Consider the following 144,179-nt stretch of genomic DNA (forward strand, 5'->3'; position numbering starts at 1 on the left):
ACAGAGTTCCCCTCCTCCTACAAAAATACCTGCTAAGTTCTTACTGAGCTCTAAAGATAGCTATGAAGAGAAAAAAACCAGACAGCACAACCAGAGGCAATGGCAAATGGAAGAGGCTGAGTAGCCAAGTCGTTACTTTGAAAATCTCTAGAATTTAAACTGACCTACAGAACTGCATTCTTATTGCTGCTAGTCAAAGTGAAGGCGGGAGAGAGAATTTAAATGCTGAAAGTATTCATGAACCCTCCCACACGTAGAAGCTTTCTCTTTCAACTGTGTTATGAATAAATGACTTATCTGCTTGCTAACAGCATTTCCCAATCCTTCTTAACTCATCTCATTATTTAAATAAAGAAGAAAAGAGTTTAACCAGATTTGTTTTTAATTTTGACCTCTAAAGCACATTGCCTGCTTGCCTGGTTGAGGAAATTTTAGGAGATAATTTAAACCTTAAAGTTTGCATCATAAGGTACTTTTTCTGTAGGCATACCATAAATCTGCAAAATGAACTGTGATTCATTTCTGTAGGTGTTAGTACATGATTATGTAAGCATTGCCAATATTGAAAAAAATTACTAGAAATTATGGCAAAGAACAAATATAAGCAGCAATATCTATAAAATGTTATATCTCTATATTATCACAAAAGATGGGTTGTGTTCAGAAAAGTAATTTCTAACAGCTAGTGAGCAAATGAACATTTTTCAGATGATGATTAGCTCTATCATCATATACCAAATAGGAAAAGAAAAAAAGATAGTGATAAAAATAGAAACAGAAATAACTAATTAGAGATTCACCTCTTACACTGTTTCCTCCAGTGAGTTGGGTTATTTTTCCACGAAGACATAGGACCCTGGGTAAGGAGGCCCATGACACATACAAAGCATTTCCTATGTCTACCACAGTGTGTCCATATTAGTCAAGTACAAATGGTCAAGACCTAAGTAACTCCTTGTTTAGCATTTAGGACTACAGCACATGAAAATAGGTTTTCATGTTTCTTTGTTGGTTCTTGTTTGGGGGGATGCTGTTTTTGTTTTGCATGTTTTGTTTCAAACTCCATACAACCAACATTTGTTGAGCACCTCCTCTTTGGCAAATACTGTGCTATGCTCTGAAGAAACATTTTAAACATGAATATGGTCCAGTACCTGTATTCGAGGGTCTCATAGGTCACTGGACTTTGGTGGTGCTATTACAGACATTCTGTCTGCTACTAGGCTAGGTCCCCATAGAGCCCTTAGGGGATTTAACAGGGAGCAGGCATTGGGGTTTCTTCTGCAAACTTTCACCTCTCACTTTACCATGAAGCCTCCTTCACTGAATTCATGCTACTCTTCCAACCTTTATTTTATTTTCCCTTAGTGTCAAAGCCATTCATTCATCTGTTTGCAAAATCCTTCTTAGCAGATCATAGGTGTTTTGAGAACAGAAATAGGTCTTGTTTTGGTGTCATGCAGAGCAAGGAGCTCAGTGCCTAGATTAATAAACTATTTTAATTTGTCTTGCATTCTTAATGGCATCATGAGTTCTCTGAAGACATCAACTATAATTTTTTGTGTGATAACCAAACACTTCAGCATAGTATAAAATTCATAGTACACTCTTAAGAGATATTGATTTAATGAACCAATAGGAACATGAAATACACAGAGCTGAAGCACTTCTCTGTTTTCTAGCCTAATCCCTTTCTCTTTTGTATATGGAATTTAGTTCTGCCAGTCTCAATTTATTCCTGTGTAAAACAATAATTTTATCTGTCTCAAAGTATATTATAAAAATGAAATTCTTTGGAATGCTCTGCACAGTTCCTGGCACTCAGAGAGCCCTCCAACAATAGTAGTGTTATAGAATGTAACTATTGACACTATAGGATTAACCTCAGGGTAGAGGAACTCAACTCCTTCCTCTTACCCTCTTACTTTACTTTTCCTTAACTCTTGCTTTAAGAAGTTAAGAGGAATTGAGCCCTCATGCTCTGGCCCCAACTGTGTCTTCTCCATCATGAATGCTTGGTTTGTCAAATTCATGGGTAGAGAATAAGGGTCTACATGAAAGTGATGCCAAAGGAGAGGGTCTGGGGAGGCCGAACGGCCAGCCGTAACCATCCCATCCTCTACCAGGCTCTCTTGATTCTGCCGCAGGAAAGAATTCAAGAGCAGGTTCACAGTAGAAAGTGAAAGCAGGTTTAATGCAAAGAATAAGAAACACAGACTTCACATGGAAAGGGCAGCCTAGCTCTAGAGACCGAGCAGCAGCCACACCAGGTTTAATACGAACGTAAGAAATATACACTTTACAAAGTGCAGGATGGCTCCACAGCAAACAGCAGCCTGCTAAAGACAAGTTTAACACAAAAGTAAGATATACACACCTCAAAGGTGAAGTGTGGGCTGGCTCCAGAGAGAGAGTACATTAGCCCTGCCATCTTCCTGGATTCAACTTTTATAGTTTGGCTATCTATACATACTCACGCTATCTAATGAAAATTCAACTAAGGGGGTGGTTCCCAGTTATGTAACATAGTCTCGCACATGCTCAGTTTGTCTCTTTTAGAGCATACTTATTGGTCAAATTCCACCACATGCACTGAATACACTGAGAATATTCTACATGCTCTCTAGCACCTCCAGTGGGAGGCCGTTCAAGAAGTAAACTCCTTTTTACTAGCATGTTTCGCCAGTGAGATTACACAAATCTGACTCTATGATCTCAATCTCCACTTGCTATTGCCAAAAATAAGTGCTACAGGCCACCTATAGCTTACGACTTGGAGGCAGGGCTTGAGTCCTAGGGGAGTGGTCTGAAACTCAGAGGAGTGGCCTGAAACCCAATCCCAGGAGGACTGAGAACCTTCTATCTCAAAAACATTGCAAAACAGTGATTCTTAGTCTAGAGTTCATAAATGGGCTTTCATCAGCCCATTAACCCATAAATATGCATCTAAAACATGTATGTGTGCATGTAGATGCATTTTTTCAATGCATTGATTACACAGTTTGAATTAGATACTCAGAGAAATCTGTGGCTCAACATAGAATTAAGAACACTGCTATTGCATAATCTTAACATAAGTACTACTTCTCCTTAAAAATCATTGGAGAAAATTTTCTTCGGTGAACTAAAGTATCCAGGAAGAGCTTTGCACCTATGGTGAATATCAAATTTCATAAAACTAAAAACTTAACGGGAAAAAAAAAATAGAGAACTGAGAAAGAAGAATACCTTATACCCAGAAGCACAAAATAGCAATATGCCCTATGAAACAAACAAGTCCTAGTGATTAAAACCTAACACATGCTTGCTTCTACACCTGGGCTTGAAATATATTAGAAAGAAATGTCATAGCAATTAATAATCCTCTACCTCCTGTCCATATTCAGTAGGAGAAAAATAAACAGAAGTTTAGCAATTGCAAAATTCAGCAAGCAGAGTTTTGTTAGTTCTGCAAGAAATTCCAAGAAAAACATTTCTCCTTTAATGAAATATGCCACCCGCAGCCAAAATATAATGGAAATTTTTTTGCAATTCTAGAATATTGTTTCGTGGGGCCAACTCTGTAAGTCTGATTTCAACAATCTGAAGTTTCAGAGGCTCTTAAGAAACCATATATACAGATATACCCAACTATTTCCTTCACTAAAATTTTATCACTGCTTTCCAGCTATTCAAATGATCAGAGAATATCCTAATATGAAAAGGAAAAGACTGCTGATCTGCTACTTTCATATAAACCAGTTTCTTCAAATGTCTTTTCTGTCCATAAAGCAAATTGAGCCAGGCACTGTAGTAGGTGCCAGAGGTAGAAAAACAACTAAGACATCCCTGACATCAGGAATTTTGCAATCTAGAAAATAAAAAGATAAGGGGGGAAAAACGTCAAATAAATAAAATAGTGTAATAGTTGCACATTATGTTTAATGCTGTTATGGAAATAAGCAAAAGGCTTAAGTTTAGAAAGACAAAGAGAATCTTAGGTAGTCAAGGAAGATCTTTGTCAAGAAATGTCACATATACTGGAATGAAAAGATTTAAAAAATAATAGTAAGCTATGTCCATACATAGAATGAAAAAAGGAGATTCTATGGTTGAGAAAGGAGCATGTTCAAAGACTGTGAAGCAGGAAAGAGCATGGCATTTTTGAGAAAGGAAAAGGAAGAATCAATGAATTCCATCCATTGAAGAGGAGAAAGGCAAGACACAGGGTTTGAGAAGATGGCATGAGGTGAAGCAAGTCCTGGAGGCCATGGTTAGGAGATCAGATTCTGTTCTAAGGGCAGCAGCAAGTCACTGAAGGATTTAAGCAGGGGAGCAGTAACCTGATGCAATTTCTGTTTTAAGAGTATCACCTTTAATAATATATGCAGAGTGAATTCGTTTGGGAAGACTAAAAGCTGTTGATCTGCAGTAACTGGTAGCAATGGAGTTGGAGAGAAGAGAGATGAAGGCATATTTCAGAAACAGAATGAACAGAATTTTCAGATAGACGTGACATGGGGAAGAAGAGAAAGGAAGGAATCGAGTATTACTCCTAGGATTCTTGGAATAACCAAGAGGCCATTTACTGAGATTAAGAAGAATCGTGGGAAGTGTTAACAATCCATTTTGAACTTGTAAATCTTTCCATGTCTGTGAGACACTTAGGTGGAAATGTGAAGTAGGCAGCTGGACCTCAAGCCTGGAGTTCCAATGAGAAATCAGGGCTGGAGTCATAGACTTGGTAGTCATTAACATTACAATGGTATCTGAATCCGTAGGCATGGATAAGACCCACCTAGGGAGAAAAGTCCAAAAGGGAAAAGGATCCCTAAGAGCTTCTCATAAAATAATCATTTAGAGGACTGATGGGTTGGAGTGAGCAGGACTGAAGCCACGTGGGACCTAAAACTGCAGGGGCTGTCGGCAAATTTTAAAAGAACACAGTTTTTCTTCTTGGCATGCATTTCTCTGAGTTCCCCCTTTTCCCATGGTTATTCGATCCTTTGAACCTTGGTTATGAGGCAAGATGACATTATTTACATGAATGTAAAGTTGTATTCCAGCCAGCCTGGAGCTGCAGACTTGCATGTATTATGCAGACCCTGGGAATCCAAGGAAGACACCAGTAAAGCTATGCTAGTTCCACTCCTCCAGTAGGACCAGGAGACAGCAACAAGAACGGGAGCAAAAACAGATGGAGTCATGGCGATACTTTGCACCTGACACCTTGCATGAAGTCCTCTCTGCTCACATACACCTCCCTCCTGCTTTTCATTTCCCATGTTCCATTCCCTCATCCCCCTCTTCAAAAACCCCTTAGCAAATCTGAGTCTTTGAGATGGCTTTGGTCTGGTGATTCTCCTTCAGGTTTACTGGCGAGATGGGTAAGCCCAACATCTCTCTTTGGGTCACTGGTATTCCTGAATAAAAGCTGACTTCCATTTTCACCAACATTTGACTTTTGAGTGATTTGTTTTGAAAGGAGCAGGCACCCAGACCTGTGCCCAGTAACAAGTTTTGGTGTGCCAAGTCAGGTGCTGAGTGGCCCTGATATCAGTTAAGGTGAAGAATCGAGCAACAGGGTCTAAGAAGTGGAGGCTAGAGAAGTGGGATGAAGCCAGAGATGTGAGTAGCGTTGAAAGAGCATGAAATGTAGCATTGAAATGCTTCGAGGAGTGAGCACATGTATTAGATGCTACTAAAAAAATTCAAGTTAAACCAGGGTCAAGGTTACAGATCCCCATACCAGCCAGCTGCAAAAAAAAAAGAAAGAAAGAAAGAAAATCAAGGAAGACAGGAACAGAGAAATGTCCATGAGGCTTACCAACATGAGAATCATTTTTTTACCTTGACTTTGACAAGAGTGGCTTCAGTGACCTGGTGGTCATGGTAAAAGACTATAACGGCGTAGGAAGAAGATGAGAAATGATGAAGTGGAGATGACTGCGGGGACAAACGTTGAGGCTGATCAGGAAAAGAAGCAGAGAGACGCCCCCTTGGAGAGTCAACCAGTTTGTTTCTGTACTTGTTTGCTTGGTCAGAAGTACTAGAAAATGTTTGTGCGCAGCTGGGATGATCTGATAGAAGGGAAGAGATTGCTAAAGCAGGAGAAAAACAGCATAACCAATGGAGCAAAGTTCCTAAGGAGGTGAGATGGCCTAGGATCCAGACAGCAAGGAGAAAGATTGACCTTGAATGGGACAGGAGTCAGTCTGGTCATGTGACATCTCATAGCTGACTCCCTCTCAGTGTTCTCAAACCTGTAAAACTCTTCTGTTATCCTGAGCAAATCAATGTTGCTGTATCTCAGCATCCTCACCTATAAAATGAAGGGCTTAAACAAGATTTCTGAGTTATCTTGTAGTTCTAAACATGATGCTCTAAGATGCCTCAGATAGAATGTCCATTTGCTTCAGGCACATCTATTTGTCATTGCCCCCAAGGTTGACTTGACTTAAAATATACCTTAAATCAGTGCTTTCCAACCTTTTTCACACCAAGGCCGTGTAGAAAACGGTAACATGTTTTATGGCATAGCTGGCAAAATGGAAGGGTATCGGAGCCCTGCTGAGACTGCTCCTGTCCTGGGGTGGCCAGCTGTGGAATCCCAAACCACAGCAATATAATGTTTTTGGCTTAGTCTGTGACTAGACAAATGTATTAGTTAGGATTCCTTGGTTAAAGACAATAAAAAACAAGCTGAACTAAAGCAAAAATGTGGAGAATTTGTTCTAACAATGCAAGAGTAACCCAATGGACCCAAGGACAGGAATATAACCAGGTCTGGAGAAGGACTGGACTGAGAAATGGCAAGACGTCAAGCAAAGGGGTTTCTCTCTCTGCACTTGACACTGCTGCTCTTCTCTGCAGCCTCCTTCATTCTTCTTTCTTGGTCGGAGAAGCTCTCTCTGATGCTCTATATACATGGCATGCTGTCATCTCTCCCAAGGTCAGAAGCTCCTTCTCTCGGTCCCAAATTCCAGATTCCTGGGGAAGGGACTCTGGGCCAGCTTTAATCAGGAGTCTATGCCTGTTCTGACCAACGGGGGCCAGAGGAATGGCTGCCAGAAAGGCACTGTGAGCTAAGCACACACTCCAAAATGATATTGCTATATCCAAACGAAACTTTTAGTCACCTCAATTATAATATTATATTCTCTGGATTCTAAGACATCATCCATTGTAAAAACCATCCACTTACTTTTCAGAAAAAGCAAATACCATATTGAATATATATTTTAAGAACCTACAAATTCTGTATCTGTTCATACCATTACATACCACTATTTTCTCCGATATCAATATGATCATCAAAATTTGCCTCTAAGCTTCTTGTACAAAGTATAAAAATAATTCTGAGTCATTTTTGGATCATAATGATACTCTGATTTTCATTACCCATGTCCATTGTCTTGACAGATGTAGCAATTTTGGATTGGTAATATAATTTAAAAGCATATCAAAGAATCTGGAACTTTGTCTCTGTTTCTTCTTTGGTTATACTTACAGAATTTTTTTAAGTGAATTATATATCACTTTAATTTAAACTGCTTTTCTTGAAAGTCAGCTAGAAGCTTTTATCTGATGTCTGAGCTTGAGTGATAGACCTGCACAAAGTTGGTTATACTCACCTCTTTCTCCCAGCTTTGAAAATTCTATGATACATTCTGAAAAACTTGGCATTCTCGGATGTCTTTAATTGCATTGCTTGATGTGTGATAGACAGTCCTCTGCATACATAATAACTCTTTGTTTCAATGCTGCACTATGGTATAAACATGTTTAAAAATATTTTTGCTAATGTTTTACAATTACACTTCTAAATTTAACTTAAATGGTATGCACATGTGGTACTACCGATGATACTACTCAACTGAGGCAAACACCTCCCTTCTGTGCCCAGCAGAGTTGGCACATGCACATGGGCAAGTAATGACAACTTGCCAGGTTCTCTGGCTAGCACCTGGAGAGTCTCTTTTGAAAAATCATAAGACACAGCCTGATTTCAGAAATGTCCAAATGTGGAAAATGTGCATCTTGCAATCAAGCAAATATGTAGTTTTTATTATTAAGACATAATGTGTGATAGACCTTTTTTAAACTAAGTGCCTCATGTGGTTTAATTTATCTAGTCCTCATAGCAATCTAACAAACTTCGGCTCTTACGTACATTTTATAAATGGGGAAACTGAGGTTGTAAGACTAAGTAATTTCCCCAAGACCACCCAGCTACTAAGTAATAGAACCAGGATTTGAGCCCACATCCCATGTGTTTAATCATTACATCCAAATGCTTCCTAATTAATTGTGTTGTAGTCAGCAAGAGTCATTAAGATAAGATTAATTAATAAGATAAATATGATAATATTAATAATATAAATTAATCTGTTTTGCTGTTATTCAATTAACTGGGCCTTTTCTGGTTTTTTTGTTGTTTTTTTTTATTAAATGTGAACATAGCTACTAATGTACCTATTGTATACATGAATATCATTTCTGGTCCAACTTGGATAAAAATCACTGTTCACGTGCACTTAGTTTTTTCATCTTTAATTCACGGAACCCTTTCAAATACTAATAATGATCAATGTAAAAATAACTGCAGTTTGGGTGTTATGAGAAGCTCAGTTTGTTCTCTCAGGTCCAAAATGACTCTAGCCTCTCCTAATCCCGATGACCAAAGCAGAGAAGTGTTGAGCAGCTGTTTGGGTCCCTACAGGACAGCACCACCCTCACCATTACTTTCACAGGAAAAAAGAGCAAACGAATATAAAAAGTGTCCTGTCACAGTTGGCCTATGATCATATAAGTTTAGCATTATGCCTCTGGGAATGGTACCAAGGGGAGGTGTTTGGGACAGCAAGGTGTCACCTCGCAAGTGTTAGAAGACAACCCAAACACTGCAGCTTTTCTGAGTGCCTTCTATGGGCCTATTTCTCTTTATTTATCAGAAAACAGTGATGCTTCCTCATTCTAACATGCCAGGATTTGGTGAGAAAAGCCTTATTATAATGAAGGAGTTAAGGCTGTGTCACCCCAAAATATGCTGCTCTAGCATATGAACTATTTTTAATTAAAGGCACTTAAAAAACAGCAGGTGCAAAACGATCTTTCTTAAAAGCAGGAGACGAAATTCCCATGTGAAAGATGTCCTCCTTCTACCACAAAGAAAACAATACCCTTATCATCAAGGAGGGAAGGTTGAAGCCGAGGGAAATATGTACAAACAAACCTTGTTAAATTAACCCTTATCTTCCTGTCCACTTCTCTACCTAATTAATTACCCTAACACAAGCCCCTTTGTCTTATCACACTCTCACAACTTAGTATTCTTCATTCAATTCAGTACATAAGTCATTGACTCTAACTGCTTCTTTGGGTCTTCATTTCTTTATAAGGGCTCCCATACCACATAAAACTTATATTAAATAAATGAGTATGCTCTTCTCCTGTTAATCTGTTAGGTCAATTTAATTCTCAGACTCAGCCGGGATGCTAAGAGAATGGAGGTAAAACTTTGCCTCCCTACACTAGGCACGGCCCAGGTCAGAGATAAGGTGGCATCCCAGGCCCAGACACCAGCAGCTACTCCCTGCTTTGGGTCTGGAGAAGCCCCTTCCCCAAGTGTGCAGAATAGTCAACTTCTTGCCTATTGAGTAACAACAAATAAGTAAAGCTCACGGTTAATGTTCTAATCACAGCAGGGGGAACATTTGCAATCCGAGTGTGAAAACCCCTCCAGGGCACCAGGAGGCTTATGGTATTTACTTCCCCCATGCTGGGGAGCCCACCCCAAAAGCCTCGCTGACTTTCCAAAGACTCTGGTTGGTTTTTTAAATAGAGTATTTAATGAACTGAAGAAGAAACTCATTATTATTGTTTAGAGAACTAAGTGGAAGAAAAGAAAACCTTTATGTGTGGGTTTTAAATGTATTTGCTTTGTTTCTCATTTCCTTCTATTACTTTCAGACCCAGAGATTGCTCTAATTTGCCATCTTCATGGTTTCCTCCGTGTTGACATTATTTCCATTTCCCTTGCCCTAGTCATGCTCATCTGTGTGAATTGTATGTTAAAATCATCAGCCCTCTAGGTGATTTTCCCTTTTCTTTCATGCATTTTTTAATTCATCTGTGCTACAAACATTTATTGAGTTCCTACCACATCCCAGATCCTGTTAAGTATGTTTATTTGTGTTACCAACTTACTGGGAACATCAGAATCACTACAAACAGATCCTACTTTTATTTAATAACAAACAGAAAATTCAGTTCTACTCTTCCCCAGAATCCCAGCTAGCTTCCGAGTTTCCCTCGGGGCATCTTTAGAATGGACACTAGATCTGCCCCTCCTTGTGTCACCATCCCTGGTGTTCAAGGGGAACCCTGGCAGTTGGAGGATTACGGATTTTGGCATTGTTCAAGTCTGATCTAAATTCTATACCACTTACCAGATATGAAAACACAAACAGGTTGTATATGTTCTCCAAGTCTCCATTTGCTCATTTCCTAAATGCGACAGCCACATCTATCTCACAGGGCTGTTCAAAAGATCAAACAAGTTATTATAAGTAAGTAATACAGGCATTGGAGAAAAGTTCCTTCTCCAACGCACACCCCTTTCTTATTTATGTATTTCTCTTATGTACATTCCATTACATATTCACTCATTGTATGTTTAGTTGAATACCTATTACGTGTTGATGAGGGTGAATGCTGATGGAAACTGTGTTCCCCCAACCCATCAGCCAACTCTTCCAGCAGAGACCACCTAGAGCTGAATGGTCTTAGCTACTGCAGGCCTTCTCCCTTGAACTGCTGTGCTTTAGACTGTCCTGACTGATAAACCAGCTGAAAAGAAGACTCCACTGCTCCCCACATTTCTGTCCAGGGTCCCCAGCTCTTCTTCCAAACTTGTTCCCAGGAAAGCAACTAATTTCCTTGCTAAATAAGCTTCTCTGCCCTGGCTCTGCATGACAAGACCCCTGAGCCAGCTTTTTTCAGCTAGCTTAGCACTGGACTCTTCCTTCCACTCACAGTTCCGTTGCTTATTTAGCCACCCATTTCTTCATTTAGTATTGGTGACAACCTCTCTTTCTTTGTTATTCCCTTTGTGTCAAATTTTCTAATTTGTTAGTAAATTAAATTTATGGGTATATAATACCTGCCTAGTGTTTCTTTAGGTCATCAAATACATTTTACACACATTACCTTACTAAGCTCTTAACGACAATCTTGAGGTGTAGGTATTATTACTCCTATTTTAACGACTGAAAAAAAACAAAATATTAGTATGATTAATATTTAGGAAGGGTCTTCAACTCCAAATGTCCTTCCCATGACCCCAATATTGAAGAATTATCACAAATACTGTGCAAACAGATTCACAAACTTAATAGGACATAAAAACAATACATGCAGTTGCCCGACTGATTCGTGCACTGGATTTGCCTTTATTTTCTTTTGTTAGATTTCTGATCGTAAGCACTTGGGCATATTCTGTTTCTACAATGAGCAGTTTAGTCTCAGTTTTGAAAAGCAATATCTCAACTAATTTATCCCTTTCAAGGGGCTATTTAGCCATATATTTTCTTAAGCATGAGTCGACCAGAGGACGTTGTAAAAATAATAGAGCACAATTATTACCATATACATCAATTCTTTGTGTCTGCATTGTATTCTATTTACTGACAAAGCCTTTTTCTCCTAGTGTCAGCACTATATCTTTAATATAGCCTTAGAAGAGAACTGTATTCTCCTCTGACTCATACATCACTAACAAAATTACTAGCAAAGATCCAATTTGCAATTACAAGCACAAAATGGTCCTACATTTTAGCATATAGCAAGCCTATCTATTTCAACAACTATTCTCCAACACTGATATATTTCATCAGGACAAGCCAAGTCATTAGAAGAACTCGCAAGTTCTCCAATGTCAAATTATTATGTAGTATTTTTCTTTTAGATCCTCAGCTTGTTCCTCACATCGTAAATTCAATAGTGACCAGTTTTAAAGCAGATTTTTTAAAGGATGTGTAGCTTCAAAATTGGCAGTTCACTATCAGGGTGGAGAGAACTTAGAAAAACCCCATAATTTTATTGGTCAGGTTTGCTAGGGCAATAGCCCACTGCTTTATTCTCTCCCACCCTAGTAAACATCCAACAATATAGCATATCCTAAGCATCACAATATAAATGCATGTCTTAGTCTGCTTGGGATGCTGTAACAGAATACCACATAATGGTGGCTTAAACAACATACATTTGTGTCTCAAAGTTTTACAGGCTGAAGTCTGAGATCAGAGTGCCAGCATGCTCAGGTTCTGGCGAGAGCTCTCTTTCTGGCTTAGAGATGGCTGCCTTCTTGCTGAGCCCTCACATGGCAAAGAGAGAGAAAGACAGAAAGCTCTCTGGTCTCCTCTTATAAGGGTACTAATCCCATCACAAAGACCTCACCTTCATGACTTCATCTAAATCTACGTATCTCTCCTCTCAAAGGCCACATCTCAAATACTGTAACTTCAAGATTAGGACTTCAACATATGAATTTGGGGGCAGCAGAAACGTTCAGTCCGTAACAATGCACTCACCACCTATACCGTATATCTAAAAGGATTTAAATTACTGGCAATTTCACTGGCTTGCATACAACCCTTAACATACATGAGGACCACGTTTCTAATCATAATACCAACAGAAAGCCAGGGTAAGATGTAGAGCTAAGGGTCTGGAGCTCACAGACCCCTCGAGCCTGTTCACAAACCCTTCACACACAGGTCTACGAGCTAGGTAACCAGCAAAAAGGTCCTTGGAGCCTTGGTTGAAGAAAGAATAGTCTTTATTCAGCACACACAATACTATGAGCTAAACAGTCTACAGAAAAAACTCAGAAACTCAACTGCTACCAGCAAAGTCCAAAGAAAAACTGAAACTGAGCAGCTGCCAGCAGCGTAAACATGCTCTATTTTTAGACGTGAGCTCTGCAGCCAGCTTCTGCTTCACAAACTGCAGAACACACAAAAGCAATTCACTAGAAAGATACATGCATGCACATGCACACTAACTCCACCCACACAACTTGTTTACAAGAAATGTGCTGCTCCACCTCCCCAGCCAGACCTGAGCCAAGGGAGCCTGACTAAATTATTCTATTTTCCCCACATAAGGTTAGGAAGGGATAGTAAAGAAGGGGAATACATTAGGATAAAATGGATAGTAGACTGAGTGTGAGTCCAGGGACCTGGGATCTTACACAAGCTTTGCCACAAATTCTGTGATCTTAAACCACATCATTTCCTTGGGATACATCTTGCCTGCCAGAAAAATGAGTGAGGCAGGAAGATCTCCAAAGTATCACCAACTTTAGTAGCTAAATAGATACTGTATGATTGTATGAGTAATGTTATCCTGAGATTATTAAGAAAACATATTATGAACATCATTGCAAAAAACTTTACAAAGAACTGAATATCAACAAAGCAGGTAATTAAAATAGTCATCTTGCTAGCTTATCTCTTTATTTTTAAAAAGATTTTAAGTAAGATCAATGCAATAGTCCTGTTTAGGAAAGATTAACTCTTTAACCTATGAAACAGGAGTATATAATCTGTAACAAAATGCTTGCCACTTCTTAGGTGCCTACTCCATGTTAGGCACTTTATATACTTAGCTCATATAATCCTTAAACAACCCTGCACAGCAGACCTCATCACTTCCTCCTTCTCTGTGATCCCATCACAGCTCACTACCACATCTCCTGACTCATCATGTTTGGCTTCCTCTCACCATTTGGATCTCAGCTTAAATGTCACATAGTCTCCAAGAGTTTTTCCCTGTTTGCTCTGGCAAAAGTACCAACTCTGCCTTTACACCCAGTCACTTTCCATCCCATTGCCCTATATTCCTCATAGCACTTATTGTTATGTGGAATTACTCTGTTTACATGTGTCTTTCCTCTCTCCATTCCCCACCCCCTCTACAATATAAGCTCCATAAAGCCAGATACGTAGCTTGCTCACAACTATATCCCCGACGCTTTGAACAATGCCTGCATAGTTAATATCTGTTGAATGAATGAATGTCATCCCCACTTTAAAAATATAGAATCTGAGGCCCAGAGAGGTTCTATGTTGCCCAAGGAAAGGATTCAAGCTAGAATAGAAGCTAGGATTCAAGTCCAAGGTTGCCTAGACCCAACATCCATGGTTTTGTGGGGGGCGTTTTTTAGTGCTTTTCAAATCCACAGGAGTCTGAATACTCTCTAGAGAGTATTTTAGCTTTGTGTTTTTATTTTATGGTAATCTAATATAGAAAAGTAACCATGTTTACAATGATATAGAAGATCATCATATCACCTTCTAAGTGAATACTGCTCCACAGTTTTAGGGCCTACATTTCCATTTGGGTTTGCAAATAGGGTAACTCTGTCTAAGCAAATGCATAAATGAGGCTTTTCCCTAAGTGAAGACTAAGTGATGTCATGACATACTGAAGGAAATAAAAATTAAACAATAGTTCAAACAGGAAAAAAAATGGTGAGATAATTGAGTCATCATATATATGACTCAGAATGATTGAAACATACTAAACTGAAGTGAACCTGTATCATACATAGCATCTAGCACTATGATATAACAAGCAGCAGTGTCTAAAAATGGCCCTAGGAGCTCATTCTAGGTTGCCTGAATTACAAGGTACAAGTCAGCTGGAACTGCAGCAAACCCAGTTTTGTAGCCAGCCTCCCCCAGCAAGAAAATCTGTACCCAAACCCAACAACACGTGAGCCCCCAATGTCCCTGAGTACTGGATTTCCCAGATAACTCTTTTGATACTGGCTCCAAATCCAGAAATCGTTAAGTGTATTTGTCTTGCTTCTGACATGGCCACTTTCTTGACTTTACACTATAAAAACGTAAAGCAATAGGAGCAAAGAACCTTCATTAACATTCAAAACATACATACACAGCAATTCCAGAAAAGCTTGCTATCCCCAACACACCCCCCTCCATGAACACCACGTGCCATTCTTGTTGCTGACTCTTCCCTTGTAAGTTTCCTCAGCAAAGCCTACTTCCTGTTCATTCTGGCTGACATTGTGAAATCATTTCTCAGCACCATTGCAGGATGGATGGCGATCATGAAGAGACCCATCCTGAATGACAGGTGATAGTCATAAAGAGATTTACCCAGACAAGCCCCATAATCATATGATGAAAGGTGATTTAGTTTTCAACAAACCAACATTAATTCAACGGTGTAGATTTAGATTCTATTGGTTTTATAGGTTGTGTATATTTAATTTGTAGATTTGATTTGGTTTTTTTTTTTTTTTTTTTTTTTTTTTTTTTTTTTTGTAGATTTGATTTGGACTGCAGTTATATAAGAGCTATAAGCACAAAGGATTTATATCTGATCTTATATTTATTCATATTTAATCAATATTTTAACAAAATAATTTAAATCAACACCAGGGGTTAGAAGACATTGTTCTGTTTGTGAGTTCCGGGCTCTGCTCAAGCCCAGGTCAGTAATTCCAAGACTTCAGCAGGCATATTTTGTTTATCCATGGTAATAACTACATAAGAGACTACATCTAAGTAAAAATAAGTTTCTGTTGTACTGTAGTGGCTATTGCCTAAGTAGTTCTCTGAAAATTTGGGTATGAGGAAGCCTATATCAGGAGGATGTTACTTACCCCCAAATATTAGAAAATGTAGTTTGGGCTGACTCTTCTGTGGATATGAGTTGTATTGAGTCAATTGTACTCATCTGGGCTCCTAGAGATTGATGAAAGAATCCTTAGGATAAAGTTTTCTTAGATCCAAACTGCTTGGGAAAATTCTGACCTTATCAGCATTACAGCTTCACCTGGAGTATGGGAAAGGAACAGACGTACTACAATCCTACATCATTACTGGAGGACTGAAAATATCCCCTGAATTTCCTTATGGAATCAAACAGTCCCAGTTCTATTCAGTGCCATCACCACTAAATTCACCTAAAAAATTTAGAACAGTGAGAGTTATATCAGACACCAGAACCAATCCAAGAAGTACAGTCATGTGCCGTAAAATGATATTTCGGTCAACAACAGACCAAATGCACAATGGCAGCTATACCATATAGCCTAGGTGTGTAGTAGACTAGACCATCTAGGTGTGTGGAAATACACTCTGTGATGTTCACACAATGACAAAATCATCAAACAATGCATGTCTCAGAATGTTTCCCACTTGTTAGGCAATGTGTGACTGTATGAAGATGAAGGATAGTCTCTGGACACCTTCAGTTTTCTTTTCTTCACTGGAGTTTGTTTATCACATCTACAATCCTTGGTCCCGTTTTACTTCTTCCTTGGCCTTTAGGGAGCTCTTGACAAGCATTGATCACTTGGAAATGAAACCATAATGACTACATCTCTAGTCAAGTTAAATTGGGTTCTTCTCTCATTTGTTTTTCCATGAACTATTTGAACTTTCATGTTTTTCAATAAGCATAATTTATAAATCCATTTTTTATTGAGGTTCTCAATATAATTTTAATTCTGTAGCTTAATGAACTGGCTTATAGCAATGTTTTGAAGATATCAGATCTCACTATTGATTCTCTCTTGGCATGCTGTGCTCACCCTGTCTCCTACCTACATATTCACTCTTCCAGAGAATTAATTCAGAGTTCCTAGAGAGGACAATATTTAATTCCACTGTTGTCTGTAACTTGAAACAAATGCAGTAATTGGTTTGTGTATAGGGAAGTAGCAGTCAACTAAAGTATTAATATACAACATTGTCAAAATGCTATTTTAATATGCTGATTATTACTGTACTAAAATATTAGTACAAATATTTATCAGATGTTTTAATGCTAACATGTATTTTAAATCAAGCATCTGTTTTGCACATTTTTAGGAAAGGGTTTGGATAATTGATTTCCTGTTCTGTATTCAATTAGACTAAACAGACCAGTAGAAAGCTCATAGGAAATGTTCAGATACCTGAGGTAAGAACTAAAAAAATAGAACTATAGTTTTTGATGTTTATTAAAAATATTTCCCATAAGGATTTTGAAGGAAATCATTTGAAGATCTGTAGCAGTTTAGTTGTTCTGGAAATGAGGTTTCATTAAGCAGAGAGAGGGAACAAGATGTTACTAAAGAAATGGAATTTAAAAGCAACTTTGAACTAAAATTAAAATGTAATTTAATGTCATACGTTATGAGAGTAAGACCCCTATTCAAGTTAGTTCATGACTGAAAATATAACAGCATCCTGACGACCATAGTCTTAACTCCTCCTTGACCCATCACAAGCTCTTCTCCCTGTTCATACACTCTATGTTGAGAGTCTCCTGAAAGAGGACAGTTTTCACACCTTCTCTAAGAGTGCAGCCATATGAAGAAACACCCACCTGTGTTTCTGAATACATTTTTTTCTTTGTGCCCCCTGAGCTTTACAAAGAAAATTAAGATGTAACATGCTATGGCTAGGGAAAGGAAACAGACAAAGGCTACCACACAGGAAAAGCAAACAAACTCACCCAGAGATCCCTGCGCATGTCAGCTTGGGCCAGAGATAGATTTAAGTATTGCCAGCGCAGGTGGATCCAACAGATGTACGTAGGGAAGTCTCCGTGCTAAATACAGAAACTCTACATTCTACTGAAGTGTCCTTGGATTTACACAAAAATAGACCTCATATTAGACCACAAAGAAAATCTCAATTAATTTCAAAAGGTAGAAACTATACAAGGAACATTCTCTAACATGGTGTAATAAAACTAGAAAAGAAAAGCAAAAATAGAAAACAAAACCCCATCACCTGGAAGTGTTTATATTCTCTTAAACAACTCTCATGTGCACAAGAAGTCAAAGCAAACATTCCAGCTAGGTAGGTAGAAAATAGTGATAATGAAAATATGAAATGATTAAAGCAACATTCAAAGGAACATTCATAGCCATAAATAATTATTAAACGAAAAAGGGCAAAAATAAATGAATTGGATATTTCAATTCAAGAAACTGAGAAAGCATTACACATTAACATGAAGAAAATAAGGGAAGAAATTAGTAAAGATAACAGCAAAATTAATGAGTTAGAAAAGAGCAATGATAGAACCCATAAATGTATTGAAGAACTAGTTCTTTGAACAAAACAAAAGTTAAAGTACCTAATCAAAAAAAGTGAGGAGAAGAAAAAGCACAAATACATAAAATTGATATTGGGAAAGCAGCCACAAAGAACCACAAATCCAGAGTAAGTTAAAAGAATTTTATAAGAATACTTTATTCAACTTCATGAAAATATTAGGTTGAAATATATGCAACCGTCATTTTTACAGCTCAAATATAGTTCAATATTGGTAATTTCATACGGCTCAACCTACTATCTTTGAAAATTTAAATTAAATCTCCTCTCGAATAGTCCTCCATACTTCTCCCCCAGGAAAATAGGAAGTCATTTGATAGCATTCATTTACACTCATCTGGTATATATTAGTAAAAATGAGCCAAGGCATAACAGTCAAGAAGAGAAAGGCTTTGTATCCTGTTAATCATTTTGAAAAGCTAAGTAGAGAGACTAGGAAAAGCCTCCCTAATCAACTAGTTTATTTCCTTTACAAAAAAGTATATATTCCTTAAGTATACCTGCATATCCAAGTATACACAGTAAACTTACAGTCACTGCTTATGGGGGTGAAGGAGGTAAGTATAAAAAAAAGGGACTGGTAATTGTATTAATTTCTTACTGGTACTATAACAAAGTACCACAAATTTATTGGCTTAAAACAACACAAATTTATTTTCCTGCAGTCCTGTCAGTCAGAGATCCAAAATGGGTCTCACTTGGCTAAAATCAAGGTGTTGGCAAGGCTGCATTTGTTCTGGATGCTCTAAAGGAGAATCTAGTTTGTCTTTTCCTGCTTCAAGCAGCTACCAGCATCGCCTGGCTGGTGTTCACCTTCCATTTTCAAAGCCAGCAATCACCTCACTCCAACTCTGCTTCTGTAATCCCGTCTTCTCAGACTCAGATTGTCCTCCCTTCTTTTATTTATGAGGACCCTGTGATTATACGTGGGCCTCCCCAGATAACCCACGTAATCTCCCGTCTTAAAATTCATAACTTAATCACACCAGCAAAGGCCCTTTTGCCAAGTAAAGTAATATATTCTCTGATTCCAAGGATTAAGGTGTGGACATCTTTGGGGTGCAGGAAGTGCACCCCAAATTATTCTGCCTACTATAGTGATGAAGGGGGAAAGAATAACAGAGCAAGAGAAGGATGAGCTGAAAACCAGAGATAATAGTGGGCCTCATCTGAGCTTTAAAATTTCATGTTTCACCAGTGCTGACCAGCAATTCTCAGCATTGGCTGCACATAGGAGTCACCTGAGAAGCTTTAAAACAGCCCAGTACCCAGCCTACACCCCAGACCAATTCAATCAGAATCTCAAATTGCCATTTGGATGAACTTAGAGAAAATCATATTAAACCAGTAATATAAAATCATAGTAAGCCAGGCACAGAAAGAGAAATACCATATGTTCTCACTCATAACTGGGAGCTAAAATTATAAACATATAAATAAAAGAAAAAAATAAAGATACAACATTTCCAACAATACATCAAACTTTCAGAAGGACAACTGGAGTTACTGGAAGCAGGAAGCAGCGGGGAGGGAGGAATGGGTAAAGGGCCACGAATAGCAGTGATAGTACATATTATTGAATATAATAATAATTCTGATGTGAGCATCACATGTTGCACATGGCTGTTGATGCTCAGCTCTGTACCCCACATACATGTACAATCAACTTTGCTACAATAAAAAGAAGAAAAAATCAGAATCTGTAAAGAGGGAAACATCAGGATTTTGTAATGCTCCTCGGGTGTTTCCAATACACAACCAGGTTGAAAACCCCTACAGTAGCCATGTGGCGACTGCTGAAGGCCTCTTCCCGTGGGTTTTTTTATTGAAAAGGAGGGTTCCTAAGTGGTGAAGGGACCTGTAGCTCTCCTGGTTGGCTGACTCTTAACTTCCAGATACTTTCCAACCTGGTACTGCTTCCTCCATTCCCTGGTAAAAGCCACCCCTCCCATTTGCTCTTTCCGAGTTCTTCTGTCTCCTCACTCAGACCCAAGTCTCCAAGCTCTCAGGATCAGGACATCATCTTAATGAGCTCTCGCCCCAGCATCCAGGACACCCAGAGCAAGGCAGCACTATAGGATACAGATGCTGATTACAGGCCCCGAGGTGGAAGTGCTAAGTAATTTTCCTGAGTTGCTTATCATTTACCTAATTATCATGCAACACAAAGATTATTTTACTGCTGCATGAATATATGTGTGTGGATATATCAATAAATACATCAGATTAACTTACAGTGATGCTTACTGCTGCTTATATTGCGCATATCACATATTCACAGTTTGGTTATCTACTAACAACTTAAATAAGGAATATTAATTTCACATACCCATTGTGACTTATCATACTGACGTCCAAATACAGGGCAAGTTATAGGCTTATATTATCATTCATGATTTTTGGTATATGAGGTTTTGAAGTCCATTGTTTGATCTGCAACATATCCACTGAATGCTGACTGGGTCCTGTTCTATCCAGTGATGCTTCACAGAGATTTTTTACAGTATCCTGTCCAATGAGGTGTGACCTGGTCTAGAAACAACTGATTAATTGAAACATTTTCAGTATACTGCACATAGCCATAATATATGTAATATCCATTCTCCCAGCAGGGGGCTCTCCCACCATTAGAAGTACAGATGGGAAAAGTTTCAAAAAACTATCCCACCAGTTCATGTATTTATTCATTCACCAAAATATCATCAAGTTCCTACCAACTGCCCGACTCTATGTCATTTCCTAGGGACATAGTAGGGAGGTCTTTGTTCTCATGGAATGTAGAATCTAGTATCTGATTTTTGGCTGCCTCCACTAGAAATAATCATTGTTTTCTAAGTAAAAGCTGTTGTTACTGTTAAAGTATTCAATGATGCTTGTTAAAGCATGGTAAGGCAGACTTTTTTCAGGACCATCATGATCGGTAGAGGGACCACTGCAACAGGGTCTTGCAGTGGGAGAGAGAGATTGGGCTCAACTCTGAATACAGCATGGGCAAGTGGGAATTTATAGCCAAGGAGCAGGGTGGGGGTAAGTGGATAGAAAATCACCAAGAAACATCAGGGGTAAGGGGGATTCCAGCTAAACTAATCTAACAGGATTCTTGCCAAAGACAGGCCAGAGTGATCAGACATCACCTGGAGATGGTAGAGGATGAGGAACCTGATCAGTTATCAAAGATGGGGGGCTCTGGCTGAACTGACTTAGCAGGCATCTTTGCTAAAATAGGATTTTATAAGGAGATAGAGATGAGCCTAGAAGAAGATTCAGAAGCCTGACTAAAGTTTGTTCAAGGCTTATTCACTGGGGACATCCATTTGTGGAGGTGATGATTTTGGTTGCTGGGAAAGTAAGTACTTTGGAAAAATCTTTGATTATGTATTACAATTGGCTCTGTTCTCCTCTGTACCCTGAGAAATGTTCTTCCTGCAACTAGAATAGAAATCACCTCTGTTCTTTTGACGGCCTCTCCTGAGATCCAACCGATGCTGGACTCGGGGAAGAAATGACTAATCTAGAGGTAGAAGCTTCCTGTGACAACAATTTCAAATTTCTAGGCTTAGAATCTATTATTCTAATGAGGAAATAGAAACAATATTCAACATGCAGAGACTAAAAACATCATCTAGTGCAATGGTGCTACGAGAAGCAATTTTTAAAAATTAGAATTTTTCCGGTGACATTTTTGTTTTCCTTCCAAATGAAAATGACATTATTGTGTCCTATGGGGGAAATCATTCTTATGACTTGGATTATCCATTCTAGTAAATTTCAAAATGTGAATGGGAAGATTGGTACTGTTCCATGAACCACTAAACATTAACATCTGGACATATTCAAGAGTTAAAACATAGTGGGAGCTTCCAATCTTTCCTCTTAACAGTTCAGGCCATATGAAACTCAAGGGCCATACAAGGTACATTGCTGATCTAGCATCCAACCATCATCTCTCTCTTTTTTTTTTTTTTTTTTTTAGGCCCAGTTCTTAAAGATCATGAAATCATAACATTTTGGAATTAAAATGAATCTTGGGAGGTTAATCAATCAACCCTTCTGCCTAAAGTTAAAACCACGTCAGTAGACCCGTGAAAGGACATCATCCAAGCAGTGACAAAGAACTCACTACTTTTCACCCCTCAAAGGGGACTGCTTCACCCATGAGAAGCTCTCATCATTATAAAAGTCATACATCAGGCCCACAGACAACCTCTCGTTTCTAGTTTTGTTGTCTGGATCTGTATAAAGAGCCGCACTACAATTATTTAAGAACAATCATAAACCCCACTTCTCTTTTCAAAGCTAAATAGCCTCAATTTTTCAGCCATTTTCCAAATGCCATAGTTTCTCTTGACATCCTCGACTAAATTCCATTCAGATCTTAAAATGCGAGGTCAAATGAGGAGTTGTTACAGATGAATCTGACGTGACAAACATTGAGTACAGTGGGATGTACAAAAATACAAAGTACGCCAATTTCTCAGAAAATATATCTTACCAATGGATGAGAAAATAAAGAGTACTCTACCCCTGAGCAACTAAAAAAAAAAGAACCTCTCATGCCATTTCAATCATTTTAGTTTAGCTAGCTTTCTAATCTAAAAAATGAGTATGTTTGAAAAATAACAAACCTAGGAAAATTAAGACATTCCATGCATATGATAGCAATACAAGTTAACCCAGAAACTCCAAACACTACCATCCCCCCCACAAAGTTCCAGATAATGGGCTCAGGGTTATCTGGATTCAAATGGATCAATAAATACTCACAGGATCAGTGCTCTCTTGGGGAATATCATTTTCAGGAAGCACATATGCTTCAGTATCTAGAGACATAACTGTAAGGGATCTTTGAGTTCAAATAATAAGCATACCAAATGTATTAGTTCATTCTCTGTTATACTCATAGCAGAATACTTGAAACTAGGTAATGTATATAAAGAAATACAATCAAGCAATCCCACTTCTGGGTATATACCCAGAGGAATGGAAATCATCATGTCAAAGAGATACCTACACTCCCATGTTCATCGCAGCTCTGTTTGCAATAGCCAAGATAAATGGTCCATCAATGGATGATTGGATAAGGAAACTGTGGTATATACACACCATGGAATACTACGCTGCCATAAAAAAGAATGAAATTCTCCCATTTGCAACAACATGGATGAGCTTGGAGAAACTTACGTTGAGTGAAATAAGCAAAGCATAGAGGGATAAATACTGCATGTACTCACGCATAAGTGGGAGCTAAGAGAGAAAGAAGGAAGGAAAGAAAGACCACAGTGGTGTGTAGGACCTGCAGAGGGAGAGAGCACACCTAGGCATACAAAGTGGAGTGGAGGAAAGGGGGAGGGGGAGGGAAGGTTGGGGATAACTGGATGGGGGACAGGGGGTACAATCGCAATTTCTGGTAATGGGCATGCTGCCAGTATGATCTGGCCTTCACATCTAGGGCATGAGGGGGGACAATCAGCTTTTATCTCATGAATATTCATAACCAATTTTTAAAAACTATGTATTTCTTACCATTTTGGAGGCTGGGAAGTCCATGGTCCAGGGGGGGACATGTGATGAGGGCCTTCTTGGTGGGAACTCTGCAGAATCCCATGGCAATGAAGGTTATCATCACACAGCAAGAGTGTTTTTATGTGTTCACTTGCTCTCCTTATAAAGCCACTCTACTCCCTGATAATTCATTAAACAATTAACCTATTAACCCATGAATGAATTAATCCATTCATGAGGGCATGGTTCTCATGATCCAATTACCCCTTAAAGGACCCACTTTTCAAATACCATATTAGGGATTAAGTTCCAACATGAGCTTGCAGGGACAAACATTCAGACCATAGCATTCTGCTCCTGACCCCCAAAGCTCATGACCTTCTCACATACAAATACATTTATTCCATCCTTATAGCCCCAAAGTCTTAACTCAATTCAGCACAAACTCAAAAGTCCAAAGTCCAAAGTCTGATCTGTGAAATCAAAACAAGTTATCTACTTCCAAGATACAATGGTGGAACAAGCATAGGGTACATTTCACCATTCCAGAAGGAAGAAACAAAAAAGAAAAAAGGAGTAACTTGTCCAAAGCAAGTTCAAAAATCAACACTGCAGGCATTAAATCTAAAGTTGGGGAATAATCTACCTTGACTCTGTGTCTGGCATCTTCTGCACACTGGTGGTTGGGCCCCCAAGTTCTCAAGCAGGCCTGCCCCTATGATTTTCCTGGGTTCAGCCCATGCTTCAGCTCTTCCAGGCTGGCATTGCCTACCAGTATCTGTACAGTTCTGGGGTCTGTGTGGCAATCCTGCTCCCAGAGCTCCAATAGACATAGCCCTGGTGGGAGTTCTCTGCTGCAACTCCAACCCCACATTTCCACTCAGCATTGCTCTAGTGGAAACTCTCTGTAGTGAGTCTACCCCTGTGACGAATCTCTTTCTGGGCCATTAGGCTTTTCCATACATTCTTTGATATCAGGGTGGAGGCTGCCGGGTTTCCACAGCCCCTTCATTCTGCAAGCCTACAGACTTAAAAGCACATGAATTCTACCAAAGCTTCTGGCTTGTATCTTCCAAAGCTGTAGGTCCAACAGCATCCAGGACCAGTTTAGCTGTGACTGGAGCAGCTGGAGAACAGGGAGCAGCATCCAGAGGTGGTCCTAGACGTAGAATCCATGGAGGGTGCCCTGGGTTTGTTCCCCAAAGTCATTTTCTCTTCCTAGGCTTCTGGGCCTATGATTGGAGGAGGCAGCCTAAGAGAGTTCTGAAATGCCTTCAAGGTCTTTCTTCCATTCTCCTGATAATCTCTTCTCTCTGTACTGATCTCCTTAGCAAATGGTCCCCGGGCTGCACTCTTGGTTTCTTCTTCCAAACACGTTTTCACTCTTCGCAGGCTGAGAGCCGGGCAGAGAGTTTTTTATTATAAATTCTGGCTTTATGTCACAACTTTGCTGCTATATTCAGCATAGACCATTAAAAGTAGCCACACAGCTGCCTGAATGCTTTCCTGCTTAGAAATTTCTTCTGCCAAATACCCTTGTTTATCACTCTTAAGTTCTGCATTCCATAAAGCCCTGGGGCATGGACACAATTCAGCTAAATTATTTGCCAGCTTATAGCAAGGGTTACCTTTGCTCCAATTTCCAATAAGCTCCTCCACATTTTCACCTGAGATCTCCTCAGAATGGACTTTACCTTTCATATTTCTATCAGCATTCTGGTCACCACAACTTAACCAATCTCTAAGAAACTCCAAACTGTCTCTGGTCTTCTTGTCTTCTAAGCCCTCACTAGAATCTGGGCTTTTTCTAGCTTGCTCCTCTAAACTCTTCTAACTTCTTCCTATTACCTAGTTCCAAAGCAGATTCCACATTTTCAGGTATTCATTATGACTAACACCCCTCTCTGGTACCAATTTTCTGTATTAGTCCATTTTCTTCTACTTATAACAGAATACCTGAAATTGTGTAATGTATAAAGAAATAAAATGTATTTTTTACAGTTTGGGAGGCTGGGAAGTTCTAACTTCCCAGGGAATATCTGGTGAGAGCCTTCTTGGTGTGAACTCTCTAGAGTCCAGTGTTGACATAGGTTATCACATGGGAAGAATGGAAAGAGTGTTTTTATGTGCTCACTTACTTTCCTTATAAAGCAAGTCTGCTCCCTGATAACTCATTAAATCATTATCCCATTAATCTATAAATGGATTAATTCATTCACAAGGGCATGGTCCTTACAATCCAATCACCTCTTAAAGGCCCCACCTTTCAAATACCATATTGGGGATCAAGTTCCAACATGAGCTTGGGGGTACATCCTTTCAACCAATGGCACCAAAAAACCCACCAAAGAGTCAACAATACAAATTACTTCTATCAATAAATTACTTCTTCAACAATATGTTGATGTGTTCATGCAAATCAATGAATATAAAATACCCACTGCAATAACTTTCAAATATTGTCCAGTTCCATAAACTAGTTTTAGCTAATTAACTATGGTAAAAACTAATCCATTGTCCTCAATCCTGCAGAAACTCTTTGTGACATTTTAAGAAACACAGCAGTCACTCAAAACAGCCTCAGAGTGGAGGCCAGAAAGTCAAGATTGGTAGATGATCAGAATCTAACACTAGTCCCTAATGGCCCACATAGATTGTCCTCTGCATCTTTTCAGCCAGAAACCAGCCACATGCTCACCTAATGTCATTGTATCATGGGAAAGTTTCAGAGGCTTATATGGACTGTATTCACTTGCTCAAAAACAAGTTGACTTATGGTAACAATGAGACAATGCGTTTGAATTAGCATCCTCAGAAAATGTAGGAGTCACATTACTAACAATTATGACAATTTGAATTTAGTCATATTCAGTTTACTAAGATCCTGTCTTAATGAATAAGTCATCAAAATATTGCATGCATATTCAATTTATTTTCTTGGGAGGTATGGAGCATTAAGATAATAGCTAATAATATACCTAGTGAAATTTGTTGGGTACCTTACATAAACTATTTCATCTTGCCTTCATAACAAATCTTTTCATATAGGTATTTTATTTATCCACATTCCGCAGATGAGAAAACTGAGTTTTAGGGAAGTAATTCATTCATCCAAGGCCACTTAGCTAGGAGATGACAGAACTAGGATTTGATCCCTGGTCTGCCTCCAGAGTTTATGCTAAGTACCACACTTTACAGAGTGTGCTTCCCATTAAAGAGGAGATTGTCTGAATTATGCTCTATGTCTTCCACCTGGAAAGAGTAAAAAGTAGCTGGGCTGGGAAGGACTCCTTTTCGCTTTTGACAGTTCCCTTGAATACCAAACCAAATATCTATACCTACTTCCTAAACACTCTTTTTTTGGAAAATTCTAAAACCTCTTTAAGCTCAATGTTGAGATCTAAATCCATTAGCCTTCCTGTACAGAGGCATTTTTGTGTAACAAAATTGTACAGAGTTGGAAATCAGAAAACTGGGTTCTAATCCCAATCTCACTAGCTACTGTTGTGGGTAAATTATTCCCTGGAACTCTATTTCTTAACTCTAGAATAAAAATAATAATGTTATCAACTTCCTAAAGTTGTTCTAAGTAGTAAGTAAGAATAGTATGTGTAAAAAATATTTTGTAAAATCTTATATGAACATTATCATTATTATTATGCTTTCTATTTCTTTATATGATTTGGGACTTTAATCATAAAATGTTGCCACCTGGAATATTTTCATATTTCCACCTTTATTATGGCTAAGCAGCAACAAGATCTCAACAGAGTGAAGGATTTTTCAAATGCTAATTTTCATATAGTTTGCAAACAAACAATAAAAATGCTTAAACTGTATTATTCCTACCATTTTATTTTACTTGTTCTAAGTACAGAGAACAATGAATTTAACTAAGAATGATTTCAGATTAACTTCGCTAACATAAAGCATTCAACTTTTATAGTATACACGGCAAGTAATAAGCATGGAAATATGAAATTGCTTTTTAAGAAATATTTGTTTTCAATTTAGGTTCCAGAATAATGTGGAGGACTAAATTAAATTATTTTAAATGGGCTTAGTCAGGTAAAATGCTCAGTGTCAGTAATAGATTAGGAAATGGAAACATAGTCATAGAAAAGGGAAAATGAATTTTTAAAAGCATTGAACCTTAAACGCTATCATTTTATAAACCGTAATGAAGAAAACAGAAAACGGTCTATTACTGAAGTCAGATTTATCAATCACATTTTACAGTATTTCTATATACAGTTAACGTGCTCTGTTACTATAATATGTTAAAATGTAAATTTCAATCCAAGGTTTTCTTTTTTATAACAAAGAAATAAAATGTGTTCATTTTGATGCTCACTTAAAATTGAATTTCTTTCATCCTGTATCCCTTTATCTTAATGTCTGAAAAAAAAACTCATGTTTAGGAAATGCTACTCGATTTATACCTGTGAAGCCCTTTCCAGCTCGACGTACATGTCTGACCCACATATGAGGGTGCCCACCCCCATTTCCTCTGCCTTTACACTAGTACTGAAGAAGTGTATTCTCAGAATTTCTTTATTCCAAGGTCTGCTGTTTTTGGCTGAGTCTCCCTCCTGCCAGTCCCTATCCTATTCTAGCTGCATCCCAGGTGTTTACCTTGTACATCCAAATCTCTGCAGACCAAACTATTCCCTTCCTGGAACTTATGAAAGACCAGACAGACAGGATACCAGCAATCTGTCCTCAAAAGAAAAATCTGGTTTTGACAATAATCTTAGAATGCTCCCTGTCCAAAAGCACAGATGCCAGGTGGTTCTTAAAACAATCATTTGTGCGTGTGTTCATTGATTTAGAGGTGGTGTAGCAAAGTGGTAAAAGCATGGTCTCTAAAACAACCTTCCATTCTCCATTCTGCCACTCACCAGCCATGTGACCTTTGGTGACTGACTAACCTCTCTGTGCCTCAGTTCCCACATCTGTAACATATGGAAAATAACTATACCTATCTCATAGAATTACTGTAAGAAGTAATTGAGGAGTTGTGTGTAAACTATTTAAACAATGCTGGTGCATAGCATATGTCCAGTGTGTTTCCTATTACTATTATTTGTTTATTATTCATTCGTTAAATACTTACTGATCTCTGCTAGTGCTGTTATGCTGGGCATTATAATACAACATTGAACACAAAAAAATTTTATTGTTTTACATATAGTTCTTATTACAATTTACACTATTTTACTTTTCAGCCACCTCTCTCAATAGAATATAATCCTCACAAATGAAGAAACAATTTATGTCTTTTTTACCCTTTTAGCCCCAGTGTTTGGGAATAAATACTTGTTGGATATATATCCTTAGTGCCTGGGGATAAATATGGGTGTATGAATGAATTTATTTATTGCGTGTTAGACACTGTAAGTTGTTTGAGGTTTTATCTTATTTTAGCTACTCAACACTGTGGTATAGATATTTATATTTCCATTTTATAGATGAGATGACAAAGGCTGAGAAAGGTTGATTAACTTGGTAAAACTCACAGAGCTTGTAAGTAGTAGAGGCAGCATTTGAAGCCATATCTAGGTGTTCTAAGATACGTGTACTAGAAGAGAACAGGAATATGAGGGAAACCGGGTGGGGGGGAACTGCAGTAATATGCCGAATAATAATATTCAACTACCACCCAAGCAACAAAGTCCCAGAAAAGGCAGAGTTTCAAAGGGGCAGTAATTTGGTGATGTTGAAGCCCGAGATGTGGATTGTATTGCTCGATAGCACTACTCAAAAAAGCAAGACGGGAAAGAGTGAGTACCTGGAAATAGAGCACAAAGGAATCAGACAAGCAAGTCTTTACTAGTTAGTTTACTGGAGTAACCAAGCTAACTTATTCCTGTCATCTGGGAAAAGTAGAGGAACTATAGGCATTAAGAAATCTGCTCGATAGGCCCAAGATTTTTCATCCTCTTCCATGCATTTACATCATCTTATCACCGTACATTTGTGAAATCATTTGGTTAATCTTTGTCTCTCTATAGATTCCATGATAAATGACTGGGAGCTTACTTGTAATTTAATTCCTCTCCCTTCTGCCACCACCTCCAGCCCCTGGTTTTGTGTTTTAAATACCAGACAGCTGGAGAGGCCCCAAGAGAGGCCCGAGAGCCACCCGTTCCAGAGCAGGTTCCTGCCACCATGGAACTCCCAGCCCAGTCCAGTCCCCCTGGCCCAGAGAGGCCTGAGCTTCTGCCAGATTGACACCAAGGCAGCTGTGCCAAATTGGCAGTCCTTGCAGTATCCTAGCCAGACACTAGGGTTGAATGAGTGGACCGTGAAATCCCCTGCCACAATGACTAAACACCAAAGGAAAGATACCAGGAATGTGAAAAATCAAGAAAGTACATCATCACCAAAGAGTAATAATAACTCTCAAGTTCTAGATCCAATAGAACAGGAAGTCCTTGAAATGACTGACAAGGAATTTCGAGCAACAATTCTAAGGAAACTAAATGAGATACAAGAAAACTCGGTTAGACAACACAATGAAATGAGAAAAAGTATACAGGACCTAAAAGAAGAAATATACAAAGAAATCAATGCCTTGAAACAGAATGTAGCTGAGCTTGCAGAGCTGAAGAATTCATTCAATGAAATAAAAAACACAATAGAGAATCAAACCAGCAGGCTAGAATAAGCAGAAGAGAGAATTTCAGGCCTTGAAGATGGGCTGTTTGAAATAACACAGGCAAACACACAAAAAAAGAATTAAAAACAGTGAAGAAAATCTAAGAGAGATAACAGACAACCTTAAGCACTCAAATACCTAAATCATGGGTATTCCAGAAGGGGAGGAAAAAAGAAATGGCATTTTAAATATATTCAATGAAATAACGGCAGAAAAGTTCCCAGGTATAGGAAAAGACACAGATCTTCAGATTCAGACGGCTCAAACATCCCCAAACATATTTAATCCAAAAACATTCTCTCCAAGACATGTTATAATCAAATTGGCAAAACTCAAAGACGAAGAGAGAATCTTAAAAACTGGAAGAGAGAGGCATCAAGTCACCTGTAAGGGAGCCCCAATCAGACTAACATCAGACTTTTCATCAGAAACCCTAAAAGCCAGAAAAGAATGGAATAATATATTCAAAATCCTCAAAGACAAAAATTGCCAGCCAGGAATACTTTACTCAGCAAGTCTATCCTTCCAAATTGAAGGACAAATAGTATATTTCTCAAACAACAAAAACTGCGGGAGTTCACTACCACACAACCAGCCTTACAAGATATTGTCCAGGGAGTACTGGGTTTGGTACCTGAAAAACAACCACCACTGCCATAAATATTCAAGAAAAAACAAAACCCACTAGTAAAATATAAATGCTAACAATAAAGAGAAAAAAAAAGTTTAACTACCACCCCAAGAAACCAACAAACATAGAAGACAAACAATAAATCAGAAAGAAAGGAACAAAAAATACTTTAGACATCTAAACAAAAATCAGTAAAATGCTAGGAGTAAATCAACACCTTTCAATAACAACTTTTAATGTAAAAGGATTAAATTTCCCACTCAAAAGACACAGACTGACTGACTGGATTAAAAAGGTGGACCCAACTATATGCTGCCTTCAAGAGACTCACCTCACCTGTAAAGATGCACATAGACTAACAGTGAAAGGATGGAAAAAGATATACCACGCACACAGAAATGAAAAATGAGCTGGAGTAGCTATTCTTATATCAGATAAAATAGACTTTAAACCAAAAACCATAAAAAAAGACAAAGAAGGCCACTAAAAGGACTTATCCATCAAGAAGATATAACAATCATAAATATATACACAACCAACATCAGAGCAGCAAGATTTATAAAGCAAACACTATTAGACCTAAAGAATGAGATAGACACTAATAATATAATAGCAGGGGACCTGAACACCCCACTCTCAATACTGGACAGATCATCTAGGCAAAGAATCAACAGAGAAACATAAGATCTGAACAACATTTTAGACCAATTGGACTTGGCAGATATCTACAGAACATTCCATCCAACAACCTCAGAATATACATTCTTCCCATCAGCACATGGAACATTCTCCAGGATAGAGCACATGTTAAGTCACAAATCAAGTCTCTACAAATTCAAAAAAAATGGAATTATTCCATGTGTTTTTTTCAGATCACAATAGATTAAAATTAGAAATGAATAACAAATGAAACTCTGGAAACTATAGAAATACATGGAAATTAAACAGCGTTCTACTTATGACATATTGGCCCAAGAAGAAATTAAACAGGAAATCAAAAAATTTATTGAAAATAATGATACATCATACAAAAACCTGTGGGATACTGCAAAAGCAGTACTAAGGGAGAAATTTATTGCATTAAATGCTTACTTCAGAAGAATGGAAAGATGGCAAGTAAACAACTGAACACTTCACCTTAAAGAATTAGAAAAGCAATCAATCCAAACCCAAAGTTAGCAGGCAGAAAGAAATAATTAAGATCAGAGCAGAATTTGATGAAATAGATACCCAAAAATGATACAAAAGATCAATGAATCAAAAAGTTGTTTTTATGAAAAGGCAAATAAAATTGGCAAGCCACTAGCAAGGCTAACTAAAAAAAGAAGAGAGAAGACTCAAATAACAAAAATTAGAGATGAAAAAGGTGATATTACAACTGATATCTCATGAATACAAGAAATCATTAGAGACTACTATAAACAACTATATGCTAACAAATTTGAAAATTTGGAGGAAATGTATAAATTTCTGGACACACACAAACTACCAAAAGTGTGCCAAGAAGATATAGAAAATCTGAACAGACCAGTAACAATAAAAGAGATTGAAGCTGTTATCAGAAGGCTCCCAACAAAGAAAAGCCCAGGACCGGGAGGGTTCACTGCAGAATTCTACCAAACCTTCAAAGAGGAATTGATACCAATTCTCTACAAACTATTCCAAAAGACTGAAACAGAGGCCATTCTCCCAAACTCATTCTAAGAAGCAAACATCACCCTGATACAAAAACTGGACAAAGATACAACAAAAAAAGAAAATTACAGGCCAGTATCCTTGACGAATATAGATGCAAAAATCCTCAATGAAATACTAGCTAACAGAATACAGTAACACATACACAAAATTATACACCATGATCAAGTGGGATTCAATCCAGAGATGCAAGGTGGGTTCAACATACACAAATCAATAAATGTGATACACCACTTCAGTAAAATCAAAGACCAAGACCATATGATCATCTCTATAGATGCTGAAAAAGCATTTGACAAAATTCACTATTCATTCATGATAAAGACTCTCTACAAGTTAGATGTAGAAGGAAAGTATCTCAACATAATTACAGCCATATATGATCAGCCCATTGCCAATATCATCCTGAACAGGGAAAAGTTTAACTAGACAAGGATGCCCACTCTCACCACTCCTATTCAACATAGTGTTGGAAGTACTAGCCAGAGCAATCAGAGAAAAGAAGGTAATAAAGGGCATCCAGATTGAAAATATGAAGTCCAACTGTCCCTGTCTGAAGATGACATGATCCTATATATCAAACAACCTAAAGCTTCTACAAAAAAAACTCTTAGAGTTGATAAATGATTTCATCAAAGTTGTAGGATACAAAATCAACACACAAAAATCAGTAGTATTTCTATACTCCAAGAGTGAACTTGCAGAAAAAGAAACCAAGAAAGCAAGCCCATTTGCAATAGCCACCAAAAAAATAAAACACTTAGGAATAAAGTTAACCAAGGTTGCAAAAAATCTCTACAGTAAGAAGTACAAACCATGGTTGAGAGAAATTAAAGAGGACACAAGAAGATGGAAAGATATCTCATGCTCTTGGATTGGAAGAATTTACATTGCAAAAATGTCCATACTACCCAAAGTGATCTACAGATTCCATGCAATCCCCATCAAAATTCCAATGACATTTTTCTCTGACATGGAAAAAACTATCCTAACATTTTTATGGAATAAGAAAAGACCATGAATAGCCAAAGCAACTCTGAGCAAAAAAAATAAACCTGGAGGCATAACACTACCTGACTTTAAACTATACTACAAAGCTACAATAACCAAAACATCATGGTACCAGCATAAAAACAGATACATGGATCAATGAAATAGAATAGAGAATCAAAAAACCAACCCATACACCTACAGCCATCTGATCTTTGACAAAGGCACCAAGTCTACACACTGGGGAAGAGACTGCCTCTTCAGCAAATGTTGCTGGGAAAACTGGATATACATATGCAGGAGAATGAAACTAGACCTGTACCTCTCACCATACACCAAAATGAACTCAAAATGTATTAAAGAATTAAATATACACTCTGAAACAATAAAACTCCTTAAAGAAAACATAGGGGAAACACTCCAGGATGTAGGATTAGGTACAGACTTCATGAATATGACCCCAAAAGCACAGGCTACTAAAGGAAAAATAAACAAATGGGATTATATCAGACTAAAAAGCTTCTGCACAGCAAAAGAAACTATTAACAGAGTTAAAAGACAACCAACAGAGTGGGAGAAAATATTTTCAAAATATGCATCTGACAAAGGATTAGTATCCAGGATATACAAGTAACTCAAACAACTTTACAGCAAAAAAAAAGTAACCCAGTTAAAAAATGGGCAAAGGAGCTGAATAGGCATTTCTCAAAGGAAGATATACAAATGGCCAACAGACACATGAATGCTCAACATCACTCAACATTCAGGAAGTGCAAATCAAAACCACACTGAGATACTATCTCACTCCAGTTAGGATGGCTAATATCCAAAAAACAGAATGATAAATGCTGGTGAGGTTGCAGAGAAAAAGGAACCCTCCTACACTGTTGGTGGGACTGCAAAATGGTACAGCCTTTATGGAAAATGGTTTGGAGTTTCCTCAAACAATTACAGATAGAGCTACCATATAACCCAGTTATTCCACTGCTGGGAATATACCCAGAGGAATGGAAATCATCATATTGAAGGGGTACCTGTACTCCTGTGTTTACTGCAGCACCATTTACAATAGCCAAGAGTTGGAACCAGCCCAAATGTCCATCACCAGATGAGTGGGTAAGGAAAATATGGTATATCTACACAATGGAATGCTACTCTGTTATAAAAAAAGAATGAAATACTACCATTCACAGCAACACGGATGGACTTAGAAAAAATTATATTAAGTCAAACAAGTCAAGCACAGAAAGAGAAATACCACATGTTCTCACTTATTTTTCGGAGCTATAAATAAATATACAAACAAACGGGGGGGGTGAGGAAGAAGACACAACAATCAGAACAATTCCTTGAAGTTGTTAAGACAAGTGAACAGATATGATATTGATGGCTGGGAAGTCGGAGAGGGAGGGGAGAAAGAGGAATCAGTAAAAAAATCAAAAAAATCAACACAAAAAAATCAACTACATTGCGTATTGATAAACTAAAATAAAAAATAAATTTTAAAACATAAATAAATAAATATTAGGCAGCTTCTGTTGCACAAAACTCTTGTCAACCTCCATCTTAGGAATTAATCTGGTTACTTCTAATTCAGTTTTTTATGGAATAAAGGGAGGGCAACAGAGAGATGGACTGTGTGATATACATACTATTCTGTTTTCTTTCTTTTTTTCCAATGTTGGCCATGCTGGGAGTTCAGTCCTGTCTCTGTGCTTTCCCTGAATATGTCCTTCAGTCCGTGGCTTTATGTGGTATTTATATACCAATGACTCTCAGTTTATATCTCCAGCTCTGACCTCACTGAGCTCCAGATGAAAATCTAATGGCCCGCTTTACCTCATTGTCTACGGGTGTTTACGGGTGTCTAACAGGCATCTCAAATTTAACATGACTGGAGGAGAACACGTCATTTTTGCCCTCTAAACCTGTTCTTCCCCCAGGCCTCTCTATGCCTACCACCATGCAACCCTTTGTTCAAATCAAAATTATAAATATAATCCTCGATTTCTCCCTTTGTCATGCCGTCCTGCATCCAATCCGTTAAGTCTTGCCAGGAATACATCTGAAATAGATCCCTTATCTATTTCTCTATCTCAACAGCCATTGCCCAGGTTATAGCTACCTGGGCTATTTAAATAATCTCCTAAATGATCTACCTATTTCCCCCAAAAAGCAGTTGTTTGTTGATTGTTACCACCAACAATCAATTCTCTACACACTGTCAAAAGTGATTTGTTAAGAACATGAACATAAATCACATGTCATCCCCTGCTTAAAACCACCAGTGGCTTCCCACTGTACACAGAATACAGCCCAAGCCCCTTACCCTGGACAATGAGTGCCTATGCCACCTGGCCCCTGAGCTTCCCTCTCCTACCTCACTGCTATTCCTCTCCTGTATTGCTCAGCTCCAGCCACACTGTTTTCAAACACATCACAAGAGTTTTCACCTTACCACTTCATGCATCTTGTCCCCTCTGCTGAGCACACCCTGTCCCCAGATCTTTGCAGGCCTTTTCTCATCCTTTAGGTCTTGCCTCAAACACTTCCCCCTAAGAGAAGCCTTCCATAGCTTCTCATTGAAAAGAAGTCCCTCATTCCCCCAGTCATCCTCTGCTATAGCACTGCCCAGTAGAACTTCCTGTGATGATGGAAATATTCTGTAATCAGTGCTGTTCCATACAATAGCCACAAGCCAAGCCACACATGGCAGTTGAGCTCGTGGCATGTGGCTGCAGAGGCTGAAGAATTGAATGTCTAATTTAGTTTAATTTTAATTAATTTTAATTTAAACAGCCCACGTACAGATAGGGGCTGCCCTGTTGGACAGAGCAGTTCTATGGCATCACCATACTTTATTCTCCTTGGAGCACTAATAACTACCTGAAGTTATCATGTTCATTTCTTTCATAAGTTCATGAGGGCAGGGACCTGGTATAACTAGAAAAAGTGCCAGATGCACAAAAGGTATTATATGGGTCATCTATTTCTGCATAACAAGTTACTACGAATTTAGCAGCTTAAAACAACACACATTTATCTCACAGTTTCTGTGGATCAGGAGTCCTGGGCATGGCTTACCTGGGTGCTCCTCTTCAGTGTCTCTTACAAGTCTGCAATCAAGGTGTTGGCCAAGGCTGGGGTCTCATCTGAAAGTTGGCTGGGGAAGGAACTGCTTCCAAACTCATGTGCTTGTCGGCAGAGTTTTGTTCTTCAAGAACTGTCAGAATGAGGTCCTCAGTTCCTAGCTGGCTTTGGCTGGAATCTGCCTTCTGTTCCTTGCCACTCCAGCACAGCAGCTCATTTCATGGCAGTTTGCTTTATCAAAGCATACAAGTCAAGAAGGAAATAGAGAAAAAGTTCATTAGCAAGAAAGAAGTTACAGCCCTGTGTAAACTAATCATGAAAGTGATATCTCATCACCTTTGCTGCATTCACTTGGTTAGAAACTAGGCACTAGGCCAGCCCTCACTCAAGGGGAGAGGATTACTCAAGGGCATGAATAACAGGAGGCAGAGATCATCAGGGGCCATGTTAGGACTCTGCCTACCACAGGTGGATGCATGAGCGAGTGAAGGAAGAGCCTACTCTATCCTGGCTGCAGTCATGCCAAAGCAGCGCCTTTGCTCCTCACTGTGGAAGGTAAAGCCTCTTGTGCTAGAAATTATCAAGGAAGAAATACAGGCTCTTTCCCAGGTGAAATCTGAAAAATCAAAAGAGCAATGGAAAAGGAAGTTTCTTAGCAAAGTGAAATTTTAATTTGATAAATATTAAGACCATGCTCCCTGGGATCCGAATGCTCAAATTCAAAGCCCTATCTGCATTTTTACCAGTGTGCACTTAACTTTTCTGTGCCTCAGTTTGCTCATAGGATTGTTGTCAGGATTTAATGAGTTAATAAATTTGACAACCTTAGAGCAGTGCTGGGAACAGAGTAACCACTCAAGAAGTGTTAACTATCATTGTTATTATAACTAGTAAGAGGACTGAATTTTGTGTTGAAACAAATGTTCTGCTTCTGTCACTGTTAGTGTAATTCTTACAAGCTTATGATTGTATCACTCTAGATTCTTAGTTGCAGGCAAGAAAAATCAACTTTGGCTGACATGCCAAAAATAGCATTTATTAAAAACTGGTGGGTGGCTTCCAGGGTCTCTGGAAGAACTGGAGAACTGACAGCGGCTGTGCATCTGATAACAAACCCCAAATCATGAGGTAGAACCCCCTGTCCCCTCAGTTCCCACTGCTGCCACCATCACCTCTGAACCTCAGACACCACGGCTTTTTCCACCAACACCCCTAGTCCCAGATGCTGCACATGGCCAGCTACCCAAAGGAACTCAGTCTTCTTCCAGCTGCTGCCACCACAGAATGTGAGTCTCAGAGTCCCCAAATCACTGGCCCTGGGTTCTCAGCTGGCTCCATCTGATTGATGAAGGCTAGGACTCAGAGAGATGCCAGAAAAGCAAGTATTCCATATTTTCTCCTTCTGTAGTTTCAGACAGGCCTACCTCCTTCCAAAATTCGTTAGAAAGGCTATTTCCAAAATATAAGACAAGCATTTCAATGCTGGACAGTCAAAATAATTTTTAAAGGCAAATGTCCACTACAATGGCTATTAATGATTCCTCCTTGATGAGCATGAATTTTTAATCCATGTATTAAAAATTCAGTAAGTTCTTACAGAAAAATTCTTTCAAGGATTTACATGCCTCGTTATATTCCTTTCTAGGTCCAAATGGTATTCTTGGAGCTTGAATGAAATAACAGTCAAAATACTAATTGTTTCACTAATTTATTTGGTATTATTAGTTTTTCAGTGATGAATTTTCCTTCATCATCTAATCATTAATTGCATATTATATTTCTCTACCATTTGTCAATATCTAGAGACATTTTTGATTGTCACAATTGTGGTGAGAGATGTTACTGGCATCTAGTGGGTAGAGGCTAGGTGTGTTGTTAAACACCCTAAAATGCACAACACAGCTTCCCACAAACAAAAAATTATCCCACCCAAAATGTCAATAATGCCGAGGTTGAGAAACCCTGATATGAACACCATGACTTTCATAGGCATTCCCAGTTTTTCTTCCTTGCTCCATTGTGCCTCCCTGTCCTGGCCTAAAGACATCTCTTCTGGCTCTCAGGTCTTTAAAGAAGCAAGATTCTTTCTGAGAGGTCACCCCAGATCTCATCCTTCGAGGCTGGACTGTGGAAGATGAAGCCACATCCTGATCTCCTGTTATGAAAATTCAGAAACATTTTTACTCAGTTATGTGCACTGAAACCTGGACTTTAGCAAGCTCAGCTCCTATTCTCACCACATCATGCATGTCTGCTCCCAGTTTTTCTAAACAGTATAGTCTGAAAGCCACAATGAGCATTCATCTCCCTCCATTTACAACCTATGCAGCTTTGGTGAGACATAAAATCTCTCTCTGATTCATTTCCACATCTTCAAAATGGCATAACAATAAAACCAATCTCATAGGGTAGGTTTGATGTTCTTACAAAATAATGTAAAAAGCATTTGACAATCTGTAAAACAGTAGAATGTTTGTTTTTACTATTATTCTTTTCCTCCCCAATTTTTTTCTATGCCCTACACTTGTCTGGGTCATATGTCTAGGCCTCCATGACAAGGATGTCACATAGCATATCAGTTAAGCATTTACTTTCAACTACAAAATCAGCATATCTATAACATGCATGTTTATTATACTTGCTCCTATTCATATAGACAGTGAATCTGCCTAGTCATGTGTTTTGAAGAGTAGAGGAGGTTATACTGCATTTGGATCCTCCCCAAATTTACCAGGAAAAAAGGATAGTTGATTTAGAATTTTTACTATATGGTGCTTAGGGAAAGAAAATAAAATAAATCACCATAAAATATCATATTTTCTCATAAAAACAATCTTATGATTTATGGTTGAACAAAAATTTGGCATCAAATAGATCAAAGAAAGAACAAACAAAAAAACAACAAACTTCTATGGTCTTTAAAACAAATATTGTGCTTCAAGCTATATAAAATCAAAATAAATGTGTTGTACATATTGATACATATATTTGTTAGTCTTAACATTTATAGGACTTTTTTTTACTGTTAATTGAATATTTTATGTTTTATAAAAACACAGCTCTTGGAAGCTTGAATTGTCTTCTTTTTCCCTTAGTAAATTTTCCTAAAGCTAGCAGAAATATTCAAACTCTTTTCATCTACCTCAGGGGGCCTTGCAACGTGGAGACTACTACTCATACACTCTACTGTGGAAACTAAACATTTGAGGCTTTCTGTTAGGAAAATAGAATAGTTTGGTCAGGGCCCTCCCCTCGGGTCCTGTTGGGTGTGGTTTAGCACATACATTGTAAGCAAATTGTCTGTGTGTGTGTGTGTGTGTGTGTGTGTGTGTGTGTGTGTGTGTGTGTGTGTGTGTGTGTGTGTGTGTGTGGTGTGTGTGGAGTTAGTGCACATGTGCGCCAATGTATCTTTTTAGTTTTGTTGCTATTCTTGTGTTCTTCAGAGAGAGAGAGAGAGAGAGAGAGAGAGGAGTTTTAGTGAAGCAGGCAGGCGGGAGTCCGCCTGGCGCAGCCTTGATTTCCAATCTATGGCTCCAAGGACCTTTTGGCCAGTTACTGAGCTCATAGACCTGCATGAAGGGGTCTGGTGACCCAGCCTGGCATATGAAGGGTTTGTGATCCAGTCTGTGAATGGGCTTGAGGGGTCTGGGAGCTCCAGACCCAGCCCTAGTGCAACAGCCGGCAGTTAAAAGAGCCCGACAACTAGCATGGTCACCTAGCTTTACAATTGGCATCACAAACAGGATTAAGAGCACTACAATTGGTGCTGTGAGCAGGATTCCGACCTTTGCCATAGCTCCATACTTTCCCAAAGAATTTTAGTTTCCCATTGCCTTTCTCTCCAGCACTGGATAAGAAAAATAACCATACACACAAAGCTGTCATGAAATGAGTGGAATTAGGACAATCACATTCCTTTGCTTTGAGCATCGGAAGGCATTAATGAGTTGACTGTTGATTAAGCACAGAGCCTTTTGAGGAGCAGCTCATGGCGACACACTCTCTCCCTACCTTGTATTACTCCTCTGAATCATTGCCCAGAGTAAGCAGCATGAAACACTGCTTCAGAGACCGTGGAATGAGTGGGTCTATTTGGAATGAAATAAATCATACGTGTTAATTAACCAGTCACACATATTAATATCTGTTGGTCTATGTTTCCTAGTAACCTATTTTTTGATTTTATAGAATACAGTTCTTTCATCCCATATGTATCCTTTAGTAAGTAAATATAAAGAAGACATTTCAGAATTAGTCTAGTCACAAATGTTACAAATGCAGGCATTTCAATGTGTATAATTCGAGTATAAAATCCATTTTCCTCTAGCTACAAGCATGTTTTGGGAAGTTATTCCTGATACATCTCATCAGACTTTATATTATATTCATATTGTTACTGTAATCAGCACTGGCAATTTACTGATGCCTGCTCATGAAGGCATGTTGTTTTTTAATAGTTCACCAAGATTTTGTCTCTAACTTTAAAAAGTTTTTAGTTGTGCCACAAAATCAACTCAATGTGGCAGACTTTACCTCTCTGTCTCTTAATTCATCCAATCTTATCCAGAATTAATCAACCCAGGGTCCATTTCAGCAATTGCTGTTCCCAGTGGCAGCTTGACACTTACCTTTTCTAATATACATTTAGGAATACAATTTTAACATGTCAGAGACTACTGATCTCAACCCAGGGATGTGCCCTAAAATTTAGGTACTGCCAAAGGTGAATGAGTAGTGGTGCCTGGCACCAGAATCCACGTAAGTATGGTTAATAAAAGGAAAAACAATTACTTTCCAATTGATTTTACTTTGCCTATAACAATGCATTTGTTTCTCAAGAACAGTCTAATACCAAAACCAGCAGACAGCAACAAATAATTAAGATCAGAGCAGAACTAAATGAAATAGATACCAAAAGAATGATACAAAAAATCAATGAAACAAAAAGTTAGTTCTTTGAGAGGATAAACAAAATAGACAAGCATTGGCTGGGCTAACTAAAAAAAGAGAGAAGACCCAAGTAACAAAAATCAGAAATGAAAAAAGAGACCTTACAGCTGATACCACAGAAATACAAAGAATCATGAGAGACTATTATGAATAACCATATGCTGACGAATTTGAAAACGTGGAGGAAATGGATAAATTTCTGGACACATACACACTACCAAGACTGAACCAAGAAGAAATACAAAACCTGAACAGACCAATAACAAGCAACAAGACTGACACAGTAATCAGCAATCTCCCAATAAAGAAAAACTCAGGACTGGATGGCTTCACTGCTGAATTCTATCAAACTTTTAAAGAAGAATTAACACCAATCCTTCTCAAACTATTCCAAAAAATTGAAACAGAATCCATTCTCCAAAATTCATTTTATGAGGCCAGCATCACCCTGATACCAAAATCAGACAGACACACACACAAAAAAGAAAGCTACAAGCCAATATCCTTGATGAACATAGATGCAAAAATCCTCAACAAAATATTAGCAAGCAGAATACAACAGCACATCAAAAAGATTACACACCATGATCAAGTGGGATTCATCCCAGGGATGCAAAGATAGTTCAACATATGCAAATCAACAAATGTGATATACTACATCAACAAAAGAAAGGAGAAAAACCATATGATTATCTCAATAGACACAGAAAAAGCATTTGACAAAATTCAGCATCTCTTCATGATGAAGACCCTCAACAAATTATGTATAGAAGGAAAATATCTCAACACAATAAAAGCCATGTAAGACAAACCCACTGCCAACATCACCCTGAATAGGGAAAAACTGAAATTGTTTCCTTTAAGAATAGGAAAAGACAAGGATGCCCACTCTCACCTCTCCTATTCAACATAGTATTGGAAGTATTAGCCAGAGAAATCAGTCAAGAGAAAGAAATAAAGGGCATCCAGATTTGAAAATATGAAGTCAAGTTGTCACTGTTCACAAATCACATGATCCTATATATAAAAAAAAAAACCATAACCTCTACCAAAAAAAATCCTGGAGCTCATAAACAAATTCAATAAATTGCAGGATACAAAATCAATACACAAAACTCAGTAGCATTCTTATACACCAGCAATGAACAAACAGAAAAACAAATCATGAAGGAAAGCCCATTTACAATAGTCACCAAAAGAATAAAATGCCTAGGAATAAATTTAACCAAAGAGGTGAAAGATCTCTACAATGAGAACTACAAAACTCTGCTGAAAGAAATTAAAGAGGACTTTAAAAGATGGAAAGACATTCCTTGTTCAAGGATTGGAAGAATTAATGTTGTGAAAATGTCCATACTACCCAAAGCAATCTACAGACTCAATGCAATCTCCATCAAAATACCAATGACATTTTTCACAGAAATAGAAAAAACAATCCTAAAATTCATATAGAACAACAAAAGACCCCCAAAAGCCAAAGCAATCCTGAGCAAAAAATAAAAATAAAACCAGAGACATTACACAACCTGACTTCAAACTATACTACAAAGCAATAGTAACTAGAACAGCATGGTATTGGCATAAAAGGCACATGAACCAATGCAACAAAATAGAGAGCCCCAAAATCAACCCGGGTGCTTACAGCTGTTGATCTTTGACAAAGGAACCAAGATCATATATTGGGGAAAGGACAGCCTTTTCAGTAAATGGTGCTGGAAAAACTGGATATCCATGTGTAGAAGAATGAAACTAGACCCATACCTCTTGCCATATACCAAAATCAACTCAAAATGAATTAAGGACTTAAGTACAACCCTTGAAACTATAAAACTCCTAGAAGAAAACATAGGGCAAATACTTCAGGATGTAGGGCTGGGCAAAGACTTTATGAATAAGACCCCAAAAGCACAAATAACAAAAGAAAAAATGAACAAATGGGATTATACCAAACTAAAAATCTTCTATACAGCAAAGGAAACAATCAACAGAGTGAAACCACAACCCACGGAATGGGAGAAAATATTTGAAAGCGATACATCCAACAGGGGATTAATACCCAGAATATACAAGGAACTCAAACAACTTTACTGTAAAAAAAAAAAAATCCAATTTAAAAATGGGCAAAGGAGCTGAATAGATATTTTTCAAAGGAAGTCACACAAATGGCCAACAGGCACATGAGAATATGCTCAACATCACTGAGCGTCAAGGAAAGGAAAATCAAAACCACATTGAGATATCATCTTACCCAGTTAGATTGGCCATTATCGAAAAGACCAAGAATAACAAATGCTGGCAAGGATGTGGAGAAAAGGGAACTCTTCTACACTGTTGGTGAGACTGTAAATTAATGCAGCCATTATGGAAAATAGTATGGAGTTTTCTCAAACAACTACAGATGCAACTGCCAAATGACCCAGCAATCCCACTGCTGGGTGTATACCCAACGGAATGGAAATCATCATGTGGAAGGTACAAATGCACTCCCATGTTTATCACAGCTCTATTTGCAATAGCTGAGAGTTGGAACCAACCTAAGTGTCCATCAACAGATAACTGGATAAGGAAAATGTGATGTATACACACAATGGAATACTACTCAGCCATAAAAAAGAATGAAATTCTGCCCTTTGCAGCAACATGGATGAGTCTGGAGAAAAGTATGTTAAATGAAATAAGCCAGGCACTGAAAGAGAAATACCATATGTCCTCACTGATAAGTGAGAGCAAAGAAAGAAAGAGAGAGAGTAGAAAGAAAAGAAGGAAGAAAGGAAGGAAGGAAGGAAGGAAAGAAGGAAGGATGGAAGGAAGGAAGGAAGGAAGGAAGGAAGGAAGGAAGGAAGGAAGGAAGGAAGGAAGGAAGGAAGGAAGGAAGGAAGGAAGGAAGGAAGGAAGGAAGGAAGGAAGGAAGGAAAGGAGGAAAGGAAGGGAGGAAGAAAAGAAAGACCAGAATAAAATGTTGAACTTTCAGAAGAAGAGAACTGTCTTATAGTTACTAGAGCAGGGTTGGGGAGAAATTGGGTAAGGGACACAAAAAGTAATTATGATTTGTAATGATGAAAATGCTAATAATATTGATTCAATCATCACATACTGTACACAGATACTGACAGTCAACTCTGTACTCCATAAATATGCATAATCAAAAATGAATAAGTTAATTAACTTAAAAAAGACAAATACATGTGCTTCTATAAACCACTGCGAGGACAATAAATTATTCTGTAATAATTAAATATAAAAACTGAAATGTAATTTAGAACAAAGAAGAAATTTAAAAATCTCAGAAAAGTTCTGCTCATAAATAAGTACAGTAAGTCAGGATCTCTCCTTATCTCTGAACGAAACATCTCTGGTCAACTGATGATCTTCCTAAAATGGTTCATTTTCTCTCAGCTAAGACTGCCAAACTTTAAGTCTGCTGCTGCCACAATTACCCGTCCCTTGGTAGAGAGTTTCTGAAGAATCAGAGCTATAATTTTAGGGCTCTTGATGGTTTTCACCTTCTATAGGTGAGGCTATTTAAGTGCAGGCTACTCCTGTTCTAAAAATGAATCTAGGTCCTTTGAAGCAGTGGTACCCGGGCAGCTCTAGCCCCATACTCATTCATTCCAATTGTGTGTCTAATCCAAATGTTGTGGCCTCCCAGATATATGGCCACATCTTCCCCAGTCCCCTTCAAAAAAATGCATGAACACAGAGCATGGCCTGTACACTGCCCCTCTGACCCATCTTGGGTCTTGGAATATTTTGCTCCCAGCCTCAGCACCTGCTGCCTAGAACTCGTTGCTGACACCATACATTACTTTTAGGGGGCTTCCTCAGGTGCAGTGAAGAATAGGCTTCCTTGAAACCTCATCTTGAAATTGTTTAACTAACCACAAGGATCCTAGCTGTTCATGACACTGAATCTACATGAGGTATATAACCTACACAAGAATTTGACAGAAGCAAAAAAAAGGTGGGGGGAACAATTTCATACTCATGTAGACTTTCTGTATGCTTTTAATGTCATTTTAGCACTGAAATTGTTCTTACCACATCTGAAAAGTTTGTCAGCAATATTTTATAGGTCATGCTTTATCCCCCTGTGAAAATCCCTACAACAGATTCAGCAGGTCCATGTTATTGTCAGGATTTGCTCTGACTTTTCACTCACACATTCGTACAAGCTGAGCCCACCCAATTCCTGACTCTACCAAGTCTTGGCTTTTGCTATTGCTGTTCCTTCTGCCTGAATTGCTCTGACTGCAGAGGGCTGAGTGATGCATTAGTCCATTTCTGTTGCCTATAGCACAATATCCAGAACTGGATGATTTGTAAGAAAACAACATTTATTGCTTACAGTTTCAGAAAGTGGGAAGTCCAAAGTCCAGGGAACACATCTGGTGAAGGCCTTGGCGGTGGCAACAGTGACCCAGTGGTCTCACATGGCAGAAAAGGTGGAGCAGAGAGAGAGACTCCCACACGCTCTCCTTTTAAAGCCCTCAGAACCATGCCCTTGACCACCATTATTAATTCATTCGTTAGGGCATATTCCTCCGAGTCTAATAGCCTATTCAAGGCCCCACTTTTCAATTACCATAATAGGATTCCCCACCCTCTTAACAGTCACAGTGAGGATCAAACTTCTAATACATAAAACCTGGAGGACATTTATTCAATCCATATCATTCCACCCCGGCCCCCAAAGTTTATGTCCTTCTCACAGGTAAGTACATTCATTCCATCCCCAAAATTTTAACTTGTTTTAACTCAAAAGTCCAAAGTCTCATCTGTGAAATCAAAAAAAATTATCTATTGCCAAGATACAATGGTGGGACAAGCATGGGGTACATATTCCCATTCAAAAAGGGAGAAATGGGCTGAAAGAAAGAGATAACGGGTCGAAAGCAAGTCTGATACCCAGCAGCACAGGCATTAAATCTCAAAGCTGGCAAATCATGTACTTTGACTCTATGTTCGATGTCCTCTGCATGCTGGTATGGGGGTTGGCTCCCCAAGTCCTCAGGCAGCTCCACTCCTATGGCTTTCCTGATCTGAGGCCACGCTTCAGCTCCCCTAGGCTGGCACTGCACACTGGTAGCTCCACAAATCTGGGATCTTCATGGCAGTCCCACTCCCACAGCTCCACTAGGCGTGGCACTGATGCGGTTTTTCTGCCGCAACTCCAGCCCCACATTTCCTCTTGGCATTGCTCCAGTGAAGGCTCTATGTGGTGAATCTGCCCCTGTGACAGATCTCTTCCTGGGCCCCCATTTTTTCATATATCCTTTGAAATCAGGGTGGAGGCTCCCGATCCTCCACAGCACTGGCGTTTTGTGAGCCCGCATTGCTAACACCATGTGGACACCTCCAAGGCTTCTGGCTTGTATTTTCCAAAGCTGCGGGTCCAGCCACACCTGGGGCCAGTGCAAGAGCTGTGGAGGCATGGTGGCCTCCACCCAGATTTCAGAGGATATGTTGAAAGTCTTGGGGGCCCAGGCTGAGACCTGCTACAGGGATGGAGCCATAGCAGAGCAATGCAGAGCAGAAATGTGTGGTTGGAGCTCCCACAGAGAACTCCCACCAGGGCAATGCCTAATAGAACCATCAGAGTGGGGCCACTGCCAGGATGCCAGAACTATAGGGCCACTGGTAATGCGCAACACCCACCACAGGCACCAGTGCAGCCTTGTGGCTGCACCCAGCAGAGCCATGGGGGTGCCCAAACCCCCCACTTTGCCCAGGATACAAGACATGGAGTCAAAGGAGATTATGTTGGAGCTTTAAGGTTTAATGTCTGCCCTGCTGAGTTTCAGACTTGTTTGGGACCTGTTTCTCTTTTCTTCTGGCCTATTCCTCCCTTTTGTGATGGAAATGTGTAGTCCATGTCTGTTCCACCATTGTATCTTGGAAGTAGATAATATGTTTTTGATTTTTCCGGGTTATCACCTGGAAGGAGTTTTGCCTTGAGTCTCAAATGAGACTTTTGGACTTTTAAGTTTGTGCTGGAACAAGCTAAGACTTTTGGGACTATTGGGATGGAATAAATGTATTTGCATGTGAGATGGACATGAGTTTGGTGGGTGGGGGGACAGGGCCAGAATGATATACTTTGGATATGTTTGTCCCCTCAAAATTTATGTTGAAGTCTCATCCCCAATGTGGCAGTGGTGGGAGTTTGTATTAGTCTGTTTCTGTTGCTTATGACAGAATACCTGAAACTGGGTAATTTATAAAGAAACAAAATTTATTTCTTGCAATTTCAGAGGCTGTGAAGCCCAATGTCCAGGGAACACATCCAGTGAGGACTTTCTTGTTCTTGGTGGTGATGCTCTACAGCTATGCAGAGTATCATGTGATGAAACGGCTGAGCAAGAGAGACCACTGACTTCTCACTTGCTCCCCTTATAAAGCCACCAGAACCACACCCATTACTCCATGAATGGATCCATCCATTCATGAGGGTACATTCTTCACAATGTAATCACCTCTTAAAGGTCCCACCTTTTAAATACCATAATTGGACTTCCCACCTTCTTGACACAGTAACAGTGGGGATTAGTATATGAAACCTTGAGAGTCACAATTCAACTCATTGCAGAGATGTTTGAGTCATAGGAGTGGATACTGCATGAATTAATTAATGCTCTCCCTTGGAGGGAGGGGGGGTTGAGTGAGCTCTCCCAGGAATGGATTAATTCCAGTGAAAGCTGGTTGTTAAAAGAAGCCTGGCACCTCCCTCCCTCTCTCTCTTCTCACTAGCCATTTGGTCTCTTTGCATCCACCGGCTGCCCTGTCACTTTCCATCATGACTAGAAGCAGCCTGAGGCCTGCGTCAGATGCAGCTGTCTCAGAACTGTGAGCCAGATAAACCTCTTTCTTTACAAATTACCCAGGCTCAGGTGTTCTGTTATAGCAATACAAAAACAAATATATTATTATACTTATAAAACCATTTTTATATGTTTTTCCCATCTCAGATTAATAGTATATACCATTGTACCCCAGTTCTGTTGAACACTGTTAGTGGTTACCTACGGAGAGGTAAGTGGGGTTGTGAAAGAAAGAGATCAATAACTGATAAAGGATATTTTCTAAGTTTGTCAGAGATATTGGCCTGTATTTCTCTCTTTTTCTTGTGTCTTTGTCCAGTTTTGGTATCAGGATGATGCTGGCCTCATAGAATGAGTTTAAGAGAATGGCCTCTGTTTCAAATTTTTGGAATAGTTTGAAGAGAATTGATATTAATTCCTCTTTAAAGGTTTGGAAGAATTCAGCAGTAAAGCTATCCAGTCCTGTGTTTTTCTTTTTGGGGAGATTTCTGATTACTGCTTCAAACTCTCTGTTTGTTATTTGTCTGTTCAGGTTTTCTATTTCTTCTTGGTTCAGTCTTGGTGTTTGTCTATGTCCAGAAGTATATCCATTTCCCACAGGTTTTCAAATTTGTTGGTGTGTAGTCATTCATAATAGTCTCTAATGATTCTTTGAATTTCTGTGGTGGTACCAGTTGTAATGTCTTTTTTTTTTTCATTTCTGATTTTTGTTATATGGGTCTTCTCTCTTCTTTTTTAGTTAGCCTAGCTAATGGTTTGTCTATTTTGTTTCTGTTCTCAAAAAACCAACTTTTTGTTCTGTTGATCTTTTGTATCGATTTTTGGGTCTCTGTTTCATTTAGTTCTGCTCTGATTTTAATTATTTCTTTCCATCTACTAATTTCGGGATCGGATTGTTCTTGTTTTCTAGTTCTTTGAGATGGAGCATTAGGTTGTTTATTTGAAATATGTCTGTTCTTTTGATGTAAGTGTTTATTGCTATAAATTTCCTTCATAGTACTGCTTTTGCAGTATTGCACAGATTTTGGTATGATATGTCTTTCTTTTCATTAGAATCAAGAAATTTTTTTGATTTCCTGCTTAATGGACCCATAGGTCATTCAGGAATATGTTGTTTAACTTCCATATATTCGTATAGTTTCCAGAGTTTCACTTGTTATTGGTTTCTAGTTTTAATCCATTGTAGTCTGAAAAGATACTTGAAATGATTTCAATTTGTTAAAATTTGTTGAGACTTGCTTTGTAAACTAACATGTGGCATATCCTGGAGAATGTTCTGTGTGCTGATGAGAAGAATGTATTTTTATAGTTGTTGGATGACATGTTCTGTAGATATCTGCCAAGTCCAATTGGCCTAAGGTGTAGTTTAAATCCTGCATTTCTCTGTTGATATGTTGCCTAGATGATCTGTCCAATGCTGAGAGAGAGGTGTTCAGATCCCCAACTATTGTTGTATTCATGTCTATCTCTTTCTTTAAGTCCAATAGTGTTTGCTTTATATATCTGCGTGCTCTGGTGTTGGGTACATATATGTTTATGATTGTTATGTCTTATTGCTGGATAGATCCTTTTATCATTATATAATGGTCTTCTTTGTGTCTTTTTACAGTTTTTTGTTGAAAGTCTATTTTATCTAATACAAAAATAGCTCTTCCTGCTCATTTTTGGCTTCCATTTGCATGGTATGTCTTTTTCCATCTCTTCACATTAGTCTGTGTGTGTCTTTACAGTTGAGCTGTGTCTCCTGAAGATGGCATAGAGTTGGGTCTAGTTTTTTAATTAAATCAGTCTATGTCTTTTGAGTGGGGAGTTTAATACAGCAACACATCAAAAGATTATACACCATGATCAAGTTGGATTTATCCTAGGGATTCAAGGATGGTTCAACATACTCAGGTCAATGAATGTGATACAGTACGTCCAAAAAACCAAGGACAAAAACCATTTGATAATCTCAATAAATGCAGAAAAGGCATATGACAAAATTCAACATCCTTCATGATAAAGATGGTCAGCAAATTAGGTATTGAAGAAAAGTATCTCAACACAATAAAAGTTATATATGACAAACCCACTGCCAATATCATCCTGAATGGGAAAAAGATGAAATCTTTCTCCTTAAGAACAGGAACAAGACAAGGATGTCCACTCTCCCCACTCCTTTTAACACAGTATTGGAAGTATTAGCCAGAGTAATCAGGCAGGAGAAAGAAATAAAGGGCATCCAGACTGGAAATATGAAGTCAAACTATTCCTATTTGCAGATGACATGATCCTATATACAGAAAAATCTAAAGACTCTACCAAAAATCTCTTAGAGCTAATAAACAATTTCAGTAAAGTTGTAGGATACAAAATCAATACTCAAAATCAGTAGCATTTTTATACTCCAATAACTAACTAGGAGAAAAAAATCAAGAAAGCAAGCCCTTTTACAATAGCCACCAAAAAAATAAAATACCTAGGAGGTGAAAAATACAATAACCAAGGAGGTGAAAGTTCTCTACGACAAGAACTACGAACCACTGCTGAAAGAAATTAAAGAGGATACAAAAAGATGGAAAAACATTCCATGTTCATGAATTGAAAGAATTAACCCTGTGAAAATGTCCACACTACCCAAAGTAATCTACAGATTCAACACAATCCCCATCAAAATACCAATGACATTCTTCATAGAAACAGAAAAAAGCAATCCTCACATTCATATCAAACAACAAAAAACCCTGTATAGCCAAAGAAATCTTGAGCAAAAAATAAATAAAGCCAGAGAAATAACACTACCTGACTTCAAATTATACAACAAAGCTACAGTAACCAAAACAGCATGATGTTGGCATAAGAACAGATACACGGACCAATGGAACAAAATGGAGAACCCAGAAATCAACTCATATACCTATACCCAAATGATCTTTGACAAGGGCAACAGAAGCATACATTGGGGAAAGGACCACCTGTTCAGTAAGGGGTGCTGGATATCTGTATGTAGAAGAATGAAATTAGACATGTACCTCTTGCCATATACCAAAATCAACCTAAAATGAATTAAATATTTACATATATAAGACCTGAAATTATGCAACTCTTAAAAGAAAACATAGGGGAAACACTTCAGGATGTAGGACTGGGCAAAGACTTTATAAATAAAACCCCAAAAGCAAGGCAACAAAAGAAAAAACAGGCAAGTAGCATTATGTCAAACTAAAAATCTTCCGCACAGCAAAGCAAATAGTTAACAGAGCAAAAAGACAACCTACAGAATCGGAGAAAATATTTGCAAACTGTGCAACTGACAAAGGATTAATATCCGGAATATACAAGGAACTCAAACAAAAGTAAAAAAAAAATGAGTAACCTGATTAAAAAATGGGCAAAAGAGCTAAAAAGGCATATCTCAAAAGAAAATATACAAATGGCCAACAGATCCATGGAAAAATGCTCAACATCATTCAGCATCAGGGAAATGCAAATGAAAACCACACTGAGATGCCAAGTCACGCCAGTTAGACTGGCCATCATCAAAAAGAAGGAAGATAACAAATGCCAGCGAGGATTAGAGAAAGGGGAACCGTCCAACACTGTTGGTGGGACTGCAAATTAGTGCAGCCATTATGGAAAATAGTATGTAGGTTCCTCAAACAACTATAGATAGAACTACCATATGACCCAGCAATCCCATTGTGGATATATATCCAAAGGAATGGAAACCATCATGTCGAAGGGACACCTGCACTCCCATGTTTATTGCAGCTCTATTTACAATAGCCAGGAGTTGGAACCAACCTAAATGTCCATCGTTGGACAACTGAATAAGGAAAATGTGGTATATATACATGATGGAATACTGCTCTGCCATAGAAAAAGAATTAAATTCTTCCATTAGTAGCAATTTGGATGAACTTAGAGAAAATTATGTTATATGAAATAAGCTAAGCATGGAAAGAGAAATACTGCATGTCCTCACTTATAAGTAGGAGCTAAAAAAGTAGACAAAGAAAGAAAGAAAGAAAAAACAACTATCACAATAATTTGTTGAACTTTTAAAAGGAGAGAACAGAACTGAGGCCAGCAGAGGTTAGAAAGGGGGAGCGGGAGGGCAGGTTATCGAGAAATTGGTAAAGGGCCACAAAATATGTTAACATTGTGTAATGTTGAATATACTAATTACCCTGATTTGAGCATCATATACTGCACATAGGTATTAATATTCAATGCTGTATCCTACAGATATGTACAATCAATTATGTTTCAATTAAAAAAGGATATTTTCACTTTTTACTCTATATACAATGATATTTTCCTTTTTTTCTTTTTTTTTTCTTTTTGTGGCTTGTCAGTACGAGGGTTCGAACCCATGACATTGCTTTTCTAAAACTGCACTCTAATCTTACATTTTTAAAAAACAAGCATGTATTCGTGTATTACTTTTGTATTACAAAGGAAAAAAAAAACATGATTCCAGTTAAAACTGTCATGGCCATCTTTAAGATCTTTCTTTTTGCTGATGTTTTGAAATAGACCTAGAAATTCTTCCCTTTGAAAATATGTAGACACTATTTTCAGGCATTGTCTTGGCCTACCACTATTCAAAGATGAGGTGACTATCTATTCAGGAATAATTCTTGGTTAATTAAGATCCTCAATTATGCTAACAGAATTCACCTATTCAATAATTGAAAAAATATTTATGGAGCACCTACTAAGAGCAAGGTGTAATGATAAATTCACCATCTACTATATAACATAGCAAAAATAGACAAAATTCTTATGCTCATTAAGCCTATGTTATAGACTGTATGTTTGTATCCCCCCAAAAATCATATATTAAAACCCTGATCTCCAACTTGATAGTATTTGCAGATGGTGTCCTTGGGTGTTAATTAGGTAATGAGGGTGGAACTCTCATGATGGAATTGGTGCCCTTATAAAAAGAGCCACAGACATCTCTCTCTCTCTCTCTCTCTCTCTCTCCCCTCTCTCTCTCTCTCCCCTCCCCCATGTCTATCTATCTATCTCTCCACATTATGTGAGGAAATGAGGAAATGGGCCCTCACCAGAACCCGACCATGCTGGCACCCTGATCTCAGATTTCCCAGCCTCCAAAGCTATGGGAAATAAACCTCTGTTGCTTAAGCCACCCAGCCTGTGGTGTTTGTTATAGCAGTAAAACAGGCCAAGATAACCTACTTGCTAATGCAAGAGGCAGACAATAAATATGGTAGGTATGTTTTTCAGGATAGGCTAGGTTATTCTGCAATAACATACAAACCCCAAAATCTTAATAGCTTGAAACATAAAATGTTTATTTCTCATTGATGCTGCATGTGTATCACAGCTTGGCAAAGGAATCTGCTTATCATAGTTACTCAAAATCCCAGGCTGATGGTTGCCATCCTCCTGGAAAAAGTGCATTGTAAGAACTCAAATGGCAGTTAAATGTTTAAAGGCTGTGTTCTAGAAGTGATTTGTCATCACGTATGCTCACTATTCTTTTGTCAGCACTAGTCACATGTCCCCACCCAACCACTAGGGGGCCAGAAAGTGTCCCAAAGGAAGAAGCTGAGCAGACACTGGTGACTACCACAGTCTGCCCTTCTGATCTTTAGATATCAGCTTTACGTTTCTTCCCATGTACAAAATACATGCCTACTCTCTTCCAGGTAAATAAGCTCAAAAGTTCTATCCTCTCATAGTATCAAGCTCAAAGTCAAGGATCTCACAGTAGTTGGGCTGAGATATGTCTTCTCTTGATCTGAAGACATATGAACTAAGTAAACAAAATATCCACCACCCATGTACCTAGTATATAATTGTAGTGAGAACAGGATTACCTATTCAGTAAATCAAGAAATATTTATTGAGCACCTGCTATAAGCAAGGTGTAATGATAAATACAGTATCTAGTATACAACAAAGTACATACCGAAGTATAGACACTCCCATTTGAAAAGGGGAAGAATGGGATGTAGACAGCAACTATTAGTCTGTGGCAATTCTGGAATCCTATCCAGGCAGGCATTGCAAGGGTCCTGTCCATTAGGGTGATCAATGTTCCTTGATTAGGCTCCAATTCTCATCCATGGTAGCCCCTCTTCCCCCAGTGCATTGTTTTCTGTAGTCCTTAGCTCCACCTTCTAGATGGTTCTTTCTCATGACCCCCCTTTTCCTTACCTTAAGTGAGCACTGGATAACATGTTCTCCTTGAAGCTTGAGCAGCTTTGTCAGACTATATACTCCTCACACAAGATTGAGGTCCCAGTGTCATTTCAAGTCTATTTATAGTTTCCTTTAGCCCTGCCTAATAGATATTTTGGCACCGCTCTCAGAAACTTAGGCAGCTTCTTCCATATCTGATTCAAGACAGCTCCATGTGCCATAGTCACAGCCACTATACTCATACTTCCTGAAACACACTTTCTCTTTTATTTCTGTCTTTTAGTTACCTTGAGCCTTTCCGGCTCCATCACAGGAAGACCTGTACCATTTTAACCAACTGAAAGGATTCACAGAGTGGGTACCACTTTAATTTATTCAGAGGTTTTAGTCATGGGTGTAACTGTCATGTCCTTAATTTGACCTTACCACAATGGCTGAGTTTCGATCGGCCTTTGTTACCCATATCAGTTTTGTTTTTTAATGATAAAGTATGAGAATCACCTGCATCTTCCAATTGTTCAGGTCTCCACATTTCTGGACTCCTTATAATCACTTTTATTCCCAATTACAAACTGGATAATGATTTTCTGAACTCATCTTTTCCTGTCTTATGTAATCAATAGTTACCAACACGTGCCACTAGCTTTCCATTCTCCAGCCTCTTCCACTGGAGCTACAAGTTTATAGGGCACATTACCTGTTTTCCATGCTTTACCATCTATCACAGGAGTTGCCAAATGTTTCACTCCCGTGAACATGAATCACCATCCTTATGGTTTCTCATATCACTTCCCATGTTGTGTACATCTAGATCCTAAGCCAAAGCCATTTTTTTGAAATTTTTGTTCTAGTAACATCCCCATTGTGGCAATTTCTGTATTAGTCAAGATTGGCTCAATGTCACTCCAGCAAAAAACACCAAAATCTCAGTGGCTTAAAATGGTAAAAGTTTAATTCTTATTCATAGTACTTATTCATCATGGGACGGCAGGGAATGCACTGCTCCTTGCAGTCACTCAGGAACCCAGGCTGACTGGTACTACTATTTTGAAGGTTGCTTGTTGCTATAGCAGAAAGAAAACAAGAGCTCTGAAGGGTCTTGCATGGGCAAGCCTAGAAGTTACTCGTATTACTTCTGCTCATAACTAATAGGCCAAAATTAGGTACATGACATTATTCACCTACAAGGGAGCCAGGAAGAGCAATTCTGTCTTGTGCTCGGAAAGGCAGACAAAAGGAAATATTTGTTGAACTCCATGAAAACCTACCAAAATAGGTAAACAAGAAAAATAATGAAAATATTTGTGATAATTGCCTTAAAGGAGGAAAAAAACTGGACTATATGATAGAAGTAATCGTGGGACCTATTCATAATGGGTGTTCTGGGAGGTCTTTTTGAAAAGGTAACATTTGCATTGAGACCTCAAAGGTCAGAAAGAATGAGCAAGAATTACAAGAACATGTCAGACAGGAAACAACAAGCATAAAGGCCCTAGGGTGAAATGAGCTTGGTTCTTCCTGAAAACGATGACAGATGAGATATATAGGAACCAAAGGAGCAATGGAGGTGAGAGGGAGAGTCATGAGACAAGAGACACCGTCAAGGGTCAGATCACAGAGAGCCCTGAAGGCCATAGCAAATAGTTAGGATTTTATCCTTCGGGCAATAGGAAGCCATTGAAAGGTCTTAGGACAAGAAGTACATGTTTGATTTATGTTTTAAACAGGTAACGCTTTCTGTGGGGGAATTACCCAGGAAAGGATAAGAGTGAAAATGGGAGACCATCTGTACAGACAGAGATGATAGTGGCTTGGGGTTGTGGCAGGGGGATGGTCAGTAGTGAAGGTGGCAAGGAGTAAACAAATTTAAGGTATATTTTGAAGGACTTTATGATGAATTTAATAAGAGAGAAAAGTTGGGAATGGAAGAAGCTATTATGACTTCCATGTTTCTGGTTTTAGCAACAGGGTGGATGGTCGTGCCGTTTCCAGAGATGGGGAAATACAGAGGACAACTATGTGTAGAATCGATAGGAAACCAGATCCTATTCTGGACTTGTTAAGTTTGAGACACTCAAATGAGTAATGGACCACACAGAAGTCTGGGTCAGAGATGTAAATCAAGAGCTGTCAGCACAACGTAATGCAGAGATCACAGATGTGGGGAGTATGAGTTAGAGAGGAAATAGGGACTCCAAGATTTGCCTAACAAATTCCTTCTTGGGATTTGTTTCCAGAAATGTATCACTATTGTATCAAATGTAGATTTATATTTCCAATTGTCAGGAAGTATAATGAACAGAATAACAAGATAGCTGTTAATATTTGGAGGTTTTTAGGGGCAGGGGAAGAGCTGGCTGGCAAGGGGATACAAACCCCTGACCTTAGTGTTGTGTAACACTGCACTCGAACCAATTGAGCTAACCCTCGAGCTTGGAGGTTTTTCTTTTGATTTGAAGCCTCTCTATTTGCTATTTCTAAATGACAGCAAAAAAACGAACAAACAAACAAAAACACATTCAGTGAACACTTACTATCCCTATTTTACACATGTGGAAAACTGAGACAAGAGACGTTAAGTAATTAGCCAGAGATGACACAAAATTAGTAAGGGGTGGGGCCTATATTCAAAACTAAGCAACCTGGCTCTAGAGTCTGTGTTCTTAAACCCTACACTATATGGCAACAGTAATAAAGTTTATTTGTTTAGAGGGTCATAAATAATAGACTTTATACATAATAGTTAAAATAATAGTTTTTATTGGATCTGTCTATATTCGTGTGTGTCTGGATATTAGGGTTGTGAGGCACAATTCACCTGGTGGCTGTGAAACTCTGGGAGCCAAACTCTGGGAGGAATAGAACTGGCTTCACTACAATGGTCCTGAAGCTTCAAACCATTAAAAACAGACACAAAATTTTTAAAACACAAATTATACCAGACAGGTTTGCTCTGCCTTGTGACATCAAACTTAATTGCTAGTCCTTGGCATCATTTGCCAGTCAAAGAGATGGGTTAAGTTTTTTCCCCACCACACACTAAAGTTTTTCACTACACAGAACATTATTCAGTACATAGTATTAACACACTAAATTCACATTGTTATCTTAGGTATTGAAAATTTCCTTGGGGGCAGGAATTGCATTACTCCGTCCTTTTTACTATATTCTGGGTGCCTAGCAGAGTCTGGCAGGTAGTAGAAGCCCAAGCAATACTGCATAGCAGAGTGGGAAGGAAGGGAGGGAGGGAAGGGTGGGAAAGGGGAAAAAGGAAGGGAGGAAGGGAGGAAGAGAGGAAGGGAATCCAAATCAAACACTCCTACTTGACATTTATAGAAGGTGAGTAAGATGCGCTCCAAGATTATGCTTAAAAAAAAAAATTGCCATTTACAGTGGTGCAGAAACGTCTCAATCCCATCTGAAACACTAACTCTCCCCCAACTCGCTCCCCACCTCTCCTGACCTCCCCTGGACGCCCTTTACTCAGCCTCCCAGTCCCGCCCACTCGCCCCTAGCTCCTCCCCTCCAGCCCGACTCCCAGCGGTCTCGCCACTGCGCCTGCGCACCAGTGCGCCTCGCACCACGGGCCGTAGGGGCGGGGTCTAGAGCGGGGCGTTCCCCGGAAGGAAAGAGGAAGAGGAAGTTGGAGGAGGATCCTAGTGGGGAGTGAACCGGAAGTGCAAGCGCTCCTGCTTCCCCTCGACCAGGCGGAACCTGCTCGGCGGGGCCTGGTGGCCGAAAAAGAACTTTTCTTTCTCCCGCCCCAACGGTCACCGCGGCCAACTGCCTCGCCCGCCTGGCAGCCTAGCCCGCCTTCTTTTCTCCTCTCCGGCTTGGCTCGGCCCTGTCTCCCTCTCGCCCAGCAGTATCCGCTTGCTGCTGCCGTCGCCTCCTCGTCTTCTGCCCGGCCAGCCCGCCTGCTCCGCTGCAGTGATGTGCGACAAGGAGTTCATGTGGGCCCTGAAAAACGGAGACTTGGACGAGGTGAAAGACTACGTGGCCAAGGTAAGCGGGGATGAGGGGAGTAGGGGAGGGCACGGTGCTGGGATGGAGATGAGGCTGAGGAAGCCTGTGGATGCTGGGCTGGCGGGGGTGGGATGGGCGGGAGGAGAGACCTGGATGGAGATGGCACCAGGAAAGAGAGGAGTCTAGGGAGCGTCTAAACTGGAAAAAAAAGGTCCAGATAACTTGGTAGCGTCCTGTGTCAGGTAACTGCCGTGGTGATACAGTCAGGCTCTTCTTGCCTTCCTGACCCCGTTGGGGAGGGGAGAAGGGGTAACCGGCTCTTTGAGAGTCAGTACTGAGCACTGATCATTTGAGTTTGGTCTTCAGTTACACCAGAGTTACTTAAGTCTCTCTGTGAATGAGGTAACTCTCCACCTTGGACTTGTCCGTTACTGAGGTAACCTAAGTAATTAGGCTCAGAGGAGCATTTTCTCTAACATTGGGCCTGCTTTGAATTTACAGAATTCATCGACCGTGAAAAAGAGTACCGAAAATAGTGCTAGTTAGAATTCTGAAACTTGTTATTACTTCATTATGGAGCCTTAACTTTGGGTGTGGCCTTTTTCCTCTCCCCTACCACAACAAATGCATGATGGTTTCAAGTGGTAAGGTTGTCAGTTGGCATCTGGGAGTGTTTAAGATGTCTGATCTGAGTAGTTTTTAAACAAGCGTGTTAACTCTAATTACTCCATCCTTCTCCTTGATGCCATCTGAAATGCTTGCATGTGTGATAAATAGTAATGCAGTTTAGTCACAGTATATTTGAGGGTAAAATCATGATGAAGAAAGCCAAAGTCAACCCTAAACCCAAAATATAGAACTGAATCCACATTGTGGTGGAGTAGTAAACTTAAAATTCCAAGCTAGCAGGCCTTTGGATCCTGAAACTGCCTTTTGTAATTATGAGAGAACGTACGTGTGATTTTAATATGGTGATAATCTAAAAAGAAATCTTCCAAAACAAAAGTACAATTTTATGACATAACCGTGAAGGGTATCTTGGTCACCATTTAAAAATGTGAGAAACAGATCTAGATTTTTATTACTCAAAAGGGGATAAAAAGATATGACCACTGGTGTGTTTGCATTTTGCATCAGAGATCTCTTAGGAAGCAAGTAAGCAGAAGCAGAGTTTTCTTAAAACTTACAGGATTGTTCAGAGCAAGCTGCTGACAGTTTTTACTCAGTTTAATACCATCAAAATGTAGACTTTTTGCATGCAGTTGATCTGCTTAGTTGTTATTTGCAGTGGATTTTCAGGACAAGCTGTCTTCTTTCATTGCCTTCTCAGCTAGTAGCAGATTGAAATTTGACTTATTGGCTGTTTCAATGTAAGGTTAAAGGGAAGAAATTACTTGGAACATTTCAGTGGTGGTACATTTATCAATGGTGTGACACTACAGTACTCTGGAAGTGAGTGGGCTTTTGTTTCCCGTCATGGTGGAAGCCAGGTTATTTGATTTACTTGAAATACAAAAGTTGGTAAGTACTGACTGAACTTACATACAGCTACAAAAATAACACAATTTATCAAGTATCTTTCTTGTACATTATTTTATATCATCCTTGTGAGTCTTGTGAAGTAAATCCTATTATTAGTCCCATTTTACAGATTACTGAGATGGAGGGTACTTATAAGAATCCAAAGTTACAGACATAATAAATGGTGAAGCAAGAACTAAACTGCTGACTCCAAAACTGAGACTCTTAACTGCTCCATTCAGTCTCTTAGAATCTAAAATCTAATTGTAAAGGTATGTAATACCCAAGATTTGTGGTAAGACATTTTCATGATCCACATCCAGGCAGATAAATTGTGCACAAAGAATTCTCAATTATGCAAAAACATTTATGTAAGAATATGTGCCAATAAAGATGAGTTAATTTTCAGGTAGTTTTAAAATTAGGTCATTATGTTCAGTTTTTTTGTTTTTTTTTTTTCTCCTTACTACTATCATACTGCCTACTCTTCGTTAACAAAAAAAGATGTGCATAAGAGGGAGGATAGACATTCCAAGAAAAGCAAAAGGAAATATTAAGAACTGGTCTTCAGATCCGCCAAAAAAAAAAAAAAAAAAAAAACTGGTCTATCCAAAAAGGTTTGCCTCTAATGTAATACTATGTATGTACAAGCCATTGAACTTTTTCTTTTCTTAGTTTTTGTTGAGTTATGTGGGTCTCTTAAAATATCTTTTACTTTGTTAATGAGAAATAACAAAAAGAGAGAAACAAAATTAGTATTTTTCAAACAACAAAACTTGACTGACTGAACTCCATACTATGCCTATCAGACTCTCAAGTCCTTATTACATAGTTACTTGTGCTCCACAGCCAGCCATCTTCCTGCCTGTTGACTTACCTTTATCATCCACCAGTGTATGAACACTCCTTATTTTCTGAGTTTATGTAATATGCATTTATCTGAGTAGGTACGTACAAAGAAAGTACTAAAGAAACATTTGAGCTTGTGTAGTTTTCATTCTCAGGGTGAGAGTCTTTTTTTAAAAACTCTTCCTCTGTATTCCTTTGAAGATCTCTCACATTGTTAACATAAGAATGTGCCTGTGGGGGTGGCATTTTAGTATTTTCCCTTTTTAAAATGAATGTATTTTTAAAATTCAGTAATTGTACTTTCTGCCTGCTTCTGACTTCTCCATAGAAATCTGAAGTATGGACAGCCGTAAATTGTTGATTTTAAGTGAGTTCTTGAACTCCAAAAAGTCAGAGTTCCCAAACCACTGAGAATTGTATGTTTCTAAATGGAAAAGGCAGTATATAGAGAAAAATTTAGATTACTCCATTAAATGTTAATCTATAACTTTGAGAGGATATCTGAAGCAATTTTAAAGTCTTTCAACACTGCATCTTGACTTTTTGACTGACCTAAGGGCCACATTTACTTAATTCATCCATTTTTATTGGGCACCTTTCAGGTCCCAAACACTTTACCAGGTCTCAGATGACAGTAAAGAAGTTGGACACAATGCTCAGGAAACTTAAGAATCTATATTTAGCAGACCTAAGTGGAGAAAACTTTTGTAACATCTCACCTTCATAAAATTCAGTTGTCCAATTAGAAAACAAGTGAAAGCCAGAAAGTAAAGGTATTCTAGCCTCATTTGTGACCTGTATACTACTTCCTCTGACTGACATTATTTTTGGCTTTGTCTTCCATTACTACCTTAATTTCATCCATTGGAGTTAATTCTGGCATCATCTGAGCTCTAGACTGCTTAATGGATAGCTCTGTTCAGACAAATTCCAAATTGAGCTCACTATTTTCCTGTCAAAACTGTTTCTATTCCTGTTGTCTCCATTTTGACTAATGACATCATGACCCTACCATTTGCTCAAACTAGAAATTGGGGAATTTTCCTCGATCTCTGAGGGTTATCGAGACTACCTTCTTAGTCTCTGTCATCCGTTCCTTACTCTCCATTCTTATCAGTACTACTTTAGAGTAGTTGCTGCTTCTTTCTAGCCAGGACTGTACTTCCTCCCATCCTAATTAACCTATACAGCTTAGCTGGTGGCATCTCTCCATAATGTGAATGTGAGCATATTATCTTTTCCAGTCAGCCTTCTTCACTGCCCTTAAAATACCTTTGTGATTCCTCATTACTTATTTAAAAAGGGGCAACTCCTTGGTTTGGCGTACTAGGCCATAATGATCTGGTTTATGCCTGCCTTTCTAAACTTGCCTCTGTGCAAGCACTCTGCTCCAGACCCTACCATGCCATTTCTTACTTGTAGATCTTTACATGTGCCCTTTCATCTTCTTCGACCAAGTGTGCTTGTCTCAATCACTAACCCCCAGCCTGGAGAACTGCTGTTAATCCTCTTAGCATAAATATAACTGTTTCCAGAAAAACATTTTGACTTCAAGTAGAGCTCTGTTTTGTTTACTGTTTCAGTTATCGAATTGCTGTGATTTTGTTTACATGTCTGTCTTTCATTAGGCTTTGATCTGTTGGATTGTAGATAGTATATTCTTTTTCATTGTGAGGTAGGGGGTGCAGCTGGCCTGTACAGGGATGCAAACCTGTGACCTCGTTGTTATCAGCACCATGCTCTAACCAAGTGAGCTAACCGGCCAGCCCACATTTTCATTTTTGTATCTCCAACATAGTGCCAAGGAATTTCACACAATAGAAGCGTATGTTCCTGGTAAAAAATTCTTTTTATTCTTAACTTAGCTATAATTTCAACATACTTCATTACTATGTAATAATGATTACCAATAACTGGATGACTTATATTGTCAGGTACTAGAAAGTATTCTGCAAGACGTTTTATGTAAGTTTTTATTTGCTTTTTACCACAGTGTTTCAATATAGGTAATATTATTCCCATTTTAAGTATGAGGAAATTGAGGCTTAGAGAAGTTAAGTGACTTGACAAGGTCACAAAGTAAGTACCATAACTGAGATTTAAACCCAGGACTGTTTGAATGTACAGCTTTTTTGGTTTTTTTAATCATATCAGTCTGCTTTGAAATAGTTATATGGTTTCTTAGTTCACAACAGTTTAGAATCAGCACATTAAGAAAATGGAAAAGGGGCTTGCAAGAGGCTGGCTTAAATTAGCTCTGACTATGAATGAAGATAGATGACTACATTTTTAAAAAATTGTAACAATTTCGAAATAATTAGCATAGAGACAGACACCTTTGTTAACTTAAATTCTCCTCAGAGACTATCTTTGCTCAAGGTGTGTCCATAAAAGAAATCGATAGTCCACAGGAACTTTTTTGTGTTTATAGTCACACATCATCTTACTTTACAATTTCTTTTCATAACTGTGGTCCTACACAGTCTAGAAAATGTTAAATTGTGTGTATTTGCCTTGGGAAGAAACAAAAATAACTCAGTTCAGATTTCTATTCAGAATGGTTTAAATTAAACAAACAGCACTTTTTAAAAAGAGTAGGTTCTTAAAATTATATGTATTTTAGTAAAATAATGTAGTATTCAGGTATTATTTCATTTACTTATCAAACTGTAAGCATTGTTTATAATGTTAACCCCATTTTAGAGATTTACAGACAAAGATTAAATAACTTGCCTAAAGTCTTAAAGCTCTTCAGTGGTGAAGCTGAGATTTGAACCCAGTTCCTTGGGTTCTGAAGGAGTTCAGAGCTTCTTGCTATTAACCACTTCAGCACACCTTTGACCTTCATTTCTCAGAAAGGCCAGATAATTCAGGTGGTACTATATTACTGAGTATATAAATGTTAAAAGTAAAGAATCATGGCAAGATGGAAGTTATCTGTTGAGACTACTTAGAGGTGAGCTTTGCAGTAGATTTTGAGGATCCAGGTAAGTGTTTGTGAGTTGTACTGATAAGTACCCCCTTATAATCTCCACCATGTCTGATATATGTACTCTCTTGTTTACATGTACTTATGTGAAATACTATACATCTGGTCTCTAACTTCCCTTTCTCCGTGGTTTCCTTTCCCTCTCCAGCCCCCATTCTAATTACATCTGCCTTTGACACTCTAATAGGTTTGAAAAGCAACAGTTGTGTACCACGTGAAAGGATAGGATCTCTTGAACCTGAGAAAGGTATCAACTCTAATCTTTAGAAATTGCAAGACTTATTGAGACCACTTTTCCCTTTCCTAATAAAATGGCCAATTTAAAAGAGGCCCTGATTCAGTCTGTCTTGCATGTATTGGTTTTAGATGGCTTCCTTTTTTTTTTTCTTTTTTTCTTTTTTATATTGTCATTTTCTCTCTTATAAGAATTTATCACTGTGTATTGCCCTTTCTGCATCAGGGCTGGTGACACAGTTGGAATGCAAATGTGCCCTCAGGAGATACAGAAAATTTAGTGTAGATACTTTTTTTTCTAAGGCGTTATTCCTTTTTCTTTAAACATAAAATAAGGGAAGTCTTTTTTGCTTTGGAACATAAGTGTTCACTCAAGTGTTTATAGGATATATATAGTGTTTTGCTTTGAGATTTTAAACATTATCCTTCCATTAGTGCAGATAATCACAAGATTAATGAATTCAAGCTGATTTAAATTATAAAAATAATACGTGCTTTTTAAAAAAAAAAATGCTATATTGACTAAAGAAAACAAAGTATCCCATTGCTTACTCCTCCTACCTAGGTAGTTTCTTTTTTTAAAATACAAAATTTATTAGGTGTTGTTAAGACAGAAAAATATAAAGACAAAAATTGACTCATAATTCTGCTTTTAGATAACTCCTGTTAACTTTAAAAAGTAAAATTAAATTAATTCAGATAGAGATTAGAAAATGCAGCAGTTAGGACTGAAAGATGAATACCTCCCTTCCCCAGTCCCTGTAAACAGTTAGCTATTCTTAACAAGTTCATATAATTAGTTTCAGAAAAACATTGGAAATTCACTTACTTTCCATTTTCCCACTTAAAAACACTTCCACCCTTTGCTTTTTTTAATTCCTTAATAATTTATCTTAGAGAGGTTTCACGTTGAAATTTATTCATTCTCCTTTTTTTAAAAAAATGCTGTGTAGTATTTTATGGATATACCATAATTTATTTAACTAGTCCTCTATGATAAACATTTCATTTATTTTTGCAATTAAGCAATATTATAGTAATCACCTTTGTATATATACCTTCACAACTTTCGAGAATATGTCTGCATTTTCCTTCTCATGAGTTTCGGCACACATTGGCAGTGCATGACACTGACAGTTCCTTCACACCATTGACAGCACTGGGCATCATCAAATTTTAGTTTTGCCATTATACAGGTGAAAAATGACATACTACTTCAATTTGCATTTCTTTAGTGAGAAGGCGGAACATCTTACCAGAACTTTATTAACTATTATATTCTTTTTCCCTAATGTCTTGTTTAATCTTTTGTTCATTTTTCTATTAGGTAGTTGATCCTTTTCTTATTGATTTATATGTGCCCTTTATAAATTAAGGAAATTGATTTTTTATTATATGTTTTGCAAATATTGTTCCCAGTTTGTCTCTTGACTTCATTTATTTTGTTGTACAACAGTCTTTAGTTTTTATATGGCTCAATATATCACTTTTTTTCCTTTTTGTGACTTGGATTTTGTGTCCTGTTTATAAAGACCTATTTTTCTTCCTCTGTAAAAGTATAAATAAATTTCCTCTTCTAGAACTTTATTTCAGACATTTGATCCTTCTGTTATTTATTTTGAAGAAATGAAATAGGAATATAGATTGTGTTTTTTAAACAGTCAATTCCCATACCATATATTATATAATGCCTTTTTACCTACTAATTTGAACTATTATCTTTATCATAAATAGATTTCACGTTCTTTTCTGTCTGTACTAAGCTGGTTTAATGATTTGTAACTTCACAATATATTTTAGTATGCAGTAGAGTCACTTTCCCTCTTATATTCTCTGTAGAATTTTTGCAGATGGTTCCTTTAAAGTTTTTTCCTTTTGCCTGTCATTTCAAGAAAAATATGAGGATGATGTGAATCTACCTGACATTTAAGTCATTTATCTTAATAAGCATTAAACATCTTTTTTTTCTGGAATGCTGGGATTATGTGATCTGAAGAACATAGTGCTTTAGCTTTTAAGTCTTTATGGAGTATTTTAGGATGTGAAGATAATGATGCAGTTGTAATATTTCACATTTAAAGTATTTGAAACAGTAAAATCATGTTTCGATAATCAGGTTGCAGCAGATTTGATAATTAGTAGTTACTTCAAGTTGTTACATCAGACGCCATCTTGTAGTAAGAAATATGGTTGAAAGTAAGTGTTTGTTTTTTGGTAACTGCATCTTTATTATATAAATAGTTCTGATGAGCTTCGAAGCTTGATTTTTTTTTGTAAGTCCGCAGAAAATTCCAAGAGTAGAGAGGAGCTGTGATTACACAAAACATAAGTAGCTGACCCAAGAAAAGAAAGGGCAAAGAGTCATATTTACCTTAAAGTTCCAGAGGCCCAGACAATAATTAATATGTATAAGCGTAACCTTGAGTTTCAATAAAAGTTTAAATGTGGTTACTTTTTCCTATTTAAAAAGTCTGATATATGTATGAGATATTTTAGGAAGATTTCTATTTGACTTATATAAAATAATGAACATTTTTATACTCAAGTCTAAACTGAGTATCCGAAAAATACTGAAAAATTAGATATACAAAAAAAAGGTTGTAATAAACACTTTGCCTATCATATGGTACCCACTCATTATAATAGTGTCCTTTGGGAATTTGGAATGCATTATTGGTAAAACCATAACGTAGAGATTAAACGTTTTGGCTTTGGAATTAGACTTTCCTGTTCTGGCCTTCTTCCTAACTGTATCACTTTGGGTGAGTTAACAACTGAGAACTTCAGTTTCTCCAATTGGTAAAAATGGGAATGATAATAATACCTAGTTAATATATGTAAACTGTTTACCATTGTGCCTGCCATATAACAAGTGCCAATAAATGGTAGCTATTGTTACTAATAATAATAATAACCATAAACCTGTTCAGAAGCAAAACTAAAGATCATCTAGTCCACCTCACTTATTTTGTAGTTGAGAGAAAATTAAATGTTAAAGGCTTTGACCAGGATCATATTGCTAATTGGTAGCAGGACTTTTATTTCAGTTTTCCTAAACCTGAATGGACATATCTTTCAAGTACATGGGTATTGTGTTTTCTAATGAAGTGCCTCATACTAGCTATTGCCTCTAATGGAATATCTTTTTTTTTTATTAAAACATAGTTGTATGTATCTGTGGAGTACAGAATTGAATATCAATACCTGTGTTCAATATGTAATGCTCAAGTCAAGATAATTAGTATACTCAACATAGTACAATGCAATCGTTTTTTATGGCCCTTTACCAGTCCTTCCCTTATGCCCCTCCCCCTTCCCCTTTCCCACCTCTGGTAACCTCAATTGTGTTCTCTCTTTTTGAAAGCTCAACATATTATTGTGACTGTTGTATCTTTCTTTCTTTCTTTCTTTTACTTGCTTTTTCTAATGGAATATTCCTTTTTGCCCCACCCATCTGCTTGGTAAATTGCTGCTTTTAAAATATTGTGGGAGTTTGTAGCATCAGAAGCCCCTTTCTGTTCTTGAGGAGTTCCCTACCATATAGTATGAATCTTGATGAAATGCAAGACCTGGCTCCCACCACAACAAAAGTCAAAAAGGATAAATAGTTTTCTCTTGCCCTCACAAGAAATGGGCTCATAACCCAAATATGACTAACTGGATGCTTCTGTCTGAAGCCTATGCAAAGACTCAGGCACAGTAAAGGATGTAGTGGCAGCAGTAAAACATCTAGTTTCCAAAAACAAGTAGTTTTGTGCCAGTATGGCATCTCTTCTGTGCCCACGTACTTCTTGTGGCAAATTTTGATTTTATTTCTTACTTTTAAGCCTCGTTGTTTTTTGTCCATTTACTGAGCTTGGTTCTTCAACCTTCCCAGCAATTCTGGGAGCTACTTTTAATATCTGTTTAATGCATTATATTTCTGTTAATCAGTCTGAATTGGTTTCTGTTGCTTGCAGTTAAGAATCCCACATTAATTTTTACCTGCCAATCTCCCTTGTTGTGCTGTGGGGTTTTTTGAAGGTAGAAATTATCTCTGTATTCCCAATAAATATCACATTGCCTATATCTGCCATACAGTTTAGTTAAATTTGGGTTGAATTGGTATTTGGAGAAACTGATCCCTTCCTTTGTTGTTTTCAAAGTTGGTTTACCATATACCTCTTTGTAACAGATGCTGTTAAGTGTAAATGATGTTCTTTCATTTCCTCTCAGAAATAGCTAAGTTTTCAAACTCTTTGTTATTTTAAACTCCATGAATTTTGTCCAACTTTTCACCACTATTGTAGTGACAAAAGTTGTATAAATATAATACCAACTTCCACTTGGAACCTCTCATAACCATCACCTTAGAATTTTAATCAAGACTTTTTTAAACCATACTGTCTCACTAAAAGTAAAGATGGTTTTTAATGCTTGTTCCCTTTTGAAGAATAAGAATCATCAGTGCATTTTTATTGGTATTAATGAACAAATATCAAAACCCATACTTAACACATTATAACAGTGTAAAAGCATGTGGACCCTTAAACTGTGAATAAAATTGAAAACTTTGTAGCAGCAAACTAAGTCCTTAGAAAACACTTTTTATTATTTTAAAGGTTTTTGTAAGAGAGTAATTACACTTTCACTTTGGATTCCAGTAGATTTGGGTTTGATTCCCAGCCCTACCACTTTTTAACCTTGACCAAGTTATTTAATTTCATCAAGCCTCAGCTTTCTTTTCTGTAGATTATAATAGTACCCAATTCATGTTTTGAAAGAGATGGTAAGTGTAAAATTCACAAAGCAGTGCCTAAAACATTGTAACTGTATAGTAAATATTTACTATTTGTGGTGTTGTCCATGTAGATCCTTTTTTTGTAAAGAGCCAGCTAGTAAATACTTCAGGGTCTTTGTCAACCACACAATCTCTATCACAACTATTCATATTTGCTGTTGTGCAAAAGCAGCCATAGATGATATGTAAACAAATGAGTGTGTGTCTATGTTCCAGTAAAACTTTATTTACAAGAACAGGCAGCAGGCTGGATTTGGCCCATGAGCCTTAGGTTACTCACCCCTGTATAACACTGAAGTTAGAAAAACAAGTTTGTCTAATAAACTAAATGTCATTTCTTTTTCCTCAGGTTTTTGAGATCTAAAGTAATTAAAATATATGATAAAATATAAAACTTATTTTGGGGATCAGCATTTCCAAAAATATGATGCAGAAACCTTTATGGTTGAAAGATGTTGAACTGAAAAAGTAAGACTGGAAAGCCACATACGGATAGAGGAGAAAGAGAGGTTGAATGAAATTCTCCAAAAGAAAAAGCATAGTATCTCTAAATTTTTTTCCAGGCAGAAGGCCTGAAATTATTCTGAAAATCAGGAATTATTACTTGTAAATATGCAAACATAAACTGAAAGGAGATTCTATGAAATTCTTTTCAGCTGTTCCAGAATTCTCTCTCCAGCCCTATGCCAGTCCATGAACTATTTTGATTTCCAACTCCAGAAGTGAAAGAGGCTAGTTAGCAGTTTTCACTGGTCCATTCATAATTCACTCAGCAAATATCATTTGAGCACCTGCACTGCCAGCCACAGAGGTTGAGTTTTCTTTGGCAGGTTCAGTTTTTTTTAAAAAGCGGCGGAGGGAGGGAGGCAGTGTACAGGACAAACAGCAAATAAGATAGATGTATGGGTTCTGAATAAATTATTTCCTTTATTCAGAACATGAAATATGGATAAAACTTGGAAACCAACTATACAACATGTTAAGATAAAGTCATATTTGGGTGCAGTATAGAAGACAGTCAACACTATAGAACATCAAATTCAAAATAGAAAATAATAGAAAACAATGCCTTCACTTTGAGTACTTACTCTATTCCAGGTACGGTCTATGTAATAAATTAATATACATACAGATATACATATAATTCATTCCTCACAACTACCCAGGTAGATCTTATCATCACTCTATAGCTAGGGAAATGGAGGAAATTAAGTAATTTGCCTAAGATCTCGCAACTAATAAGTGGAAGTACAGGATTCGAACTCTGATCTGACTCATTCCAAAAGAGCATTCCTATTCCTTTTCCATTGTTTTGCATTGAAGTATTTCAGAACTACAAATGAAGTACATAGATGAAAAAAATTGAAGATGGAGTATTATAGTAGATAGAGCATTGAGATTTAACCAGGAAAAAAAAAAAGGAAGAACATACAAGTATAAACTAATAAATAGAAATTTTTAGAGCTGAAAAGATCCAAGACTAAATACAGGGTCCCCACACTTCTGTACAAAATTAACAAACACAAATGAGAAGCAAGATACATCCTAGCTAAAATTTTTAATAACAAAAAAAATTTTAATCTTTGAGCTGGGCAGAATAACAATATCAGTTTCAAGGGGGTAAAATCAACTTACCTTTAGATTTTTTCTGGTAGACAACAGTAAAACAAGCAGTTCTGTCAGGAGTAAGAGATATGAAAAAATAAATTTATGTTCAAGTCATTCATAAATAATAACAGCAGAGAAACAGTCATAACAAAATTTATTTCCTTCTTTTCACTCACTAGATTTCTACAAATAACATACCTTGAAAGTTTAGGTATTGAATATTTATCTTTCCCTTGCTTTTTCTCCTCTCTTGTCCCTTTTTCCTCTTCTTTCTCCTCTCTTCTCTCCCTCCCATCCCCATCATGGGTTTATTTAGAAATAAAGCTTTTAGGTCATAAACGATTGGATCAAGATACTGGATATTTCCCAGGCTACATAAGATTTTAGGAATAAATTCCAACTGTGGAGCCATGAACTAGTATCTCATAAGTGAGATAAGCCTCTTTTTGATCATATCAGTCTTTTTTCAAAACTGAGATACTACCATAATGTTTTGAATGTATTTTATTAATTTTGATAGTCTTCATATAAAGACATGCATTTTGTATTAAAATTTTGATTTTATACTACAAGTAAAAGTTTTTTTAAAACACTGTTTTTAGTTAGAAGAGGTTTGTATGACATTGCTTTTAAACCTTCCGAAGAAGAAAATAAAGTGTGCATTTAATAAGTAAATTAGCTGTCTAAAACTAAAGAGGATGCATAATGTAAATGACTGAAGGAGTCATTTTGGGGGAAAAAAATGCTTAAGTTAAATGTCCAAGTAAATGTATAGGTGAAGGAGTGTACTGTAAGATTTGTGGCCTTGACTGTCAAGGGCTTTCATTTAAAAACCTTTTTTTGTTAATAAGAAAAATAGATACTTAACACTATTTGTTGATTAAAAATACTTGTCCAGAATTATGCATTACATTTGCATTTAAGATTTTTTTCCTAGTTCATGTTTTATTTCTTCAACTTCCATTAGTTCTGTATGATACTGATAAGTAAATTAATGAAAATGAATCTGTAATTTGAATGTATACTTCCAGAAACTTGTCCCAAAGTTATCTGTACAACAGTGTTAAAAACAAAGGGCTTCGTTTTATTTTGTAGTTCTCATCCTTAAATTAACACTGTATATGTGTTTTGTTTGTTTTTTACTCTGAACAGTTTTGGGGTTTTTTTTTTTGTAAGATTCTCAGCCATTACTACCATTGAAGCGTGCCTTGTAGTAATTTGAAAATACCCCTCTGTTAGGAATATGTCCGAGGGTGACTGATCTTTAGATTGTAGAAGGTGATCGCTTTGTTCAGGGTCAGCCTCGTATATGTTTTAGATAGTAATAAGAAGCTAGTCTTCAAAACATTTAACGTGTTTTATGAGTATGTCTTATCATACGTTATTATATTTATTAAGCAGGTGATTATTATGGGAATTGTTATCGTTCATTCTTTGAAATGAATGCTGAAAGTTTGGAGTTTGGGAGAGTGACACCAGCAAGAAAGTTTGATGCATTTGGTGTGATAGACCTTTCCTGTTGTCTCTTTTGAAAATATGTCTGTTAAGAGCAGGTTGATTTTATACTTCCCAGACCTTCTTCCTTTCTGTTGTGCCATCTGTCTGTTTTCTGTATTGCGAAGTTCCAGATAAAGTACCTTTTTGTCACTTTTATTGTTTGCTTTGGCCCTCAGTGGTAAATTTTATGTTCAAATCCATTGCTATATTGTAATTTATACTTCTGGTACTGTTTTACATACTGATGTCACCAGTGTAGTAATATATGATTCTTTCTTACAAAATTATATCCTAAGGTATAAGGACTTAATTACATGCTAAGATAAGGGGGATAGTGAGGAGGACAGAGGGAGAGTGATAGGAAAGGAGGAACCACAGCAATCATCTCAAAAGACTCATTTTAAAAAATATTAAATACTGCAGTCCTAAGGAATTCTGAATTCTTAGAGGGGATGGGTAATAATACTTAACTGTGACTGAATTATTGGGGATATTGACCTAACTATATAGAATTTAGTAAATATAATAGTTTTGCTGCTTTCTGCTATCAGTCTGGTGCCTAGTATTAATTTACATGCTGTTTTACAAAATGGTCACACAAATGCTAATTTAGTCTACTATTTGTTAAGTAGCTTTTGGGGACACTGGTCTCTTATGACAGTACAGTATGTACTTAGGCCTTAAAACTCAGTTGCAGCATTGTGTGCACATCTTGGAGATCAAAAGAAGAGAATTACTTGTTTCTTTTCACCTGAAGAAGAGCCTAAAAAACGTTCTCTGCTGGAGTCAGATAGCCATTTCATTTAGAAGTAGTATAAAGAATACTATTTCATCTGAGTGTTTATTATTCAAGTGAACCTAATACTGTATAATAGAGGCCTATAAGAAGTACTGAATTTAGTAAATAATTGCCACCAACCATACCTTTCAGACACATATAAAAGATTTTGCTGTTAAAGAAAAAATCTGAAACTATTAAAAATGTACAACATATATATTAATATGTTTATATTCCACCTTAAAACCAGTTAGGAAAATAGGAGAGGCAAAGATTGAAAAAAGCTGCGAAAAAATCAAGTGATCTGTGGCAGTCTTTAAAAAACCTGTAATTTCATATTAATTTAACCATCTCACAAAAGCTCGTTTGTTTTTCACAGTTAGTATTGGTTCTATCCATAAGTAATATTCTTAACTTTAATATATTAATTTAATATTTTAACCTTTATTTTCAAAATAGTCTGTAATTCTACTATCGAGTTCCTCTTTGTTCAGTCAGTAATTTAGGACATTTTTCTGGTTTTGTGTGTGTTTGTTGTATATTATTTTTATTGTTTATTCATTTGCATTATTTTTTCATCTGTTTTGTGTGTGCTAAAGCTTTTGGTATTAATTTTGTTTTCCTGCATTGGGGATGAGAGAATGGGTTCTACAAAGTTTTAAGCTTTAGAATGTGTTGAGGTTTTCTTTGGTTTATTATAATCAAGTTTTGTTCATATTCAATGGAAGTAGAAGGTGTAGTTTCCATAGAGTATAAGTTTGATGTATATTAATTAAATCTTAATTAGTCATTGATCATTACTGCCATATCTTTACCTACCAAGGACTGAGAGTATGATAGTTTTTTTTTACCATGGTGTTATTTTGGTCAGTAGTTTTCTTGCTTTTCTTCAGATAAAGATTTTTGACTAGCTTATATGTTTTTAAATGTAAAATGAACATCTCTTTCCCATTTTTTTTTTTGCTTTGAATTCTTTATCATATATTAATAGTACTCTTCTTAGTTTTTTAGATTTATGTGCCTAATACATTTTTGTCCAATCTTTTATATTTTTTACATTTTCTCATATTCTGTTTTTATGTGTCTCCCAATAGCAGCTTCTGGTGGAGTATTTGTTTACTTTTCTTGTTAACAAAATCTGAGATTCGTTCTTTGTCTTAATATTTAACACTTAAACACATTTACATTTATTGTTATAACTGATAAATTTAAATTTTCTGTTTTTTAGACTGATTTTATGCCTCCTTTTTTTTTTTTTTTTTTTTTGCATTAGGGACTTATTTTATTGGTTTCTTTTTCTTCCAGGACTGGAAGGGTGTATATATATATTTTTGTTATTGTTCATTAAGGTTAGGGTTTTTATCTTTTATAGGTCTACTGGAACTTAAATTTCATCAAACATGTTTGAGTCTAAATTTTGCTGAGTTAACAAATAAGCGGTGGACTTTGGTTTGTTTTAGTTTATCAAAATGAAAATATCTGTGTTGCTTTCTGTATTAGTCTATTTCTGTTGCTTATAACTGAATACCTGAAACTGGATAATTTATAAAGAAAAGAGGTTTATTTGGCTCACTATTCTGGGACAGCTGCAGCTGGTGCAGGCCTTAGCTGCTTCTACTCATGGCAGAAAATGGCATGGTAGCCAGCATATGCAAGCACATCACGTGGAGAGAGGAAGCAAGAGGGGGAGGGAGGTGCCAGGCTCCTTTCAAATAACCAGTTCTCACTGGAACTAATATAAGGAGAACTCACTAGCCCCCCACCCTCAGAGAGGGTGTCTGTTCATAAGGGCTCCACCCCCTATGACCCAGATGGCTCTCAACACTGCCACATTGGGGATCATGTTTTGACATAAGCTTTGGGGGGACAACATACCCAAACTCCATCACTTTAATTGATTATAAAAGTGATGCATACTCATTTTTTAAAAATATAAATATCATTGAAATTAAGAAAGTGAGCATATCCTCATAGTCCTGTTCATCCAGAGTGAGTACTAATAAATTGATTGTGTAGATTCTCTAAGATTTTATTATTATGTACAAACGTACTCTTCTATGTTTTAAAGTAAATGGGATCATACTGTGCATCGTGATCTGTAGCTGGCTTTATTCGCTTAATAACATGGTCATCTCCCCATGTCAGCAATACAGAGCTTGGACGAGTTACCTTCTCTGTACCTCAGTTTTATATGGGAATAGTAATACCACTCTTGAAAAGTTTTCGTGATAGTTAAATGAATCAGTGCCTGTAAAGGACTTGAGACAGTGCCTGGCATATGGTCAGCATTCAAGGAGTGCAAGCTATTTTCATTTTCATTTGAAATGATTCTGCATAGTATTTCATGGAGTGTATGCCATCATTTGTTTAACAGGCTTCCATTTACAGCATTTAGTTGTGAACCTGTCACTTAATAGTATCCTGTCCTGTAGAATCTAGCACATTTTTTATTTCTCCACCTACTTTCTGTTTATTTTATATAAATGTACAATTGTATATACTTGTTAAATTATATCTTCTCTATCAAGACTTGAAATCTGCATATACTTTTTAGCCATATTTACTCAAGTAAAATCTTAATTGACTTTACTTTTCATCATTAATTCTTTTATGCCAAAACGCCCCATTCTTACCTCCTAATTTTGAATACATTTCTTCTGCTTCACTAGAGCAACAGTTCTCAAGGTACTATGGATCTCTAGGGGACTTTGAGACCTTTTCAAGAGGTCCATGATGTCAAAACTATTTTCATAAAATACTAAGACATGATTTTCCCTTTTCATTGTGATGACACTTCTACTGATGGTGCAAAAGCAAAGGTGAGTAAAACTGCTCCATGAAGGCATGGGCATCAAAGGGTAGTCATTGCAAACTTTACCACCACACATGCATGGTTTAGAACCATGCCAGTTTCACTCAAGAACGCACTTGATGATGCAGTAAAAATTAAACTTTTATTAAATCTTGATTATGGAGTACACTTTTTTAATATTCTGTCTGAGGAAATGGAAAGGGCTCATAAAGCACTTTCTCAGTCTTGCACTTGTGACGTGAACTGTTTTTCTCATGGAACGTCATTCTTATTTGAAAAAATTAACAAATTATAAATTTGGTATTCATACATGGATATTTGACAGACATTTCTTAAAAATGTTTTCCTTGTCAGTTCAAGGAAACAATTAATAGTTTTTATTGCTATATTAGTCAGGGTTCTCCAGAGAGACAGAATCAATAGGATTTGTTATAATTATATGAGGGGGATTTATTAGGGGAATTAGCTCACGTGGCTATGAAGAAAAGTCCCATGATAGGCTGTCTATAAACCAGATGCCGGTAGCGTGGCTCAGTCCAAGTCCAAAGGTCTCAAAACCAGGGAAGCTGATGGTGTCCTTGGTGTAAGTTCAGGAACCCAAAAGCTGAAGAGTCTCAAGCTCTGATGTCCATGGACAGGAGAGAAGAGTGTATCCCAGCTCCAGTTGATCGAGAGAGCCCCTGCTTCATCTCTTTCTTCTGTCTTTTATTCTCTCTGGATTGGATGGTTTCCAACCACACTGAGGGTGGGTCTTTCACACCCAGTCCACTCATACTCTCACACTAATCTCTGCTGGAAACACCCTCATGGACACACCTGAAAAGATTGCTTTACCAGGTTTCTCAGCATCTAACCAAGTTGACATCTAGAATTAACCTTCACAATTGCCAATGATAAAATTCAAGCTTTCAAGAGAAAATTTGAATTTTGGAACATTAGTATCTGCTGTTTTGAGCTTGATGGCTTCCTAGTATTTCAAGACTTTTATGATTAGATTGGAAGTGATATTAATAAACAGGATTTTTTAAAAACTATATAAAGAAATTTGTCAAAATTTGGAAAATCTGTATAATTTGGTGAACCAGTATTTTTTAAATGACTGATGCATGTTACAAAATCATGCATGAGTGAAAGATTCATTAGAAATGTAAGATAGACTGATGGATTTCAATGCATGAAACAGTATGAGGTTTGTGGATACAATTTTAGATTCCACATTGCAAATAACCTTTAACAAGCTACCACTTGCCAAGATTTAGTGTAGTATCAAAAAAGAATATCCATAATTAACTGAAAAGGCTGTTAGAAATTCTTTACTTTTTCAACTGTGTTATCTGTGCAAGCATGTATTTTGGCCAAAACAACATATCAAAAGAGATTGAATGTGGAAACAGATATGAAAATTTAACTGTCTTCTATTAAAACAAACAATTAAAAGATTTGCAAAGAAATGTTAGTGCCACCTTTCTCACTTATTTTGGAAAAATGTGATGTGTTACTTTTTGTTTGAATTGATAACATTTAAAAGGTTTTCCACTTTCTGATTTGATAAATACCAGGAGATGTATAAACAAAAAGTTCTTTGAGATCCTGAGACTAAAATGTTGGAGAACTGCTGCACTAGAAGTCCTGAGGTATTCTCTCCAATTCCCCTGACACCCAAGGAAGCATAAGTAGTATATTTTCTGATTTGCTGAGACCTAAGATTGCCTTTACACATGAATATTGATTTGCTGTTGGTGTGGAATGTGCTTGAGTCATAATTTATTCTCTCTCAACTGTAAATCAGAGTTTCTCAACCTTATGCCTATCCCCAGCATATGTAAAGGATACCTCGAACATTTCCCATTCTTATTATTGTTAATAACTCTCCTAGAGGATTACACATGATCCCCAAACCCTCTTCAAGTATCATTACTGTAGATAGTTTCCTTCTGTAGTCCTTTGGAATTCAGTATTGTAGAGAGGTCAAAAATGAGTTTCCTTTTATAACTTCTGTTTCCATTGTTCTGGTTATGTATTATTTATTGGTTAGAACTTTAAAACTTTACATTCTTTATACCAATCATTTTTCAGAAAACATTTTTACTTCTTTATCACCTTAGCATTGTGGGAGAATTTCTTAAGCTTGCACTTGATTTTTTACTTCATTAAGTTTCCTTAATTTGAGTGTTACCGTATTCTACTTGCTTTGGTGCAGATTTTAATTTTGCAATTGCGGTTTTAATTTCCTTGCTATGTTTTGTTTTCTCAGCATCTCCTTTTTCTTATCAGCCTACACCTTCGTTTGTTCACTTGCTTGTCTGTCCTTTTCTTAAAGACACCCTTTTTCATAGAGATCATGTCTTTTGGATTCCATTTTGATTACTCTGTAGATGCTTTCTAAAATTAAGATTCTTATATTAAATCATTTCAGAGGTATATTCTTCATAGTTTTCAGTATGGTATTCCTTTTCTTTTGCTATATGATTAGTTTTTATACACTCCCATATTGGTTTTCTTCTGTTACTTATCCTTTCAACAGGGGAAGCTCTCCATATTCAGGATGTGCTAATAGTTATGATGTGAGGATTATCTCTGATCACACTTACAACAAATCCTAGAGCTGGTGACTTTGTTAGCCTGATGTGAGATCTTTTATATTCTCTATTGCCTATTTCTGAGACATATCTTTATTGCCTTGTTAAAAATATGAAATGAATGAAAACTGGAAAAGAGATTCTTTTTTGAAAGAAAAAGTGTTAGACTTAGCCCAGGCTTTACCTCCTCTTGGTAGCTTTACCAGACCCCTCCAAGGCTGAGCTAGATAGCCTTTTCTTTGTTCCCAAAGCAGACTCATAGCCTAAACTGTAGCTTCATCACGTGATATATTTTAATCACATGATATGAATGGTTTACTTGTGGGAAGTGACTCCTTTCTCATCACTCTCTGATATGCTTAAAACAGCTTATAAAGTTTCAATGCCTGAAATTTTATAAGCTGCTAGTAAATGGTTCATGAATGATTGAGTAACCAAATTAATATCTTTTGGAAAATATTAGAATAAATTATGTAATACCTAGAAAAATATAAAATACTAGAAAGAAAAAACAACTTGACATTATGAAGAGGAAATTATACCAGATTGGTTTAATTTATTCTGTTGTTACTATAAGGCAAAAAGAAAGCAGTAGACTTAGTTTATCTTGATCTTAAGAAAACAAATGTTCTCCCTAAATAATACTTCCTAACAAACTAGAAAAATCTTCTCTTGCTTGTAGTACTGTTAAATTGGTAACTGATTCATTCGTGATTACCAGGTGATATATATATATATATATATATATATATATAAAGATAGATAGATATATAGATCTCTAGGGGTTATAGAAAATAACATCCTGCTTAGAAATTAGATCTGAGACATGTTCTATTTAATGTTTAATTTCTGTTGATTTTCTGGATTAAAAATAATTGATGGCACACTCATGAAATTGCTCAGAATAATATCAGCAGGTTGATTCAGTGAATTCTACCATTTTATGTTCCCAAATTCAGCGTAATCCAATTCTGTACTTCACATTCTAGCATCTTGACCCACTCATGTTCAGACATGCACCGCCACATAAAGACATTTCAGTCAACAGCGGACCACATACTCGTTTAAGATAGTGATCCCATAAGATTATAATGGAGCTGAAGAATTCCTATCGCCAAGTGACATCCTAGCCATCTTAAGGTTGTAGCACAACACATTACTCATGTTTTTGTGGTAGTGCAGGTGTAAACAAACCTACTGCAAAATATGTTGAAGAGGAGTGCCTAGCTTACCCACATGGTGACCCTCCCAAAGACAGCTCAAACCTTTAAGGTAGAAAGCCAAGCACTTGACACATTAGGTCTGACCTGTAGTGAAAGGATGATGCCTCCTTTAGAATTCTTGCATTTTTAGATGATTCCCACCCATCCCCATAGCAAAGTAGTAGTTAATAACAGTTAGCTAATACTACCTGAGTGCCAGGCACAATCCCCACCTGTAATTTAATGTTTATAATTGTGGGGGTGGTATTATTCTGATCCCTATTTAACAGATGAGGAAAGCGAGGCACAGAGAGACTTACTAACATACTTAGAGAGCTCATGCTCATGCAACTAGTATAGATAATAGGAAAATTTCATAATACGCCTTTGCATAATGACAAAATCGCCTGACACATTTTTTAGAACATGTCCCTATCATTAAGTGACACGTGAACATATTAGTTTCTGTAACAGTGCTAGGCATATGCAGTGATGGTTAGTGTTTACACAAAGCACATAATCAACCCATACTTTCCCCCAATCACAAAGGCAAATTGGTAAGGATTTTTTTCTTTCTCTTTTGTAGCCTGGTTTCAGAGATGTTAAAATACAGAAAAATGTGTGCCTTCGAATCAATGAGATTTGATGTTATGTTCTATAAAATAAGAACTTTAGTATTACAAGGAGTATGGTATTAATATACATGTCCAGAATTAGGAGAATATTTAAATAAACTGGTACATCCACTTGACAAAATATTATGTAGCTTTCAAGGATGACAAGATATCTCACATGTTAGATAATATATAGTATGATTACAACTTTTTTAAGTAACTATTTTATAGAAAAAATTAAACAGTCATACAGCACAGTAGTAATGATGGTTATATTTTGGTTGGTAGGACTCGAAATATGTCTTATTTTCCCAATTTTATTAAATGAGCGTGTATTACTTTTTAAGCATGTATATGGTGGCTGTGAGGTAGTTTTCTAACACTTACCAAGGGATCACTTAGAACTAAGTCATCCGTATTAATTTCCTTTTCATGTAGTTCCTAGACTGTTATAAATGAAGTCTCAAATATTTCATTGAAATTCAGATATTTCAATGATAGGCTCTGGGAGAAGATGGGGAAGGATGGTTGGGTAAGAGTAGTGAACTAGATCAGGGAACAGCAGGTGATAGGCCTGTCTGACCCTTTATTTTAAAAAAAAAAAAGTTGCCAATTGCTGAACTAGAGTCAAGACTACTTAAATAGTGATACCCAAGTACACTACCTATCTCTCTTTATGTGGCAAACTGAAAGAAGTTTACTAAACATTGGTGAGGCTCATTCTTCAGTAATTTAATGTATTTTTATCAATGTTTTGTTTGACCATACTGAGTGTAGGTGAGATGTAACTAGAGTAGAGTGGAGGGAGGTGGTGAGGAGTAGCATATTACTTTTAATAAGAATATAGAAAGAACTTGTCAGTCTAGAAAAATAAGATGACCGTTATAAGATGAAGTTTAATAGCAATTAAAGTAATGGTCCTATGTATATACTCAGAAAATCGGTGACAAGTTCAGGATAACTAACAGTAAATCATGTAGAAAAGATACTAAGGTCCACCAAGCTTGTTACTTCTCCATTGTGGGGAGTAGCAGAGGTAACTGGAGCCTAGGGCTTCTGTCTAGGCTTTAAACAGAACAACTGTTCTTACTACAATTTAATACTGCCTCTCTTCATAAAAGTAGAACGTAAGTAGGCAGTGAAAGACAGGTAAGATATAGATAGCTAGGGAAACACATTCTAGTAGAGGAAGGAGTTCCTAACTTCTCAGGGCTCCTGGCCCCCTTTGAGAATCTGATGAAATGTGACATGAACTCTTTATCTAGAAAACTGTACACACATGCAAGAGAATTTGTAGACTTTGAAAGTCTACTCATGGATTGCTAGTGGCCTCAAGAGGAGAGGTACAGAATCAGTAACTATCATACTATATCTCTGGCATCAGAAATAGAGGAGGATACTGAATTAGATTTTAGAGTGTTGTGCTGTTTAAACTAGGATGATCGGTTGTCTTCCAGGGAGTTACTTGAAGCTATAGAGTAAATGTGGCACAAATTCCTGAAGCATCCATTGTAAGGGAGAAAGGGGGAACAGCAGCTATGGATTTGGGGTTATGACTTGGATCTTAAAGCAAACACCACATATTTTACATATGTACATATACACACATATCCATATGTGTATATTTGTATGAATTTATAAGACAAAATACTAGTTTGAGAAAAGTTTTTTGTTTGGCTATTTAGGATTCTGCCTTCAGACTCAGGGAAGCATGTGTTTTTTCTCCTCTGTTGTTTGGAGTATTTCAATGAAAAACTTTTAAGTATTGGGTAGGGAGTTAGTGGAGCAGGCATATTTCATATTTTTGTGAGTGGGATGTGTGTGTGTGTGTATACAAACACCAATAAATACATATTTTGGCAAATTAGTTAATCAGTGACAAATAAAGTTCTTGTGAGCAGAGACCTACGATTCCACTGTTACACCCCTAGCTTGCTTAGCGCAAGGCTAATAAGAACATGGTTTCTCAATAGATACTAGTTGATTTATTGATATTAAAGATATAACTAGACTATAACACTAGTAAGCTTCTAGTCAAATAAGATAATTTATCAGTATAGCTGAGGCCCTTGGTTATTTTGAAGAGTGGTACTTGCCCTGTAATGTTATTTAATTTTTAAAAAGTTGAAAAACCTGTCCAGTGTCCAGCCCTAAAATTCTGTGCTTTGCTATTAAAATAAATGATGTTATAATAATTAGGTTCTCCTCTAGAGAACTCGCCGTCTTCTTGATGTAAACTAGTCATGCATTGTCACTTCTTTTTTTTAAAGTTAAGAAAAATTCAAGGTAGGACCAAGGAGGACTCAGAGAAGCTAATCTTAGACTGTCAAATGTAGAATAATCTTAATACCTTTCTTAGGTTCCATTTGATTTAGAATTTCACATAGACTTTCTCCTTCCCACCATGATCTAAATTCTCTTCTTATTCGTAGAGGCACCAGAAGTCAACCCTTCCTTAAAGCATTTTATGGTCACTTTAGTAGTTTTGGAGAGTTTATTTAATTTAAACTACCCAGCACAGAACATTGTGAAGTAGTAGTATTTTATATGTATAATATTATGTACAGTCAGCCCTCCATATCTGTGGTATCCACATCTGTGAATTCAGCCAACCGCAGATCAAAAGTATTGGAGAGGGGAGGGAATTCACAAAGTTCCAAAAAACAAACCTTGAGTTTTCTATGTACTGAGTACTACATTGAATACACATGAAATGAAGTGATGTGCAGGCATTGTATTAAGTATTACAAATAATCTAGAGATGATTTCAAGTATGTGGGAGGATATGCATAGGCTGGATATTTGCAAATTGTGCACCATTTTATGTAAAGAACTTGAACATCTGCACATTTTGGTATCTTCGAGGGGTCTTGGAACCAATCCCCTGCAGATACCAAATGCCAACTATATATACTTTACATATATATGTTATATATATTACATATCTGGAATATACCAGATTTAGAGAAAATAAGAATATCTTCAAAACAACTTACAAGAAAAATATATTAAAAATACGGTTTTAGTAAAGTCTGTGTTGTATTTAACAACAGACAAACTTCATGTTGAAATGAAAGGATAAATTTTTAAAGAGAGAGTAGAGTGAAGCTAGATAAATTCTTCTTACCAAAAGGGAAAAGGTGAGGTAGACAAGCCCAAAAGATAACAAGCATTGCTAATTTCACAATTAGGTTTATCAGCCTATTTTACCTCAACTGTTCATGGGGAACAGAAGCTGTGTGCAGAGTTATTTGTTATGCCTGGTACATACACGCATATCATGGTGAGAATGTTATTGCTGCCAAACTGTATGATAAATGATATTACTACACACCAATATTTTTTAAATATATATATAAACTTTATAAGTATTTTCAAAAAATTCTATAATCAAAATATTTCTGTGTAGATATTACTTTAAGACTGTATAAGGATAACCAAATCTATCAACTGTTTGAATTATATCTGATGACAATATGAAATCATAACCAAGTTCTCAAAAATATATTTTAAACGTCTGGTAGAAGTGGATGAGTCAGGGAAGAAACAGTAGTAGTCAGAGAGGAGAAAGAAAACTACAATATGTGGTGTCACTGAAGCCAAGAGAAGATAGTGTTTAAAAAAAGAAGTGATCAGTGTTGTCACTGCTGGGAGGTCATTAAGGTGAGGACTAAGAGAAAACCTTTGCATTTTGCAACGTGGAAGTCCTTGACCTCAGCAAAAATGGTTATGATATAGTGTGAGGGTGGAAGCCAGATTAGAATGAGAGGTGAGACACTGAAGATAGAAAATGTAGAGGCTTTTGGAAAGTTTAGCCATGAAAGGGAGGAGGGAGAATAGTAACCAAAAGGTGAATGTCAGATCAAGGCGAGGTTTTTGTGCTATTTACTTTTTTAGTGTAAGAGCTGTGAATGGCATATGCAGATGAGAAGGAGCCAGTAGAGCAGGAGAGGGTGAAAACACAGGAAAGAAAAGGGATAAACAGAGAGCAAGTATTCCCAAAAAACAAGGAGGGAAGATATGCAAAACACAGATGAGGAACTGGCTTCTGAGAACAGGGTGGGTTGTTGCAGGAAGGTGTATGGTAGAGAGAAGTTCCTGAGTGAGATCTGGTCTGAAGGCAGTCTTCTGTATAAAGAACGTTGTCTGCTGAGAATGAAGGGGAAGGACAAGATAGAAAAGTCTGAGGTCTATAAAAAATGGGATAAGTTTAAAGTAGTCTCTGTACAAAGTAGAAGAGCAAGATAAGAAGGAAAACATGGTAAGATGGCCAGGTAAACTAAAGAAACTGTTGAGTACATCTCTCTCCCCTATCCCCAGAATGTGGGAGACAAAATTAGGATTTGAATTTTCTCCGTAGCTAGTAATGTCATGAAATTAGAATCACGACTACAGAAAATTATCTTAACTTTCTCTCCAGTGATGTCACTAATGCCTAGTTTGGTCTGGAGAGTAGGAAGGAAGGAACTAGACAGAACACTATCTTCCTTCCTTATTTTACCACCACTGTTGAAGCTACCACCTATAAAGACTGCTGAAAACCTGATGAAATTGTCATTCAGACTCCCCATATCACATGATCGTGGAGTATACATAAAGCAAATGTATTTCGCAGGGCCTGGTTTTCCAAAGCCTTGCAGTTTCCGGTTTGGCCTAGCTTCTTAAAAGAAATGTTGACCTTGCAGGGGACGGGAAACTTCCAGGGCTAGTCTCTCTGTTGTAAGATAAAGAATTGTAGCATACCAACAGTTGCAGGCTCAAAGGACAGACAGGTTACTGATTGATATGTAAAGAAACTGGGAAATTGCTGCAAGAGGAGAATGCTTGCTAAGATCAAGCTTTTGTTGGTGGATCAACTTAACTTCTTGAAATTGCATTATGGAAGGTCACCTTGCTTGTTTTACTGAATGTTACCAGCTTCTATTGTTAAACTTGTTAAACTGTACTTAGCAAAAACCCCACCTATGTTCTCTTCCTGTAACTTCCTGGTCTGGAGAATAAATGCAGGAAGAGAACTCCAATTCGTGGTTAATTTCCCAAATGGAAGGAATGCCTTGCTCTTGAGGGTTCTGGGAAATTAACCCCTTTTCAGGGCTTCTCACTGCTCAGAAGAGATGGGCTTTGAGTAATCTTTGGCGGCTCTGTCACCCAGGGGAAAAGGGGTGACAAATCCATGGGAGGCAAAGCAACATGTGATCTGCAAAATAAAGACGGTTTTACTTCTTCCTTTTCAAAGTGGTTGCCTTTTATTTATTTTCTTGCCTTGTTTGGCCAACGTCCAACGGGTAAAAGAAATTTGCCCACGAGAACCAGGTGATAGGAAAAGGAAAAGAGTTTATTTCTGGCAGCCAGGGCTACGCAGACCAATCGAGAAGCGCAGCCCCGAGTTGAAACCTCTCACAGCTTTTATTTTTAGCTAGGCGGGAATTTTTCGCCCCTGACACAATCTAGCCAATGCAAGCAAGCCAGCAGTACATAAGCTAATTTTGTGGTTATCCCTGTAGCCCCTCCCCACCCTGGATTCCCCATTTATTTTAGCAAGCGATTTGTACAGAAGCAGAATGCATATGTTAAGGTCAGTAGGGGTTGGGGCGTCCCTTAACAGCCTGATTGTACTGGTTAGAACCTCCAGTACAACATTGAGAAGAGATGATACAAACAGATGTCCTTGTCTTGTTCCTGATCTTAAGAGGAAGGCATTCAGTTCACCAATTAAGTATGATCTTAGATGTAGGTTTTTTGTAGATGTCCCTTAGTCATATTAGGCCAGGGAAGTTTCCTTCTTTTCCTAGTTTGCTAAGTTTTTATGAGGAATGGGTGTTGGATTTTGTCAGATGCTTTTTCATCTATTAAGATGATCGATCATATGGTTTTCTTTTTTAGTTTGTTAAAATGATGAAACCCCACTTGGTCATGGTACAGTATATTACTTTTTATATATGTTGCATTCAATTTGCTAAAATTTTGTTTAGAATTTTTCCATCTGTGTTCGTGAGAAATATTGGCCTATAGAGTTATTCTCTTGTAACATCTTTTTGTCTTGTTTAGAATCAGACTAATGCTTACTTCATAGAATGAGTTATCTTCTCATGTCTTTCATTTTCTGAAAGACTGTGTAGCATTGATGTTATTTCTTCCTGAAATGTTTGGTAGAATTTACCACTGGAGCCATTTGGAGCCTGGAGGTTTCTTTGCAGGAGGGTAGTCTGTAGGGTCTGATTTTGGCACTTTGTGTCTTCACTCTTTTTTCTGATCACTCTTACTTACTAAAGGTTTATCAATTGCATTGATCTTGAAGAATCAGTTTTTGATTTCTCTTTTCTTTCTGTTTTCTGTTTCTTTGATTTCTGCTCTGATCTTTATTTTTTTCCTCCTGCTTACTTTGGATTTAATTTGTTTTTGGGGGGGGTGTTTTTTGGGTTTTTTTTTTTTTTTCTAGTTTCTTTTAGTGGAACTACAAAGATTATTAATTTGAGAATTTTCTACTTTTCCAATACAGGCTTTTAGTGCTATAAATTTCTCCACAAGTACTGCTTTGCTAAGGCCCTGCAGACGAGGATCCTTTCTTTTCTTTCAGTCACACAAAGCCTTTACTGTCATTTTTTTGTCTGCTTAAATAAGAATTGCAATGGAAAAGTATGAAGGAATAAAGGAGAAAGTTTAAATTCACAACAGCTCCATTTCACTTTTGTACTAAGAGTGCAAGGGAGAGTGTAACATTTTGATCCAGAGAAATATCTTTTTGATGAAACCATCTTATCGATTACTTACTGCAAGTATTTATTTGTTTTGTCTCACTGTAAGGACCCGTCCAGTTAATATCAATAATGGAAAGGAAACAATAATGGAAAGAAAACCAGTTTTATCTGTGAATTGTTTAAGCAATATCAACTAATTCCTATGGGTTTTCAGGGAGGGAGAGCTCATCATAACCATGGAAGATGTCATAGACAAGGTAAATCTTGCATTTGGTTGGGACTTGGAGAACCTATAGTATTTAAATTAATGAGGAAAAAAGGGGAAAGCAGGCACAAATGAAAAGGGGGAGGGGGAATTTTAGTGTGAATCAAGATGTTCAGAGCCCTGTCATTTTATGGCCATTGCCAGCTGTTCTTTCAACAGACAATCTAAATTCCCCCTCCCCCTTTTCATCTTGATTCAAGGTATGACTTGATGAGTTGACCAAACTGCAAAATGAATAATAGTTGAGAAAGTAAACTCTTTCACATATTTTGCTGCTCTGTAAAATATGAACTCTCCTTAAGAGGAAAGGGGCAGCTATTGAATTTGAAGCAGCATGGTGGTATAGAAAGAGAATGGGTTTAACTTGTTAAGACAAGTGAACAGATATGATGTTGATGGGTGGGAGGGGGGAGCGGGAGGGGGAAAGAGGAATCGGTAAAGGGACACAAAAATCAACTACATTGTATATTGATAAAATTAAATTAAATGAATGAATGAATGAATAAAAAAAGAGAATGGGTTTAGATCCCTTCTCTGTTACTAACTGAACCTCACTAAGAGTTGTTTAATTTCTTTCAGCTTCAGACTTCTCATATATTAAATGGAGATTTTAACCTCTTATGGTAGTTTGAAGATTAGAGATTATGTAGCATAGTACCAAATGTATAGTAGCTGGTCACTAGAGGAGGTAGTTGTAGTTGTTATTGTTAGAGTCTCTGTTAATCCTCAATGAATGAAAACTACTTTTTTAGTCCTTAAGTTCATTTTCTGACATTAACCGCCTCATTTATCACCAAGATTATATCATGTTCTTCTGATAAGTATTTGCATAACCCTGAGTTCCTTTTTTTAATAGCACTTATATTTAGAAGTTATATATTTAATTATGTGACTATTTTATTAATATCTGCCCCCTACACTAGGTAGTAAGCTCCATACAGTGGAAAGTCATGTCTGATTTTGCTCACCATTGTCTCATCTCATTGCCTTGCACAGTGCCTGCCATACAATTGGGCTTTAGTAAATGTTGAATGGATGGAATAAATTCTTAATAGCTAATACTGAGATTACCTTATAATGATGGCTGCATCTAGCAAAATAGTGATGCTTTCTTTGAAGAATTAAAACACATATCATATGAACTGTGCAAAATTTCAGTACTTGAACTCACCAGTGTTATGTGGTCACATATTGACATTATGCTGATTGAACTCCTTAGAAATGGAGCACAGGAATATATTTTATTATATTTAGCATTATGGTGTGTTATTTTCAGCTTAACTAATCATGACTTGAATTATTATCATACTGCATGTTAACTATTATGCAGAATTTCATTTCAACTTTTTGGTTATTTCATTTTGCAAGAAATGTAATTGTTTCATGAAACATTTGTGGCTTTTTTTTTAATTAATACATATTGGTTGTACATATTTATGGAGTACAGAGTTATATTTCAGTACATGTACACAATGATGCTCAAAACAGGGTAATTACATTTGCAAGAACTGTAATTGAAACTCTTTAGCTTTAAGAAAGTGAAAATGTCAGATGCCTAATTATTCTTCAGTCTTCCATCAATATAAATATTGTTTTCTTGCGATTTCTCATAAGGGAGAAGATGTCAACCGGACACTGGAAGGCGGAAGGAAGCCTCTTCATTATGCAGCAGATTGTGGGCAGCTTGAAATCCTGGAATTTCTGCTGCTGAAAGGAGCAGATATTAATGTATGTAGAGAGCATTATCTTCTAGAAGAAGTCTTGTTTTTTGCTGTGTGTGATTGATTTTTTTTAATGTTTATAGCCTCTTTATTCATAATAGCTCCAAACTGTAATTGTTTTCTATAGATTTTTAAATAGGTACTTGTAGAAACCTCATTCTAAATAAGAATACAGTCTGAAATTACTCATATACCAAATTTCTTATAACTTAGAAATATATAGTTGGGATTTTAAAAAATAAGCCAAATTGACTTTTTTAAGCTGATAAGACTGAGAGGATGTTTCCCCCTTGGTTGTTGCTTTTCAGATTCTAAAGCTTGGGGAGTTAACACCATCTGAAGTTAGCAAATGATTGTCATGTAATGGTGCATAGAACCCTACAATCATAGGATAAATCTAAACTGGATTGTTAGACAAAGGTCAAGTGATCAGACAGGAATAGTCATCTGACTCCAGCCTTTTGTAGCTTCTGCATTTCGTGGTTTTAGAAAAATGTTCAAGTAACCATGACAACAATTGAGATGAACTTTTCACATTTCAGGAGATACCATGTTACCTGACCAAATTGTGGCAGTCTTCTTTTACCTCCTCATCAGCTATGTCCAACCCCTCTGCCTCCCCGCTGCCCTTCCTTTCCTGGACCATATTGTCCTTTTTTCAGTAGTGGGGAATTGAAGCTCAGAGAGGCTAAATAACTAGTCACACAATAGGTGGCAGAGCCAAGATTTGAGCTTCACTACGCTGACTCCTAAAGAGAGACATTGCTTGTGGGTTTGGCCTCTGGTAGCTCCTCTAAGAGTCTAGAAACTTATCTTTGTGTGTATTGATTGTGTGTAGTAAAGCAAATAGGTAAACATTGATTTTGAAATATTTACAGGAATTCCCTAATTAGGTCTGGAAAGAAGGAAGAAATAAAAAGTGGATAAGTTTATCTCTTTCTTTATTATTTCATAGGCTCCAGATAAACATCATATTACCCCTCTTCTGTCGGCGGTCTACGAGGGTCATGTTTCCTGTGTGAAATTGCTTTTGTCAAAGGTGAGATTAATTGCTAATTTTTATTGCTTTTTCCATTACTGAGTAATTATTTAAGCTAAGTGTTCGATTGTTGAATTCATTTAAATTTTGTGTGGCAGCAAAGACAGAAAACTAGAGTTGGTATTCAAAATTGAGGTCTAGAATAATGTTACTGAAAACAGCTGGTCCACAAACTGTTGCCTGTTTATGATGGATAAAGAGCTTGAATTAGCCCTTTTATTAAGAAAATCTTGTTATGAAAAAAGTTAGCTGAAGTAAACACTGTAGTTAGTGATGTAGAAAATGTTATCATGGACGAATAACACTGTAGACTGGTGCCACATTCACAGACCACACTCTGAGTAGCACTGGTTTGAAATTTGTAAGCTTCATTTTTTGTAGTACATACTGAGCAAGATTATTAGAGGTAGCTTGCTGTAAGTAAGGGCTCTTCAAGTCATCTTGTTTCTTGATATGATTGAGATAGTGGTAAATTTGGAATTTTCCAAAATTTTTTTTTCTTTGCTATTGTAAGCTCTTAGACAGAGATCAAAATCCAGCCTCAGGAATTAACTAATTAGTTGCAGCCATTCTAGCTGTATTAAATGGAGTCTACAAATGTTGGAAAGTGAAAAATCTTCATGAAATAAGGCACCAATGTTAATCCCAAGCTTGTCATTTTATGAACATATTCTAGAAAGTGCTATTCATAATATTTCATGTGGGATCTTAAAATAAGCAAGGAAGAAATAGACATCAAATGAGTGCATGCACATAAAGCATTTTGCCACAGTGCTTGACACATAACAAGTGCTCAATAAATTATAGCTTTTATTATAACTAAGGCTGAACAGTATTTTATGCTTCATAGGATCAGCTTCAGTATTATATGGAAAAAATCAGGAAAAGTAGCGCACTTATCTCTTAACACTTTATTGACAACTTTTTAAAGATACAGTTCTGAAAGCTGTAAATTAAGATCCTCTCAAACCTAGGGTCTTTTTCTACCCATAGCTTCATATTAAATATTGTTAGTGGATTTCTTTAAATATATGTTTGTTGTGTTTTTTGGTTATATGTCAACAGCAATTTTCAGATACTGCACATCATACTGATATGAAAGATGTAATTCTCCAAAAGCCAAAATAAATGGAAGTATTATTCTTTGTCACTGTATCTATGGATCTGGTATCTATGATAGGGTGTGCTCACAAAGATTTCTAGTCACTGTGTCTCTCTCCTTACTGTCCATCCCCCACACACACACCCGTGAAAAGATTACAAAGTACCTTTGAATATTTCTAGATAATTTCATCCCTGAGGAAATATTTTTGCTTGCTGTATTAAAAACTGGTTGCTGTAGGCTACAAATATCGATTCACAGTTAATAAAAGATTTATATAATTTTAATATTGTATTAGTTAGTACTCTTTGTTTTGAGAATAACTAAACCCGGCTCAGACAGGCTTAAACAGTAAAGAGGTCTTACTAACTCTCATAACTGTGCAGTTGAGGCAGAGCTTGGCCCTAGGCTTAAGCCACATGACCAGGATCTGGTTTCATTTTGTCTCTCAGCTCTCTTCCTCAGCGTTGAATTAATTCTTATGGCCTCAACCTGTGAAAGAAACGAATGATTCCTTATTCTTATTTTTCCCTCTTTCCCTGACCCTTTCTACCCAGCCAAGGGTTTTTAAAAATTATTTTTAATTGACACATCGTAATTGTACATATTTATGGGGTACAATGTGGTATTTGAGTACATTTAGATGGTGTGTAATGATCAAATCAGGGTAATTAGCATATTCATCACCTCAAATATTTGTCATTTCTTTGTGTTGGGAACATTCAAAATCCTCTCTTGTAGCTATTTGAAATTATACAATAAATTGTTAACTGTGGTCACCATACAGTGCTATACAACACTACAACTTATCTTTTCTCTAGCTGTAATTTTGTATCTGTTGACCAACCTCTCCCTATACCCCTCTCCCTTCTTGCCTTCCCAGCAGCTAGTAACCACTATTCTACTCTCTACTTGTATGTGGTTAACGTTTTTAGCTTCCACAGGTGAGTGAGAACATGCAGTATTTCTTTCTGTGGCTGGCTTATTTCACTTAATACAGTGTCCTCCAGGCTCATCTGTGTTGTCATAAATGATAGGATTTCATTCTTTTTCATGGCTGCATAGTATTCCATTGTGTGTATATACCACATTTTTTTTATCCAGTCATCTGTTGATGGACACTAAGGTTCCATATCTTGACTGTTGTGAATAATGCTGCAATAAACATGGGAATACAATGTACTGATTTACTTTCCTTTGGATATATACCAGTAGTGGATTGCTAGGTCATATGATAGTTCTATTTGAAGGTTTTCTAGAAAACTCCATATTGTTTTTCATGATGCCAGTGAATGGTTTTGTTCTCTGAAGATAAAAACTTCCATAGGATCCTTTTTAGCTTAGAGCTCTGGTCATTCACTATATGAGCTGCTCTTAATCATGCTCTTTCCTTTTAGCCATATCTCAAACTATACATCAGAACAATTTTTCTTTCTGATAGGCCTCTCTTTCCTCCTAGGAAAAACAAAACAAAGTATAATTATTCTTATGCTAGAGAGGACCCAAAACCATTGTTTTGTATTCCTTACTCCCAAAGCATGATACTCCAGGTTATTCAAACCTTATGGTTATAAATTTCCATTGTTAAAGAATCTTCTACATTGAATGAGTTTCTGTGAAGCTGGCTTGATTTGCATGTACGTCAGGCCCTAATATGTTATACTAGAATGTGCTGTATAAATATGAACTGTGTTGCTAAATTACTGATTGTGGGTTCAGTTTTCTTACTTTTTTTTTTTTTTTTTTAAGATGACTGGTAAGGGGATCTTAACCCTTGACTTGGTATTGTCAGCACCATGCTCTCCCAAGTGAGCCACAGGCCGGCACTCAGTTGTCTTATTTTTAACTAGTTTGTTTTACTTCAGCATATATCATTCTTTGGTTTGTGTCTGAGCCTTGATTTTTGTAGCCAAGTAAATGACATTCAGAGACAGCTATACTGATGACAGGTTAATTATAACCATGTGCTATTATTTGTTTTATACGAATGAGTGGGATTTTTTTTTACTTTTTTGAAAGCAGCTGTATCAGTCCATTTTTGTTGCTTTTAACAAAATACCTGCAACGGGGTGATTTATAAAGAAAACAAAATGTATACCTTACTGTTTCTGAGGCTGGGAAGTCCAAAGTCCATCTGGTGCTGGTGACTGTGACCCAAGGGCCTCACATTACAAGATGGTGGAAGCAGAGAGAGTAGAGAGAGAGCAAGAGACTCTCCTATTCTTTTAAAGCCCTCAGAACCACACCCCTGACCACCGTTTTTAATCCATTCACTACATAGTCCTACAATCTAATCACCCCTTCAAGGCTCCATTTTTCAATTACCATAATAGAATTTACCACCCTCTTAACAGCCGCAGTGTGGGCTAAGTTTCTAATACATAAAACTTAGGATACAATTCAAGCTTCAGTGAGTCTTGGGGGAACATAATTCAGTCTACTACAGCAGCATAGTAAGTTTTGATTCTTTTTCAAAATTAATTACTTTGATTTTATTATTGCATAAACTTCTTTAATGGATACCCTGTAGTCTTGTTAGCCAATTTTGGGGGGGGGGGGGGAATTGATTATGCTCTTTCAAAAATCCTTAATTGCTAAAATAGGGCTATTCCAGTGTATCTTTTAAAAGTTACAATCAATGTTTGCATTAAGTCCAGTTTGTTCTGCCTTTTATCAAAGTAGAATCCTTATAGATTATTATGAATTCATTTTAAGGGACTTAGTCTAAGAATTTTTCCAGTTCATTGATATTTTTAATGTGTTTTCCAGCTGGTATATCATTAGCATAGGAAATAAGGCAAAATACTAAGCAAGAACTTAGAACTCAGTATGATCAAATTAACGGAAAAAAATCACAAAAACAAATAAGATTGCTAGAATATTTAAAGTCAGACTTTTTGTGATATGCTATATCTCTTATAATTTGCTGTCAGCCCAAATACACAGGTATTATTATCTCTATTTTATGGATAAGGAAGCTGTCTCAGGGAGGTCTAATTGCCTGAAGGTCGAATACTCATGTGATGGAATCAAGATTTCCTCCAAGATCTGTGAATTCAGCAGCCCGTGTTCTTTCCATCACTTGAGAATGCTTTTCAGAATTACTGTCAGGATAGTTATGAGAAAAGGAACATGTACATATCTGCAGATAAAAAACCATTTGGCCTGATTTTTCATTGGTCAGCTGGTAAGTGAGAAAAATGTGCAGATTAGCAGATGTGGGACTTCCATTTCAAGATTGAGTTCTGAGCACATGCTGTGGTATCCACTTTCTGCCCCCAGTGACAGAAAAGATGTTTTTTAAGTGAATGAATCAGTATCTTTTGAACCATGTATTAGGGTTCTCCGGAGAGACAGAATCAACAGGATATGTTATGATTATGTGAGAGGGATTTATTAGGGGAATTAGCTCACTTGGCTATGAAGAAAAGTCCCACGATAGGCCGTCCATAAACTGGATGCCGGTAGCATGGCTCAGTCCAAGTCCAAAGGCCTCAAAAGAGGGAAGCTGATGGTGTCCTTGGTGTAAGTTCGGGAACCCAAAGGCTGAAGAGTCTCAAGCTCTGATGTCCACGGACAGGAGAGAAGAGTGTATGTATCCCAGCTCCAGCGGATTGAGAGAGAGAGCGCGCTTCACCTCTTTCCTCTGTCTTTTGTTCTCTCCAGACCCCCAGCGGAATGAATGGTTCCCACCCACACTGAGGGTGGGTCTTTCACACCCAGTCCACTCAGACTCTCATACTAATCTCTGCTGGAAACACCCTCATAGACACACCTGAAAAGATTGCTTTACCGGGTTTCTCAGCATTCCTTCATCTAACCAAGTCGACATCTAGAATTAACCTTCACAGACCATAAGATGGGGTTCAGAGAGACAGAAAGCATGCAGGATAGGGTCAAAGAAGGAAACATTCCCAAATATGAACAAAACAGTATTGTTGCAAAAGGTAAGAGCTAATCCAAGATTGCCCCAAGCCCAGAGGTGCCCAGTACCCCTGAGCAACAAATGGAGTAATAAGTTGGATGTGCTTCAGGAGGAAGCAAATTAAACCTAAAAGGAAAGACTGAGATGCAAGAAGGAATCATGGGCAAGAAATTAGTATGTGAATAAATCTAAATAGTAAAATACAAAGCAAATATTAAAGCCTTTAAAAATAAGCTCGAGAGGCTAGCCAGTTAGATCAGTTGGTTAGAGTGCAGCCTTGTAACACCAGGGTCAAAGGTTCAGATCCCCATAACCTGCCAGCTGCCACATAAATAAATAAGTAAGTAAAGCTAGAACCAAAGAATTGGTAAATAATAACAAAAAATGGAAGGGGGATGATCAAAGCTCTTGCTACTTTCTCCAAATCCAGAGTTTATGAGAATCATTAGTAAAACTGGTGAGAAGAGAAAGGGAAAGGAGTTAGATGAAATAGGTAAAGATGCAGGCTCAAGAAGCATCCTGGGAAGTTTAGCAGTAGCAGAGGATGGAGAGTGTGAAAAAAGAAGCAGCTGAAGTAAGCATGGGAAGCAGACATAAATGACAGAAAAGTGGCAACTGAACAGCACAGCAGTCAGTATAAAGGCCAAGCCCAATGCATTTCAGTCTGTTTTTATCAAAGCAAGAACAGTCAGACTGTGTAATCATGTGTCATTTAGAATTGTAAGTATCTCGGTTGAATAAAGTTCCCCTTTTTTGCCCTAAAAAATCTTCACCAGAAATTTTTGGAATAATAGTGATACTTAAAAGGTGGTACAAAAATATCGTCTAATTGGAGGTTGGCAGACTTTCTTAAAGGATCAGGTGTGCCTTTGCAGACCATATGGTCGCTGTTAACTTTGCCATTGTAACACTAAAGCTGCCATAGACTATACATAAATGAAAGGGCATGGTTGCATTCCAGTAAAACTTTATTTGCAAAAACAAGCATCTTGGTCATAGTTTTCCAACCCCATTTCAGCTCATAAATAGTTTGGGGTTTACAGCTCACATCTCATTAAAACCCTAACCCTGGGTAAGATGATCCTTCCCAGGTGATACAAGTTGAGTGTATCTTTTTGGATGCTTCTGTTAGACTATGCTGAGCTTATTTGTTGAAAAGTCTTGTTAATTAATGTAACCAAGCAGGAGCTTATAGGACAGTTATCTGGAATTTTTATTGTTCATTTTTGAACTGGTCTTTCTGATTAAAATCTCAAATACCTGAATAAAAGCAATGTTGCATGTACATATTATTTAGAAGAGAGTTAATCATGAAATAGTACTCTTAAACTATAATATTATTAGCTGGTAAACTTTAATAAGTCCAAAATTCATTTATTTTTCACCATTACATATAATTTGAAATCTTAATCAAGTTTTGAGGTTAAAAAGCAATTCTCTAAGAGAAATAATAGTAGTTTGCCTATTGCATCAATACACTATCATGTTGGACATTTCTTTTAATATTAATATTTAATATATATTAAATTTTCTTTAATATTTATTAAACTTCTTTACAATTTATGTAATCCCTTGTAATTTATATAATTGATAATAAAGGATTTTAAGAAGTTCATTGTCCCTGTTCCCTAATCCTAGGGAAAACCATTTCTAAATAATCCAGTGTAGGATAAGATGGAGAAATACCCTAAATATTTACTTCTATTTTCAATCTTTTGAAGGTGTTACATTCGCCATAATTTAGAATTTAGACAGATAAGCTTGCATTCATTACCCTAGTGTGTGTTCACACTCCATTTCTAACATAGTATATAATGCTATTAAAAATGACTTCTCAGTCTTCTGTAGGAATAGAAATTCTTTTAAATAGGAAGAATTGTATCCCAGCATGAGATAATCAAAATCCTGTGAACTGAGAATTTAATGACAGTTTATAAACATTGTAATTAATGTTTTATTCTTGGTTTACAAAAATAAGCTGACAGCATACTTAATTTGTTATTATAAACATTCTGTTATTAGTGATTAGAGAGGAAGAAGTCCAAAAGAAACTTTACTTTTCTGTTTTCCTTCCTTTCTCTGTTTCACACCATGTCAAAGAATTTATCTCCATAGGAAGTCTACTCTAATCTTAACAACAACAAAAAATACATATAACCACTGATTATTGCACAACACTAATTTTAGTGACTCACAGCTGTTTCAGACCACTCTGTAAGTTAACTGTTTCTGGTTTGTTGAGTAGTATAAAAGAGTGAGATACAGAATAAAGGTTCACTCACCTATCTTGCTTTCTTAGTCAGTTTTGTGTTTCTATAACAGAATACCACAAACGGAGTAATTTATAAAGAACAGAGATTTATTTCTTACAGTTCTAGAGGTTGGGAAGTTCATGGTCCAGGCCCACATCTAATGAGGGCCTTTTTGCTGTGTCATCCTGTGGCAGGAGGGCAAGAGAGCACAAGAGGGAAAGGGGGCCAAAGTCATCCTTTTATCAGGAACCCACTCCCTTGATAACCAACCCACTTCCACAATAATGGCATTAATTCATTTACGAGGGCAGATTCCTAATGGCCTAATCACCTCTTAAAGGTTCTACCACTCAACACTGTTACATTGAGTATTAAGTTTTCAACACATGAAATTTTAGGAGACACACTCAAACCATAGCACTTCCTTTTATGAAAAGGAAGTCAAAATATTTAATGTCTTATGTACAATTGCTGTAGAGAATAAAAAATACTAAACGTCAGTCTGCTAGGAAAATGTAGAAAACCATCTGATCTGATAGCACTGATTTATGATAAACAGATTTTCTGTGCTTTTTTTAAATCAAGCAGCCAGGTAATAATAAAACCTGAATATCCGTATCAAGTACCAGCATTATCAAGTTCTCAGGGAAGTGTGTATGGTTCTAATTTTACTGCTTGAATTGAGAATCAGCTGTCTAAGATATAAGGGCTGGAAGTCTGCCCTTTTCAGCATGAGCAAATAGGTGTGTGTGCAGGTAGAACCAACACTTTTTTACTCTAATTACTACCCTAACTCCAATAAAATCTAAATAGCTTCATATATTCTCAAGCACACATTTTATGATTATTTGGAACCCCCAAAGTACTGTTGCATATAACGTGGGCAAGTTTGGTTTCAAAAAATTTTTAGGGCCAGTGACCATCTAAGAACTCAGCAATGCCTTTCTGAATGGCCTATTTTAAGAAGAAACCACACATCATAAGGGGCCCACCAGAATGATACAGCTACAAAATTTATCCTCTAAATAACTGAAGAACCAATTGTTAAACTGTTTTCGTAGGTTTTGCAAATCTCATACACAAGTATATGCCCATTGTTAAGCTCGTTGTTTTTACCCATTTAACTTTTAGATTAGAGTACATCATTATTTTAGACAGTTTCTGTTAGTGACGTACACTATGTGCTGTGGCACCATATACCCCCAAATCTAGTTCTCAGTTCTGCTTCTTAATAGCTCTGTGGCTTTGAGCAGGTTCCTTAACATCTCAGCCTAAGCTTTCTCTTCTGCAGCACAGGGCCAGTACTTAACACAGAGTTGATGTGAGGACAAAATAGTTCACTGTTAAATGGCATATCCTGTGCACAAGTATTTTCTTAAGTGCTTTACATATATTAATTCTTCTAATTATCACAGTAATCCTAAAGTAGATATGCTTTTTATACCCAGCTTTTCCTTTGTGGAAGCTGAGACACAGAGCAGTTAGGAAATTTGCCCAGGATCACTCAGCTGGTAAGAAGGAGAGCTGAAAATCAAATCCAGTTTGGCTACAGAGCCTGTGTCTGTAACCACCATATTGTACTGCCTCTCAGTATACAGCCAAGTAGTTAAATGAGATAATATGTATAAAAGACTTGCTACAGTAAATACTAAGAGCAGTTAGGATTGATGTACCTCTCAGAAGAAGAAAGACTTGCTTCAGGAGTGAGGATTCTTTGAAAAATCAAGCTTTATGAAAATAACTTTGTTTCAAGTGTAGACAAACTTTTTTATCTAAAACTTACGATGTACCACCTCGTAAGTAATATAACAGCTCAATATCTGAATATTCTTGGAGAGCAGTGATTTGAAGGTTCATTTATATTTACCCTAACCTCATATTTCTGTGATGAATTTTACTCTGAAACTTTGAAGTGATCTTTCTTTCCTTGCTAAATATGATAGCAGTAGAGATGTTAAAAGCGTATTTTCACATAACATAAGAACAAACCCAAGACTGTTATATATGCAACTGAAAATGAACTATAATAACTGTGTCCAGACAAGAAAATGAAATGTAAAATGTGTTTCATCGCTCATATATGTGTGTGGGTCTCATTTGTGAATTTTTGTAATATGAATAAGTTGGGCTGGCTACTTTTGAAGTTCCTGCCTCTTAAGAGTTAAGTGAGATTAAAAGAATTGAATCAAAAAAAAAAAAAGTGAGGGAGATTAGACAAGAATAGCAACACTTAGCCCACCATGTAAATTAAAGTTCTTAGCAAATGCTGTAGTTCATATATGTCATCCCCTGTTGCATAGTTAGCATATCGTTAGAGAGGCAGAATGGTGCAGATGGAGGAGCTTGGCAGTGAAGTTAGAAAACCTAGATTTGAGGCCTGGTTCTATGACTTAATAGCCAGTAAATCACTTTACATCCAAACTCAGTGGGATTAATAGTATTCATACCTCAAGATTATTCTTAGGATCAAAAAAGGTAATGGTCTCTCCCTCTAGTTTTAGTACTTGCCACACTGATATATTTGCGTGTGTGATCCTTTCTTCTGGTCCAGCTACATTGTGAGAATATGGGAAGAACTAGTCTCTCATTCTCTTTAATGCCCTAGCATAGTGGTCAACAAACATTTTCTGTAAAGGGCCAGATAGTAGATATTTTGGGCCTTGTTTGCCGTGTGGTTTTGTCACAACTACTCATCTCTGCCTTCATGGGACAAGAGCATCCATAAACAACATGAAAATGAATGGATGTGGCTGTGTTCCAGTAAAAATTTAATTACCAAAACTACATCAGGCACTTAATAGAAACTCAGTAAATATTTGTTGAATTGACGTGTAAATTGAATGTCTGTGAAAATGTTCTCTAGCTTTGAAAGTGATCAACAGATGACACATCATACATATACTGTCCCACAAACTTCTTTATTTTTCTGCAAGAGATACAAATAAGTTGCAGATATCTAAACATAATAGATTCTAAAATCTGGATCTCATCCTAACATTTTTGGGGGAGAGGCCATAGATAATTTTCAGATAAAGTTAGCATAGACACAGGATTTGTAGTCAGAAGGCTCTTGTTTCTATAATTTGCTGACTGACCTTAGGCAAGTTTCTTAATCTGTCTGATCTTAAAAACCTCAATCTACAAACTAAAAATCTTCTGCTCAGCAGAGGAAATAATCAACAGAGTAAAGAGACAACCTGCAGAATTGAAGAAAATATTTGCTAACTACGATCTGACAGGGGATTAATATCTAGAATATACAGGAGCTTAAACAACTCAGTAGCAAAAACAAAACAAAAATAATTCAATCAAAAAATGGACAAATGAGCCGAATAGGCATATCTCAAAAGAAGGTGCACAAGTGACCAATAGGTATATGAAATGCAGGGGAATGCAAATCAAAACCATGATGAGGTGTCATCTCACTCCAGTTAAAATAGCTATTATCAAAAAGAAAATAAATGCTGGTGAGGATGCAAAGAAAGAGGAACTCTGATAGTGGGGATGTAAATTACTACAAGCATTATGGAAAACAGTATGGAGGTTTCTCCAAAAAACTAAAAATAGAACTACTGTATGATCCAGCTATCCCAGTACTGAGTATGGTTTCAAAGGAAAGGAAATCAGTATATCGAAGAAATACTTGCACTCCCATGTTTATTATTGCAGCACTATTCACAGTAGCCAAGATATGGACTCAACCCAAGTGTCCATTAAAAGATGAATGAATAAAGAAAATGTGGCATATATACACAATGGAATACTATTTAGCCATAAAAAAGAATGAAATCCTGTTATCATGCAACATGGATGAGCTTTAAGGACATTAGGTGAAGTGAACAAGCCAGGAACACAAAGAGAAATACCACATGTATTTCATATGTGGAAGCTAAGATTGTTGATCACACACAAGGAGAAAGTAGAATGGCAATTACCAGAGGCTGGAAAGAGTAGAGGGGAGAGGATATAGTGAGAGGTTGGTTAAGGGATACAAAATTACAGCTAGATAGGAGGATAATATCTAGTGTCCTGTAGCACTGTATGGTGACTATAATAAACGGTTTTTTGTATACTTTGAATTAGCTATAAGAGGATTTTGAATGTTCCTAACACAAAGAAATGGTAAATGTTTGAGGTAATGGGGGAAAAAAAGAATCAGTGGGTGGCAGGGTTTCAGGGGAGGAGGAGGGAGGGATGAATAGGTGGAGCACAGAAGATTTTTAGGGCAGCATAACTACTCTGTATGATGCTGTAATGGTGAACACATGACATTATACATTTAGGAAAACCCATAGAACTGTACAACACAAAGAGGGAAGTCTAATGTAAAAATGAATAATCACTGATAAATATTGATTCATAATTGTAACAAATGTACCACACTAATGTAACATGTTAATAATTAGAAATTATGTGGGGAAGGGAGGTAATGGGAACTAGCAGAACTTTCTGCCCAATTTCTCTGTAAACTTAAAACTGCTATAAAGTCTATTAAAAAAAAAAAAAAGAACCTCTGTCTGTAAAGTAGAATTAGCAATGCCTACTCCATGGGGCTGCTGTGAGAAAAAAATAAGATTACATTATCTGCAGTATTATGTTAAAAACTCAAAACTGCTACAGAAATGTAAGGGACATAACATTCACTGGTTTTAGTATTATTAGATGCTGTGGGGTACCCAGAAATTGTCTTTACTGGGTCTCCTGTCAATATGTAAATTAAGTATGAAATTAAATATGCTCTGAGGTTCTATTTATGTATAAATAAATTGCACAATATGTATTATAGGTATTTGAATAATTTTAATGTCACTAAATACCAAATCTATTTTAAGTAGTCTCCAAAATTTAATTGTGTCTGTAAGCTCTATGGCAATGGTAATATGTAAGTGTGTATTTAAATAGTTGAAAGTTCTGAGATTCTGAACATTTTATCATAGTACCGTGGGACTGACTACAAACACATGGCCTCAAATGACGAGAAAATGGGGTCTGTATGAGCCCAGCGTGGTTTTTCAAGACTGTTCTAAAATGGATATGAATTGATTCAAAATAAATGTTTAGCAGTATGCTTTCTATTATAGTGGTGCATACTTAAGACAAGATGGTAGAAAAGGTACTTTTTCCTTTTAATTTGGATGCATGTATTCACTAAGGTTACGATTTATAGTACTAAATATGCACTTACACTGTTACCCAAATGTGAATTTTTTAAAATATTTAACAAATTGTAATTGAAATTGAAAAATTTTCAAATATTTAACAAATATTTGTTGAAATCTGCTGTATACCAGGCATTAAAGGTACAGAGATTAATATAACAAGGTCCCTGCCCTCATGGAACTCAGCCTAATTTTTGGAGGTTAGGTTTGTTAACAGATAATTACAGGCTATGGTGAGTGCTAAGAGAGAGGTGGAGGTCAGCCATGAGTAACAAAAACCCATACTACAGTGATCTGAACAAGAAAGCAGCGTAGAACAAGATGTCTGAAGGTGTGCAGTCCAAGGCTGAGCCGCTGGCTGTACTGTGTATATCATCAGTATCCCACACACTGTCCCTCTCCCCAGTCCTTATGGTCACAAGATGACTACTGAACCTCCAGGCATTGTGTCTGTGTTTGGGGCAGGAAGAAGGGAAAAGAGCTAAGGACTTTGTCCTCCTAGGGCTTTATTGGCAAGAGAAAGATGTCCACAGGAGAAGCCAAAATAATGTCTAATGGCCACATCTAGTTTTAAGAGAGTCTGAGGATTCAGTTTCTTTTAGAGGAAAGCAAGGAAAAAGGGGGTTGGTTGCACTGGGCATTGAGTGAGCCAAGCTAAGTATCTACCTCAGTATTATCAACAACATGCCATGGGCATACTGAGAAGGAGGAGCCAGCTGCCTGTAAAATTCCAGAAGGGCTACACAGAGAATGTAACTATTGAGTAATAGTTAATTGGGTGGTTTAAGAGAAAGAACAAAGAATTTCTTTGTTCCTTACATTTTTTTTAAAGTCCTTATGAGACATTTAATATCAAGTAAAAGGAAGTACACTGTATTCATTCAAATACTGGGGATATGTGGGTGAACAAGGTAAGTCCTCTGCCCCTGGAGACCTCATTTTGTAGAGGGGAAGACAGAGTTAACAAGTACTCAGATAAATATAATTTAATTTCAGGTAGTAACAAGTACTGTAAAAAAAATATATAGGAAGATATCTTTAACTATTTTGCATAGAAAGTTTCTTAAGGGTATTATATACTTTTAAGCAGAATAAATAAGACATGGTTAAACCTTTCCTTGAAAACTTGTCATCAGTATCAAACCCTCTGCGGTCTGTTTAAGTGTTTTATTTGTCCTTACACTTACTAACTCTAGTTCATTATTAAGCTTTAGAGGTGGTTCAATCTTGGTTTCTTTCTTGCTCCAGTCATGTCAAGCTCTAGTCAGATATTACTGCCATTTGTGTGACCACATTCAGTAGACCTCCTTTTCTATTTTGTTTCTGATTTTATTTGGACTGAGAAAATCCATGTTTGAATTATAAGCTTCTGAGTAAGGACCCCAGCATGCTTCTATGAAATAATAAAAAGCCTAGACCCTGGAAAGCTGTTTCAATGATTTTTAATAGTTTTAGATTTACTTCCTAGTTCAAATCAACATAAGGTTGCTGGAATCTTGACCTGATTAAGTATATGTCATAAATGTTAAACTAGAAACATTTCAAGAGTTCCTTGAATTGGTTTTAATCCTCAGTTGCAGGACTTTTTCAAACATTTATTTTGTGTTTGATTCTAAACTGCTTTCTCTCCAAGAGTGAATTAAGTATCAAAACTATGGCTGCTAAATTTTTCTTCTGAAGTGATTGGTTATATTCTAAGGTTGTAAAACAAATTTATACAGAAATGTCCACCAAGACTGTGTGTATCCAAGTGCTGAGTTTTGGTCTGAATTTATAAGTTTTTCATTGAAACAAAGCTGTTTGGTATCCTGACAATTGATCAATGTAACCATTATCCACGTCTTCACCACAGAAGACGTTTGTCAAGGTATCAGATAACCTCAGTACAAGTTTTAAGAGTTTCATTCTTAAAATGTCACTAATCCAGTTTTCTTGGCCTATCTGTGCATGATAAGAACTGATGGTATGAAGTAGAATTAGGCTATCTGAAGTAAAGTAGACAAAGGTAACAAGCAGGTAACGATATAGTCTTCTTGTTTCATGTCTGTGTATCTTATCATTCCACTAGGTTATAAACTATTCATGGGCAGAGATAGCATGACTTGAAATTTTTTTAACATTCCTTATATTCCACCACATACTGTCAAATACCTGATTATGTAAAAGTGTGACTTTTGAAGATCAATAAATTACTTGTAGTGCCTTAAAGCTTTTACCCCCTAGAATGACAAACAGCCTGTCTGTCTACTTGGGCCACTTTAACTTGGCCATAGCAACTTTTTCCTCCTTCAGAAAATTTTATCCCCTGAATCATTCTCTAAATATAGGCAAATGAACCTATTCCTGATTCCAATCAGGGGTCAAACTGAAAAAAGTCTTAAATGTTGAAATTACCTGAAAATAAATAAATATTTTATATAGTGTGTTAGTGGGCAACATATTCACAATGTAAATATTTTGTCTACTCACAGTACTAGGTCTTCAGTGAATAATACTATAATTGCTTTATTGAGTCCCTTATTATGTATGTTTAGTCCCTATCTATATGAGTTAATTCTATAAACATTTACTGATTGCCTGTTATTGGCTCTATACAAAGCCTTGAGAATTTAAAGACTAATTAGCTTGGTTCCTGCCATCAACATATTTAGTCTAGTAAAGGGAGACATATATGTAGAACAACCAGTACATTGAAGCATTGTGATTGCTGTGAATGTGTATTTTGGTGGGGACATGAAGAAGAGGTCAAGTGTGGTCTGGGAGTCAAGGGGATAGTGTGTTATAAGTAAGGATGTCATTACAACTCCAGGTACCACAAATGTAACTTCATAAAGCAGCTGACACTTGAGCTGAACCTTGGAAACTTAGTGTATAAGAGTCTAATAGGGATTGGGGGTACCATTCCAAGCAGAAGCAACAATGAGAAATGAGAAAAGTCAGAGAGACAAGACCACACTGCATTAGGGTAGGGGGAGATTGTTCAGCATAGCTACAATGTAGAATGGAAAGAATTTAGCAAGAAATGTCACTCAAGAGGTTGGTACTAAGCAGATTATGTTTTCAGGTGTCATGTCATTTACCTTTCTTGTCTTTTTTGAGGATACCATTAAAGGCTTTTAGGTAAGTAAGTAGTATGATCAGACTTACATTTTAGGAAGATCATTCAAACAGATGTTTGGAGTCTGAATTGGAGTGGTGTAAAAAGTAAAAAAAAAAAAGATATGAAGCTATTGCATTGGAAAGTAATGGTAGCAATGAAGAAGCAAGGACAGATGGGAAATGTTAAGAATAGTGCGGTCTAAAGACTTAGTAACTGATTATGTGGGAAGTAAATAAGAACTACATAGTGTCTTCACATTTCCAGGAAGGTGGTTCTTCACCATGATAGAAAATATTTAAAAGAAAGCAAGTTTGCAGGGAAAAGATTATGGATTCATTTTAAGAGAGGTGGCATTTGAGGTATTTGTGGGACTTCAAGTAGGTAAGTCTCAAAGCCAGTATATATCCATGGGGTTAGCGTTCAGGATAGATGCTGAGGATGAGGATAAAGGTTGGACATGGATGAGATGATTAGGGAATAGCATGTTGAGCAAGAACTGAAGAGTGCTGCAGACCAGAACCAAGGAGAATACCAGCATATAAAGGACAGCCAAAAGGAAGGGGGATGGGGCGGGGCAGGGCCTGAGAGAATGAAGGGAGTTGGTGCAGGAAGAAGAGGCAGGCTAGACAGACAGGAGAACATGGAGATAATATTGTCTAGAGAGTTTGGGCTGTACTGGGTAAGGAATAAGACTCAGCACTGTTCAGAGACCATAAATTTGGCTGATTGAACTTGGTATTTAGAGGATATGAGTGACTTAGTCCCAAGTATTTTCAGAACAGTATAGGTCAGATTGCAAATTGTCTGCCATGTCTATTTTTTTCCTCTTCCTTTTAGAAAGAAAACCCCAGGTTTTAGTAGTGTACATGGCAGCCTAGCTTGTATCTCAGCTTCACTTGCAGTAAATACGACTATGTGTCTTAAGTTTGAGCACATGGAATATGCACAAATGGTGTGTGCTAATTCCAAACCATCACCTAAAGTATGATGATTTTAGGTGACCCCCTGCCAACCCCCCAAATCTAGCAGGTTGGAAACAGATGTAGAGATGAACCAGCTTCAGCCACACAAATGAAGAGAGGACCTATCCCTTGGGAGAGGAGCAAAACAGAAGGATTTTACAGGACAGAGCCACCCTACCAACTTTGATACACTTAGCACTAGACTGTTTTATGAGAGAGAAATAAATAAACTTACTTTAATTCTTTGGGTTTTAGGTTCTTTATCTACTCTAACCGTAGCAAATAGGTTCAAAAGTTTGTTATTTGTAAATGAATGAACAGGACTGGGAAAATTCAGGCTGCTGCTCTGGGTGTTATCTCCTGATTCTGTCATTTGTGAGGGTTGCAGAGGGTTGAGATATTGGAAAACGAGGGCCGACCCCGTGGCTCACTCAGGAGAGTGTGGCGCTGGGAGCGCAGCAGCGCTCCGGCCGCGGGTTCGGATCCTGTATACGTATGGCTGGTGCACTCACTGGCTGAGCGTGGCACGGGCGACGCCAAGCCAAGGGTTGCGATCCCCTTACCAGTCACACACACAAAAAAAAAAAAAAGACAAAAAAGAAGGAAAACGAATCATAGTAGTCAGCCAGGTGCCACAATGAGCAGTGTTTACCTAAAAATAATTTAAACATTGTTTATGTATTTTGACTAGAATCAATCAATAAGCAGAAGTTTTTTACAGACCAAAATATAAAAGTTAATCTTGGCAAAATAGAAAAGCTGGCAAGTTAGGAGGTGAAGGGAGTGATGGGAAGGTGGATAATGTATCTTATAAAATTATGAGACATGGGATACTGTCAAAATTGATGGAACAAGAAATATAGGTTTAAGAAAACATTTAGATTTATAAAGCAACACAATAGTGTTTTAACTATAAGAAATAGAGAGGGTCTAGGGGAGGTGGTGTTAAACTAAAGCCTCATCTATGTAGCAGGAAGTCAAAAGATAAAATCTAAGGTTGATAATTCAAATAGTAGCTATGGAAATAATTTCTAGAAGTAAAAACAAACAATTAAAAATGGATTCCACAAGGAAGGGATGGGGCCAAATATACTTAAACTGCATTAAGTGCCAAAAAATTGTTTTCATGTTGACAAAACTGGTACATCATCTTTAGAAGAACTGATTTGACTTTTGTTAAATTTATTCTTAAGTATTTTATTCTTTTTGATGCTCTTATAAATGGAATTGTTTTCTTAATTTCATTTTTGAATTGTGGACCTTTTTTATTATGAAATATCCCTTTTTGTCTCTAGTAATATTTCTTTATCTTAAACTTTCTTTTGTCTGATAAAAATATAGTCACTCTCTCTCTCTTATGGTTTCTAATTTATTTTTTAAATAAATATGCGTACATATTTAGAACAGAAGAGTATAAGGAAACACTAAAATGTTAACATTAGTTGTATCTGGCTTATAGAATTATGAGTTTTATGTTTTTCTGTGTATTCTGAGTTTTCTGTGATGTTTGTATTGTGATTAGGGGGGAAAGGTTATTTATATAAATTTTTTTAAATATCAGCTAAATATTTTTGGTTGCATATTAGAAATTGACTCCGACAAGTAGAAGAGGGATTTTTGAAAAGATATTGGACTAATCATAGAATCAACAGGAAAGCTGGAGGACCACGCTAAGAAGAGATCAGAGCTAAGGCAACTGCAGGGGTTTGGGTAGCAGAAACCTCTCAGCTGTTTCATCTGGGTGATGCCACAGGAATAAATGAGCTCTGACTTCTTGTATCCTCTCTCTTTTGATCTCTCCAATCAGGATTCAAAATCTAGGAGAGAGCATCCTGCTTGAGTTAAATAAATCTTTGACACTTGGCGAGGAATGTACATGGCCCCTTGATTTATAATAATTTGTTTGCAGAATTATAGTTTACAATACTAGGCATAAAAAACTGTAGCCATCAAGATGACTAAGAAATCATTTGTTTTGAATACAGTGACCCCAGTTATTGTCACTTACCCTGTGTTGTTGCAGGGCTCACCACGCTGAATTGAAATTCTGATTTCTGTTCCATTTGACTATGAGTTCCATGTCTTCCTTGAAGCAGTTACGTTCAATTAGAAAATGAGGAAATAGAGACTTTATAATGATACCAAGGATGACTTTTTGATAATTTGATACTTCCTAGAATGTCTGTCATCTCCTCTCTGATTTACCTAATCAGCTTGTACTTGCTTACCAAGACTCAGCTCAAGCATTCCCTCATCCAGGAAGACTGTCTCCCTTACGCCCTCCTACCACATCTTATTCTCATTTACAGGCCATTCGTCCCTGTACATAGCACTGTTAATGTGCTTGTCACACTGTGGTATTGGTTAATTTGTCTGTGTCTCACAATCACCAGACTGGCAGACTCTGTCTTATTTTTGATTCTCCAGTCCCTTACACAGTATCTACACATCAGACATTCAGTAAATATTTGTTGAGTGAATGAGTGAATGAATGTGCCAGAAAATAGGAGCAAGGCATCCCATGTAGAGACCAGCCTATATAAAGGTACGGCACATGGCATATTCAGGAACTGATGAGAAATTCTGTAGGATGAGAGCATAGAAAGATTAATGGGAGAAGAGTCTGAACTAACAGAAGAATGAGTGAGATTTGGCAGGGGAGCGTGACCCTAGAGACTGTGTGGTACATAAACACTGGCTGGGACTGGAGCTAGTAAAGAGAATCCTCAGGTGGTAGAATATTGTCTCTGGGAATTAAAAGGTTCAGACCTGGTTGGAAAGTAAATTCACCTACCAGGCAATAGCAATTTTTTAAGTCCTGGGGATACAGTGGTGAATAATACAGACAAGATTCCCACTCCCATGGAGCTTTCAGTCTAGAAAAGGCGACAGATAAAACAACATACAGACTCAAAATTATATATACACATTCTCAAAACTGAAATGCCATGTTGTAGATAAAATGTTCCAGGACAGCACTCACCAGGTTAAGTCTTCAGAGCAGTCTGGTGTCTCCACTGAAGATTTCCCTAGAGTTAGAAGGGAACCTCCTTACAGCCCACATTCCAGTCATTTACTGCTAAGTTTTTAGAAGTAAAATGACATACATTATGCATGTTCTTAATGTGTGCAATACTTAGGCACTCTACAAAAAATGTGTTGCAAAGAAGAAAAACAAATAATTTATCACAGGAACACTTTCTTTTTTAGCAAAAGTGATTTACTTTTTTCCCTTGTTTCATACTTCACATTGGGATATTATTTTTTAAAGCTTAATTAATTGGGTGAAATATACAATAGTAAAATAAAAACCAGTCATTGCCTATATTAATGTCAGGTTGTGTTTGTAGCTTACGATTTCTACTGCCTGAAAAATAATGTTGCATTTTTACAAGTTAATCCACAACCTTCACAACTTGCATTTTTGTTTGTTTGTTTGTTTGTTTGTTTGTTTTCCTGTAATAGAATGGACTCTGTTAGTAAAAGAATTTTTAATTCTCGATGTAAACATTAGCCCACGCTACTCAATCTAGTCTTATGTTTTCTTCCCCCAGCTGTGGGCTCATGTAATGATAAAGGTCTTCTTCTCTCTTTTCCAGGGTGCTGATAAGACTGTGAAAGGTCCAGATGGACTGACTGCCTTGGAAGCCACTGACAACCAGGCAATCAAAGCTCTTCTACAGTGATGGATGGATGGACTGATAACTTGGGAAGAATGACTCTCCTGTGGCCTCACACTGCTGCCTGTCTGTCTGTCACTCTCTATCTGCCAGCTTCTTCAGCTAAATACTTTAAGAGGGGTGAGGGGAGAGAGAAATTCATAACAAATCAGACTACCAGAAAAAAACAATGTTTCGGAGGAGGGGGAAAAAAACCATGATCAGGCTTTTTACTGGGATTCCTGATCAAGTCAGCCTCTTTTCCATTTCTAATAAAATATACAGCTTATACCCAAGGGAGAGCAAAGACAAAATATACTGGTAACATTTGACCTTTTCAGCTCCCTAGCTAATTTATTAATTAGATCGTGTAGAAGGTCTGATTTCTACAAAGGCCACCTCTACATATTTGGTAGCCCTGACTGTGTGAGCAGTAGTGGCTGCTGCGATGTAAACTTAGGGTGCTGAGATAAGCAATTAGCTACAGCCTTCTGCCTTAAGAATGCACTCTCCTGGGGATTTCCTGGCATAGGGAAGAGCGCTGCCTGTGGTTGGTGACCAAATTTTTCCTCAGTGACTTTAAGCTTTATGTAAAAGCTTAGTTAATGTGATGAGGGGCACACTCCTAAATTGCTGGATGACTGAACTTTGGATTTTCTCTCCCCTTTTCACACAGATTTCATGTCTCTTTAGATAAAACTGACTAGTTTTATTTATAAAATCTTAAATTTTGGAAGTCTAAAGGAGAAATCATTCCAGTATGCATTTTTTTTTCTCTTCCAGATTCAGACATTTGTATAACATTGAAACACTTTCAAACTCCTGCTGGTAGTAAAAGGGGATTTAAAAGTAGAACCTTAGCCATAGCGTGTAGTATCATATAAAGAGAGAACAGCTGTCCTATCACCTATGGATTTTCTTCATTTGCTATTTGAGTGGATTGACCTGCGTTGTGTTTGCAGAATCTAGGAACATTCTTTGGAATGCCTCTCTGAGATGCATCTTGGATGCTGATTGCTTATTGCACCAAAGCTATCACTGGGGTGAGATTTACTATTTGGACAAATTTAGCCCCATCCCTTCAAAAATACGCTAGTTACCAGGTTTCCCCGAGTTGTTGATAACCTTCTGCTGAACATATGCCAACCCACCTGCATAATATTTTTTTTGTTTTATGAATCATGCATAAAGTGTGACAACTTCAAAATATATTGTGTTCTTAGAATACAGTGTTCTAAAATGGTGTTCTTCAGACATACAGAAAATGTTTAGACCCATCTCCAAATGTTTATTTCATGAGCAGCACAACTAATTAAAACATATAACCTTAAATTTGATATCCTGCATTTAAAATATTAAGATTCCTTTGACTTGCTGTCCATGTAAGCTTACTATAAAAGTATTAGCGTTTTTCCTTAGCCAAGTCATGCAATAATTGAATGTACCTCAAATTTTTAGAGGGGGGAGGGTGAGTTAGGGACTTGTAGTCGGATTGTGGGTAGTAAAGAATTAATGATGATCTTTTAAGGCAATGGAACATTCTACAGCAGGGTTAAACTATTATCAAGAACAGTCAGCCTGGCTCGTCGGTTTTATTGACCAATTGCTGATTAGTTGGCATTTGGATTTGTGTGTGCGTGTGTGTATCTTTCCCCATGAACCCTTTTTTTATCCTGTGGCTTTTTCACTTACAACTAGCCTAACCCTGTAATTTTCCTACATCCAAGAAAACAATCACAAAGTTGAGGTCTAAATGCTTTGATATATTTGGCTAATTCTGCTGTCTTAATGCAACCTGTTAGAGTTGGATTTAAAAAATCGGTGACAGTACTTTATTACATCACTGAACTATAATATCGAGACATCCTCATTGAAAATGGAGGGCACTCTATCAGTGTATAACTATCAACGTAGTGCGAAAGGGTGTTTTGATTTCTTTGTTCTCACCTCTTGGCATAATGCTATTTAAACAGCTTGAATTTTATGCATTACGCAATTTTCACCTTTACTTTCCAGAGTGTTTTGTTGTAGTTGGCTGTTGCAGAGAGTGCATTGTCCTATTATTCCTAAACCAGATCTTCTTTCTACAGTCATGATGGTATAGAAACCATGTGATTCTTTGTATGGTTTATCCTGATATTCCTTGTAATGCAGTAGAGGCTATTTCGCCTTCCTCCTCCTTCCTCAGCCATTTTGTAAACCCCATAATTATGAAGCGATTGCTTGAGAAAATAACATATAAACATAGAATAGAATAGACTGACCAAGATGGTTTGCAATTTCTTTTTTTTTTTTTTGACTAGGTTATTTATAATGTATTTCTGAACCACTTGGCAGAGAAATTCACACTTTAAATGTTCATATTTGGAGTAAATGAAACTAAAACTATGTCTGCTTTTTGGTACTACATGCATTAGCAAAAGGTTAAGTAAGTTTTGTTCTCCACTGAAGTAATATTTAACATCTCAGAAAAACTATTGCATGTTCTGTAATTTTGTATTAAGTCAGTCATTTCGTATGCACTATGTCAAGTAACATACAGGTGGTTTACCTGTTTACAGTAGTGTACTAACAAATTCTTCCTTGCAGCTTTCGGACTGGTATCTATAGACTTTTAGTTTAAATACAGCACCTGAGTATCCCAAGTAGTTCTACTATGCATAGCTCACCTTTCTAAACCCCGTTGGCACAGAAGGAAGGTAAGTAGGTAGGTAGTTAGGTGCAGTGTGTGGAAGCTGCAAACAAGTAGGCCCTTTATTCATTGATTTCTTTCCCCATGTAACAGATTTTAAATCTATATGTACCTATTTTTTTTTTAAACTTCAACTGAGCTGCTGTTTTCTTCCATGCAATATTGTATACTCAATTGTGTATAGAAGAAGCTGGTGAGAGTGCCCTCCTACATAAATAAGCAATTGCAGTGTTTTGCATGCAAAATTTTAAAAATTTAAATTGTCCTGATTCTATTTTGTAAATGGAGAAACAATCATATCTTTCTAAGCAGTAATGGAGGAAGACTAGTGCTTTGTGCATTTTGATATATTTGAGTTCATTTTTCCACAATGTTATATACTTTTGACACAATTGAGTTTCTCATAAGTATCCTAGTTCATGTACATCAGAATGCTAAATAATACTGTGTTTAAGTTTTGTGTTGCAAGAACAAATGGAATAAACTTGAATTGTGCTACAACTAATGTGTCAGCAGCATTTTTCTTCCTCGGTTACTATTTGTCCCTTTTCCAGTCTTCTCTACAATTATACCAGAACTTTGATTGACGCAAATTTTTAATTAATCTATATTAAATTATCCTTCTTCTAGGAAAAAAATGTATAAGTGGAAAGAAAATAAAACGTATCAAAGATTTCGTTGAAATAATCCATACTAGTCACTGGAAGCTTTTGCTTTTGTGTTTATCTCCTGATACAAATTGTTTAACTATAAATGTTCAGGAACCCTCCTGGCTGATGGGGAGCAAGGTCTAGCCAACGCATACCAGCGCATCAGGATCTTCAATGTGTTGAAGAAAAACAGAGTCAAGGTAAACCTCTTTGATCCTTTTATTGCTCATTTAAGTTGCTGCACGTTTCTTGGAGATTGACATTTTCTAAACTCACTTTTTTAGGGTGTGCTCTTTAGGGTGAATGATCACTGTGAACCTCAAATCTGAACAAAATTATATATAAAGTTAATTTGATTCTATTGTCATCTTGTCAACACCACAAGAACTCAGGAACAGCAACCTTTGTGCCGGGTGCCCTGGAATGTAGCATCCTCCTTTCTCCACGCTGCGGGGTGGCCTTTTCCCCCTGTTTTTCTTTATGGGTGTCACCCTCATCCTACCAAACTAACAGTTTCCTGTTTGAAGTCAAATCTGCCTCAGCTACTAGTCAGCTAGTCACACGTCAGCCATGGGATATTTTCCTTCAAGGGTTTTTACTTCATTACATATAGTTACTGATTGAGAAGAAAATTTACCAGCAGCTTTAATAGCACCTAACACATGGTAGGCATTGACTGTATTTGTTCTGAACTACCGATATCAAACCATTATACAGTAAAATGTAGGAGCAGTTTTGATTCAGTAAATCCTGCCCAAGGAAAGACTGAGGCTCCCTGAGTGTCAGTGTACCCAAACATTGGCCAAATAGCCTCGTAAGTATACTGATAATGCAAATCCAAATCACTGAGGTGAAGACAGATATCACAGAGCCACAACGGAACAATTCATTGAGGAAATGCTGACCATGGGGTCAAATTCAGGTCACTTTGAGCCATTGTGGCATATACTAAAGCACAGCTGTAAACAGCAGAGCAGAACAAAGGATTGTCTGGCACCCCAGCAACTTCTATGCATTCAGCAGTTGCACCAGCAAGGATGGTCTTATTTACATGGTTTGGGCAGAACAATGGGTCACACGTCTGGCAACATTCATAGCAACAGCATCTTGTTGCACAAAGAAAGTTAGTACATAGACAGTTCCTAGCCACTGGGTGCTGTTTTGAGGATACTGGTAGATAACTAAACTCTTTTTACAGAAGCTTTATTTTTCTAAGGTTTTACTTACAAGTCCGAAAGTGTATTATATACCTGTTTGTCCTCTTCCTGGTATCTAATAATGTTCCATATGCTTATGCACATCCCCTTGGCAAGCTACCAAGCCTAGCTATGTTGCTACTGCTTGTGATTTGCTAGTCAGATTTCAGTAGGCTTGAAAGTACTCAGATCTAAGCCAGTTTATGTTAATTTTCCAATTAAACATTTTTGAAATTACACAACACTGTGAACCTGAAAACTCTATACCTGTTCTTATCAAAAATTATCATTTAAGGGAGTTAGAGTTTTGTGACATTTTGATGTTTATTTTACCATTTTAACTGAGCATTTTCTGTGATATGGGCACCATTCTAAGTGTGTTGTGTGAGCTGATTCATTTGGTCTTCATAATAACCCTATGAGGTAGGATATAGTCATCCCAACTTTCAGATGAGGAAACTAAAGCTCAGAGAAGTTAAGTAACTGGACTGTGGTAGCACTAGTTTATACTTTCTTCACCTATATTGCCCTTCCAACTTTCACTGAAACCAACTCATAATATTTTATTCTATGAGCACAGCTTTTTTAAGACTTTTAAAAAGATACTTAGAAAACATTTTATGGATTCGTTTATGACTTTAAACAAATGAAAAATTGTATGTAACTTGCATTGATCAATCCCTTCTCATGATGAAATCAGATTCTGCAAAGATGATGTTTGATTTTTAACTTTGAAAAGTAACAATACTTGAGTGTAATATACAGTTTTTGGCAGTTTAGAAAACTAAGATATAATCAAGAATCAGCAAACTATGGCCCACAGGCCAAATTTGGCCTGTCGCCTGTTTTTATAAATAAAGTTTTATTGAAAACAGCCATGCCCATTCATTTACATATATTTTTAAATAATTTTACCTGGGTTTTTTTTTTTTTTTTTTTTTTTTTTTTTGGTGGCTGGCTAACACAGGGATCCGAACCCTGGACCGTGGTGTTATCAGCACCGCGCGCTAACTAACTGAGCTAACCAGACAGGCCCCATTTACGTATTACCTACAGCTGCTTCCACACTTCAGTAGCAGAGATAAGTAGTTCCAGAGATTGTATTTCAAAAAGCCCAAGATATTTATTATCTGGCCCTTCACAGAAAAAGTTTGCCAACCCCAGATATAGATGTTTAGGTAGCATAGGTTGATAAATACTCTCTAGGATTGGCCAGCTCCTAGCTATAGAGGGCTTGGCAAAGTCATGAGAGAATGTAATGAATTCGTTGAAGCAAATAAAAAGCCAAACTTATAAATAATACACCTTTCCTTATACTTGTGGTAGGTTGTTACAGTGACAGCCCCCAGTGAACCATGCTTACCATATTCATGCCTTTCGTAATCTCTTTCTACACTGACTCTTGAGCTTGGCCATGTGACTTGCTTGGCCCAAATAGAACATCAAACATGAAACCAGCAGAAATTTGACAAGTGCTTCCTCATTGGAGCATCCCCTCTTTGATCTCAGCATGGAAAAAAAGTCTGGAGTCTTACTTCAAAAGTGGCCACGTAAAGAATTGAGGTGTCCCAGCCAACAGCCCCAGCTAACCACCACATGTGTGAGTGGGCCTGTTTTGGACCATCTAGCCCCCGTCAAGCCCCCAGAGAACTGCAGCTGCATGAGCAACCCCGAGATGAGACCAGCAGTGAACCACTAGCTGGAGTCAGTCCAAATTGCAGATCATGAACAAATAAAATGATGGTAAGCTACCAGATTTGAGGGGTGGTTTTTTAATGCGACAGTAGATAACTGATACAACACCCTAGCTAAAGGACATCTGATAAGGGATCAAGAGCATCACCTACAGACAAGAAAGTACAGTCAGTATGTCTAAACATTAAAAACTATCCAAAAAACGGAACCTGTGGGATACCGAGAAAGCACCATTAAGGACTCAGGATTTCCCTTTCTTTAAACTCTTGAAATAGACTAAAAAACAAAACCTTTTGCTTTCTGTCTAGAAGATGTTAGATGCATTTATGCATCTATAATGGACTCATGTAAAATAATGAACTCATGTTTCTATAGGATCCTTTTTATTCCTTTCTGTGTCCCCACACAAAAAGATCTCTCACATCCTTGGGGGTTTTTTTCTTTTTGTTTGCTGGAGGATTCAAAGGCTAGTGTGGATTTTCTGGTATGAGCCAAATCACTGACAAGCTAGTGATTTTAAGGCAAAATATTATAATGAGAAAAGTTGTGGCTTAAGTAGCTGTTGGGGGCACATAGATGGGACAGCATAGCATGAAACAAAAAGGAGCCCCAAGTGCTAAGGTTCTCACCCAAGATTCCCACGCTAACCACTGGACGAACCAGTGCTGGCCTTCCTGCTAGAGAAGGAGGCAAAGGGCTCTTGTCTGTGGCCAGCAGGCTGTGGGTGTGAGGGCTGCGTCCAGAGTGGCGGCAGCAGCAGGAGGTCCCTCTTAACTGTTTTTATTTCATCCCAGCACTGCCTCTCTCAACCAAGACCCGTGCAGTCATTTCAAAGCAGCCTCCTGGAGACCCACACCAGCCTATGGTAGCTCCAGAAGCCAACAAATGCCTCTAGGTACAAGTAAAAGAAGGGAGAGAGAAGTTGAATGTCAGTGAAAAGAGAAACGTCATTACGTGGAGTATAAATTATAAAGGAAACCAAAATATCTCCTAGATGCTCAGAAAATCCAGCTACAAAACAAACGGGTCATTTTCAGCTCGTAATGACTTAATGGAGGGTGACAATGAGGATAGTCCTTCAAACTGCAAGCTCATTCATTCATTCAACAAATATTTACTGTCTAAATATATGCCATGCCCTGTCATGGACTCTATAGATATGACAGTAGCTACTACTGACATGATTCCTGCCCAAATAAGGTTTCTTCTTGGGAGGGAGATGAGAAGTCTACTCGTAAATAAAATAATTACAAGTCCTCACGTGTGCTGGAAAGAAATAAACAAGCTGGGCTAGAGAATGCACGATAGGACGGCAAAGAAGAGCCATTGCTCTCGGAGGGCAGCACCTGTGTCGTACTCAGGTGTGTGCCTCTCACGGTGTTTGTGCATTTGAATACAATGTCTTGGCCTCAGGAAGACAAGCTCCACGTGGTTGGACTTTTTCCACATTTCGATTTATGAGATTGTAACATTGATGCAGGCTAAAACATGGGAAGAAGGATGGCCAATGCCAGCAGCATGGGGACCATGGTAGATGCTGAGCAGAACCACAGGGGAATGGCCTGTCCCCCACTAATGGCCCTGCCTTCAAGGTGGGCAGGGCATCTGGCTCCCAGCCGTCTCTCTGCAGTGCACTCTGCTCACTCATCAAGCGCCAGCAGCAGGTCCCTATCCTGATGGGTTCTGCCCCAGAGCTCTCTGACTAGACTGCACTAATGGGGACCACACGGGAAACAGAAGCCTGCTCTCTCTGTGGGGAGCTAATAATCCTTGCAAGTCCAGGGAGAGGGTGGCCAGCATTTCACTTGCTGCAAAATAGGAATGTGGTACCCAGGCTCTGTCACACCATGGAGGCTCTTTTCTAATATCTGCTTGTCTCCATGGACCCCAAGCGCAGATGTAATGGAGAGTTAGTTATCTTTTCTCCTTCCTTTTCTTTTTGAATGTGCCATTGCATAAATCCTGTAACTCATCTCTGTTCAGTAGCTCTATAAGTTTAAATCTTGTTTCATGTCATTATTAGTAATTCTTTTCATAAGATAATAATCAATAAAAAAAATAAAATTAAACCTGGACATTAGCCACCCAGTTGTCACAGTCAACTGAAACGTTTACTAGGGAGATATTGCTGTGGATAGATGGGGCTGGAAGACAAAAAATTTCTCTGAGGATAACCGAACCAAATACATAATGTTTTGGTTGTGTGACCCAGTGGATTACCTTTTAAAAGATTAAACACCTTCATTTCAGAAGGTTAAAAGGGGGTGACTTTAAAAGGCAGTCTTACTGGTTAAATATGAGGGAATTAAAAAAAAAATCTAATATCTCTGGCCCAGAACATTTTCATTTGATGAAATTTATGTCTGTTTTCCTGAGATGTTCTTTATTACAAGAGTCAGATATATGACTTAACAGGCCTGCTACATTAGAAAGTGTAGAACAAAGGGAAGGTGTCTGTGTGTATTGTTTCTCTTGCACAGTTACTCACCTGGGTTAAGGACAGCCTTGTGGTTCCTGACATATTTTTAGGAAAGGATTATGTTTAGAGTTTTGCCATGTCGTGAATCAAATTGACAATCTTTTTGCCAAAAATCACGGCTATATTTTGGCCACACTCTTTCTCTTTGCAGTTGTCTCCTTGTGAGGGAGGAAAAAATGTACACTATCTTAAGCCTATGGGCTAATTTTGTCAAAGGGGAGGGCGTGGAAGCAGATTCTAATTATAGAGATGCCGAACCGCTCAATCCGACCACGTTGGAGCAACGCTTTCTTTTTTCACACTGTGTTGTGTTGTCTTCTGCACACACAGAGAGATGTCAGTCCTTCCTAGCACAGGTTTCTCATATTCGCAGTTGGCTGAGTGGTAGGGTATTTCCTGGCAGACCAGGAACAATTCTGATACCAGTGACCAAGATCCTTGTATTTAGAAGCATTTCCATCTGCATTAGTCTGATTTCTGTTGCTTATGACATAATACTTGAAACTGGGTAATTTATAAAGGTATGAAGTTTATTTTTTACAGTTTTGAAGGCTGGAAAGTCCAAGGTCCAGGGAACACATCTGGTGAGGGCCGCCTCCTTGGTGGGAGCTCTGTACAGAGTCCCATAGCAATGCAGGGTATCACATGGCAAGAACGGCAAGAGCTAGAAAGCTAAACGTCTCTCCTTATAAAGCCACCAGAATCACGGCCATGACAACTCATTAAACCATCAGTCCATTATTCCATGAGTGGATCAGTCCATCAAAAGGGCACGGTCCCTGCAATCCAATCACTTCTTAAAGGCCCCACCTTTCTACCCACCATATTGGGGGTTAAGTTTCAACATGAGCTTAGGGGGACATTCAAACCACAGCACCATCCAATGAAAATTGATAAAAAGGTCCTCATCACCCAGCCCTGCTTCCTTCCCCCAATATGCTGAATGGGTCTCATAAGGTACAATTGAGATCATGCAGACCCTCTGCAGAATAACCCAAACAACTCGATGCGTAGCACCAGTGAGCCAGGAGTAAAAAAATGTTTGAGGGTAATCCAACAAGAAGCAAGCACTGAGAGCCCTGATATCACCCCGATTTTGGAGAACGAAAAGGTTATGAAATGATTCCAGGGTGTTTACAGATGGACAATCTGTGTTGAGAAAGCAGTTGTGTTACGTTTTAGGAGATCTAAAAGCATCCTGTTTCCAGTCCCAACAAGCGAGAGCTCTAGGAGTCTGGAAATGTGAACAAGAATACCCTGCAAGCAAGAATGTTAGGCCAAGCTGAAATAGTCCTTCTGCATCCCAACTCCTAAGGCACTTTGTATTTCATCCTCAAGGAAACAATCCCTGCAAAAAAAAAAAAAAAAAGCAGCCACACCATCAAAATTTGAAGATGAGATGCATCGTGTTTATGACAGAAGTCTCGCCCTTATTGGAGAGAGAAGTTGGCTCAACGGTCTAGAAGAGTCCTTTACACAGATGCTAGATATTAAAACTAGGAACAGCAACCTGAGAGCCAGGTCAGGCATACAGACAATAAGGACTCTTCACTTGGCTTAACTATCACTTCCGGGGGAAAGCTCCTTAATCCACTTCTTTCCTGAAATCTAACCCAAGTTCTGGGCCCTTACCTTCAACTACCTTCTACATCAAAAATTAAACTAACCGTCTTCACACAAAGAATACATTCCAAATTTAATGTTCGTTAAAATTAACGAATCAAATATATGTCACAATATCATTCCTTTAATCATGTAGATTTAAAACCCATCTTTCCCCACTGGCTACTCTCTCAGTGTCGTCTCCTGCAGTCACTTCTTCCATCAACCCCCACTGGCTGAGCGTATCTCTCCATTCTCACTGTCGCCCCCTCTGCAGGCCCTGATACTCTCACAACCCCCAGCAGGAAGTTCCTCCCACTCCAACGCTGGTGTCCTCCATCAGACTAACATCCCACTTCCACCAGTTCACCCCTGTTACAGGTTGAATTGTGCCCCCCCAAAAGATATGTTGAAGTCCTAACCCCCCAGTACCTCAGAATGTGTCCTTATTTGGCAATAGAGTCATTGCAGATGTAATTAATTAAGATGAAGTCATCTGGAGTAAGGCTGGCCCTTAGTCCAACATGACTGGTGTCCTTAGAAGAAGACAATGTGACAGTATGAGTGCAGAATGCCATGCGAAGATGGAGGCAGAGATGAGTGATGTAGCTTCAAGCCAAAGAATGTGAAGGATGGGCGGCCACCATTAGAAACTAGGAACGGGCAAGTAAGGATTCCACGCAGAGTCTCAGCGGGGCACGGCCCTGCTGACACCTTCGTTTCTGACTCCTGGCCTCCAGAACTGAGAGACAATACATTTTCATTGGATTAAGCCACCCAGGTTGTGGTGCTTTGTGACAGCAGCACTAGGAAACTGATACCACCCCCTTCCTTTCTAAAGCCTTCAGTGGCTCCCTGTTCCCCCAGCACATCAAGTTCAATGCTGCGGCGGGGCTCTGGACGCCCTGCACCTTCCTGTCTCATCCTCTCTTTACAAATGTATCTCCCACTGTTTCTTCACGACCTTCTACAGACTCCAACCCACACTTCCCTCTCCCTTCTTCAAAGTCCTGCTGCCTTTGTCTCCACTAAAGTATCCACTCACTGCACCAAGTATGTTCATTTCTGCCTTACTTATTAGTTTATCAGCCCATTGAGAAATAGGCTATGACTTATTTTTATTTGCAGTCTCCCCTGAGCACACAAATACTCTAAATACTTATAGATGAATTGATCCAATAGCCTTTGCACAAATGTTGCCCTTGACCTGGCATACCTGGGTAGACTATGAACTACATGCCAGGAACCACTGTTCTAATCTTTGTGTCCTCAGTGCCCAGCACAGTGTCTGGCATTTCATAGACATTCAATCAATGTTTTGTTTAATTCATTTTAAAAATTCAGCCTCCAGGCATACGTTCTGGGTCCATCCTGGGTAAAGCAGTGTGTCCGTATTCTTTCAAAGAACTTGCTAATGAAATATCTTCTAGTTCTTCAGACAAAGGTGGCTGAAGAGGGAGGAAAATACCATTCTCTTTCTCCAGTAGCCTCACTAATAAACCATTAGATGGGCCCCAGCCCAGAGCCCCAGGGAACCTTATTAGTCCCCTGTGACCCGTCCTAGAGGACAGCCCTCTTCACAGTGACCAAACTTCCTGTTTATTAATACATTACAGGGCTTGTTCTTCCACCCCTATTGTTACCTGGGCTTCCAGAGCCCTTTGAAAGCATAAATAAATGATAGCCAGCTGGTCTCCTTTCCCCAGGACTTTGTCAATGCTGAGAATCCTGACAGCTTTCCAAGATATGATTTGCTGCTGCAAATGCCAAGTGGGGGAGCCCCTGTCCTCTCCTATTCATAGACATACTTGATAATTCAAAGTGCCAACTCCTTCCAACAGAGTCAGAAAGACTACTGTGCTGTCATGAGTCCCTAGTTAAGAGAGCTGTGCGGCACATTTTTCAAATAGCCCAAGCCTTAGCAAGGCAGAGGACCTTTGCTCAGCAGGTAAATAATTCAGACCTCCAAGATATCAGCACCCAGAGAGCCTGCAGGGGCCACAGTGTGACACTGGGGCATGAGAGTTAGGCAAGGAGCCCAGAAGAGGTTATGTCATTCCCACTCTATATGCCTCTTATTGCCCCTTTTCCTCCACCCCACCTCCCAGCCCCTTTCTCCAAAGCTGGGAATGACCCTCTCTGAAAGGTGTATGGGCATTTCCTTGTCCTTGACCTTGATCCTCAGAATACAAATGCTCTGACCATCCACTGGATGTTTATAGGGTGTTGAGGGGAGGTGTCTAACCTTGGAAAGGGGCTAGAAGCCAAAGAAGAAAGGGAGTATAGATTATCAGAAGAGTTCGTAATTGATCAAATGCACTTGAGAGAGAAGAAAAGAGTAGAAATCAATTAAAGGACCAGAATTATAGGAGTAGGTCCAGTCTGGGACAGAATTTTGGAGGAAAACACATTTTTAGAAAGTGGATATTGAGGCCTATAGTGACTTAAAATAAGTTATTGAAGGATTCCCTAGATGATTTTGCCAATAATCTGTCCTCAGCGACTTTTTCTGACCCAAAATACTCAAAACACTTCGCACATTCCTAAAAGAAAGTGACGGAGGCCTAATCTCTTTTTTAGGAATGTGAAAAGGTGGGATGAAGGGTAGATATGGCCTTAGGGAAGTGCATGCCCAGCTGCAACAGCTGCTGCTGACCACACGCTTTCTCTTCTATGTCCCTCTCCTGCCCCTGAGGTCATGGCTGTCCTCAGCCACAGGCCACCCCAGGGCCCCCTTCACAGGGAACCTGCCTCGACCTAATGTTGCATCATCACGTCATCCTACAATCCAGGCATGTTTGCATTTTAACAGGGGACCGCACAGGCTTCTAGACCCAACAGTTTACCTCTGAGACAGCTAGAGTGTAGCAGAGTGACTTTCTATCATAGAGATTTCTACAAGTCCCAGAATTCCAGGCCCTATGACTGCTGGGAGCAAAGAAAAATGTTTTTAGAGGGAAAAAATGTTCCTTTATCAATGGCGCTCCAGTAGCAATGAGCACACCCAGCATTCAGATCTTGTTTTTTTGTTTCTGGGGTTTTTTATTATTTTTTAAATTTTAACTTCTCAATATACATTGTAGTTGATCTTCATGACCCTTTACCCTTTCCTTTCCCCCCTCCCTCTCTCCCCTCCTTGCCCACATCATATCTGTTCACTTGTCTTAAAGTCTTTAAAAGTTCAAGGAATTGTTGTGATTGTTGCGTCTTCTTCCCTGCCCTCTTTATTTGTTTGTGTGTTAATGTCCATCATCAGATGAGTGGATAAGGAAACTGTGGTCTATCTACACAATGGACTACTACTCTGCTATAAAAAAGAATGAAATACTGCCATTCACAACAACATGGATGGACCTAGAGAAAATTATATTAAGTGAAACTAGTCAGGCACAGAAAGACAAACACCACATGTTCTCACTTACTTGTGAGAGCTATAAATAAATAAATAAATAAACAAACAAACAAACAAACAGATCTTGGTTTTTAAATGCCATTCTCCAACAAAGAGAACCAGGGCTCCTTGAAGAAGTGGTTGATTCCAGGTCTGGGCAAGAAAACTGCAACATGATCCTGGAGCACCTTGTGCCAGAAAGTAAGGAAGTGCTCAAGAAAGGGTAAGAACATCTTAAAAGGGCATCAAAACCAACCTGAAAAAGCTCACAATGGCCAAAGATGAAACAACTTTAGCAACAAAATAAATAACAGTAATATCGAATTGTAACCCATGAAATAAAAAATATACACGAGTCTATTCTGATATAACTAAATAATTGAATAAATAAGTAAATTATCAGTAAGACATAGCTCTTTCTAACAAAAAAAAACCTTCCTATTAATAAATGGAGGAGGAAAGGAGGAAATATAAAATCACCGCTAGAACTCCACAGTAATAATTGTTGTAGGCAGGATCCACCAATGGATGCCAAAATTAGTGGGCAAAAGTTTGTGAAAAAAAGAAAAGAGAATATTTATATGATTTAAAAGTATCTCCTCCAAGATATTTACTAATTACAGAAGGAAACATCATAACTTTATGGTGGAAGACTACTTCAGATATACCTTAAACCAGCGGTCGAGGAGAAAGCACCAGTAGTGAGATCTATCAACACATCACTTCAGAGATATTCTTGCCAAAAATACACGACCCCAACATAATCATGAAAAAAACATTAGACAATCCCAAATAGAAGGATAGTCTACAAAAGAGCTGACCATTACTCTTCAAAAGTGTCAAGGTCATAAAAGATAAGGAAAGACTGAGAAACTGTCATAGATTAAAGGACAGTAGAAGATGGGACATCTAAATGCAACCTGGGAGATGGGATTGAACCCTGAAACAGAAAAAAAGAACATTAATGGGAAAATGGGTGAACCCCAAATAAAGTCTATAGTTTAGCTATTGCTATTATACCAATACTAATCTCTTGGCTTTCATCACTGTACTGTGGTTCTAGAAGATGTTAACATTAGGGCAGCTGGGTGAAGAGTATAGGAAAATGCTTTGTGCATTTTTGCACATTTTCCCTAAGCCTAAAATTATTTCAAAAGTTTTTTAAATGTCCCTTTATACCACACTCTCTGCAATAGCAATGGAAGTAGAGGGGAAAAAAAATCATCTACCATGTTTTCATTTTGGAGGGATGGGGGAAAGTGGAGATGGGGAGATGGTGTGAAGGGAGTAACTACCCAATTTCTTCACCTACAGGAAGAAAGGGAAGTTGGGAAGATCAAAGCAAAGGACAGATTTTAAAAGCTGGTTTTATGGAGACAGATGTGGAGCACAGACAGGATCCACAATAAGGGAGATGGGGCTGGCCTGTTTCCAGGCGTGCAGCTTACAGGCAGCCGAAGCGCCTTTATTTGAAGACTGTCAGCTGTCTGTGACCACAAAGGAGAAAGAAGGAACTCAGTCTCAACACTAACAGCTCAATGGACATCTACCCCTGGCTGCTGTCCCTCCCAGCTGGTGGATTCGGTGGCTCTGAGAGCTTTGAGGCTGATTATTGTAGGGATTAGCACCCAACAGTCTGGGCATCCCAGGTAATTCCTCTTATTTAGGAAGATCTGCCACAAAATGAATAGTGACCACCCACCACCACTGCCCCCACTCTCCCAGCCACCTTTTCTCTAAGTATGTTTCTTTTTGTTTACTACATAAGAGTTTTGAGCATTTACATTGTTTAAGGCATAAATGAGCCCCATAAGACAGAAAATAAATCTTGGATAAGAACGAAGCACTAACCCGTAGTAGGCCCTCCGTAAAGAGCTCGCTGAATTGACTTGAGTGCCCTTTCTATGGATGACTTCCAGGAAGCTTCTCTATACTTAGATTGTGGTATTTTATGGCCGTTATCACTCTTAGGCACGATGACCAGGATATAATAAAAATTGTTGGGCTGAGGAGTAGCTGCAAATGTTTCTAAAGACATAGTCTTTAATGGAACAACTCCTCTATACAAGGGGTCTTCAAAGAGTTCACGGAAAGATTCCTATTATCTTTTAATTCCATTTTTCCGTGAACTTTTTGAAGTACTGTCATACAAGATGCATTATAAAACCTAAGTTAAAAGTAAACATCGAAATAATGATTGAGTTAGTCCATTTCTGCTGCTCATAACAAAATACCTGGAACTGGGTAATTTGTAAGAAAATGAAATGTATTGCTTACAATTTGGGAGGCTGGGAAGTCCAAAAGCCAAGGAACACATCTGGTGAAGATCTTGTCCTGGTAGTGACTGTAGTAACTCAGGGTGTCACATGGCGAATATGGTGGAGCAGAGAGAGACTCTCACATGCTCTCATTTTAAAGCCCCTAGAACCACACTCATGACCACCATTATTAATCTATTCGTTAGGGCATATTCCTCAGAATCTAATCACCTCTTCCAGGCCCCACCTTTCAAATACCTTAGTAGGATTTCCCACCCTTTTAACACTGTCACAGTGGGGCTGAAGCCTCTAATGTGTAAAACATGGAAGACACAATTCAATCCATATCAATAATCATAGTCAGATTTTGAATGTTTACTATATGCCGTATATGTAAACCTCCCAACAACCATATGAAGTAGGAACTATTATAATCTCCAGCAGGCCGATGGCTGGTAAATGGCATAGCCTAGATGCAAACTCAAGTAGTTGGACTGAAGTTCATGCTCTTAACATTACTCCCTACTTCCACACTCAGTTCTGGTCCAGCTTTACAGTGGGACTTTGGGCAAGACTTTAAAATCCTCTGGACCACTGATTAACCTGCCTATAATACAGGGATAATAATCCAATCTTCAAAGAGTCTAGTATACATCAGAACATTCACAAAAGTTTGTTGTTGTTGTTGAATTTTTATTGAATCAAAATTGATTATACATATTTTGGGGGTTCAACATTGAGATATGTTGATCAAATCAATATTACTAGCTTATGTATTGTTACAAATCATAATTATTCTTTATGCCCCTTGTCCAATCCCTCCCCATCCCCTTTTCCCTTCCCTCCTCTAATCACCCTAGATTTCTTCTCTCCCTCTGAAAGAATAATGGTTACTCTGTTCATTTGCTGCCCAAAGATCTGTCCAATGCTGAGAGGTGTGATTGGGTCCCCCAATACTATCATAGAGCAGATGCCTCTTCCATCACTCTGAAATGGGCTCTGTGGGGAGAGACATCCTCCTCCTTTCTTTATCTCTGCTGGTGACTCTTCTTGTGTCGATGCACTCCAGTGGCTGGTGGACCATCTGCATGGTAGTTGTGGTATCTAGCCACCTTCGTGGCAGCCATAATATCATGGTGGCTATGGTGGGCCATACACATGGAGGAGATGATTTTGGCATGCTCCTTGGTGCTGATGGTGTGCCTGGTTGTGGAGAGTGTCTGATCCCCAGATCCATACCCTGAGTACCCGGGCAGGCCCCGAGGTGCTGATGAGGTGTGCCTGGTTGCAGAAGGGGAGTCCAGTCCCCTTCTCCATGCCCTGGATCCCCAGGCGGGCCCCAAGTTTCTGGCATGGTGAGCCTGGTTGTGTGAGGGGGATCTGGTCCCCTTCTCCATACCCCAGGACCCTGGGTAGGCCCCAAGGTGCTGGCATGGTGGGCCTGGTTGTGGGAGGGGGGTCTGTTCTCCTTCTCCATGCCCCAGGTCCCCAGGCAGGCCCTGAAGTGCTGCCACAGTGAGTCTGGTTGTGGGAGGGGTGTCCGGTCCCATTCTCCATGCTCCAGGTCCCCAGGCAGGCCCCAGGGCACTGGCGAGGTGTGCCTGGTTGTGGGAGGGGGGTCTGGTCTCGTTCTCCATGCCCTGGTACACTGGGCAGTCTCTAAGGCTCTGGAGCGGTTGCCTGGTTGCAGGAGGGGGATCCGGTTCCCTTCTCCATGCCCCAGGTCCCCGGGCAGGCCCTGAAGTGCTGGCATGGTAATCCTGGTTGTGGGAAGGAGGGTCCAGTCCCCAAATCCATACCCCAGGACCCTGGGTGGGCCCCAAGGCACTTTCACGGTGTGCCTGGTTATGGGAGGGGGGTCTGGTCCCCTTCTCCATGCCCCTGGTCCCCCAGCGGGCCCTGAGGTGCTGGCAAGATGTGCCTGGTTGCGGGAGGGGAGTCTGGTCCCCTTCTCCATGCCTTGGGTCCCTGGGTGGGGCCCTGAGGCACTGTCATGGTGTGCCTGGGTCTGGGAAGGGGGTCCAGTGTCCAGCTGCTAGCTCTGGGTCCCCTGGTGGACCCTGAAGCATTGGTGGTGTGCCTGGATGTGGGAATGAGGTTTGGTCCCGGCTCCAATCCTTGAGTTCCTGGGCAGGGCCCCAAGGTGCTGGTGGTGTGAGTGGTTGTGGGTGGGGGTCCTGCCCCTGGCTCCATGCCTCATGTTCCATGGTGGGCCCCAAGGCATTGCTGGTGTGCCTGGCCCAGAACCAACTTTTTGTCCTTTGCTTACTTCTAACATGGAGGAACTTCCTGTGGGAACCAGTACTTGAGCTGTGTAATTGAGCTAAATTACTGCTTTGCTGCTGTTTCCCTAGGGAAGGCATTTTGTGCAGCTCAGGGTTTAATGGTTGACTTTATAGGTACTTCCGGCTCTCCAGGTACTCAGTGCACCTGGGTTGCATAGAAACTCTGATCTGGGCCTGAGTTTTTTCATCAAATTGCAGCCCATGCAATTCTGCATTCCTGAGCAGTCTCCTCTGAGTGGTCCTGTGCTGATTGGGGGGTGGATCAGCTGTCCTTGCTGTGTCCCAGTTTTCTCCTGGTGGGCCTGTCAACCCCACTGCCTGTGCTCCAAACACTTCCCATGGGACGGGCCCTGCACCGGTCCCTTGCAATGACTCACAGGCCTCTGAATGGCTCCTCTCTTTCAGCTGTTCTGGCTCCTCATTCCTGTGTGGGTCCACAGGAACCCTATTAGTGGTCTTGCTGTCCTGGGGGCCACCAAAGTCCTCTCCCCTTCAACTTCCAAGTAATTCCATCTAAAGAGCACAGCTGCGGCTTCTGCTGGCTCCTGCTCCATGTGCTCTGGCATTAAAGTGGCCACAGCCCAAAACGCTGAGAGCAGTTTTTTCTTTCTCTCATCGTGGTTTCTCCCATCCTCAAGAGTTCTGTAGGTCTCTCCTCCTCTTCCCCTGAGCTCCAGCGGCCCCAGCTTGGCTGATGTTACATTTTATAGTTGTAAATTTGTTGATTTGTGGGACTGAGTGACACTGGGGACCATCTATTCCACCATCTTGACCAGAAGCCCCATTCGCAAAAGTTGAATATGCAGTAATCACAAAAGAAGTTTCCTAAAATTTCAGATTCTATAGAGAGATCACATCTTTGGCCATAATGCAATTAAATTAGAAAACAACTATTAAAAGATGGTTGAGCAGGCTGGCTGGTTAGCTCAGTTGGTCAGAGCACAGTGTTATAACACCAGATCAAGCGTTCAGATCCCCTGCAGACCAGCTGCAACAAAAACAACAACAGAAAAGATAGCTGAAATTTGTTGTAAATTTAATGTGCTCATAAATAAGTCATAGGTTTAAAAAATCATATTTCATTTTACCAACAAACTGACTTAAATATATTTATATATATATAAATCTGCAAAATCTGATTCCTAAGCTGGTGGCAATAGCTAAGAAGCAGTCTATTTTTTACTTCAAGTCTCCCAAAAGATCTAAACATTGTAGAAACCAGGAACTTCTGAAAATGAGGATGGAGAAAAGTCTGAAAATGGGAGGAGTGGTTGCAGATTGGTTAGAAAGCACTTAGTCCTCATGGTGCCTTCCTCCTCTGAACGGCCAGGTGACCGTGCAGTCTGGAAGTATACCGTCTTACGTGGGTAGGGCAGAAGGTCTCCAGAGCAGGGAATACCAGGCATGACTGCAGGTGTCAGCCATACTGAAAACAGAAGATTCCATAGAAACCTGCACTGCATACCGAGCCCCCTCTCCTCCTAGCCGCTTCCCCCGACTCACTCTCAAAACACCAGCAGTCAAGTTCGTGCGCTTCAGGAAAGACCTTGAAAGAACCTTCACTGGGGAATCTCCGTCTAAGGATTCTGAAACCCAGGGCTCCCTAAGGAACCGGCCCAGCCAGAACTGACAGTGACCCTCACAGTCAGTAAGCCCTACTTATGGGCTCAGGGCTTCCATCCACTTTTTCCCTATTGTGGTATAATACATACAATATAAAGTCTGTTATTTTAGCCATTCTTGAGTTTACAGTTAGAGGCATTAAGTGCATATACAATGTAGTGCAACCATCCTCACTATCTATTTCCACAATTTTTCATCACCCCAAAGAGAAACTCTGTAACTTTCAAGCAATAACTCCCCCACTTCTTCCCTCAGCCCCCAGTCACCTTTAATCTACCTTCCATCTCTCTGAATCTGCCTATTCTAGATACCTCGTATAAGTGGAATCATACAATACTTGTCCTTTTATGTCCAGCTTATTTCATTCAGCATAATACATGCTACAACATGGGTAAACCAGATTCATCTGTGTTGCAGCATGTACCATAATTCTGTTCCTTTTACAGCTGAATGATATTCCGTTTTATGAACATACTGCATTCTGTTTATCCATTCAGCAGTTGACGAACACTTGAATTGTTTCCACATTTTGGCTATTGTGAATAATGCTGCAATGAATGTTGGCATGCATATATCTGAGTCCCTCTTTTTCAATTTTTTCAGATATCCCAATCACTTTAATTCCTCACAGTCATGGAGTGACAGCCAAGGATCACCAGACACTTGAGGAAAGCACCTATAATGAAGGACAGAAACACAAATAGAAAAAAAAATCAACTTGCAGGGAACAAAGACTATCCAGAAAGAAGAAAACAAAGCAAAACAAAGTAACATATAGCCTAAGAAAGATAAAAAGATACTGCATCTATGAAATGAGAACAGTATGTTCTAAAAAAGAAAATTTTTCAGAACAAAAAAAAGAAATGAGTTCTTAGAAAATAAATGCATGAGAGCAGACATAAAAAGCTCAATAAATAAAAGTGTTAAAAGTTGAAGGAATCTCCCAGAAAATAGAAAGGAAGAAAAAGAGATGGAAAATAGGAGGGAAAAGAAAAGAAAAATAGAGAAATTAAAGAGGAGAGCCAGCATCTGAAAAAATAGAAGCTCTATTGGGCCGAGCCCGTGGTACACTCGGGAGAGTGCGGCGCTGGGAGCACGGCGACGCTCCCGCCACGGGTTCGGATCCTATATAAGAATGGCCGTGCACTCACTGGCTGAGTACTGGTCACGAAAAAGACAAAAAAAAAAAAAATAGAAGCTCTATTGATGAGAGAGAAAATAGAAAAAAATGAAATAATCACAGAACATGGTGACAAAAATCAATAATAAGAGCAGAAGATAAATTACTATCATAGTCCAGAAAATTTCCCAGAGCTGATGCAGATGGGAAAGGGCCCACTGAGTGTCCAGCACAGAGGATGAAAACAGGCTCATTCCAAGGCCATTATCATGACACTTCAGAGCACTGAGGACAAACACAAGATCCCACAAGCTTCCAGAGACAGGGAAACAGCACTGCTGACAAAGGGTCAGGAGTCATGGTGACTTCTGACTTCTCCCCAGCAACTCTGGAAGCTAAAAGACAGTGGAGCAATGTCTTCAAAATTCTTAGGGACAATGATTTCCAACCGAGAAATCTCTACTATTATTAAAGGCACTTGTGTTCCATGTGTCCAGAGGTGGTATTTCAGTAGAGCAGCTTTTCCAAAATTTTAGTCACCCACATATTACGGTCAGGATTTTTGCCATATCCACAGAATACTCATAACAACTTTTTAAATATTTTTTTTCTAAAATTGAGTCATTTTTTTAACTTAAACTATTTCTCGAATTCATTATGAAAAACTAGCTATCACTTGCGATATAGAAAGCAACTGTGAACAAATAGATTAAATTAAAAATACAAAATAAAATATAAAATAAAGTTTTTGCTGGATTCTTTTGGCTTTCCAAAGCTCTGAGGCTGGAGCCTGCTTTCTCTGTATCACACTGAGAGATCAGAAAGGATAAGAGAGGTGACCAGCACTGCCTGGTAAGCCTTTTGATGTAATCAGAAAGGCTAAAAGATTTGAAAGAACTGTCTGCATGAGTCAGCATCGTGTAATGCCACCTCTGCACCCCAGCTATACCCCCATGCCCTGACCATTCCACCAGCTCCTCTTCTTGGAAATGTTGCACTGAAGGGACACAGAGGGGCCACCTCCCACTCACTGGCAAGTCTTAGGAATGATAAGGTGGCCTGTGCCTGTGTGTAGAAAAGCACTAGAGCCCTTTAGACCTCACCAGGTTCAACAGCCAAGACCAGATAGGAACACTAAATCCTGTTTTGGTTTTTAAAACCTGTTCACTTCTGCTTTTCAGAACTCTCAGCCCTTCCTGCAGAAGGTCAGGTTTCCTCTTGCGGGCCAGAACTGGGGCTTGCTTCAACCAAGCCCCCACCTGCATCTCAAAGTTTATTCAAATCATCTTAACATGCCACCTCCCAGAGTGGCCTCTGCAGGCTCTCTATGTGCAGGGTTGGGTTACGTGTAAATGGTAGCTTCGTGTTCCAAAGCTGGACTTTCCCTACTTCATAAATATGCCTTTTTATGCTTCTAGCATCCAAACAGTCATCTGTGCATCTCAGTTAATGCTAGGAACAAGGATCACTATCAGTGGAATGTAATAATATAAGAATCCCCGGATGGGAGAATCTTCCAGCAGCAATCTGGCTTAGCCCCTGCTCCCGGAGCCACCAACACTTTCCAAGTGGTGAAGTAGGGATCCCATTCTTGAAAGTGGTCCCAGCATCCCCATATGCACTTCCTGGAGGCTAATCATCCCACAGAGAAATTCCTTCTTATATCTGATTTCAGTTCCTCCAGGGACATTCCAGCTCATTTTGTACAGTGTGAAGATGGAAAACCCTTTTCATAAAAGATTTAAAATATTCAAACAACATTGCAAAATTGGGAAAGGAAGTTTTCTAAAATATTCACTCATAATCCTACCAGCCTACCTTAATTTTCATTTCTCCTTATCCCCTTCCAAATTTTATCAGTAGGTATAAATATTTACAATAATTATAACCCTAACATAGGCACTCTTTCACAGCATCCCCTTCTCAGCAAAATACTTCACACACAAGCTAATTTTCATCTCTGCCTTTCAGGCAACTCCTTACTAATGTGCTATCCCTCCCTGTGCAGATTATTCTTGGAGAGCTAACCATACTCTGTAAAAGAAAGGATGAGTGCTTTTGTTGGGGGGTGGGGGGTGGTAGTTCATTTTATGTGTCAACTTGACTGGCCAGGGGTGCCCAGATTTCTGGGTGCGTCTGTGAGGGTGTTTCTGGATGATATTAACATTTGAATCCAGGGACTCATTAAAGTAGATCAGCCTCCCTCATCCAGTCTGCTGAAGGCCTGAACAGAACAAAAGGCAGAAGAAGGAAGAATTCACCCCTTTTTTCTCTACCTCACTGCTTGAGCTGGGACACCTCATCTCATCTTCTCTCACCCTTGGACTGGGATTCACACTATTGGCTCCCCTGGTTTTCAGGCCTGCAGACTCCGACTGAACTACACCAGTGTCTTTCCTGGGTATCCAGCTTGCAGATGTCAGATCATGGGACTTTTCAGCCTCCATAATCCCGTGAGCCAATTCCTCATAATAGATTTCCTTATATGTGTATATATACATCCTCCTGGTTTTATTTCTCTGGAGAACCCTGACTAATGCAGGGGTCATATGTGTCTGTCCATGCCTAGTCTTGCCTTATCTCCCTTGAGCCCAACAGCATTCATATATGAGATGGATGCTTGAGGTTACATCAAGGTTTCCTTACCTTTGGGCCTTGGTCCCTGCCTCTTGCCTCCTAATCAGTGTAGATGTGGGCCCATAATTCACCTGCTTAGTTTCCATGTGCCATGACCATGAGCTTTAAGGGCTGTTCATGCTGTCCTGGGAAGGGGACAAAGAACTGCACAGCTATGCATCATGCAAGACTTCCTACCTAGTCCACCAAATGCTCATGTCAGCAACTGGCACCTGCACACCAAGCTCTTTCTTGACATTACAGGTCTGGTAAGCTTTGGATCTATTGATACTGTGCTGAGGATGGGGCCCTATCTGACAGTGGCACCCCTCTTAGGAGACAGAATATGTTCAGGACACCCTTTCTACTTGGATTTCTTACAGTTAAACAGCACACAGCTCATGGCCAGAGGACAAGATTGTTCTCAGCATAACTCACTCACTGCTGCAGAATTGATTCTGTGACCTTCCATTATGCTTTCAATTATGGTTAAATAAGAATAAAATATGAGTCCCTTTCTGAACATATCCTGGGAACTAAAGGATTTTTTTTTTTTTTACAAAGGGAGGATAATTAGAGAACTAGCCCTCAGAAATAGCAACAAGACATGAATGCATACCTGTAGGAAAGAGACCCCAGCCCAGAATCAAAAGATGATTTCAGTTAATGAGCACAAGACTAAATAGGAGAGACTACACTGAACATAATATCGAGCCCCGCCCCACTCCCAAACTTTTTTTTATCTGCCACATGGGAAAAGACTCTCTCTCTCTACTTGGAACACTTTTTATTGACAATCCAATTTCTGACTGTCATTGTGTGCCCTTCTACAAGCACAAAGGAATGACTTTCTGGCACAAGGCCCCAGGAGAGTTGTCAGACATCCTAGTAAATCACAATTATCCCTGTTTTCAGCATTTGACTGCACATCTCAATGCTAACCTTCCACAATTTTCTGATGCCCCCCCTGAATTTTCCCAACACGAGGCATAGAGCCAAGCAAATGAGTGCGCATTGTGCCCCTTGCTGTGTACATCCTGCTCCTCTCAGAATCATGCACGAGATTCAGAATGGTATGCCAGGCCAGCTCGTACTGTTACATCACAGGGATTTTGTGAGTGGGTTGGCATCACCTTGAGAACTTGAAATCAGCCATGGTGGGATTATTTACACCACAGAAATTGGCAAATACTACAAATCAGCCTTGGTTGTTAAACATTTAGCAGCACACCACTGCTTATTACTGAATCCCTAGGATTTCATAGACACTCAGAGAGGGTCAGAGCTTGAGATAATTTGCTTTTTTATTCTCCCCAGAAAAAAACAGGAAAGACAGAAACAGAGAATCCTAGAGTTGGGATTAGAAGAGATTCCAGAGATCACCTAGTGAAAAGACTGTGGCCAAGAGCAGTGACAAAGATGTCACCCTGCCAGGTACAGATAAAGAGGACAAGATCCAGGGCTGGCCAATTAGCTTAGTGCATGGTTTTGTAACCCCAAGGTCAAGGGTTCAGATCCCGTACCAGCCAGCCACCAAAAAAAAAGAGGATGAGATGACTGCTCTTTGCAAAGTCCCACACAGACTCCACAAAAGCAACAGCAAGAGAGAGCAAACACGTTCACTCCACTGTCCCAGGAGCTAGTTTTCCCATCTTAAAAACGAAATGTTTGATTTTCACCCTGACTTTCCTCAACCCAAGAAGCTATTGGCTCAAGGATTTCCTAAACATTTTATGGAAAAAAGTCACTTCCTGCTTCCCTGGAGATTTCCAGGGAGGGAGAGCAGCTCTGAGCAGGAGGCCCCTCAGCAAAGTGGAGTTTCTTGCTTCTGAGGACCGGCCCGCAAAGGTGTCTGGAGACATCTCTGCGTTCGTGCAGCACTGAGTTCCCTGAGCACCCATAGGTGCTGAGGAGACAGGGTAGGGCCCTTCTTCTGCCACACACCAACCCGGCACAGCTGTCCCCGGCCTCTGGGGTTAACCACCCATGCCTGAGGGACACTGAGTGACCAACGTGACTGGGGCCTGGAAAGCACATCAGAATTCCAGAACCTGAGATCCCTCAGTCTTCATCACCCTGAAGGCTCTGGGGAGCTGGGTAGGGAATAGACTATTAGTCTCATTTTGTGGTTTGTGGCAGACGAGGTAAGACAACTTGTCCAAGTTTACAAGAAAGATAAGGCAAAACAGAAAACTTCTGACCTTATAATTTATTTAGGCAGAAAAATAATTGAGAGCATCTCAAAGAATAACCGTGAAGTGTTAATGAGCTAATTAGCACTTGTGCGTTGTTTGCTAATAGTTCTTATGTGAACAGAGTACCTGCCTCTGGTACTTAGAAGTTTGTTCTTGACACTTAATTAAATAGAGTATTACCTATTCAAAGGGAAAAGTTAAGTGTTAGATTATATGGGTATTTTACGAAAAGTTACAGAATTTTTATAAGAAAATGTGTTTGTCCTTAGTTCACATGCTTAAGTAAATGTAACCACTAAGTGACTTTAAACAAGTGTCAACAGTCGTGTGGTAACGGACATTTTCAACTCATCTATAGTATCTAGTAGGACTTAATTCACTTCAGCAAAGCTAACTTTGTGACTTGGATTTATTTTGGTGAAAGGGACACATTGTTGAGCTCTCAGGAGTCTGGATTGGTTTGCTGGTTCTATTCGGTTAAACCTTCAGTGATCACCTGCTCTATGTCAGGAAACAAGCCAGTTTCTCAAACATTAAGGTGCATATGAGCCTCCTGGGAATCTTGCTGCTAAAATGCAGATTCTGGTTCACTAGATCTGGGGTGGGGCCTGAGATTCTGTGCTTCAAACAAGCACCCAGTTGATGCCGAATGTACCTGGTCCAAGGACTGAACTTGAAGCAGCAAGGAGCTGAGCAATGGAAATAAAATAATGAGCAAGACAAATTCTTCCCATCTTAGGAGGTTATAGATGCACACACAGGCAATTACAGTGTAATGTTAGTGCTGTGACAGAGGTATCACAGGATGCTGGGACACAAAACAAGAGGCATCTAACAGAAGGGAGGCAGGGATGCCGAGGAAGTCTTCTGAAAAGAAGAGCAGGAATAAAGCAGGGATGACCTTGTATCTTTGCTTTAGAATTTGTTTGATAAGCAATAAGTAATCACTGAGGGCTATTGCTGAATTGTGGACACAACATGGCTTGAGCTGGGTTTAGAAAACCACCCTGGAGCTCCTAATGGAGGTTGGAGGAGACATCCTTAATTCTTTCCTTTTCAGGACCTATTGATTTTGCATCTAAATTATGTTCCAATTTTATCCACTCCTTCCCATCTCCCCTGCAGCCCTCTTAAGCCCAGCCACTATCATTTCTCACCTGGAATAATGCAATCACCTCCTAACTGGTTCCCCAGCTTCTAATGTTGCCCCCACCATGCATTTTCCATGCAGCAACAGGAGCCATCTGTTTTGAAGATAAATCATATCATGTCACTGTCCTGATGAGAGCATGGCTCCCCATGACACATAAATTCCCGAATCCATTCCCTGGTCTATAAAGCCCAACCTGATCCCACCTCATCTCAGACTATTCTTCCCTTGATACTCTCTATCCACATTGACCTAGTGTCTGTTCTTCAAACACACCAAACGTGGACCTGCTTCAGAGCCGTTCCACTTGCTGTTCTCCCTGCCCAGAGGCTCTTCCTCCAGGTCTTCCAGAGACTGGCTCTTTGTCATCATCATTCAGTCTCTACTGAGACGTCACCTACTCAGACAGCCCTACTCTGAATATCCAAATTTAATCCACGCCTTCGGTCTCCTTCCATCCCATGATCTTGTCCTCAGAGCACTTATTGCTGTCTGGAATTTTCTTGTTTTATGTATTATTTAGTCACTTATACATCACACACACTGTCTTAGTCCATTTTCTGTTGCAATAACAGAATACTGTAGAGTGGGTAACTTATTTTTTCAAAAAAAAGAAGAAGAAAAGAGATTTATTTCTTACAGTTCTGGAGGCTGGGAAGTCCACGGTCGAGGGGCCACATCTTCTTACTGTGTCATAACATGGTGTAGGGCATCACATGGCAAGAGCACAAGAGCACACCAGCCCAGGCCTCTCTTCCTCTTCTTACAAAGCCACCAGTCCCATAACGGGGACCCTACGCTGATGACCTTATCTAACTCTAACTGCCTCCCAAAGGCCCCACCTCCAATCAACATATGAATTTGGGGATAAGTGTCCAACATATGAAATCACGAAATTTGGGGACACAGTCAAACTGCTTGCACGCACGCGCACGCACACACACTGCCATAGTACCATCTCAGTGACAGAGGAGACTTTGTCTCTTCAGTTTACCACTCTATCCTCAACCCCTAGAACAGTGCCTATGGTAGGTGCTCTGTAAATATATGATGAATGAATGGGTTTGCTGAAGGTAATGTGGGTGCCGTGGAGACCCATTAGAAAGCTTTAGAAGTCATCCAGACAAGAACAGAGGAAGCCTAAACGAGGGTATTGGTAACAGAGATAGAGAGGTGATTGGTTGAGAAATATTTAGAAGGCAGAATCAACAGGACATGGTAACTGGAGAGAGAGAAAGAGCATGTGAATGAAGGAAGAAATAAAGATGACTTGGTAACTTCTATCTCATGCATCTAGTGAATGGCGATGGCACAGGGAATCCCAGAAGTAGAAAAATGATGCATTTAGTTATGGACGTGACAGACATGAAGTTCCTCTGGAACATCCAGATGGAGATAAATACATGGGTCTGGAGCTTGAGAGAGATGTCTGTGCTGAAGATATCAGTTGTGGGGGGTTCGATTCCAGAAAATGGTTTAATTGCTCAGGGAGATTATAGATAAGGAGAAATAAATACACAACAAACAAAACTTTGGGGTATAACAACATTTAGATAATGGGGAAAGAAAGTGGAACTCTCAAAGGAATAGTCAGACAGAGATGAGGAGAAACAGGACATTTTTCTAGTGTGTCATGGAAGCCAAGAGAATGTAAACGTTCCAAGGAAGCAGGAATAATTAATGGTGTTAAAGTTATCAGAGAGGTCAAGGAAAATAATGAACAGAAAGTGCCCACTGGATCTGGCAATTAGGTGTCCATAGGCTCCTAGCATTCAGGAGCACTGCGTAGGTGGGAGTCAAGTTGCAGTATAATAAAGATGGAATTGGAGGGGAGGAGATGATTAAAAAATAATTCTTTCAGGAAGTTTGAATGAGAATGGAAGGAGAAAAAGCAGCAGCTAAAGAGGTCGAGGAAGGTTTTGTTTGGGAAAGTTTTTAATGATGGGAGAGACTTTGATACGATATGTTTGTGTGCTAAGGGTGAAAAGCCAGGACAGACAAGTGATGGAGCAAGATCTAGTGGAGATGGGAGAGGAGGGACAGAGGATGGGGTCTAGGGCACAGGTGGTGGTCTCAGCCTTCAGCAGAGACTGGGAAAGTTTATTGTCTGAGTCAAGAGAGAAAAAAGGGAAAGATGGAGCAAGATAGGGAAATGGAGTTAAAGAACAATAATGACCTCAAATTTCTGACTAAATAGGAAGTGGGTAGGCAGTGCAGGCTTTTGAAAATAAGAAGCAACATGACAAAATGGGAGCAGAGAAGTCATGTTCTGGCAGCCTGTGCATAGTGTCCTGTAGCAAGTGCACTGCAGGCAGGGAGACCTGGGAGGAGGTTGTTCCAAACGGGCACAAGCAGCAGTAAATAAGAGCCCAGGAGACTCATAATGTTGAGAGAGAAGCAGAGCAGATCATCTCATCACACTCCCACTGTGGCATAGACACTGTTCCATCATGAAGACTCGAAATTCATACATGACACAAGAGAACCGGTGCCGTTATGGCCTGCCCTATCATTCTTCTCTTTTCTATTCAAATGTCTCAGTGTAGTGGTATGTGTAGAGAAGAGTTCAAGTATCAAGTCTGAGACCACAACCCTTAGAAAGATCTGGGTGCAAGACTGACATCTGGGAAGTGGACACTCAAACAGTTCCCTTAATGATCAGGGTGAACTACAGTCCCCGGACTGGTGTGCAAACAGTGTGGTGTATACTCAACACCTGCTTTCCTTCTGCAAGCCTGGAATTTCGGTATGAGCTATGCAGTGGGTGCCTGTGTGACCGGCCCCCAGTAAAAAACTGCGGTGCTAAGTCTCTAAGGGAACAGAGCAGGAACATCACACGTCTTGCTGCATTTCCATTGATGAAGAAGTGTAAACTGGCCCCTCACAGAAAGCAGTGAGAGGAAGCAGGCTGCATACGGATTCCTCCAGGCCTGCCTATGTCTTTTTCCCTTATGGCTGGATGTGTACCGTAATACTTTACTGTAATAAATCTTAGCCATGAGTACAATTCTATGCAGCATCCAATGAGTGCTTCTAATCTGTCTCTGAGCACAGGGCCTTGGGGACCTCTGACACATGGTCTGTACCTGCCTCCCACTTTGGTGCCACCTCCCGTTTACTCTGCCACCAAATACAATCCAGCTCCATCCATATATGACTCCACTGAAGTGGTGCTTACCGTGGACATCTGTGCCAAAAAACATCACATGAGTTGTAAAAGTCAGGGTACTACAGCTATGACATGCACGTCAGAATGGCTTTCCAACCTTCTGAATTACGTGCTTTCATGGGTGACTCAAAATATGCCTCAAGTGGTTTCTTCAGAAAACCAGATGGCCCTTCATGAATATGAGGCCCATTACCTAGAGGCTAATGGGGAGCTTCCACGACTTCAGTGAAGGCTGGCGAAGGGATTCAAACCCTCGAACAGGAGTCAGCGAGCTATGGCCCACTGTTGCCCAGTGCCTGTTCTTGTAAATAAACTTTTATTAGAATGCAGTCATGCTCATTTGTTTACATAGTGTCCATGGCTGCTTTGACTCTACAATGACAGGGTTGAGTAGTTTCAGAAGAGAAGAGACTCAGTGGTCCCCAAAGCCTAAAATATTTACTAACTGGCCCTTTAGAGAAAATGCTAGCTGACCTTGCCTGAGATGGAAAGATTAAAGTTCTGCAGAATAAGACAAAGGCAGGAGGATGGAAGTTAGAGACAAACCTCCCCATTTTACATGTTTGCCTCAGCCTGGATTTTGAACCTTATTCCCGAATTTCCTGTATTGTCTGACTCACAAAATGTAGCCTTAAGCAATAGAGAAAGTCACAAAAGATTGGAAGAAGGCCCTTCCTTTGCTTGAAAGAAAGGTCTGGCTCAAACAGTACCAACTGCCTCATGTTAGATTAATTCATTCAATAGATGTCCACAGAGCAGCAGCTCTGTGTGAGGCCTGTGCTGAGGTCTCTGTCAAGGCACAGAGAAATCTGGACACAGTTCCTGCCCTCCGTGGGCTCCCAGTCCAAGAGGTGAACTGTTTTTTTTTTTTTTTTAATAATACTCAAAATATTTTAACATTTTTTGTCCATATTTATGGGGTCCAGTAGGTTGTTTCAATACATATATATACTGCACAATGATTCATTTAGCGTAGGTAGCATAGTTTTGTACCCATTAGTCCAGTAGGTGGACTTTAAGGGCAGAAGCCATGGCCTATTTATTAATCTTGTACCCCTGGTTCACAACACTCAGTGCATGTGTACTGAGTGGGTGCCCAGTACCTGGGAGCTGCTCCCTCTGCTGACAGAATGGGGTGGCTCCCAACCTCTAGTCTTGACCTTGGTCTAGGGAGTTACTCAAAATCCATTGCATACCAAACAGTATCCTCAGATTGAATAAGACGTCTTATATACAGAGGGTTTTTTAAAGGTATGTTTAATCTGTTTTGATTTATAAATATACATTCAATTTTAAAACACTACTGAATACCAAGTACTATGAATTGAATGTGTCCCCCACAAATTTATATGTTGAAACCCTAACCCCCAGAGTGATGGGCCTTTGAGAGGTAATTAGGGTTAGATGAGGCCATGAGGACAGGCCCTGGTCTGATGGAATTAGTGCCCTTATAAGAAGAGACACCAAAGAGCTTCTCCCTCCCTCCCTCCCTCCCCCCGTCTCTCTCTCTCACTCTCGCTCTCTCCCTCTGCCCTTTATCCAAACAAAGAATAGATCATGTGAGGATACAGTGAGATCGGTTCCTCTCCAGTACCTGACTGTGCTGGCACCCTGATCTCAGACTTCCAGCCTCCAAAACTGTGAGAAAATACATTTCTGTGGTTTAAGATACCCAGTCTATGGTATTTTGTTATAGCAGTATTATTTACAGCCCTTAAGGACAGCAGAAAAGTCAAATGGAAATTTTAAAGTTGTAATTTATCTGTGTGTTGATATTATTATGTGTGATTGACTGCTGTGCTGTGCTCTTACTTGAGCCATAGGCACTTTAGAAAGCTTTGGATAGCATTCTGGTAAATAATAGTTTATTAAATTCCGATTTAGATCCTTAAGAGAAAGAATTATAATAAAAGAAGGATAGAAAAAGAACACAGTTGGGTCTACAGAGCATATGAAATATTGCCTGCAAACTACTCTGGTCTTTAAGTCTCTGGGCTGTGAGAGACGAAAGTGCATATCAGGCACTGCTGTCTGTCATTTCTTGCTAGTTCATGGAAAATGTGATTCTTAAATTTCTACTATATAAAACTTAATCTCATCCGGGTAAGATTGAATTAGACTTGCATAAGATCCAGAAAGCCTTGAATACTCTCTGTAAATCTTTAACATCAGTTTTCTTGGGAAGAGAGGGATTGTCTGGAGTCAAAAATAAAATTAATTTGATCCTCAAAAAATTTAAATTTATTCCATCATCTAAACAGCATACCTAGATTTGCTGAGATACCTCCTGATCTTACTGGCAATTCAGTGCACAGTGATAAAATAAAAACGATTCATACTCATCCATAAGCATTCAGGAGCCTGCAGAGTTACCACCACAATAAATAAATGTCTGTTTTCCACAGCTGGGTTGTTATGCGAAATATGAGAAATAAAGCCTTGTCCCCTGGAAGTTACTTCTTTCCTCTCATCTGGATAATAAGTGCCCAGCCTTGCACTTGCCTGGGGCTTATGATGTAAATCCCTGGGAAGAAATCTTTTTGCACTGCAAGAATCACCTTGATTCACAGGCTGATCTCTAGGATTTGATTTGGGCTGGAAGAGCTGGAAAAGAGAATGGGTCAGGTCATTCCTCTGAGTTGGGATCCCCTTAAGAGGTGCCCTCTAACAGCCCATGGCATCTTTGGGCAACTCTGACTCCAACAACAGCAATTTCCAAAGAGGGGGAAAAACTCTACCTGTTCTTTTCACCCACTGGTCCTCATTCTACCTCTTGGCACCATGATATTGAACAAGTCTATCCCCCTCTTAAAAGACATCCCTCTCAAGGGTGGAAGGCAGCCCTCAAGGGTGGAAGGCAGCTCTCCAGGCCTCCTTGAATCTTCGTACTTCACTGATCCAAATATACCCCATTGTGTCTAGGTGCCTCAATGCAAGGAATCCAGAACTATATGTACAAACTCCAGGGAAAGTCTAGTCCCTGTGGAGTCAGATTGAGATTTATACTGAGAGAGGAGGTGCTCAGTTTCCCTGGGTTTGGGTTTCAGGTCACACCTCTTGGTTTCAAGCCACTCTCTGAAGTCTCAGGCCCTTCCTCTGGGTTCTCCCCTAGAGGAGAGTTACTGTTGCTGATTGGACCTATTTTCAGCACCAACATGGGGAAATTGAGATCTCAGAGGATGGACTTATGCAAATCCAGTGGCAGAACATACTCAGAAAAGAGTTATATAACCCTAATAGCTGAGCATGCTCAGTAAAGTAGAGTTTATATTTTAAATGACTTTCCACTAAAGATGCTAAAGAGCACAAAATATTCTTGAATACATCTGGTGCATGTGATAGAATCTGGCCAATGAACATGCCCTAAAAGGAGACCAACTGAGAGTGTGCAGGACTGTTACATAACTGGGAACCACCGCCTTGGTTGAATATTCATTAGATAGAATGAATATGTATTGCACAGAACAACTATAAAAGTTGAATCCTTGCAAAAGGCAGGGCTGTTGCTCACTTTCCTGCAACTAGTCTGCACTTTGCTGGCTGAGGTGTTTATGCTTTCTTTTGCATCAAACTTACTTTCAGCAGATAGCTGCTCACTCTCTTGAGCCAGCCTGCATTCTGTACTAAACTTTAAGCATGTATTTCTTACATTTGCATTAAACTTGAGCCCTGCTCAGTCTCTGGAACTTGGCCGCACTTACTCTATAAAATCTGTACCTCTTATTCGTTCCATTAAACCTGTTCTCACTTTCTATTGTGACTCAGTCCTTGAATTCTTTCCTGTGGTAGAGTCAAGAACCTGGGAAGAGGACGGGGTGGGTTGAGGCTGACTATGGGGCCTCCAAGACCCTCTCCTCCAGCATCAACACCTCCTTCTTGCTTAATGTTGTGTTTATATGGTTGCAGCCTGAAATGCCACTAGCTTCTTAAGGCAGTCACATTGTAGCATTCATTTGCTTTATAATTAGTATGTAATAGCCCAATTAAATATATCATTACATTAAAAAGCAATTCCTTTAAAAAGCAAATGCCTCTGGAAGATTTACATAGAGTACTATAGAGAGAAACCTTGTTTGAATTTATTCCTCAGATCTATTTGCTCTGTGGGCAGTCTGACAATTGGGCA

The 144,179-nt window shown here is 38.4% G+C and overlaps 1 protein-coding gene across 1 annotated transcript; it reads left to right on the plus strand.

Annotated features, from left to right (window-relative positions):
• The first annotated feature begins 58,299 nt into the window (after positions 1 to 58,299).
• Positions 58,300 to 113,125, plus strand: MTPN (myotrophin). Its single transcript, XM_063100890.1, has 4 exons — positions 58,300 to 58,626; positions 88,628 to 88,741; positions 89,690 to 89,773; positions 109,873 to 113,125. The coding sequence occupies exons 1-4, from the start codon at positions 58,555 to 58,557 to the stop codon at positions 109,957 to 109,959; spliced, it is 357 nt and encodes a 118-aa protein (XP_062956960.1). The 5' UTR covers positions 58,300 to 58,554; the 3' UTR covers positions 109,960 to 113,125.
• The last annotated feature ends 31,054 nt before the right edge of the window (positions 113,126 to 144,179 follow it).

The sequence above is a fragment of the Cynocephalus volans genome, chromosome 6 (assembly GCF_027409185.1).
Source record: "Cynocephalus volans isolate mCynVol1 chromosome 6, mCynVol1.pri, whole genome shotgun sequence".
In the NCBI taxonomy this organism is placed as follows: Eukaryota; Metazoa; Chordata; class Mammalia; order Dermoptera; family Cynocephalidae; genus Cynocephalus; species Cynocephalus volans.

Excerpts from the sequence above, each read along its gene's own strand:
- MTPN (XM_063100890.1), top strand. The coding sequence starts at position 58,555 with ATGTGCGACAAGGAGTTCATGTGGGCCCTGAAAAACGGAGACTTGGAC. Across the intron at positions 58,627-88,627 it reads TGAAAGACTACGTGGCCAAG|GGAGAAGATGTCAACCGGAC; the intron begins GTAAGCGGGGAT and ends ATTTCTCATAAG. Across the intron at positions 88,742-89,689 it reads TGAAAGGAGCAGATATTAAT|GCTCCAGATAAACATCATAT; the intron begins GTATGTAGAGAG and ends ATTATTTCATAG.